We start from the raw sequence: 144179 nt of genomic DNA, 5'->3' as shown, positions 1-144179 counted from the left end.
AGTTTAGTTGTAATTTTGATGTGGTTGTGGGAGGAGATGTATACTGCATTACGTACACCACCATTTTGATGGGAATCTAGAAGCAGAGGCTCTTAAACCCAGAAAAAAAAGTAAGTTCTTTTCATATTGTCTGATTCACAGCATCAAGCTATAACTAAAGCAAGACATACTCTTGGATTTTTAAAATGCAGGCATACCACTATTTATAATAGCTAAGATCTGGAAACAGCCCAAGTGCCCACCAGTAGACGAATGGATAAAAAAGCTGTGGTACATATACACAGTGGAGTACTATGCAGCGGTAAGAAAGAAAGATCTCTTATCCTTTGAGACGACATGGAGGGACCTGGAAAGTATTATCCTAAGTGAAAGAAGCCAAGCAGAAAAAGACAAATACCACATGATCTCACTTATATATGGAATATAATGAACATAACAGTCTGAGGAATACAGTAGACCCAGACACATGGAAGTAGGGCACAGACTGACATCCCTCAGAAGAGGGGATGGGGGGTGGGGGTGGGGGGGTGGGAAGAGACAAACCACAGAACTTATATGCATGTATGCATGACCAATGGACATGGACAACTAAGCCGGGGATGGGGTGGAGGTGGGGTGGGGTGGGGGGTGCCAATGGGGTAAAAAGGTAAAATATCTGTAACAAAAAAATAAATAAAAATTCATAAAAAAAATAAATAAATAAAATAAAATGCAGGCATACCTTGTTTTATTGTGCTTCCCTTGACTGCATTTCATCAACACTGCATTTTTGCAGATTTAAGGTTTGTGGCAACCACACATCAAGCAAGTCTGTTGGTAACATTTTCCCATAAGCATTTTCTCACTTTCTGTCTCTGTGTGTTACGTTTTGTTAATTCTGGCAGTATTTCAAATTTTTCATTATTATTATACTTGTTCTTGTGATCTGTGGGGTTATTACTGTAATTGTTTTGGGGCACCACAAACCATCCCTATGTAAGATGGCAAACATAATAAATGTTGTGCGTGTTCTGATAGCTCCACCACCCAGCTGTTCCCCCCATCTCTCTCTTTCTCCTCAGGCCTTCTTATTCCTTGAGACACAATAATATTGAAATTATGTGAATTAGTAACCCTACAATGCTCTATAGGTGTTCAAGTGAAAGAAAGAATCAATCGATAAGGCAAACTTTATCGTTGTCCTATTTAATTTAATTTATTTATGAATCATCTTTCAATAATATGCTTTTATTGATTTATAAAGAGAGGAAGGTTGAGAGAGAGAGAGAGAGAGAGAGAGAGAGAGAGAGAGAAAGAGACATCAATGTGACAGAGAAACGTCAATCAGTTGCCTCCTATATGTGTCCTGACCAGGGATGAAACCTGAAACCTAGGTATATGCCCTGACTGGGAATCAAACCCACCACCTTTTGTTGTATGTGACAATGCTCCAACCAACTGAGCCACCTGGCCAGGGCTATTGTCTTATTTTTAAAAATTGCCACAATCACCCTAATCTTTGGCAACCACCACCCTAATCAACAGCTATCAACATTGAATCAAGACTCCACCACTTGTAAGCAAAAAGATTACACTTAGTTAAAGTCTCTGATGATAGTTAGCATTTTTTAGCAATAAAGTATTCTTTTTTTAAAATTGATTTTTAGGGACTTCCAGTCAAGATGGCAGCATAAGTAAATGCGGTATCACCTCCTTCCACAACCACATCAAAGTTACAACTAAACTACAGAACAACCATCATTCAGAACCACCTGAAATCAAGCTGAATGGAAGTCCTACAACTACAAAATTAAAGAAGAAGCCACATTGAAACTGGTAGGATGGGCGGAGGTGCAACGGGCTAGCCCCACGCCCACGTGTGGTGGATAAAAATTAGGAGGACACCTTGGCTGGGAAGATCCTCCCTGAGGACTGAGGGGACCCTGTTCCACACCAGGCATCCTGCTCAGAGTTTCAGTGCCAAGAAGAGATATCCCCATAACTTCTGGCTGGAAAAACCAGTGGGAACTGAGGCTCAGGAAGGTTGAGGCGGCTGGAGGACCAGTGCACAGACTTATTGGACTCACTCCATCTAAGTTTGGAGGGCAGGCAGCTCGAGGGGTGCCAGAGACATACAGGGAAGAACTGAGCTGTTTGGAATTGGAATGAGGGCTGGAGAGGGGGCTTTCTCCTGTACAGACATGCTGTCAGAGGCCTTTGTTCCTTTGGTGAGCTCTTCCCTGGGGTGGCAGACAGCTGCCATATCCGGGACTCCAGCAAACTGGCTCACACTGTTTTCCCTACCCTAGTTATTTCCTGAGGCCCGGCCCACCCAACTTTCAGACACACCCAAGCTGTTGCTGGTTACTTTACCATAGGATTGGCCTGTCTTGGATTCTGCTTCAGATTTTCCTAAATTCTTTCAAACAAGCAGCATCTGGTCTGAGCTAGTCCCATACCTCTCGTTAAGTAATAAATAGAAACAAGCAGAGGGAAGCTGCCAAAATAAACAGAAAAAGAAACATGTCCCAAATGAAAAAACAGAACAAAACTCCAGGAAAAAAACTAAGTGAAATGGAGATAAGCAACCTAACAGATGCAGAGTTCACAACAGTGCTTATACAGATGCTCAATGAACTTAGTGGGGGCCTCAAGAACATAAAACTTAAATGAGCTTAGTGAGGGTCTCAAGAACATAAAAAGGTACCAGTCAGAAATGAAAGATGCACAGTCAGAAATGAAGGAGGCACTAACTAAAGTAAAGAATAATTTACACAGGTTCAATAGTAGAGTAGGTAAAGCGAAGATGCATCCCATCGATTTGGAATATAAGGAAGTAAAAAACACCCAATTAGAACAGAAAAAAGAAAAAAGAATCCAAAAAATGAGGATAGTGTAAGGAGCCTCTGGAACAACTTCAACCATGCCAACATTTGCATCATGGGGGTGCCAGAAAAAGAAGAGAGATAACAAGAAATCAAAAACCTATTTGAGGGGACACAAAAATGGCAGCGGAATAAATAGAAGCTACACAGACCATCTCCCAGGACCAAACTAGAATTACAACAAAAATAAAGACAAATTGTCCGGAAAAAGCAACAGAAAAGCAGATTGGAGGACCATATAACCAGGGACACTGACTCGATCCTGGTAGGACTGCATAGGCGCAAGAGGGGAGCTGGGAGCACACAGACAGCAGCGACCTTAGCTGTGAGCAGCGCCTTTGAGGTTACACTTCTAAGCAGTTCCACAGCGCAGAGTCGGGACAGACGCTAAAATAGCCATGGCCACTCACCTTGGGCTCTGGCAGAGGGAGGGCAGACTGGACTGGAATTGCGTGGAGACACTTGGGATTTGGAGGGCGCTCAGAGCTTTTGCCAAGTTGCAGCCATGCAGGACAGTGGTCATCTTACTCCCTCCCAGGGCTCTGGGGAGAAGTGGTGGACCCTCCCTTGAATTTTTAATCTCACCCAGTGGCCACTGAAATGGAAATTGAAGCTCATTAACAACCAGCAGTTGCCCCACCCTTTGGAAATTCCCTTATGCTGAACACCTGAGAGAGTTTTTCATTCAACTGAGAAGCCAAGGCTCTTTAAGTAACTGCAACTAATAGCTTCCAGGCAAAAAGCTAGAGAATAACTAAACTATTCCTGAGCTTGCAACTCTGCCCAGGAACATAGGACTTGACAGTGGTGTTTAACGTGGGTCCTCCCATGCCCATCCAAACCCAGTAGAGGGTGCCACAAACAGCAGAACACAAATACACACAGCAAAAATTTGGCAGGCTCCAAAGACAACTGAGATAGCCAAATGGTAAAACAAAGAAACAAATGCCAAATAAAAGAACAAGAGAACTCTACTGATGATGAGATAAATGAGGTACAGTTAAGCAAGTTAACAGAACTAGAATTCAGAGTCATGATCTTGAGGAAGCTCAACAGCATGAGTAAGGACATAAAGATGTCGAAAATCAATGACTTGGACATTAAAAACCACCAAGAAGAAATCAAGAATGACATATCAGAAATAGAGAACACACTGGAAGATCTAAACAGCAGAGTAGAGGAAGCTCAGAACCTGATCAGTGAATTAGAAGACAGGGTAGTAAAACATCAACCAGTCAGAAAATGAAAAGGAAAATACAATGATAAAATAGGAAGACAGCTTAAGAGAACTGTGGGACAACTGGAAATGTAATAACATTCACATCATAGGAGTCCCCAAAGAGGAAGAAAATGAGCAAGGCATAGAGAATATATTTGAAAAAATAGTGACAGAAAACTTCCCTACTTTGGTGAAGAAAGAAGGCATTCAAGTTCAAGAAGCAGAGAACCCCAAGTAAGAAGAACCCAAACAGCCCACACCAAGACACATAGTAATCAAAATGCCAAAAATTAAAGACAAAGAGAGAATCCTAAAGGAAGAAAGAGATAAGCAACAAGTTACCTACAAAGGAATTCCCATAAGGCTCTGACCTGACTTCCCAACAGAAACACTACAGGCCAGAAGGGAATGGCATGAGGTAGTCAAGGACATCAAAAACAAGGATCTGAATCCAAGACTAGTCTACCCAGAAAGGCTATCATTCAAAATGGAAGGTCAAATAAAGAGCTTCCCAGACAAAAGAAGGCTAAGGGAATATATTAACACCAAACCAGCACTGCTGTAAAAGAACTGCTGTAATTAGCAGGAGAAATAGGAAGAAGAATATAACCAAACTAAATAAAAATGGCATATACATATCAATAATAAGTACATATCAATAATCACCTTAAATGTAAATGGACTGAATGCAACGATAAAAAGACACATAGTAGCTGATTGGATAAGAAAGCATGACTCATCTGTATGTTGTTTACAAGAGACCTACCTCACAACAAAAGACTCACATACATTGAAAGTGAAGGGATGGAAAAAATCTTTCAAGAAAACAGAAAGGAGAAAAATGTTGGGGTAGCAATACTCATATCTGATAAAATAGATTTCAAAATGAAGGCCATAACTAGAGACAAAGAGGCCACTACATAATATTGAAAGGATCTATCCAACAGGAAGATATAACCTTGATAAACATATATGCACCCAATATGGGAGCAACAAAATATATTAAAAATCTTTTGGAGGACTTCAAAGGAAAAATCAACAGCAATACAATCATAGCAGGGGAGTTCAACACCCCACTGACATCACTGGATAGATCCTCTAGACAAAAAATTAACAAGGAAACACAGACTCTAAAGGAAGCACTAGACCAAATGGATTTAATAGATATCTACAGAGAATTACACCCCCAAATTGCAGAATTCACATTCTTCTCAAGTGCACATGGGACATTCTCAAAGACAGACCCCATGTTAGGATACAAACTAAATCTCTACAAGTTCAAGAATATTGAAATCATATCAAGCATCTCCTCAGATCACAATGGCATGAAACTAGAAGTCAATTGCAACAAGAACATGCAATGACATATGAACACATGGAGGCTAAATAGCATGTTATTAAACAAAGGAAGGGTTACCGAGAAGATCAAGGAAGAAATTAAAAACTTCATGGAAAACAATGAAAACGAACACACAACAACACAAAATCTATGGGATGCAGTGAAAGCAGTTCTGAGAGGGAAGTTCATAGCACTATAGGCCTACCTCATGAAACAAGAAAAATCTCTAATAGAATATCTACCCTCACAACTTAAAGAACTATAAAGCAAACAAAAAGAAAACCCCAGAGCAAGTAGTAGAAAGAAAATAGTAAAGATCAGAGAAGAAATAAATGCCATGGAGACCAAAAAAACAATTCAAAGGATCAATGAAACAAAGAGCTGGTTCTTTGAAAAGATAAACAAGATTGATGGACCCTTAGCTAGACTCACCAGGAAACAGAGAGAGAGAAACCAAATACACAAATCCGAAGCTATAGAGGAAAAGTAACAACTGACACCATAGAAATACAAAAGACCATTAACAACAACTATGAACAATTATATAGCAACAAATTTGACAATCTAAGTGAAATGGACACATTTCTAGAAACACATAGTCTCCCAAAACTGGACCGGTAAGAGATAGAAAACTTGAACAGACCAACAACAACTACGAAAATTGAAGATGTAATCATGACTCTTCCAGCAAACAAAAGCCCAGGCCAAGATGGCTTCACTGGGGAGTTTTACCGAACATTCAATAAGAAATAACACTCATTCTCCTCAAACTATTTCAAAAAATGCAAGAGGAAAGAAGACTTCCAAACTCGTTTTATGAGGCCAGCATAATTTTAATTCCAAAACCAGTAAAAGACACTACAAAACAACAACAACAACAACAACAACAACAAAGCTACAGGCCAATATACCTGATGAACATAAACACCAAAATCATGAACAATGTACTAGGAAATTGGATCCAGCAATACATCAAAAAAATTATTCACCATGACCAAGTGGGATTCATCCCAGGGATGCAAGGCTGGTACAATATTTGCAAATCAATGAATGTGATACACCACATAAACAAAATGAATGCTAAAAATCACATGATCACATCAATAGATGCTGAAAAGCATTCGACAAAATTCAGCATCCATTTCTAATAAAAACATCGAGCAATGTGGGAATAGAGGGATCATATCTCAACATAATAAAGGCCATATGTGAAAGACCTACAGCCAACATCATACTCAATGGGCAAAAACTAAAAGCATTTCCCTTAAGAACAGGAACAAGACAAGGATGCCCAGTTTTGCCTCTCTTATTTAACATAGTACTATAAGTCTTAGCTACAGCAATCAGACAGGAAGAAAAAAATAAAAGGGATCCAAATTGGAAAGGAGAAAGTAAAACTGTCATTATTTTATAATACTATACGTAGAAAACCCCAAAGACTCCATTAAAAATTTAGTAGACTTAATAAATGAACTTGGCAAAGTAGCAGGATACAAACTTAATGTCAAGAAATCGATGGCATTCTTACTCACCAATGATGAACTCACAGAAAAAGAAACGAAGAAAACAATCCCATTTACCATTGCGGCAGAAAAAATTAAGATACGTAGGAATAAACTTAACCAAAGGAATAAAGGACCTATTCGCAGAAAACTACAGGACATTGTAAAAAGAAATAGAGAAAGATATAAAAAAGTGGAAGCACATACCGTGTTCATGGATTGGAAGAATTAACATCATTAAAATGTTCATACTACCCAAAGCAACCTATAGATTCAATGTAATCCACATCAAAATACCAATGACATACTTCACAGAACTGGAACAAATACTTCAGAAGTTCATATGGAACCAAAAAGACCTCGAATATATATGGTGGGTGCTGATGGGATAAGATGGGGAGTAGCATGCGGCCAAGGGTGAGTGGAGAGGCCTCTCACCACGCCCCCCGGCTCTATGGAGTACTATGCAGCAGTAAGAAAGAAAGATCTCTTAGCCTTTGAGACGACACAGAGGGACCTGAAAAGTATTATCGTAAGTGAAATAAGCCAAGCAGAAAAAGACAAATACCACATGATTTCACTTATATACGAAATATAATGAACATAACAGTCTGAGGAATATGGTAGACCCAGAAACATGGAAATAGGGCACAGACTGACATCCCTCAGAAGAGGGGGTGAGGGAGGAGAGATAAACCACAGAACTTATATGCATGTATGCATAACCAATGGACATGAACAACTAGCCAGGGACGGCACGGGGGTGGGGTGGAGAGGGGGCTGCCAATGGGGTAAAAAAGGAGAAATATCTGTAACAAAAAATTTAAAAACAAAAAAGACCTTGAATAGCCACAGCAATCTTGAAAAAGAAGAACAAAGTAGGAAGGATCACATTACCAGATTTCAGGTTATACCACAAAGTCACTGTAATCAAAACAGCCTGGTACTGGCATAAGAACAGGCACATAGACCAGTGGAACAGAACAGAGAACCCAGAAATGGACCCAAGACACTATGCTCAATTAATATTTGACAAGGGTGGCAAGAGCATACAGTGGAGTGAAGACGGTCTCTTTAATAAATGGTGTTGAGAAAATTGAACAGCTACATGCAAAAAAGTGAAACTAGACCATCAACTTACACCATACACAAGAATAAACTCAAAATGGATAAAAGACTTAAATGTGACCTATGAATCCATAAAAAGCCTAGAAGAAACTGTAGGCAACAAAATTTCAGACATCAGATGCAGCAGAATTTTCACTGATACATCACCTAAAGCAACAGAAACAAAGGAGAAAATGAACACTTGGGACTACATCAAACTCAAAAGCTTCTGCACAGTAAAAGAAACAACCATCAAAAAGGAAAGGCAACCCACTGTATAGGTGATCATAATTGCCAATGTATATCAGGTAAGGGGTTAATTTCCAATATATAGAGAGTGTTCATACAACTCAACAAAAGGAAGACAAAGAACCCAATTAAAAAATGGGCAGAGGAGCTGAACAGACACCTCTCCAGACAGGATATACCAATGACTAAGAGACATATGAAGAAATGCTCAACATCACTAATCATCAGAGAGATGCAAATTAAAACAACAATGAGGTATTACCTAACACCTGTCAGAATGGCCGCCATCAACTAATTATCAAACAACAAGTGTTGATGAGGGTGTAGAGAAAAGGGGACTCTAGTACACTGCTGGTGCAAATGCAGACTGGAGCAGCCACTATGGAAAACAATATGGTGTTACCTCAAAAAATTAAAAATAGAACTTCCATTTGACCCAGTGATCCCACTTCTAGGAATATACCCTAAGAAGACTATAACACCAATCACAAAGAATATATGTACCCCCATGTTTGTAGCATCACTATTTACAATAGCTAAGATCTGGAACCAGCCCAAGTGTCCATCAGTAGATGAATGGATAAAAAAGCTGTGGTACATGTACACAATGGAGTACTAAGCAGCTCTAAGAAAAAAATATCTCTTATCCTTTGAGATGACATGGAGGGACCTGGACAGAATTATCCTAAGCAAAACAAGCCATACAGAGAAAGACAGGTATCATGTGATCTCTCTTATTTGTGGAATAGAATGAACATAACAGTTTGAGGAATGGGGAAGTCCCAGAGATGTGGCAGTGGGGTACAGACTGACAATCCCCAGAAAATGGTGTGCTGGGGGAGAGACAAACCACAGAACTTATATGCATGTATGCATGAACAATGGACATGGACAAGAAAGCAGGGGACCGGGCGGGGTGGAAGCGGGAGGGGGGAATCAGCAGGGGAAAAAGGAGAAACCTGTAACAAAAATAAATTATTAATTAAAAAAAATAAAAAGAAACCTCTTTGAAACCATAAAGACAGAAAACTTCCCTAACTTGGTGAAGGAAACAGACATACAAGTCCAGGAAGCAGAGTCCCAAACAAGGTGAACCCCAAGAGGCCCACACCAAGACACATCATCATCAAAATGCAAAAGGTTCAAGACAAAGAGAGAATGTTAAAAGCAACAAGAGAAAAGCAGTTAGTTACCTACAAGGGAGTTCCCATAAGACTGTCAGCTGATTTCTCAAACTTTGCAGGCCAGAAAGAAGTGGCAAGGAATATTCAGAGTGATGAAAAGCAAGAACCTAAAACCAAGATTACTCTATCCTGCTAAGCTGTCAATTAGAATTGATGGCCATATAAAGAGTTTCCCAGACAAGAAAAAGTTAAAGGAGTTCATCACCACCAAACCATTATTATATATAATGTTGAAGAGTCTTTTTGAAGAAAAAGATAAAAAATATGAACAATCAAAATGGCAATAAATACATATCTATCGACAATTGAATCTACAAACAAAATGAACAAGCAGAACAGAAACATTCTCATAAATATAGAGAACATTTTGTTGGTTGCCAGATGGGTGGGGGGTTGGGGAAATGGGTGAAAAAGTTGAAGGGATTAAGAAGTACAAATTGATTGCTAGACTGACAAACCTCAAAGGGAAGGGGGTTTAGAGGGTGGGAAGAAATAAACGAAAGAACTTACATACATATATGCATAACCAATGGACACAGACAACAGTGTGGGGAAAGGCAGGAGGGGGGCGGGAATGGGGAGGCGGGGCTCAATGAGGGAAAATGAGGAACATTTGTAATACATTCAACAATAAAGATAAAATAATTTTTTAAAATTAATTTTTAGAGGAAAGAGGAAGAGAGAAAAAAACATTGATCAGCTGTCTCCCACATGCACCCCAGCTGGGGATCGAACTTGCAACCTGAGTATGTGCTCTGACTGGGAATTTAACTCGCCATCTTTTGGTGTAAGGTAAGGGATGACACTCCAACTGATCCACACCAGCCAGGGCAATAAAGCATTCTTTTTTAAAAAAACATTTTTAGCCCTGGCCGGTTTGGCTCAGCGGTTAGAGCGTCGGCCTGCGGTACAGAGAGACCCGGGTTCGGTTCCCGCTAAGGGCACGTACCTCGGTTGCAGTTTGTCCCCGGCCTTGGTTGGTCATGCGGGTGGCAGCCACTCGATGTGTCCCTTCACATTGATGTTTCTCTCTCTCTCTCCCTTCCTCTCTCTCCCTCCCACTCTATCTGTACAAAAAATGGAAAAATGTCCTCGAGTGAGGATAAAAAAAAAAAAAATTTTTTTTATTGATTTTTTAGAGAGAGAAGAAGGGAGAAGGAGAGAGAAACATCAATGTAAGAGTGAAACCTCAAGCAGCTGCATGACTTTAGTAACTTAACCTGGAAAAATTTAAAATTAGGTGAAAGTAATGCCTATCTCAACCATGCAAAGTGAAAATACATGTAGGTAACTCAATGAGTTAACTCACGTAAGTTTATGATAGAAGTAAGTTAAACATTGGCATCTGTCTTTCAAGGGTAAGAATTTATTTTTAGAAAAGTTGACTTTCTAGAAGCATTTCTTGTCTGAAAATAAAGCGCAGATCAATCATAACAGAAACACTAAAATTGATTTACATTTGATATAAAGGGTGTCATTTTGACTTGTTTTGTTTGTTTTATGACTTGGGCCTGTTATCTACTCCACTGAGAGCAGTATTATTTAAGAAGCAAATTTAAAAAGAAATGGACCAGTTTGTCTTTACCCCGGTGGGAATTATCTGATTTAAAGAACCATTTTACTTATGAAAAGGTTATTCACAAATGAAGAAATATAATGGCCATTAAGCACTAAAAAAATGCCTAACCTCATTAGTAATCAAAGAGATGTAAATTCAATCAATGATATGCAATTTTAACTGGTCAAATTGACAGTTTTGCTGAGGGTGACTAAGTTGATGATAGATCAGTCTAGTTTTTCCTTACCTCACTTTTTCCATCATTATAAATTAAGTGAATCAAAAGTCTGGGTATATAAATAATCAGAATGAATTTCAAGATTGTTAAAGAAAGAAATTTTATTGGAATGTCTGAACTATAAAAGTAGAAGCAAAATTTCCTCCAGAACCAAGCCTAAAACAGTAAGAAAATTTTGCTTTACAAATATGTTCAGAAATTAATATTATTGAGGAAGAAGAAAGAGAAAGAATAGGCTCTCTTCCAATTCTAAGGCTTCTCAGATGCCAGTTTTTTCTGATTGGGAGTCTACCAAAGAGTGTTCAGGACTTGTTCACTTCATCAGAGCTAAATGCTTGGGCTCTGATTATTCCTTAAGAAATGATTCACTACATTTTCTACCAAGCAACATTTCATTAGAAATAAGCAACCTGAATGTAGCCTTCATTCTTCAATAATGCATTCACGGAGTTACTGCAAAAGAGTACTCATTAATTTTTATTAAAAGCATAGAGACCTGGCATATTATAAAAGAGTCACTATTATGGTTCTCCCTAGAGTTAAATATATTGAACTTCATTTCCCTAACATCCTAAAGATCTCAAATGGAGAAAAAAAAGCCGTTCTCCTAACCCAAACCACTTTCTTACGTTATCTTCAAATGAGGGTGGCTGGCCAGTCGTTCTTTGAAATCTTGTATGATTATCCTTTCACCCTCATCTCATACTTATACAAGTAATTATTTCCAAACATTACTTTATTTTTTGATATATTGTGGAAATGGGATTAACCCAGTGAAACTTCAGGGACCCACAACTGAATAGATTTGAGGATTATTTATATAATGTCAGTGAATAATTAGGGTTTAAGCATATATTTGAATATGTTTGACTTTGTCCATGTGACCACATGATTCTAAACAATAAATCAAGTATATTAATTACATTAATTTGGTCAATTTATAAAACAACCCAATTAGTTAATTGACTCAGGTAGTTAGCACAGGTGATTTATTTTGCATACATAAATGCCATTATTATAAATAATTGAATCTTATCCATTCTAGAAATTTTGTATTCATTCTTAACTTAAATATTTGTGTACAAATACTTTATTAACCTTCGTCTCATTTTAGTATGCAATACACATTTAATTTGAAAACCCTGCAACATTTATGTTTCTCTTAACATGTTATCACTTCTGCTGGCAGAATTCCTGAAAAAAGAGTTTAATGTCATGCTTGTCCTTTTATTATTATTGCATTAGTGTACTGCAAATTTTCAATATCTCTTATTTTCTTGAATAATATTGAAAAATAAATTTCTCAAATAATAATCATTATTGTCATTCATGTTAAATATTTTCATTTTTTGCACTGACATCCATGAAATGTTTGATCTTCACAATAGTCTCTCTTTTTTCCTCTTTTCCATTCTCTAAGTGAGGGCATTTGCTAGGTTGTCTCTGTTTTTCTCTATTTATATTTTTATTCTCAGGAATTTAATTTCACTGTTTCAGCTACCACTTCTAAGCGAAAGAATCTCAGATTTCTTTCTCTAGAATTGTCTTCTCCATGTATCTTAAACAGACTCAGATATAATAAAAGCTTAGCTGTTCCTTGAAGTGCAACATGTTTGAAAATCAAACTACTTCTTTTCTTCACAAACTGAATCTTTCTGATTTCTCTTTCTCTGTTAATAGTATCATAGTTCTCTCAGACACTCTCAAAATCTTAAGGTTATCTTGAATCTCTTCCTCTTCCTTGTGAAGAAATCACTGAGTTCTATAGATTCTACAGATACTACCTTTGTTTTGATTCTTCCTTTGTATTCCTATCCCCACTACACAAGTGAACTTTATTACTAAATGTGGTGCTACAATAATTACCTTCTAATGGCTCTCTCTATCTTCAGAATAATTTCTTTCTAATTTATCTACATGAGCAAACTTCTTAGTACTTGACTGCTCAAAAAGCCTCTAATGCCTGTCCATAGAATGAAACAAACTAGAGGACTGAACTTCAAGGCTCTTCACATTTTGGTCTCAGTCTACCCACCTTTCTTTCCTTATCTTCCCCCGTTTCTTATCAAGAAATCCCCTCCTACAACCAGGCTCTTTTGCTTATTCTTCCATGGTCACACATAATTCTCCATTTTTTTACCTTGCTTCCAAATGTTCTCTTACTTGTTACCTGTCCAAGGTCCTCACCATAATCTAAAACTCAGGAAAAAAGTGTACTACCCCCCCTTCCCCAGGAAATCTACTCTGAGCCTGGAACCATCTTACCTAGTTCTGAATCCCTGTAGAATTTATGGTACTTGGTATTTAGTGTCTTACTTTGCCAGCTAACTTTTATTATACATGCTATATTTTATCAGTAAAGTGCTACTTTTTTATGCGAAGGATATATATATATATATATATATACACATACATATACTAATATCTTGAGTCTAAGGACTGTATACATTAAACCAAAAATTGGGATATACAGTCTGAAAATGTGAACTATTTGAATTTGGGCCACTCATGACTTGTAGAAATCTACTCCAATTTCAAACTTTATAAGTACTTTTTGTTGATGCATTTAAGTTTGTTTTCTAACAAGTGAGTTTTGTAGGACAGTAAATGTGATGTTATTCAGCATATATAAATTAAAATTTAACTTTTATTAATTTTACTTTATCTGATAATGAGAAAAAAGTAAATCAAAGCATAGAAATCAAATATATTAAACCTCAAAATATTATTTCCTGATTTATTTTGACAAGTGTTTAAATTATTTAGCTGTTCTGAATTTATTTTATTTTAATTATTTATAATAACACACTGTAGTGCATTAGTAAATGTCTGGAAGAATGTTTTGCAAAAGTGGGCAGGATCTCAGTAAAAATAGCACTATAACTCTGCCATTTAATTTTTGCTGACAAATGGGTTGAGCTTATGAGGATAATCACAAGAAACATTAGGGGACAATGCCCTGTACAGTTGATATGGGATGGCATTGTAGTTGCCTTTTCAATTCTTTGTGCTGCTATGGTTTTTCAATACTTTTCAAAATGGTCAGCAGTTCAATAAGACTTTAGCTCATTCTTGAGCTTAAAATAACATTTTTATATGCATTCAATGCTATATGCCCACATTTCTCAACTGCTTACCTTTACAACAGCAGTATTTTTAAATGATGTTTCATTACATCCCAAATAATCAAGCCTCTTCTCTTTTTACTTCTGCTTGGAATTTTTTTCAAAAGCACTTCAGTATTTGAACAATAATGCAATAATATACAATGCATATTTTATGTGGAACAACTCTATATAATGATCCCAGCTTCCTAATGCATGTTTCTTTTTTATTTCTTTCCCTTCAACATTTCCTTTCCTTAAAATTTTTTTTTCTGGACTGAATTTGGGAGGGAAGATGGCGGCGGGAAGGACCAGAGGGAGGGTTAGTGTGTGAGAGAGTGAGCGAGTGTGTGAGAGAGTGTGAGTGGATGTGAAGGTGGACCACAAAACCCGAGCAGTGCAGAGCCCTGGAGCAGAAGGGTCCCGTGCTGTGCACAGGAGCAGCCAGCTACCTCAGTAAGCGGCCCTTCAGGGTGCTTCTCCTTGCACCGCGGGGAGGTCCCACCATTTTGGAAGATCCTGGGTCTTCCATGGGAGGAGGCAGTGGGAGCCGCTAAAACCCAGCAACCTGAGCACACCAGCACAGCTGGCACCATTGGATGAGTGGACACTCTGTGTCAACACAGACCAGTGCACAGTAGTGGAGCTCCCAAGGTGCTGCTCGCAGAAGCCTCAGGCAGCCTAGAGCCCAGCACCATCCCCCATAGTAGCAGCCCAATCAGAGTCTAGGTATACCACCAGCAACAGAACCTGGGGGGCAGACATCCATCCCTAGGCAACAGAAGCACAGACCGCCAGCTGAGACCCATCCCCCAAAACTACAGCAAAAGCTGAGCAGGAGTTGAACCCCATGGGGCAGCAGGACTCCCCAGCCACCAGCGGCAGAACCTGGGGCTCCACAGAGGCATGTGCAGTCCAGTAGCTCACAAGAGCAGTGGGAAGCCAGAGCCCAAGAGAGACTGGTGCGATCCAGCTGCCCGCCCCTGGTAACTGCAGGGTGCGGGGGCACCAAAGAGGCCTGTGAGACCTAACAAGGACTGTACAATCTAGTTACTCATGGGACCTGTGGGGTGCTGAAGCACAAGAGAGGCATGCGCGACCCAGCAGAAACTGTACGATCCAGTTACCCGCAAGACCTGCGGGGTGCTGAAGCACCAGAAAGGTCTTTGTGACCTTGGAGGGACTGTGCCATCCAATTACCTGCAGGACCTGTGGGGTGCTGAAGCACCAGAGAGGCCTGTGCGACCCAGCAGCCCATAACATAGGCATAGAGCCGGGTCCCCAAAGGGACTGTGCAATCCAGTTACTCACAGGACCTGCAGGGTGCAGGGGCACAGGAAGGCCTGTGTGACCCAGCTGAGCACAAGATAGGCGTAGAGGATGTGAAAATAAAGGCAGAGTGAATAGAAGCTATGAAGATAATGTCCCAGGACCAAACGGAAATTACAATTAAAATAAAGACAAATCTTTGGAAAAAAAGCAACAGAAAAGCAGCAGGACAAGACCATATAACAAGGGACACTGGTAAGATCTGCAGAGGCGTGAGAAGATGGTGGGCTGGGAGCCAACGTACACCAGCAGTCTTAGCTGTGAGCTGTGCCCTTGGGAAATAAAGACCAAGCCCAATCTGCAACCCAGAGAGCCAGAACAGAGCACTAAAATAGCCGCCACTCACCTTGGGGCTACAGCAGAGAAAAGGAAGACTGGGCTGGAACTCTGTGGGGACACCCAGGAATTGGAGGGCACTCAGAGTTTTTGCTGAGTTGTGGCCACAAAGGATGGTGGCCAGTGTGCTCCTTCCCAGAGCTGTCAGGAAAAGCAGCCCTCCCCCACCCACCTCAGAGACTCAGCCTTTCCCAGGAGAGGCAATGAAATGCAAATTGAGGCTCATTAATAATCAGTATCTATCCCACCCTCTGGAAATCCTCTTATGCAGAACACCAGGGCTGCATTCCAAGGCAATGAGTAACTAAGATTACTAGCCTCCAGGAAAAAGCTAGAGGATAACTGAACCATTCCTGGACTTGCAAATCTACTCAGGAAAGGAAGATTTGACAGTGGTGTTTAATGTGGACTCACCCAGGGTCATCCAAACCCAGTAGAAGGAGCCACAAACAGCAGAACACCAAACCCACAGAGAAAATTTGGCAAGCTCAAAAACCCACGGAGATAGCCAAAATGGTGAAGGACAAAAACAAATCCCAAATGAAACAACAAGAGAATTCTATCAACAATGAGATCAATGAAATGCAGCTAAGCAAATTATCAGAGGTAGAGTTCAGAGCCATGATATTGAGGAAGCTCAACAGCATGAGTAAGGAAATCAGCACCATGAGTAAAGATATAGAAACATTAAAAACCAACCAAGTGGAAATGAAGAATGACATAGCAGAAGTAAAGAACACATTAGAGGCACTAGCCAGCAGAGTAGAGGAAGCTGAGGACCGGATCAGTGAATTAGAAGACAGGGTAGAAAAAATCAACCAATCAGAAAACCAAAAGGAAAAAAACAATAAAAAAACAGGAAGACAGCTTAAGAGAACTGTGGGATAACTGGAAATGTAATAATATTCGCATCATAGGAGTCCCTGAAGAGAAAGAAAATGGGCAAGGGTTAGAGAATATATTTGAAGAAATAGTGACAGAAAACTTCCCTAATTTGGTGAAGGAAGAAGGCAGAGAGCCCCAAGTAAGAAGAACTCCAACAGGCCCACACCAAGAAACATAGTAATTAAAATGCCAAAAATTAAAGACAGAGAGAATCCTAAAGGCAGCAAGAGATAAGCAACAGGTTACCTACAAAGGAAACCCCATAAAGCTTTCAGCTGACTTCTCAACAGAAACACTACAGGACAGAAGGGAGTGGCATGAAGTAATCAAGGTAATGAAAAGAAAAAAAGGATCTGAATCCAAGACGACTCTATCCAGCAAGGCTATCATTCAAAATAGGTCAAATAAAGAGCTCTCAAGACAAAAAAAAGGCTAAGGGAATGTATTAGCACCAAACCATCACTGCAAGATATGCTAAAAGTATGGCTATAATTAGTAGAAGAAATGGAAAGAAAAATAGAACCACGCTAAACAAAAATGGCAATAAATAAGTACATATAACTTATCACTTTAAATGTGAATGGTTTGAATGTTCTGATAAAAAGACACAGAGTAGCTGACTGGATAGGAAAGCATGACTCACATATATGTTATTTACAAGAAATCTACCTCACAACAAAAGATTCACATAGGTGGAAAGTGAAGGGATGGAAAAAAATCTTTCAAGCAAACGAAAATAAAACAACAACAACAACCTTCCCCCCCCCCCCAAAAAAAACAAACAAACAAACCGGGGTAGCAATACTCATATCTGATAAAGTAGATTTCAAAATGAAGACCATGACTAGAGACAAAGAGGCCACTACTTAATATTGAAAGGATGTATCCAACAGGAAGATATAACCTTGGTAAACATATATGCATCCAATATAGGAGCACCAACATATATTAAATATCTTTTGGAGGACTTCAAAGGAGAAAATGACAGCAATACAATCAGAGCAGAGGACTTCAATACCCAGCTGACATCACTGGATGGATCCTCTAGACAAAAAATTAACAAGGAAACACAGACTCTATATGAAGCTCTAGATCAAATGAATTTAATAGATATCTAAAGATAATTACACCCCAAACCGTAGAATTCACATTCTTCTAAAGTGCACATGGGACATTCCCAAAGATAGACCACATGTTAGGGCACCAACTCTTTACAAGTTCAAGAAGACTGAAATCATATCAAGCATCTTCTCAGATCACAATGGCATGCAATTAGAAATCAATTGCAACAATAACATGCAAAGGCATTTGAAAACATGGAGGCTAAATAGCATGTTATTAAACAATGAATGGGTTACCATGGATATCAAGGAAGAAATTAAAAACTTCCTGGAAACTAATGAAAATGAACACACAACAACACAAAATCTATGGGATGCAGCGAAAGCAGTTCTGAGAGAGAAGTTCATAGCACTACAGGCCTACCTCAAGAAACAAGGAAAATCTCTAATAGACTATCTCACCTCACAACTCAAAGAACTAGAAAGCAAACAAAAAGAAAACCCCAGAGCTAGTAGAAGGAAGAACATAGTAAAGATCAGAGCAGAAATAAATGACCTGGAGACCAAAAACAATTGAAAGGATCAATGAAACAAAGATCTGGTTCTTTGAAAAGATAAACAAGATTGATGGATACTTAGCTAGACTCACCAAGAAACAATAAGAGAGAGAACCCAAATACACAAAATCAGAAATGAAAGAGGAGAAATAATATCTGACACCACAGAAATATAAAGGATTGTTAACAACAACTATGAACAATTATATGGCAACAAATTAGACAATCAAAGCGAAATGGACAAATTTCTAGAAACACATAGTCTCTCAAAACTGAACCAGAAAGAGATAGAAAACTTGACACACAAATAACAAACAAACAAAAAAATTGAAGATGTAATCAAGACTCTCCCAGCAAACAAAAACCCAGGCCCGAACAGCTTCATGGAGGAGTTTTACAAAACATTCATAGAAGAACTAATACCCATTCTCCTCAAACTATTTCAAAAAATTCAAGAAGAAGGAAGACTTCCAAACTCGTTTTATGAGGAGCATAATTCTAATTCTAAAACCAGAAAAAGACGCTATGAAGAAAGAAAACTTCAGACCAATATCCCTGATGAACATAGATGCCAAAATCCTGAACAAAATGTTAACAAATAGAATCAATATTTCAAAAAAGTTATACACCATGACCAAGTGGGATTCATCCCAGGGATGCAAGGCTGGTACAATATTCACAAATCAATAAATGTGATACATCACATAAACAAAATAAAATATAAAAATCATATGATCATATCAATAGATGCTGACAAAACATTCCAAAAAATCCAGCATCCATTTCTGATAAAAACGCTCAGCAATCTGCGAATAGAGGGATCATATCTTGACATAATAAAGGCCATATATAAAAGACCTACAGCCAACATCATACTCAATGGAAAAAAATTAAAAGCATTTCCCTTAAGAACAGAAACAAGGCTAGGATGCCCACTTTTGCCACTCTTATTTAACATAGTACCGTAAGTCTTAGCCACAGCAATCAGACAGGAAGAAAAGATAAAAAAGATAGAAACTGGAAAGGAGGAGGTGAAACTGTTATTATTTGCAGATGATGTAATACCATACATAGAAAACCCCAAAGACTCCATAAAAAATTTACTAGATTTATTAATGAATTTGGCAAAGTAGCAGGATACAAAATTAACGTTAAGAAATGGATAGCATTCTTAAACACCAATGATGAACTCACAGAAAGAGAAACTATAAAAGCAATCCCATTTACCATGATGGCAAAATAATTAAGATACCTAGAAATAAACTTAACCAAAGAAATAAGGGACCTATTCTCAGAAAACTACAGGTCATTGAAAAAAAAAGAAATGGAGAAATATAAAAAAAGTGGAATCACATACCTTGTTCATGAATTGGAAAAATTAACATCATTAAAATGTCCATATTACACAAGGCAATCTATATATTCAATGCAATCCTCATCAAAATACCAAAGATGTATTTCACAGAACTAGAACAAATACTTCAAAAGTTCATATGGAACCAAAAAAAGACCTCAAATACCCACAGCAATCTTGAAAAAGAAGAATAAAGTTGGAGGGATCACATTACCAGATTTCAGGTTATACTACAAAGCCACTGTAATCAAAACAGCCTGGTACTGGCAACTATAACAGACATATAGACCAGTGGAATAGAACAGAGAACCCAGAAATGAACCCAAGGCAATATGCTCAATTAATATTTGACAAAGGTGACAAGAACATACAGTGGAGTAAAGACAGCCTCTCTAATAAATTGTGTTGGGAAAACTGGACTGCTACATGCAAAAAAAAATGAAACTAGACCATCAGCTTACACCATATACAAGAATAAACTCAAAATGGATAAAAGACTTAAATGTGACTCATGAATCCATAAAAATCCTAGAAGAAACTGTAGGCAACAAAATTTCAGACACAGACGTAGCAGAATTTTCACTGATACATCACCTTAAGCAACAGAAACAGATGAGAAAATGAATACATGGGACTACATCAAACTCAAAAGCTAGTGCACAGCAAAAGATACAATAATCAAAATGAAATGGCAACCCACTGTATGGGAGAGCATAATTGCCAGTGATAATATCAGGTAATGGGTTAATTTCCAATATATATATAGAGTGTTCATACAACTCAACAAAAGGAAGACAAAGAACCCAATTAAAAAATGGGCAGAGGAACTAAATAGACACCTCTCCAAACAGGACATGCAAATAGCCAAGAGACATATGAAGAAATGCTCAACATCACCATTCCTCAGAGAGATGCAAATTTAAAAAACAATGAGGTATCACCTCACACCTGTCAGAATGGCCACCATCAACAAATCATCAAACAACAAGTGTTGGCGAGGGTGTGGAGAAAAGGGGACTCTAGTACACTGCTGGTGAATATGCAGACTGGTGCAGCCACTATGGAAAACAATATGGTGTTACCTCAAAAAATTAAAAATTGAACTGCCATCTGATCCAGTAATCCCATTTCTAGGAATGTATCCTACAAAGCCTGAAACACCAATTAGAAAAAATATATGGCCCTGGCCAGTTTGGCTCAGCGATTAGAGCGTCGGCCTGCAGTCCAGAAAGACCCAGGTTCGGTTTCTGCCAAGGGCATGTACCTCGGTTGCAATTTGTCCCTGGCCCTGGTTGGGTCATGTGGGTGGCAGTCACTCGATGTGTCCCTTTCACGTCGATGTTTCTCTCTCTCTCTTCCTCTCTCTCCCTCCTGCTCTATCTGAACAAAAATGGAAACATGTCCTCAGTTGAGAATTAAAAAAAAAATAGAAAGAATATATGTACCCCCATGTTTATAGCAGCACTATTTACAATAGCCAAGATCTGGAAACAGTCTAAATGTCCATCAGTAGACGAATGGATACGAAAGCTGTGATACATATACACAATAGAGTACTATGCAGCTGTAAGAAAGAAAGGTCTGTTATCTTTTGAGACGTCATGGAGGGACCTGGAAAGTATTTTCCTAAGTGAAACAAGCCAAACAGAGAAAGAGAAGTATCATATGATCTCACTTATTTGTGGAATATAATGAACATAACAGTCTGAGGAATGGGGTAGTCCCAGAGACGTGTGGTGGTATACAAACTGACAATCCTCAGAAGAGGGGGTGTTGGGAAAGAGATAAACTGCAGAACTTATATGCATGTATGCATGAAGAATGGACATGAAGAACAAAGCTGGGGACAGGGCGTGGAGGGAGAGGGAGGGATAAATTAATGGCGGAAAAAGGAGAAACATCTGTAACAAAAATAAATTAATTAAAAAAATAAAATGCAGTGACTGCTAAGAAACTGCTAACATTTTTTAAAAACAAATTTTTTTCATTGATTTTAATAAATTTTTGAAATTATTTTTATTAATTTAATTGTGTTTCAAATGTTTCTCCTTTTTCCCTCATTGACTCCTTATTCCTCACCCCACCCCCTTCGCCCCATTCCCAGGTTTGTTGTTTATGTCCATTTGTTATGCATACATGCATATAAGTTCTGTGCTTTATCTCTTCCCTCCGCCTCCACATACTCTTCTGAGGTTTGTCAATCTGTACCCTACTTCTATGTCTCTGGGTCTATTTTGTTCCTCAGTTTGTTCTGTTCATTATATTCCACAAATAAGTGAGATCATATGATATTTGTCTTCTTCTGCTTGGCTTGTTTCGCTTAAAATACTATTTTTTAGGTCGCTCCATGTTGTCTCAAAGGATAACAGATCTTTCTTTCTTATAGCTGCATGGTATTCCATTCTGTATATGTACCACAGCTTTTTTTTTTTGGTATGTGCCCCTAACGGTAACTGAACCCAGGACTCTCTGGTCCATAGGCTGATGCTCCAACAGCTGAGCCAAACCGGCCAGAGCTACCAAACCTTTTTTATCCATTCGTCTACTGATGGACACTTGGGATGTTTCCAGATCTCAGCTATTGCAATTAGTGTTGCTATAAACATGGGGGTACATGAATTCTTTCTGATTGGTGTTTCAGGCTTCTTAGGGTATATTCCTAGAAGTGGGATCACTGGGTTAATGGCAGTTCAAATTTTAATATTTTGAGGTAACACTATAGTGTTTTCCATAGTGGCTGCACCAGCCAGCATTCCCACTAGCAGTGTAAGTAGGGTCCCCTTTTCTCCACACCCTTGCCAGCATTGTTGTTTGACGATTTGTTGATGGCTGCCATTCTGATAGGTTGTGAGGTGATACCTCATTGTTGTTTTAATTTGCATCTCTCTGATGATTAGTGATGTTGATCATTGATTCATTTGTCTCTTGGCCATTTGTATGTCCTGTTTGGAGAGGTGTCTATTCAGCTGCTCTGCCCATTTTTTAATTGGGTTCTCTGTCTTCCTTTTGTTGAGTTGTATGAACACTCTCTATATATTGGAAATTAACCCCTTACCTGATATACATTGGCAATTATGCTCACCTATACAGTGGGTTGCCTTTCCTTTTTTTTTATCCTCACCTGAGGACATTTTTCCATTTTTTTTTCAGGTAGAGTGGGAGGGAGAGAGAGGAACAGAGAGAGAGAGAGAGAGACATCGATGTGAAAGGAACACATCGAGTGGCTGCCACCCGCACAACCGACCAGGGTCGGGGACAAACTGCAACCGAGGTAGGCGCCCTTAGCGGGAACCGAACCCGGGTCTCTCAGGACCGCAGGTCGACGCTCTAACTGCTGAACCAAACCGGCCAGGGCTGCCTTTCCTTTTTGATGGTTGTTTCTTTTACTGTGCAGAAGCTTTTCAGTTTGATGTAGTCCCATGTGTTCATTTTCTCCTTTGTTTCTGTTACTTTAGATGATGTATCAGTGAAAATTCTGCTGCATATGATGTCTGAAATGTTGTTGCCTACAGTTTCTTCTAGGATTTTTATGGATTCATGAGTCACATTTAAGTTTTTTATCCATTTTGAGTTTATTTTTGTGCATGATGTAAGTTGATGGTCTAGTTTCACCTTTTTGTATGTAACTGTCCAATTTTCCCAACACCATTTATTAGAGAGGCTGTCTTTACTCCACTGTATGCTCTTGCCACCTCTGTCAAATATTAATTAAGCATATTGCCTTGGGTCCATTTCTGGGTTCTCTAGTCTGTTCCATTGGTCCATATGCCTTTTCCTGTGCCAGTACAAGGCTGTTTTGATTACAGTCACTTTGTAGTATAACCTGATATCTGGTATTGTTATCCCACCTACTTTCTCCTTCTTTTTTAAAATTGCTGTGGCTCTTCGGGGACTTTTTTGGTTCCATATAAACTTTTGAAGTATTGGTTCTAGTTCTGTGAAATATGTTGTTGGTATTTTGATGGAGATTGCATTGAATCTATAGATTGCTTTGGGTAGTATGGCATTTTAATGATGTTAATTCCTTCAATCCATGAACAAGGTATGTGCTTCCACTTTTTTTTTTTATCTTCCTCTATTTTTTTCAATGTCCTGAGTTTTCTGCAAATAGGTCCTTTACTTCTTTGGTTAAGTTTATTCCTAGGTATCTTAATTTTTTTGCCGCAATGGTAAATGGGATTGTTTTTTTAGTTTCTCTTTCTGTGAGTTCATCATTGGTGTATAAGAATGCATTCGATTTCTTGACGTTAAATTTGTATCCTGCTACTTTGCCAAATTCATTTATTAAGTCTAGTAGGTTTTTGATGGAGTTTTTAGGGTTTTCTATGTATAATATCATGTCATCTGCAAATAATGACAGTTTCACTTCCTCCTTTCCAATTTGGATCCCTTTTATTTTTTCTTCATGTCTGATTGCTGTGGCTAAGACTTCCAGTACAATGTTAAATAAGAGTGGCAAAGGTGGACATCCCTGTCTTGTTCCTGTTCTTAAGGGAAATGTTTTTAGTTTTTGCCCATTGAGTATGATGTTGGCTGTTGGTCTTTCATATATGGCCTTTATTATGTTGAGATATGATCTCTCTATTCCCACATTGCTGAGTGTGTTTATCAGAAATGGATGCTGGATTTTGTCGAAGGCTTTTTCAACATCTATTGATATGATTATGTGGTTTTTATTCTTCATTTTGTTTATTTGGTGTATCACATTTATTGATTTGCAAATATTGTACCAGCCTTGCATCCCTGGGATGAATCCCACTTGGTCATGGTGAATAATTTTTTTAATGTATTGCTGGGTCCAATTTGCTAGTATTTTGTTCAGGATTTCAGTGTCTATGTTCATCAGGGATATTGGCTTGTAGTTTTCTTTCTTTGTAGTGTCTTTTTCTTGTTTTGGAATTAGAATTATGCTGGCCTCATAGAACAAGTTTGGAAGTCTTCCTTCTTCTTGAATTTTTTGAAATAGTTTGAGGAGAATGGGTGTTAGTTCTTTTTTGAATGTTTGGTAAAACTCCCCTGTGAAGCCATCTGGGCCTGGGCCTTTGTTTGCTGGGAGAGTCTTGATTACCTTTTGAATTTCCTTAGTTGTTATTGGTTTGTTCAAGTTTTCTATCTCTTCTCGGTCTAATTTTGGGAGACTGTGTGTTTCTAGAAATTTGTCCATTTCTCTTAGATTGTCGAATTTGTTGCCTTATAATTGTTCATAGTAGCTGTTAACGATCTTTTGTATTTCTGTGGTGTTGGTTGTTACTTCTCCTCTTTCATTTCTGATTTTGTGCACTTGGATTTTCTCTCTCTGCTTCTTGGTGCGTCTAGCTAAGGGTTCATCAATCGTGTTTATATTTTCAAAAAACTAGCTCTTTTTTCATTGATCCTTTGAATCGTTTCTTTTTTTGTTTGTTTGTTTTGGTCTTCAAGTCATTTATTTCTGCTCTGATCTTTACTATTTCCTTCCTTCTACTTGCTCTTGGGTTTCCTTTTTCTTTTCTTTCTAATTCTTTAATTTGTGAGGTTAGACAGTCAATTAATATTTTTTCTTGTTTCTTGAGGTAGGCCTATAGTGCTATGAACTTCTCTCTCAGAACTGCTTTTGCTGCACCCCACAGATTTTGTGTTGATTTTCATTGTTTTCCAGGAAGTTTTTAATTTCTTCCTTGATATCCTCAGTAACCCTTTCTTTGTTTAATAACAAGCTATTTAGCCTCCAGGTTTTCAAATGTCTTTGCATGTTTTTGTTGCAATCGACTTGTAGTTTCATGCCATTGTGATCTGAGAAGATGCTTGATATGATTTCAATCTTCTTGAACTTGTAGAAATTTAATTTGTGTCCTATCATGTGGTCGATCTTTGAGAATGTCCCATGTGCACTTGAAATGAATGTGAATTCTGTAGTTTTGGGGTGTAATTCTCTGTTGATATCTTTTAAATCCATTTGGTCTAGTGCTTCATTTAGAGTCTCTGTTTCCTTGCTAATTTTATGTGTAGAGCATCTATCCAGTGGTATCAGTGGGGTGTTGAAGTCCCCTGCTATGATTGTATTGCTGTCGATTTCTCCTTTGAAGTCCTTCAGAAAAAATTTAATATATTTTGTTTTTCCTATATTGGGTGCATATATGTTTATCAAGGTTATATCTTCCTGTTGGATAGATCCTTTCAATATTATGTAGTGGCCTCTTTGTCTATAGTTATGGCCTTCATTTTGAAATCTATCTTATCTGTTATGAGTACTGCTACCCCAAGTTTTTTTTCTTTCTGTTTTCTTGAAAGATTTTTTTCCATCCCTTCATTTTTGACCTATGTGAGTCTTTTGTTGTGAGGTGGGTCTCTTGTAAACAACATACAGATGAGTCATGCTTTCTTATCCAATCAGCTACTCTGTGTCTTTTTATCGTTGCATTCAGTCCATTTACATTTATGGTGATTATTGATATGTACTTATTTATTGCCATTTTTGTTTAGTTTGATTATATTTTTCTTCCTATTTCTTCTACTAATTACAGCAGTCCATTTAACATTTCTTGTAGTGCTGGTTTGGTACAGATGTATTCCCTTAGCCTTTGTTTTTTTTGGGAAGCTCTTTATTTGAACTTCTATTTTGAATGATAGCCTTGCTGGGTAGAGTAGTCTTGGATTCAGATCCTTGTTTTTCATGACCTTGATTACTTCATGCCTTTCCCTTTTTGCTTGTAGTGTTTCTTGTGAGAGGTCAGCTGAGAGCCTTATGGGGTTTCCTTTGTAGGTAAGCTGTTGCTTATCTCTTTCTTCCTTTAGGATTCTCTCTTTGTCTTTAATTTTTGGCATTTTGATTACTATGTTTCTTGGTGTGTGACTGTTTGGGTTCTTCTTCCTTGGGGCTCTCTATGCTTCTTGAACTTGAATGACTTCTTTCTTCACCAAATTAGGGAAGTTTTCTGTCACTATTTCTTTGAATATATTCTCTAACCCTTGCTCATTTTCTTCTTCTTCGGGGACTCCTATAATGCGAATATTATTATGTTTCCAGTTTTCCCACAGTTCTCTTAAGCTGTCTTCCTGTTTTTTTTTTTTTTTTCCTCACCCGAGGATATTTTTCCATTTCTTGTACAGATAGAGTGGGAGGGAGAGAGAGGAAGGGAGAGAGAGAGAGAAACATCGATGTGAAGGGACACATCGAGCGGCTGCCACCCACACGACCAACCAGGGCTGGGGACAAACTGCAACCGAAGTACGTGCCCTTAGCGGGAACCGAACCCGGGTCTCTCCGGACCGCAGGCCGATGCTCTAACCGCTGAGCCAAACCGGCCAGGGCTGTCTTCCTGTTTTTAAATAGGTTTTTCCTTTAGGTTTTCTGAATGGTTGATTTTTTCTACCCTGTCTTCTAATTTGCTGATCCAGTCCTCAGCTTCCTCCATTCTGTTTTTTAGACCTTCCAATGTGTTCTTTATTTCTGATATTTCACTCTTGATTTGTTCCTGGTGGTTTTTAATTTTTAATTGGTTTATTTTCAGCATCTCTATGCCCTTACTCATGCTATTGAGCTTCCTCAAGATCATGGCTTTGACTTCATGCCTGAAGTTCTGTTAACATGCCTAACTGCTCCACATTGATATCATCTTTGGTGGAGGTCTCTTGTTCTTTCATTTGGCTTTTGTTTGTGTGTTTCACCATTTTGGCTATCACTGTGGGATTTGGAGCCTGCCAAATTTTCCCTGTGTGTATTGGTTTTCTGTTGTTTGTGGCTCCCTCTCCTGGGTTTAGAGGTACGAGGGAGGATCCACATTAAACACCACTGTGAAGTCTTACTTTCCTGGTTAGAGTTGCTAGCCCAGGGATTGTACTGTTATCCTCTCGCTTTTGCCTGGAGGCTAGCAGTCCAGGTTACTTGAAGTGTTTTGGGTTGTCAGTTGGTTGAAAAACTCTCCCAGTTGCTCAGCATAAGGGGATTTCCCAAGGGTGGGGCCGATGCTGGTTGTTAGTAAGCCTCAATTTGCATTTCAATGGCCCATAGGGTGGCGTTGAATCTCTGAGGGATGGGCTGCTGCCTCTCCCCAGAACCCTGGGAAGGAGCCAAATGGCCACCGTCCTGTGTGGCTGCCTCTCAGCAAAAGCTCTGAGTGCCCTTCAAATCCCGAGTGTCCCCACACAGTTCCAGTCCAGTCTGCCTTCCCTCTGCTGGAGCCCAAGGTGAGTGTCTGTGGCTGTTTTAGCCTCTGTCCTGGCTCTGCGCTGTGGAATCACTTGGGACTTTAATCCCTGGGCATTGCTCACAGCTAAGGCCACTACAACCTGCTGACCATGAGCTCCCAGCCCCTGTCTTGCGCCTTTGCAATCCTACCAGGATCAAATCAGTGTCCCTGGTTATATTCTCCTTGCAAGCTGCTTTTCTGTTGCTTTTTCCCATCAATTTGTCTGTGTTTTAGGTGTAATTCCAGTTTGATCCTGCGAGACGGTCTGTGTAGCTTCCAGTCACTCTGCCGCCATTTTGTAATCTCTCGGTTTGAATTCTTTATCTGACAAGTTGCTTTCTTCCATTTCCTGTAGTTCCTTTCTGGTGATTCCTTTTTTCCCCCCTTTCATTTGAGTGTTATTTCTTTGCCTAACCATTTTAGCAATCTCATAGTTCTACATCTGGTGAAGGATGTTGGAGTGTGTAGGCAGGCCGGTGTATATCAAATAAGGCTGCTGTGCCCCCCATCCTGTTTTGGTGTAGGGCGTCTCTTGCCTGATGTGGGTCCTGGTGGATTGAAAGCTGGCGGCTGATATTAGTCTGTCATGCAGGTCTCGGCTCCCTAAGTCTTGCTCCTGCTTGAGCTGGGTCTCAATTGCCTATTTGTGCTGCTATTGCCTGGGGTGTGTGGGTCCAGCTGGTTCATTTCTGGGGTATGTGGGTCTCACTGGTATGCTGCTGGGGTTTTTTGGGTTCCACTGGTATAGTGCTGGGGTGTGTGGGTTTCACTGGCATTCTGCTAGGGTTCATGGCTGGGGTTCATGTGTGAGTTTCACTGGCATTCTGTTGGTACCCTGCTAGGTTGTGTGCATCAAGCTGATGTGCCTCTGGGGTTCGTGGATTTCACTGGTATGCTTCTGAAGTGTGTGGGTCCCACTGGTGTGCTGCTGGGGTATGCTGCTGCCTGGTGGGACTCAGCTTCTGATCAGTCACTGCTGTGGGTGAGTGTCAGCTCCCAGTTCACACTGCTACTGCTGTTGCTGTTGTCATGGGGTGCTCCCAGGTCCCAATCCTTTGCTGCTGTTGGGGGCTGAGGATGCTCTGCTCCTGCGACTTTGCAGCTGCCAGGGAGAGGCTATACTCCAAATCCACTGCTGCAGTTGTCAGGGGCAGGTCTTGGCTGCCCAAACACTGCTGCTTGGGCTGGGGCACTGCTCCTGATCAGCCTCTGCTGATGCCAATGGGGATAGGTCTCAGCTGCAGATCTGAGCTGCTACTGCCTGTTGGAGGTGGGGCTCCACTGTCATTCAGTCACTGTTGTTGTGGGGTATGGTGCTCGGCTCCTGGCCAGTTTCAGCTACTGCATCAGGCACTTTGATAGCGCTGCTACTGTGCACTGGTCCGCTGATGGTGCAAAGTGCTCTGGTGGCCTCAATTTCTCAGCCCTGTCTGCTCCCCACTTCCACCTTCCAGGGAAGACCAAGGATCTTCCATAATGGCGGGGCCTCCCAGCCACACAGGGAGAAACTTGCTGATGCAGCACTTATCTCGGTAGCTGGCTGCTTTCCGTCCACAGCACAGGGACCTTCTGCCCTATCTCTCTGCACTGCTCAAGGTTGGTCTTCCACACTTGCGTTCACTCACTCTCTCTCACACTTGCTCACTCTCTCACACACTCTCCCTCGCTCCAGTCCTGCCTGCTGCCATCTCCTTTTTATTGATTTTAGAGAGAGAGGAAGGGAGAGGGAGAGAGAGAAAGAAAAACATAAATGAGAGATAACACTGATTGACCACCTCCTGCATGTCCCCCACTGGGGATTGTGCTCACAACCTGGGCATGTGCCCTAACCAGGAATTAAACAGGTAATCTCTTGGTGCATGGGTCGACACTCAACCACTGAGCCACACTGGCCGGGCCCCTTTGACATTTTCAATAGTTCCTTAGTTATTCCCCAAAGAGAATGAGGTAAGTAAAAAGAGGGCTACAGTAAGGCATTCCCCAAAGTTCATTGGCTTTGAGAGCAAAACCAAGAAGAATCTATACATTAATTATTTAACTCCTGCAGTGATACCACCTGTGCTTTTCGCTGGCAAACACTGTTTGTAGAGTATAATCGCAATGCCGGTAAATAAACCAGAAAGTTATAACCTTCAGCACTATCCAAGATATATATTTGTATCTGTGAAATACAAGCCATTATATATCACAGATATAAATACTCTGGTTACTGGAGAGATAGTATCTATTGTGTTACAAGGGCTTTCTAATTTATGTATCAATTCTTTGTATTTCATTTATGTGGTTACATTGTGGCTTAGCACTTGATCTTCATTCTTCCTAGCACTTGAATTCTTTACAGTGAGTTTTCCTGGTTAGAGAAGGCTGGAAAGGTAAAAATTAGATTTTCAGAGTTTTTGTGGCCTTTGTTAAAACAAAACCTTCATTATGAACATTTTCAAACATTTGCCAAAGTAAAAAGACAGTATTTTGGATTCTGCACATCTGTCATCCAGCTTCAACAATTATTAGCATTTCACGGCTCTTATTCCTTCTATCCCTCTCCACTTTTTGTTGTTGGATTTTTAAAAACAAATATAAGATGTCATTTCTTTGTACCTATAAATATTTCAGAAGGCATCTCTAACTGATAAATGCATTAAACAATATTGATAACAGCTATGTTCTTGCAAGATATGTATACCCAAGATGTGAAAGGTAGAGGTGAGATAGAGGTCATCTGCCTGCCACTTCTATTGAGATTGGGTGGTAAAGACTTTGGGATATTTGCAACAGCAGTCCAGTGTCTAGTTGCTCACTATTGGCCAATAAAGAGTCCCTACACTTACTGAGATAATTGAACTTTATCATCAAGGAGATACAGGGTTGCTGCTAGCAATATAGGGGACAAAAAAAGAAGAGTTTTTCTGGAATTTAGGAGTCCTCTGAGTTGCCTCTTATGTGCCATGCCAGTGATAAAAGTTAATGGAAAACTAAACTACCTAACACAGGCAGGACTTACTAGGGAATAAACAACAGCTTGTACTTACATGGCATTGACTAAGTGTTGTATACTGTTCTAAGCATTTCACATATATCAACTCATCTAATCCTCACAATAACCCTGTGATGGAGACACCTTCTTTTCTTCTTCTTTTTTTTTTTTTAAATCCTCACCTGAGAATATTTTTCCATTTTTGTTCAGATAGAGTGAGAGGGAGAGAGAGGAAGAAAGAGAAAGAGAGAGAGAAACATTGACTTGAGAGAGACAGATTGGCCGCCACCCATACGACCCCAATCAGGGCCGAGGACTAACCACAACCGGGATATGTGCCCTTGACTGGAATCAAACCCGTGAGCTAAACCATCCAGGTCTGGAGACATTTTCAATATCTTTGTTTTACAAATGAGCATACTGAGGCACAGAGAGATTAAATAACTTAACTAAGGTCACAGAATTGAAAAGTGGCAGAGCTGGGCTTCAAACCCAGGAAACATAACTCCAGAGCCATGCTCTTAACAACTGCATTTTACTGGTTATTAGTTTGAATTATCCTACCAGATAAGAGTCAAGCCAGTTGAAATGCTAACTGAGGGCAAAGGGAACATGGAATGAACAATGAAGAAGAAAATTATAAATATCAACTGTGTTTTATAACCTGTAGTAGCAACACAGATTTTATTTTTTCTTTCTGTATTATATACTGTAGCAGACACCTTTGGAGTGCTCTGATTTCAGCTGCAGTTACTGTGAATAGTTACCCTGGTAGACAGTTCCTTTGCTGCTAATACTGTCTTACTTTGTGTTTGTCTGTTTTCCTGTTCAGGGCTTTCTCTGAAATTGTGGGAGTTTGCTCAGCCAGTGCACAGGGCAGCCCAGAAAGGGAGAGACATTAATGCCCAGGGGTAACTATCTACCCTGAGGGATTGGAATTGTTGGATAAATGCCCACCTCCATCCTTCAGAGGGAGAACTCAGAGTTGCATTTGATTAGTTTCTCAGAGGACTCCCAGTGGAATCAGCTCCAGTTGCCCCCAGTGGTAACCAGCTCAATAATGGATACTTTATTTATTTATTTTTAATCCTCAGTCAAGGATTCTTTTAAAATTGATGAGAGAGAGAGAGAGAGAGAGAAAAAGAGAGAGAGAGAGAGAGAGAGAGAGAGAGAGAGAGAGAGAGAAAGGGAGGAGAAGAGGGAGAGAGAGAAACATCGATGTGAGAGAGAAACATCCATCAGTTGCCTCCCATACTTTCCCTGATGGGGATTAGACCACCAACCTGGGTATATGCACTGACCAGGAATTGAACCTGCAACCCATAGGTGTAAGGGACTATGCTCAACCAACAAAGCCACACTGACCAGAGTGGATATTTTATTGTATTCCTTCCTTTCCTGTCTCACACACCCCTCTTTTATTCCTCCTTTGTGTGATCACCTCCCCCCAAAATACATGCACTTGTGTCATTGTCTTGGGTATAATATCTATATACTTGAACCAATTTCCATCATTTTTTCTTCTTCCTTTCTCCTTATTTGTGTAGGGTGTGTCATTGGTAGTTAGCTTCATAATTTAGCCCACTGCTTATCAATTATGATGGCAGGACTGGGACTGAACAAGATGAGGAATGAACACCACCTGGAGATGGATGCAATGATTCTTGAGAAATTGAACATACCCTTCTTGTGAGAGATTTTGCATGTCCTTTTTATTAGGAAGGATAATTGCACCATGTTAGGTAGGAGCAGGTTGTTTTTGCTCTTTCCACTCTTTAGAAGTTTAAGTATGGCTACTGAGTAGCCAAAGGGCTGAATTATGAGGAACATAATTCATAATTTGACTCCCATTTCTTTTTCTTTTTTTAAATGGGAAATTGCTTTTTCTTGGGAAGAAAATTAACTTTGGTTACATATTAAAAAAAAAACAAAGAACAAACAAACAAACAAAACACCAGAAAACTTTTACATATTCCAAGTAGATAGGATTAAATGATCACAGAAATAACTTCTGTAAAACTTCACCAAATATTATTTTTAAAAATCTAACATTCAATGTAATTCAAATTATATAAAGACTGCTTCAGATCATAGTATTCTAAATGTGTTACAGTTATAACTCTTTTCTTAAAAAAAATTTTTTTTTTCTTTATTGATTTCAGAAAGAAAGAAAGGGAGAGGGAGAGATAGAAACATTAATGAGAAAGAACAATGACTGGCCGCCTCCTGCACCCGTCCCCACTGGGGATCTGGCCTACAACCTGGGCATATGCCCCGGCTGGGGATCGAACTGGTGACCTCTTGGTGCATGGGTTGATGCTCAATCACTAAGGCACATCAGTCGGGCTATAACTTCTTTCTAACAGGTATGAAAAGTATTTGCTCTCATGTTACTTTGGTCCAAAAGAACAGAGCTGAGTCCTGGCTGGTTTGACTCAGCAGTTAGAGCATTGGCCCAAGGACTGAAGGGTCTCAGGTCTCACGTTTGATTCTCAGTCAAGGGCATGTACCTGGGTTGCAGGTTCCATTCTCGGCCCCGGTCAGGGTTGTGCAGGAGGCAACCTGTCGATGTGTCTCTCTCACATTGATGTTTCTCTCTCTCTTTCTCCACTCTCCCTAAAAATCAATGGAAAAATATTGGGTGAGGATTAACAAAAAAACAAAAAGAAAAAACCCAAAAGAATAGAACTGAATCAATAAGAGTAAACTAAGTACCTAACCGTTAGCCAATATTAATTTAGATTGCTACTGGCAGCAGAAATATCTATGATGAATAGTTGTACTATAACACAGTATAATAAAATAATTTTTTTATAAACACATCACAGTACAATAAATGTTTTTTTTAATTTTTTATTTATTTATTTATTTATTTTTTATCCTCACCCGAGGATATTTTTCCATTTTTTGTACAGATAGAGTGGGAGGGAGAGCTAGGAAGGGAGAGAGAGAGAGAGAGAAACATCGATGTGAAGGGACACATCGAGTGGCTGCCACCCGCATGACCAACCAGGGCCGGGGACAAACTGCAACTGAAGTACATGCCCTTAGCGGAAACCGAACCCGGGTCCCTCCGGACCGCAGGCCGACGCTCTAACCGCTGAGCCAAACCGGCCAGGGCCAAATAAATGTTTTATAAGAGAAAAATATGAACACACACAAAAATGATAGCTACTGTGAACAGAAAATAATGTTTGCCTCAGAGCTATTTGAAGGGTTAAAAAAGTGAGATTAGAAGTTTGATGATACTAATATAAAGAAAATTGAGTATTATATTTATTTCTTATTTTATTCAACTCTTATTGTTTACAAACTTGATTTAGTCATGCCCATAAAAGTGTAACCCCATGACATCTGAAAACAAACACTCTTTGTAATTACTTAAAAGGGCCTATTTCAAAATTATGATACAAAGGTCTGTGCTCCATTAGCAGTCCTCCAGTGGGCATTATAAAAACAGGCTTACTTTTATTATTATTATTTTTTGTTTTAATATTGTTTATTAGCACAGTAATAAATGCAGACTTAAGTAGTCTGCAACATATAACCAATCCACTGAGCAACTGTTATTCCACGCCTTACAGTTGCCAGCTTAAGGTATTTTACTACAGGTTTTCATGAGTCTTGATTCAAACCTCTAATCTTTTCACAATAAAGATTGGCATATCAGCCCTGGCCGGTTTGGCTCAGCGGTTAGAGCGTTGGCCTGCGGTCCGGAGAGACTCGGGTTCGGTTTCCGCTAAGGGCACATACCTCGGTTGCAGTTTGTTCCTGGCCCTGGATGGGTTGTGCAGGTGGCAACCACTCGATGTGTCCCTTTCACATCGATGTTTCTCTCTCTCTCCCTCCCACTCTATCTAAACAAAGAATGGAAAAATGTCCTCAGGTGAGGATAAAAAAAAAGATTGGCATATCAAATAAAATACATAACTACTCATTTCCTATAGGTGTTTTATAGCCATGTGTCCATTTAATATACATGAGATGACAATCTCTAAAAACTGTTAAATATCTGTTACCTTCCAAGAAGAGAAAGCAAGTTTTAATTTTTTTAAACAAAAAAGTATGTAGCCTTAGAAGAACTTCACATAAATGCCATGTGTGTAACCTGTATAAAATTAAGCTGGCTTAAATTTACAGACTACAAGCAACTGAATCCAAATGTCTATTTTTCTCTGTGCTACATTTTAGCTTATATTACAGAACTAAGGACAATTTAAATGTTGCTATTACCAATTCTGTCTACTGTAGCAAGATACCTTAAGTAACAAAAAAATCTTAGGAAATAAGACTGAATAATATCTGTTATAGAAATACCCCACTCTTTACCAACTCCCGCCCTCTCCCACCCCTTCAAAATCATAAGCAGCTCTCTCTTTGACAGACAAATAATGTAAGAATTGTAAAAACCCAATTTAGTAGCGTATCTCTTGGTCCACTGTCTGGCCATTCTGTCATGTTCTGCTCTGTTGGTCATATGCTGAGTGGCAATACTTCCCACAAAGGGGTCGGCAGGATTACAGTCTGTAAGAAGTGAGCAGATAGAAAGGGGTACTTTAGAAATGGTTATTGCTGGACTCCAATTATCTTTCAATATGTCCAAGCAAATAACTCCTTGACTATTTATATTACAGTGATAGATTCTTGTCCAAAATGTAGCCTTTGGAGGCTTGAAGGGGTATTATGGTGTAAAAGTGATATCAAGGAAGAATACACCACCCTCATACACGGATCCTGGTGGCCCTAGAATGATTTTATGCATAGATGTTATCGCCTTTGGGACCAGCACTGCAGTTAGATGGAGGGTCTAAAGTGATATCTGCCAGTTTCTTCTGAATCCTCTTGGCGCTGGTTGAGAGGAGTTTGGAGTTTTTGCTCATGCTGACTTTACTCTCCTCCTTCTTGGGGGTGTTTGTTTCTTTCTCAGTGTGCTGGATGGAGGACGAAGATGAGGAAGAGCTGGTGCTGGCCCTCGAATCATCATCCGACATAGGGAACCCCCCACCCCACCCCGCAGACAGCCCCTCTCTTTGTGTCTGGCTCCTTCATGCCTCTGCGGTGGCTGCAGCTGGGCCTGGCCACTCGTGTCTCTCTCTCGCTGGGAGAGAAGCAGAAGTACAGCAACAGCAACTATTAAACAGGCAATCAATAGGCTTACTTTTAATACAAAGACTAAGTGTTTGGGAGTTATGAACCAATGGATTTAATGAATACCATTTTATAGTTGCTTTTTGCATCTTTTCTGTTTTGGGGATCCTCCACTTCTTCAGGGTGCTCAATAGCCTGGAGTTCTTCAGCAGATTCTTCTTTCTCTGACTCAGAATCACTTTCAGAATCATCTAGACTTTCAGGATCAGATAAATCATCATCATCACATCATTACCTCCTGCCACATCATCTTCTTTCCAACATGATCTTCTACCTCACTGAAACCAAGTCCACAATATCTTTGATATCTTCCTGCCAATTTACTGTCCATACTTTGCTGATATTGAGACTCCAGTTGGTCATTCATTTCTTGTCTTCTTTCCCTTTCGGAAGTAAGATGTTGATTCTTGATCTCCTATAACAAGACTACCAGTATGTTCTTTCTTTGCTGCATCTATAAGTCTCAAGAACTTTTGTTTTCTTCATTACCTAAGTCTGCTACCTCCCAATTGCTAGATTCAAGATCATCGTCTGGAGAAGCTGAATGTTTCACTCTTTAGGGATGGGACTCCCTGGTGGCACTCAACTTTGTGGGGGCTATGAAGGCAAACTGACTGGCTGTTTTCCTCAGCAGCCTGCAACCTGCCACGGACCAAGCTGTGTCCCTCCAGCAACCCCCATTTCCAATGCCTCCCACTTTCCCTTCTTAATACTCAGAGTCTGAAAAGTTACAAACTGCACTTTTAAGGCTTCCTTGTAGCTATGATTATTGTGTGATACAGTTTCCATAAATTAGATGCATTTGTTATGCTTTAAAGGTGGGAATGAGGCAAAAGCTGTCTGCCACTTCTAGTATCTGCCACGTGTAGTGGGGGTGTTGATTTTTTATTCAGTTTTTAGCTTTGCTGGTAGCAAGTGGCAAAGCATTGGACACCTGGCAGGCACAGGGTGAGCTCCTGATCCCACACGTGGCAGCAGAGACTTGGTGATTCATTGTGATTTCCACACTGCATTCTAGAGGCAGCCTCTGAATCTCCCCCTTTCTGACTGACAGAGGCTGCACCTCCCCTGGTGGGCTAGTGCTATGGAGCTGTTCTTTCTAGAAGTCACCACAGGAGACTTTTCCAGGCACTCCAAATGTTGTTTTTTTTTTTTTTGTAATTCTTCCATTAATATCCTTCTATGTTTAAAATGGTTCCAAGTTACTTTTTTTTTGCAACTGGAGTCTGACTGAAAAAATTAGAATGAGACCTGTCTCTGTACAGTATCATCTCAGGGTTTATTCCAGACTGAGCTTCTGGGTCAGCAGAGCAGAGGGCTTGCTTCACTGGGTGATGTGACAGTGAGAACTGGCCTGAGACGTCAGCTGGCTCCCTTTATGATTTGTGTTCACTACTAAAACAAAAGCTCTTACTAAGAATCCTTAGGAGCCTGGAGAGGTAGCTCTCCAGGTAAGAGCATCGTCTGATGCGCCAAGGTTGTAGGTTTGATCTGGGTCAGGGCACATACAAGAATCAACCCAGGTTGGGTGGGGTGGGGAGAGGAGGCAATGGGTGGAAGTGAAAGAGGGTATGGTGGGGATAAATGGTGATGGGGAAAAGAAAAAAAAAAGAATCAAGCAATGAATGCATAAATAGTGGAACAACAAATCATTGTTTATCTCTTTCTCCCTTTCTCTCAAAGCCATCAATAAAACAACAGCAACAAATCTTTAGGTGTGGAGGCATTTTACTTTATTTTATATACTATTTTTTATCTGTTTGGTTTCCTTTTAATCAACTTTTTAAAATTTGGTATAACTTAATGTGCACATAAAAGTGTAGCTTTATACATTTTTACATATGTATACACCATGTAACCACTACTTAGGTCAAGATACATTTTTTTAGTCCTCTAGAAGGATCCTTCATTTTCTTTCCCAGTTGATATCTCCATATTAGTTTCATAGGGCTGCCATAGCAGTTTACCTCAAACTGGGCATCTTAAACTACAGAAATTTATTCTTTTGCAGTTCCGGGGGCAAAAAGTTAAAAATCTAGGTCTAGGTAAGGTTGGTTTCTTCTGGAGGCTCTGGGGGAGAATCTGTCCCATGTCTCTCTCTTAGCTGCCAGAGGCTGTTGGTGATACTTGGAGTTCCTTATACTGTACCTGTATCCCTCTAATCTCTGCCTTCCTCATCAGGTAGCATTCTCCTCCATGTCTCTCTGTCCAAATTTCCCTCTTCTTCTAAGGATACCAGTAGTGGATTAGGCTCACCCTAAACTGATCTGACCTTATCCTACTGATTACATCTTCAAAGATTCTATTTCCAAATAAGATCACACTCACAGGTACCTGTCATAAAACTTCAACATAGTTTTTGGAAGGTGCACAATTCAAACCCTAACACCAAAAGTAACCATTCTGATTCCTATCATAATAGAGTAGTTTTACTTTTTGAACTTCTTGAAATACATATAAATGAAAGTATAGAGTAGTTCTGGCTTTTCCCCTCTACTCCATATATGTCTGTGAGATTCATCCCATACTGTTTCACATATCAGTACTTTCCCCTCCTAGATACACTATAGCATTTTATTGTAGATATTTATATACCTTACCATAGATGGACATTTAAGTGTCTGTTTTTAACTACAGAACACTTCTGACACCAAATGTATAGATTTTCCACACCAAAGACCAATTCTGCTACTCTCCACACACCCATGGGTGGCCTACAATTCAATTAACGTCTGATACTAACTACCTGGAGTTAGCACAGATCCCACAGGTTAAGGAATCAGTCTCACAAGACTTCCCCCACCAGATGCCAATTGCAAGTCTGGACCACTTATATTTTAGACCATCCAGCTATAAAGTCAGGGTGTTTCCATGATGCCTTCCTCAGGTTTTATAATTTGCTGGAAGGCCTCATAAAACTCAGGAGAAAAGCTTACTTACTATTATTAATTTATTATAAAGGATAAAACTCAGAAACAGCCATCTAGAGGAGATGCGTAGGGCAAGGTATGAGAGGTGGGCACAGAGCTGCCATGCCCTCTGGGTGCACCACTGCCCAGAACCTCCTCGTGATCACCAGACTGGAACCTCACTGCTCCAGTGTTTTTATGGAGGTTCTATTATGGAGCTATGGTTGATTAAATCTTTGCCCACTGGCCATTTGCTCAATTTCCAGGTTCTCTCTCTTCCCTGGAAGTCAGAGGCTGTAGTTACAAGTTATAACTCTCTAATCACACCATTGGTTTCTTAGCAATCAGACCCCAACTTCCAAGATTCATTACATTAGCATAAGCTCAAAAACAGGGCCAAATATGTATTTCTTATTATGTCACTATAATATAGGGATATTTTTGATGAAGATGCTATGGGCATTCTTATATATGTCATTGATACAAATATGTATTCATTTTCTCTTGGGTATACACCTAGGAGTGGGATTGCAGGGTCATGAGGTATGCATATGTTCAGCTTTAGCAGGTATACAGTTTTCTAAAGTGGTTGTACTTATTCTATTCCCACCAGCAGTATATCAGAGTTCCAGTAGTTCTACACCATCACCAATGTTTGGTATTGTTGTTTTAAAAAGTTAGCAGTTCTTGCCATTTGACCCAGTGATCCCACTTCTAGGAATATACCCTTAGAAGCCTGAAACACCAATCAGAAAGAATATATGTACCCATATGTTCATAGCAGCACTATTTACAATAGCTAAGATCTGGAAACAGCCCAATGTCCATCAATAGATGGGTGGATAAAAAAATCTGTGGTACATATACACAATGGGATGCTGTGCAGCTGTAAGAAAGATCTCTTATCCTTTGAGACGACATGGAGGGACCTGGTAAGTATTATTCTAAGTGAAACAAGCCAAGCAGAGAAAGACAAATATCACATAATCTCACTTATTTGTGAAATATAATGAACAAAACAAACTGATGAACAAAATATACCCAGAGACATAGAAGTAGGATACAGATTGACAAACCTCAGAAGAGGGGGTGGGGGGAAGGGAAGAGATACACCACAGAACTTATATGCATGTATGCGTAACCAATGGACATAGACAACAAAGCTGGGGATAGGGCGGGGACGGGGGGGGGGTAGAGATTGGGAGGAGGGTGTCAATGGGGGACAAAGAAGAAACATCTGTAACAAAAATAAATTAATAAAAATAATTAAAAAAAATAAAAAGTTAACAGTTTTGTTGGATCTGTAGTGGAATATATTTGCATTTCCTTGATGACTAATGATGATATCTTATATTTGTGGGTCATTTGGATATCTTATCTTGTGAAGTGCCTGTAAAAAGATTTTGTCCACTTTTTACTTGGGTTGTCTTTTTCTTCTTGATTTGTAGGAGTTTTTTGCGTATTGTGGATGAGTCCTCTGGCAGATACATACGTGTATTGTAAATATCTTCTCCCAGTCTGTTTCTATTTTTTTTTCTTAAAATTTTCTAATGGTTCAATACTTTGATGTTATAGATTACGTAAATAAATGTTTCATTTCAGGCACTGTTGTTAATTAGATACCCTAAATGACCCTACAAACTAAATAGATAAAACAAAGAATACAAAATCGTTTAAAATCTGCCCTGGCCAGATAGCTTGGTTGGTTGGAATGTCGTCCCAATACACCAAGGTTGTAGGTTTTATCCCCTGTCAGGGCACATACAAGAATCAACCAATAAATGCATGAATAGGGGTGACCCGTCCCGCAGGTCGAGCAACGAGGACTCTAGAGGGGGAGTGAGGATGAGGAGGGACAAGAGACACGAGAAATGGAGACAAGACAGGGCTCTGATCAAGTCTCCTTTATTCTGGGGAGATCCACAGTATATATATGGCAAGAAGCAGAAAAACAAGAACATTTGTTGCCAAGCATGTCTGTGGTGACCACCCTGAAGCAATTTCAAGTAAATATCATGTAAATATCACAGGTGGAACAAAAGACAAACAGAGCATAACTGGCTGAGTAAATGGTTACTTAAAGGAATGCAGAAACATTGTATGCAGAGATGCAGACAGAGATATCCTGCCTTGGGGCAGGAGATGGCAGAGCAGATTTTTGCAAAATGGATGCCATGCAAACAGTCTCCCACATAGGGGAACAACAAATCTCTCTCTCTCTCTTCCTCTCTCTCTAAAATCAATAAATAAAAATGAAATAAACAAACAAAACCACCAATATCATTTAAAATCCACTGCTGAGCTGGTAAGAAAATAATTCTGCAGGGGCCTCCAAACAAAGTGAACTCAGAGATCCTGGGAACTAAGAAGGTGCTAAAGCCAGTTTCTGCCCTGAAGATTTTTGCTATATCTTGAAGAATATGAGCCTCTGCTTTGAAGACCTTTTGGAACTACCTCTTTGAGTGCCGATGTTAAGATTCAGGGCATGTCTAAATGAGGAGCCTGTAATAAACCTGAATAAAGCTGGAAGCACAGAGAACTATACTTGAAAAATAAGGGTGAATGAAAAATAAATCCCACTATGCTGAAGGACTCAGAAAAGAGAGGTGCTGGCCCTGGCCGAGTAGCTCAGTTGGTTGAAGCATTATCCTGATATGCCTAAATTGCGGGTTCCATTCCTGGTCAGGACACATGCAAGAATCAACCAATGAATGCATAAATGGGTGGAACAGCAGGTAGATGTTTCTCTCTCTCTCAAGTCAATAAAACAATGTGTGTGTGTATATATATATATATATATATATATTTTTTTTTTTTTTTAAAGAAAAGAGAGTTGCCTGTCTTGAAAATGAGACTTGGTGGAAGTGAAAAATATTCTTTGAAGATTCATAATGTAAACAAAAGCCCAGACATACCCTTAAAAAAAACCAGACATTTAAAAAATTTTATTCAGATAATGGTTTTCAAACCAGGAAATGTAGTTCCTCAGTATGAACTGTGAATACTTTAAAAAATGAAGGGGATGGGCATAATTTATAAAGGCAAAAGTTGCAAGGAGCTATTGATCAAATGAGTTGCTAGGGGAAACAGACCATAAGCTTACATCATTTGTTTTGTGATTTGTGGTTGCAACTGGACTTTCAATGGTTGGCTGATTCAGTGATCAAACAAGTGGGGTTGTGAGGTAAACCATGGATAATATATGATTGAGCATGTATCACGTCCTAGTTTCAGTCCAGGCCTATAGTACCAACAGGCTGTCTTTGATCACCATCACAGTACAGTCAGTATCATTTAACAATGATGCAAGGAGTACAATTTATCAAACAGTGCAATTAGCACAGGGGGCTGCTGGCTCTGCAGGCAGTTCTGGAGCAAAGTTATGCTCTGTGAATAGTTTCAAAGCCCAAGCTGTAAACATCCAAATATTGGACCACAAATTTGAAATTAAAGTTCTTACAAGTTCTCAATAACACAAACTAGCTCCTATGAGTTTTACAGTTCTAATTCATACTACACGTGTAACTAAAAAAATCTCCAGTATAGAATTTTTTTCTTTATTGTTGAGAGTATTACAGATGTTCTCCCCTGACCCCCACAATTGCCCCCCTCCATTCCATTCCTGCCCCACCCCAGGCCTTCATTCCCTATTGTCTGTGTCCATGGGTAATGCATATATGCATATAAATTCTTTGATTAATCTTTTCTAATCCCCCCCTTCTACGATTCATCAGTCTGTTCTGTTTCCATGGCTCTAGTTCTATATTATTCATCATGGAAAAAAGTATGGAATTTCCTCAAAAAATTAAAAATTGAACTACTGTTTGACTTAGGGATCCAGTATAAAATTTAATAAGTGATCCTGGTTTGGTAGTTCCTCTAGGTAGAAGAAACTCATTTTTGAGGAATTTAGCTCCAATCTAGATATCAAAATATTCACTAATAACATTTCAAAGGAAAGAGCAGTTCAAAGAAACAAGGCATAATTAGTGAGAAAAGATAGAATCAAGAACAGCAGAAATAGGCCTATAAAAATTTAAGCTTTTAGGATTTTAAGACAGAATATAAAATAATTTTGTATAATGTGTTTAAAGAAATAAAAGTAAAGCTTGAAAATATAAGGAGGAAACAAACAGATTTAAAAAACAACCTCTGAAAAAAATTTAAATAAAAATCTCAAAATTGGTTAAAATTACCATTAAAACACAATTAAGCCTGGCTGGTGTGTTTCAATGGATTGAGCGTTGTCCCATGGACTGAGAAATCCTGGTTTGATTCCTGGTCAGGACACATGCCTGGATTGCAGGCTCGATCCCCAGTAGGGGATGTGCAGGAGGCAGCTGATTGATGTTTCTTGCTCATATTGATGTTTCTATCTCTCTCCCTAAAAAATGAATAAAAACATATTAAAAAAACAAACAAACAGCATGGCTGGTGTGGCTCAGTGGTTGAGCATTGACCCATGTGCACCAAGAGGTTGCTGGTTCAATTCTCGGTCAGGGCACATGCCCAGGTTGTGGGCCAAATCCCCAGTGGGGGCATGCAGGAGGAGACCAGTCAATGTTCTTTCTCTCTCTTCGATATTTATAGATCTCTCTCCCTTCCTCTCTTTCTAAAATCAATAGAAAAAAATATTTAAAAACCAAACACCAAAAAAACAAAACAAAACAAAACAAAAACACAATTAAAAAAAGAAAATAGATACAAAGTAATTACCCAGAATAAGTTTAGAGACAAAGATATGAAAAATGTGAAAGAGATTAAGATATATGAAGGAGAGAATAAGAATGTCTGATCTATGTCTAAGAGAAGTTCTGAAACAAATAATACAGGGGATAGAAAAAGGGCAGAATCTAAAGAGATAATGGTTGAGTATTTTTCTAATTATTGAAAGATATCTTCAGATCCAGGAAGCCCAACAAAGCCAAACAAATCCCAAGCAAAAAATCTAGACACATCATAATAAAATGTACAACTGCAAAGGAAAAGAGAAGGTAGTAAGAAGTCTCAGGGAAAGAGTCAGATCACCTACAAAAAAGGTAAATAGATGGTTGGGTGACTCTCAGTTGTAACAGTGAAGACAGAAAAAATATATTCTAAGTGATGACAGAAAATATTAGTCAGTCTAAAGTTTTATACCCACCAAAGCTATCTTTAAAAACAAAGAGGGTAGCCCTGGCTGGTTTGGCTCAGCGGTTAGAGCGTTGGCCCACGGACCGAGTCCCGGGTTTGCTTCCCATTAAGGGCTCGTACCTTGGTTGCAGTTTGTCCCTGATCTCGGTTGGGGTTGTGTGGGTGGCAATCAGTCAATTGTTTCTCTCTCTCTTCCTCCCTCTCTCTTTTCTGCTCTAAATGAAGATAAATGCAAAAAATGTCCTCGAGTGAGGATAAACAACAACAACAGCAGAGAAAACAAAGAGGGTAAATAAAGATATTTTCAGACAAGCAAAAATAAACTTTATCGCTAAAGACACCCTTTCAAATAAGTTCTAAAGACTTAACTTGAGTAGAAACAAAATAAATTCCTGCCCTGGGTGGGTAGCTCAGTTGGTTGCATAAACATCATTATTATACAGACATACTGAAAGACAAAGAAGGGGGGAAAATACCCCAGATCAATACTAACAGCATGAAAGGAAGCTAGAGAAGATACTAATATATTAGTATCAGGAAAAACTGACTCTAACACAAAAAGTATTGCTATAGATAAAACATGTCATTTCATAATGATAAAATACTCAATTTTCTAAAAATAAATAATTTATATACCTAATAAGAAAAAAGGTAAAATATGCAAAGCAAATATTGGCAAATCTACAAGGAGAAGCTGACAAAGCCCCCCTTATAGAGGGATTGTTTAATGCATTGGCTGTCAAACTTCAGAATACATCAGAACCCATGGAAGGCTTGTTAAAACATAGGTTGTTGGGCCCACCTCTTCAGCTCCTAATTTACTAGGCTGAAGGTGGAGTTTCAGAATTCCACTTCTAACAAGTGCTGTTGATGTTTATGGTTCCAGGACCACATTTTTAGTATCACTGGTTTAACAAAGTTTTAATAATTGATAGATCAAACACACACAAAAAATCAGTAGGAGATTCAACATTTGAAGAGCACCATTACTAAACTTGATATAATGGACATATTAGAACATTAGAGAATACACATTATTTTAAACACACTGAAACATTTATGAAAATTGATCATGCACTATGTCTTAAAGCTAGTCTTGGCAAATTTCAAAGTGTTGGTACCATCTAAGCTACATTATCATGCAATTAAGTTAGAAATCAATCATAGAAAAATAACTGCAAAATCTCTTATGCTTAGAAATTAAGGGGTGTCTTAACAACTCATGGGCAAAGAAGAAATCATAATGGAAAGATGGAAGGAAGGGTGAGAGCATTTTTCATGTCTTGAATACCACTGGTCATATCTAGATCTGTGGTCTGTATATGTTTGCTTTCAGCCAATACTGGTTGATTGATTTGTAATGTGTCCTATATAAGACAATGGTAATAAAGTGAATCCTTTGAACAAAGCTGCCATCTAAGCACACAGAATTATTGATTCAGTATGCTTAATAACAAATAATTCTGACACTTTTATTTTTAGTACCTGTGTACTTTTGATAATTCAAACTGAAAACAGATTGACACCAAGATTCTTAGGACACCTCTGAAACAGAAAATAAGGAAGCTTAGCTGTAACAAGACAGCTATTTGTCTTTGTGAGACTCAAATATAACGGCAACAAATGTATTTAATAGATGCTACTAATAGAATTTTTTAAAATAATGGGTTTTCTCCCACCTCACATAATTACCATTTTTGTGTGTGTGGTAGATTTAAGATCTACTCTCTTAGCAAATTTCAAGTTTACAATACAGTAGTGTTAACTGTTAATTGTCACTATGAACTTAACTATTGTCACTATTAGATCTCTAGAATTTATCTATCTTATAACTGAAAGTTTGTACTCTTTTACCAATATTTTCCCATTACCTCCAGTGCCTGGTAACCACCATTCTACTCTATTCCTTCATAGAGTTCAACTATGAGATTTGAAATTATGTTTATTTACAATTATTTTTACAAACAGGGAGATAAAGGTATTGTGAAAGGGGCTTAGGAATGCTTGTCTGTTAAATCAGAGAGGCAGCCTGATGACTCTGATACCAGAGTCAGTCAGTTGCTATTCTGAAAATCTTGGACATGTTACTTAATCTTTCTGAGCTTTAGTTTACTCACCTGAAAAAATAGTGCTAATAAGCCTAGCATTTTAGAAAGCATGTATGACAGATTCTACTTCCAAAGGATGGATGCAACAATATCTCACATCCCTCGTGCTCACTTCCATGTGACTCACACATCTCCCGTCTCGACATTTGGGTTGTCCTAGTTTACTGGGGCTGCTTTAACAAATTACCATAGGCTGTGTGCCTTAAGCAACAAACATTTACTTCTCACAGTTTTGGAGGTTGGAAATCTGAGGTCTGGGTAGAAGCACGGTTGGGTTCTAGTGAGAGCCTTTACCTGAGTTGCAGACTGCCAACATATCATTGTATCCTTACATGGCAGAAAAAGAGTGAGCTAGCTCTCTGGCCTCTCAGAGGGCTCAACTCTCATGCTCTATAACCTCCCAAAGTCCCCACCTCCAAATACTATCATATTGGGAATTCGAAGTTAACAAATAAATTTTAGAGGGTCACAAATATTCAGTTTATCGGAATGTCTCCCCTTATATCTGGATGGGCTTGTGATTATGGTCAAGATGCTGCTATGGGACTTCCTAGGCTAGGTCATGAAGGAGTTACTGAGAAGGAAAAAAAAGCAGTCTTTAACACTTGGAAGCTGGCCTGGTACTCACAACGAGGCCATATTTTTCTCTTCCTGAACATAAACAATCTTAGAGTACCATACTTAGACAATACTGTTCTGAGACCATGATTAAATGAGATAAAACAAGGCTAGATCATAATTTTATCTAGGCAGAAAAAACACGGTCACTGTGCCACCCACGAAATACCAACTCTCCTTCTCTTGGTCAAAATGAGTGAGGCAACTTCTTCAATGACAGTTTTATCCTCACCTTAGTCTGGTCTTTGTATAGGTAGAAAAATTGAGATGTGGATCAGAATTGCATCCAATCTGACAGCATTCAATACAGAGAGAGTCAGTGCCTCCTTCCTCAGACCCTCCCTCACTCAAATAACTCAACCAAAGTCTAAATCCTTTAATAGATTCTTTCTAATATCCCCTTAGTAAGACATCCAATGGTTCTCCCATGGGATTTATTCTCCCTCACTGCAAGGAGTAATAAATTCAACTTGTTTAGCTACATGTATATTTGTGATGGTCTTTGGCTGGAAGACATCAACTATATTTTGGCTTTCTTCTCTTAGGACACTTGCTTGGGGGAGGAGTTGGGGAAATAAATCAAGTGCCATGTGAGCAGATAAAGTACCTTAAAGTCACCAGGTTGTGAGGACTAAATGGAGAAAGAGATGCTGGTCAGCCCCTAGAGGCTCTAGCCCTAACATCCCTCTCCATTGTAGCCCCCTGACTCCCTACCCTCCACAACCCTGGCCCTGAGATTTCTAGTTTCAGCTACCTTCTGACTGCAACTGCATAAAATACCTTGAGCCAGATCTCCTGGCCCAGACCTTCCTAAATTTCTGACCCACAGAAACCACAAGATATAATAAAGTGATTGATTGTTGTTTGAAGTCACTAAGATTTTGGGTGATTTGATACATTCAATAGATAACTGAAACAAGATTGAAAGTGTTTATAGCCCTGTCCCTTGTGGTTCAGTGGTAAGAGTGTTGGCCCACTCACCAAAGGTCTCCAGTTTGATTCCCGGTCTAGGGCACATACTTGAGTTGTAGCTTCAATCCTCACCCCAGTTGCCTGTGGGTAGGCAACCAATTGATGTGTCTCTCTCACAAAGATATTTCTCTCTCTCTCTCTCTTCTTTCCTCCCTCTCCTCCACTCTCTAAAAATCAATGGAAAAAATATCTTCAGGCGAGGATTAACAACAGCAACAACAAAAAAGGAAAATGTTTATAAAATATCTGACACACAGTAGGTGCTCAATAAGTGGTACCTATCTTTTGGTACTTGTAAGAAGAAGGTTATTATGTGGAAAATCTCTAACACCTAAATCATTTTTTCCTCAGTAAATTTTCTCTAACAAAAACTTGTGGATTGGTGCCCATGGACCCACTCAATTTATTTTAATCCTGATACCAAAATAATGTAGACTTATCAATAATCCTTGGTAAGGGGATGAACTTATTTTGGACCAATGCTACTTTCTGAGGAGAACTTTCTGTTTAGAAAATGCTACCTATAACTTTGTTCATAACTTTAGAGTCCCCATCAGTGGTAGACTATTTTTCCTCGCCCCATTTTCCTGTGGGGATGGTATGTCGAGTCTAACATGTTTAGAATTAGGATTAACATGATTTATTGAATAATGTCTTAAGTGAATATATTTCAAATTGCAGAAGTAGAATATTCTTATAGTAACACAAAATGAAAATGTATAAGGCTATTTCTCCTCCCTAATATCAGTAGCCTGGTATATATTCTTCCACTCCCTTCTTGTTGCTCATATAAACACAAAGAAGCATATAGATATGTATGTAGATATATATGTACATATAAAGATAGTTACTTAATTGGTGGTTTTTACTGAAATGGAAACATTTTATAATTATTCTGCAACATTTTTTTCACTTAACAGTATATCATGATCTCTACATGTTAGTGCATATACATTTGCTTTTGTTTCCTATGGCTGCTTTAACAAATTACCACCAACATAATGGCAACACAAATTTATTCTCTTACAGTTCTGGAGGTCAGAAGTCTGAAAGCAGTTTTACTGGGCTATAGTTAAGGATAAAGTTGGCAGGGCTACTTTCTTTTCAGGGCTCTGAGCTTTTCTAATGGCTGCCTTTATTCCTTGCTTTCTCCATCTCCTCCGTCTACAAATGGAAACACCCTAATCTCTGCTTCCATCATCCTATCTCTTTCTTCCTCTGCCTCCCTCTTATAAGGACACTTGTGATTACATTATGGCCAACCACATAATTCAGATAACTTCCCCCATCTCAATGTATGCAATTTAATTACACCTGCAAAGTCCCTTTTGCTATACAGTGGTCCCCCCTTATCCATGGGGATGTTTTAAGACCCCAGTGGATTCCTGAAACTGTGGATGGTACCAAACCCTATATATACTATGTTTTTCCCTATATGTATATATTTTTCACTTAAAGAAAGCACTTTACAGCTTATTTTTGGCATATCTAGATCGCCAACATCATTACTCTTGTAATTTGCAGCCATTTTTAAGTAAAATAAGAGTGACTTGCCCTGGCTGGTTTGGCTCAGCAATTGGGGCATTGGCCTGCGGGCCAGAGATTCCCGGGTTCAGTTCCTGCTAGGGGCATGTACTGAAAAAAAAAAAAAAAGAGTGACTTGAACATAAGCCCTGCGATACAGCAAGAGTCAATCTGATAACTGAGAACTAAGGGATGAACAGGTAGTGTATACAATATTGATACTCTGGACAAAGGAATGATTTACAATTTAAAACTTGTGAATTATTCATTTCTGAAATTTTCCATTTAATATTTTTGGACTGCTTGACCATGGTAACTGAAACCATGGAAAGTGAAACCATGAATAAGGGGAGACTACTGTATAAAGTAACATTCTCAGGTTCTAGGGATGAGGAACTGGATATTTTTTGGGTGACATTATTCAGTCTGCCACAATATCTAAATCCATCTTTTAATCTCACATATTTATACAAAGCACACACTTTTACATAAAAGGAACCATATCAGACATGCTGGAGTATTTTAAGTGTAGTTTTCTTTTTCTTCTTTCTGTATTCCTTAACTTTTTAAAGATTATTTCTGTTGACATGTATCCTACACTATTCTCCATGCTCACAAACCACATGAAAAACAAATCTGATTTAGGTAAGGAGAGACTTTATTTGAAAGGATTATTGCAAGGTGGGGGGTGTGTATTGCAGTAGTAGGAGGAAGACTCTTCCCTGCCTGGGGGGGAGGGGGGGAGGCAACATTATGTGGTTGGCCATAATGTAATTACAAGTATCCTTATAAGTGGGAAGCAGAGGAAGAAGGTGATAGGATGATGGAAGCAGGCCAAGTAGGAATATACTTGGCCTATGTTCCTATGCTGCTCAAATCTGTCTATCACAGAAAGTTTCTTAACCATCACTTATTTCCAGGAGTACTGTGCTCAGGTGAAATTCAACATTGACAATGTATAAGGTTTAATGGGTTGTTTGCTTTAAAAAAATTAGATCATATTAAACGTATATCCCTGCATTTTACCTTTTTCACTCAAAATATAGCTAGAGAAAATCCTTTCAGGCCTGATACAGTTCTTTGGGCTTTAACCACTGAGTCAAACTGGCCAGGGCTCAATTCCATTCTTTTTTTTTTTAAATCCTCACCTGACAATATTTTTCTATTTATCTTCAGATAGAGTGAGAGGGAGAGAAAGGGAGAGAGAGAGAAACATCGAGAAAGACACATCAACTGGTTGTCTCCTGCATGGTCCTACCCCGACCACGTCCAGGAACAAACTGCAACCGAACCGCAACTGAGGTATGTGCCCTTGACTGGAATGAAAACCATGACTCAGTGGTCCACAGGCTGATTCTCTACTGCTGAGCCAAACCGGCCAGGGCATCTCTTCCATTCTTTTGAATGTCCTCATAATGTTTCAAAATGTGGTTGTGTGGTAGGCAGTTAGACAGACGTGAGCAGAGCCAGGACGATGGCCCAGGTATAGTTCACCAGGGTGAAAAGCCTTAGGTGCCTAGCAAAGGATGATTGTAGGGTGGGACCTTTCCTCCCCTAGCATATTGCTGGTCATATGGTTTGGATCCCCTGACCTTTCCTTCCTAGAGATAACATTTAGGTGTCAGTTGTATTTTATTTCCAGGCCCAGAAAAGCAGCAAAAAACAGACAAGCAACGCCACAGGCTGACCTCAGGACCAAATGCATTGGATAATGACCCCTTGCCCTGGCACTGACCTATCAATCAGTGGAGACCCTAGCCCTGAAAGGACAACCTGGAATACTGCTGAATATTCTCTTGAAACCTTCCCCTGGGACCTCCCCTAAAACCTCCACCCTTAAAATCTTTATTACCCAGTGTGCTCTCCCTCTCAGGAGCTCACCTGTGCCTTTTCTTTCCCTTTCCCCTCCCCAACCACCCCGCTCCGGTCAAAATTCTTTTTCTTTCTTTTCTTTTCTTTCTCTCTCTCTCTCTCTCTCTTTTCTTTTCTTCTTTCTTTCTTTCTTTCTTTCTTTCTTTCTTTCTTTCTTTCTTTCTTTCTTTCTTTCTTTTCTCCTTCCTTCCTTCCTTCCTTCCTTCCTTCCTTCCTTCCTTCCTTCCTTCCTTCCTCCCACCCCCCTTTCTTTCTTCTATCTCCCCCCCCCCTCACTTCAGGATACTTTTCTATTTATCATCAGATAGAGTGGGAGGGAAGGAGAGAGAGAGAGACAGAAAGAAACATCAATGTGATAGAACCACATCGACTGGTTGCCTCCCCCCCAACGCAACCAGGGCCAGGGACCAACAGCAACAGATGTACCTGCCCTTGACTGGAACCAAACCCGAGACTCATTGGTTCTCAGGTCGAGGCTCTAACCGCTGAGCCAAACCAGCCAGGACTCCATTTTCTTTCTCAGAATCTTTTCACAGACCTGTCTACCCCTTTGAATTTACATTTGTTTGCTCCTTCCTCATCCCCGCCCCCCCCCCCCACTTGCCCAAGGAAGGAAGTGGTTGGAAACAAACAAAAAAAAAAGGTCCCAATACCTTCTCTTTTGTCTTCCTGATCTCCTTTCCAGAAGCACGGGGGCCCCAGATCCAATGAGGTCGTGTCAGTGAGTCAGGAACTTTTGGACCCCAGTTCCTAGTCCCCCCTGGTCCCCAGAAGCGTCGGAAGGAAGACGTGGCCCAGGCCTAGGGCATCCTGGCTGAGTGCAGGGGTTGGCATCATCTCCTTGGCTGGCACCTCCCAGGCAATCTGAATACTGAAAGTCAAACCGAACACACGGTGACACGTTTCCAGGATCCTTTCAAGTTTTTACCCATGTTTTCGAGGCAAAGAAAGAGAAATGAAGCGTCTCCAGTTCTTTTAGATGGAAAATATGTTTTCTAAATTAGTCAGAGGGCGGGAGATTGGAAGGTCAAGGGAGGGGCCAGCCGGTTCTTTCCAGCTAGCAAAGTTCAGGCAGTTGCTAAACCACTGCTTAAGTTAGGATACGCGGCATAACCTCGTATCACGTCTGCTGAATTTAAACAAGGGGCCATAAAAAAAGAAATGCATGTTGGGTGTCACCCAACACTGAGGCTCGACTGCCAAGGCGGAAAAAACGTGCCCTTTCTCCTCCAGCTCTCCGGGAGGTGCCAGGTTGTAATCTGCAAATGTACGATTGTCTGGCCCTAGGGGCTTGACAGTTAATGATTTGCCGCAGGAGGAGCAGGCGGGAGAAGCCCGAGGACCGAAGGAGCGCGGGAGCGCGGCGCACAGGCTGAGCCGAGCCTCCGCCGGCCTCACAGGCGCCGCTCGCGTCTTCCGGGCTGGGGCACTTAGGGGGATTCCGGGCACCGGAGATCGCAGGCGCCCCGATGGAGGCAGCCCTGCCGGTGGGATCCGGCACCCCGCATCCACAGGAGCAGGGAGCGACCCTGCTGCACAGGATGAAAGGCAAACTCTTCACCTGGTGAGTGGAAGGGGCGCGCGGCGGCGGCCGCGGAGGGGGGCTCGGCAGAGCTGCGGCCCCGGGACCCGCTCGCACTTCGCGGCGGAGCACAGCGCAGGGCGGCGAGGGAGAGGCGGCGGCGGAGCTGTCTTTGAAGCTGGTTCAGGCGACAACGTGTGCACCAGGAACGTAGCTCCTTACCTGGCTTTGTGAAGCACTTGCTGCTCCTCCCTCGGCCTCTTAGGAATCATGGGAATGCATTTCAGAGGCTTGAGGGGAAATTCACCCTCTTGGCACTGTTAGGTCGGTTCCCGGTGGCCTCCCAACGGGGAGAGGGCGAAGTCCCCAGGGATGCTGTGATGGAGGGGTGCCCACCCTCGGGCTTGGCTCCGGTTCCTGGCGCCGGCGCCCGCATTCCTTCCGCAGCCGAGCCTCTCTGACCGGCCCCGATCCTGCACTAACAAATGTGTTCACCCAAGTGAGAAATCTGGGTTAAGTTTCTCGTGGTGCCGCCCGGAGGTAGTCTGGAGCTGCCTCCTTCCCCGGCCTGAGCGAGGCGACATGGCCTCCTCCAGGGTTGGGGTCCAGGGAAGCCTGCGTCTAGTGTCACTGCCCTCTGTGGGAAATAGAAATATGCTTAAGGGATTGATAGCGACTCTGGGACAGAAAAAGCATTTCTGTGACTACTGGAAGACTTGAATTCCGGAAATAGGAATAACTAACCCAGGATCTAAATAATGAAAGCCAACAATTACTGAGTATTCTCTGTGTCAGGTACTGTGCTTAACAATTTTAATGGGTAATACTGACTAATCCTGACCACTTCATGAGAAGACACTACTGTTATACCCACTTTGCAGATGAAAGCTAAGCAATTTGCCTAAGGCCATGAGATGACCTATAAGGAATGGTGCCTGCAAGAAATTGAAGCCTTGCCCTGGCTGGTTTGGCTCAGCGGTTAGAGCATCGGCCTGCGGTCCAGAGAGACCCGGGTTCGGTTCCCGCTAAGGGCACGTACCTCGGTTGCAGTTTGTCCACAGCCCTGGTTGGTCGTGTGGGTGGCAGCCACTCGATGTGTCCCTTTCACGTCGATGTTTCTCTCTCTCCCTCTCTTCCTCTCTCTCCCTCCCACTCTATCTGAACAAAAAATAGAAAAATGTCCTCGGGTGAGGATAAAAAAAAAAAAAAAAAAAAAAAAAAAGAAATTGAAGCCTTAACCACTCCTGCCCACTGGCGCCTCTCATGAAAAAGGCATTTGATTTTTTTTTTTTTTTTTCATATTAACAAAGAGAATTTCAGTGCTCTCTTCCACGGTACATATAACAAAAGAATTTCTCTTTAAAGATTGTGATAACTATGTCCTGAAAAGCAATACCATTTGCAAAACTAGATCAATAATGCTGTATGCATTTCTGTCATATATAAATATGTATAGTTTTAAATAGATGGATATGTTTAAAGGGGAAAGTTGATAAAAAATCACTTTGTATCATGCAGCTGTATATGTCCTGATAAATTTAATTACAAGTTCTCCTCTGATAGGCAGGGGCCTAACACAATGGGCAGGGCCGCAGATCCTGGACTCAGATACTGTCTGTGCCACTTACCAGCTGGATGACCTTGGGCAAGTCACTTAACTTCTCTGCCCCAGTTTTCTTTTTAAAATTTTTTTCTTTATTGATCTTAGAGAGAGAGGAAGGGAGAGGGAGAGATAGAAACATTGGTGAGAGAGAACATTGATTGGCTGCCTCCTGCATGCCCCCCACTGGGGATTGGGCCTACTACCTGTGTATGTGCCCTGACAAGGAATTGAACTGGCGACCTCTTGGTACATGGGTTGATGCTCAACCACTGAGCCACACTGGCCAGGCACGTTTTCTTATTTATAAAGTAGAGACAATACATTACCTACCTTTGGGATGTTGTAAGGATTACATAGGAGTGGGTAGACAGCTTTGCTCATGCTACTCCGTCACTCAACATCAGCTCTCCATTCCGTGGTGATGGGAAGATGTGGTGTTGCTCCAGGAGATGCTGGCAGCCTTGATGTTGTGACAGACAATAGAGCAGATATCATTTTAGGGAGATATAACAAGTTTGAGCAATATGTTTTCTCTTAATGTTATAATATTTAAAAAATTCTGGTATGTTTTATAGTCAGGAATATCTAATAGCTTCCTAAATAAGAAATTTCTTCTATCTCTGAACACACTTTTTTTTTGTTGTTGTTTGTTAGTCCTCAAGCATATTTTTCCATTGATTTTTAGATAGAGTGGAAGGAAGGGAAGAAGAGAGAGAGAGAGAGAGAGAGAGAGAGAGAGGGAGAGAGAGAGAGAGAGAGAAATTGATGTGACAAAGACACATCAATGGGTTGACTCCCACAGGACTCCGACCAGGGCCAGGGATTGAACCTGAGACCCTTCAGTCTGATGCTTTAACTGCTGAGATACACCGGCCAGGGCAAACACACTTTTTTTTGTATCTCTTTTGCACATCTTTACTTTCTTCCTTGTGTGACAGCCGTTTGTGGGCATCTTACATTCCTGATGGGCAAAGTCCTTAATGGCAGAATCAAGTCCTTTCACTTTTTTTCACAGCCACTAGCACACAAATGAACGAATGAGGGATGACAAAGTTTCCGCAGGCTTCCTTTCCATTCTGCCACACACCCTGCACTCTTCCCTTTATTGATCTTTATTTATTCTGGGGGTCTTGGGAAGGAATTTTTGTTTGGTTGGCAGAGCTCTTCAGTTCATTAAAGGTTTGTCTTACCTCTGGCAACAATCCAGACACTTGGATTCTGGTTTGCAGTTTCTCCTTGTCTTTTTTTTAAAAATTATCTTTATTGTTGAAAGTATTACAGATGTCTCCCCCTTTCCCTCCACTGACCTCTCTTCTCCCCTCACCCCACGTCTTGAGAAGCAATCAGAGAAGTGCAGTTTACCGGGTATCCAGTACTCCTTATAGTCAATATTTTAAACTCTCAGTATTAATGCTCATCTTCCAAATTTCTTTTCTTTTCTTTAAAAATTAAATTATTTTTGTTACAGATGTTTCTCCTTTTTCCCCCAGACACCCTCCTCCTGATGCCCCCCTCCCTCTCCCAGGATTGTTGCCTATGTCCATTGGTTATGCATATATGCATATAAATTCTTTGGATTATCTCATCCCTTCCCCCCAGCACCACTTCTCTGAGGTTTGTCAGTCTGAACCATTCTCCTTTCTATGTCTCTGGGTCTATTTTGTTCATCACCTTATTTTGTTCATTATATTCCACAAATAAGTGAGATCATGTGATATTTCTTTTTCTCTGATTGGCTTGTTTAACTTAGCATAATACTCTCCAGGTCCCTCCATGTTGTCTCAAGGGATAAGAGATCTTTCTTTCTTACAGCTGCACAGTGTTCCATTGTATATGTACCACAGCTCAGTGGATTGTACCATGGACTAAGAGGTCTGGGTTTGATTCCAGGTCAGGGCAGATGCCTGAGTTAGGGGGCAGGGTATGTGTGCAGGAGCTAGCCGTTGGATGTTTCTATCTCTCTAAAAAAATCAATAAAAAAATAAAAATAAATAAAGATAGTGATACCTTTGATATAAATAATAATAAGCCAGTCTTTCTTTTCTTTTTTCTTTTTTAGAGAGAAAGGGGAGGGGGAGAGAATTAGAAACATCGATGAGATAGATTGGCCACCTCCTGCACACACCCCACTGGGGATTGGGCCCACAACCTGAGCATGTGCCCTGACCGGGAATCAAACCAGTGACCTCTTGGTGTGTGGCTTGATGCTCAACCACTGAAACACACCAGCCGGGCAAGCCAGTATTTCTTTTTATTTTGACATTTTTTTGTTAATTAATTAATTAATTTATTTTTGTTACAGATGTTTCTCCTTTTTCCTCCACTGATTTCCCCTTCACCCTCCCTCCCTGCCCTGTCCCCAGCTTTGTTGTCCATGTCCATTGTTCATGCATAAATGCATATAAGTTCTGTGGTTTATCTCTCCCCCACCACCCCCTCTTCTGGGGACTGTCAGTCTGTACCCCACTTCCACATCTCTGGGACTACCCCATTCCTCAGACTGTTATGTTCATTATATTCCACAAATAAGTGAGATCATATGATACTTGTCTTCCTCTGTTTGGCTTGTTTTGCTTAGGATGACACTTTTCAGGTCCCTCCATGTCATCTCAAAGGATAAGAGATTTTTTTTTCTTACAGCTGCATAGTACTCCATTGTGTATATGTACCACTGCTTTTTTATCCATTCGTCTACTGATGGACACTTGGTCTGTTTCCAGATCTTAGCTATTACAAATAGTGCTGCTACGAACATGGGCGTACATATATTCTTCCTGATTGGTGTTTCAGGCTTCTTAGGGTACATTCCTAGAAGTGGGATCACTGGGTCAAATGGAAGTTCAATTTTTAATTTTTTGAGGTAACACCATATTGTTTTCCATAGTGGCTGCACCAGTCTGCATTCCCACCAGTAGTGTACTAGAGTCCTCTTTTCTCCACACCCTCGCCAACACTTGTTGTTTGCTGATTTATTGATGGCGGCCATTCTGACAAGTGTGAGGTGATACCTCATTATTGTTTTAATTTGCATCTCTCTGATGATTAGTGATGCTGAGCATTTCTTCATATGTCTCTTAGCCGTTTGTATGTCCTGTTTGGAGAGGTGTCTATTTAGTTCCTCTGCCCATTTTTTAATTGGGTTCTTTGTCTCCCTTTTGTTGAGTTGTATGAACACTCTCTATATATTGGAAATTAACCCCTTATCTGATACATCATTGGCAATTATGTTCTCCCATACAGTGGGTTGCCTTTCTATTTTGATGATTGTATCTTTTGCGGTGCAGAAGCTTTTAGTTTGATGTAGTCCCATGTGTTCATTTTCTCCTTTGTTTCTGTTGTCTTAGGTGATGTATCAGAGAAAATTCTCAAGTCAGCAAATATTTTTTTAGTTCCTAGTAGATTTCTGACATTGTGTCAGGCCCTGGGAATATAGAGTAATAATAGGTAGAGCCCCTGCTTTCATGGAATTCTCAATACAGCAGTAAAGAAAAACTCGTAATAATTAGGATGGGACCTAACATAATCTAAAATTTTATGAAAGGTTTTACTCACGTGATATTTCATCTGAGACTTGAAGAATGAAGACAGGGCCCTGGCCAGGTAGCTCAGTTGGTTAGAGCATTGTCCCGATATGCCAAGGTGGTGGGTTTGACCCTCAGTCAGGGCATAAAAGAAGCAACCACTGAATGCATACATAAGTAAAACAACAAATTGATATTGATACACACCCCATTCCTTTCTCTTAAAAATCAATTTTTGGCCCATCTGGTGTAACTCAGTGGTTGAGCATTGACCCATGTACCAAGAGGTCACTGGTTCGATTCCCAGTCAGGGCACATGTCCAGGTTGTGGGCCAAGTCCCCAGTGGAGGACATGCAGGAGGTGCCCAATCGATGTTCTCTCTCACTGTTTCTCTTTCTCTCTCCCTTTCCCTTCCTCTCTCTCTAAAATCAATAGAGAAAAAAATTAATTTTTTAAAAAATAATGGGGACTATTGTTCAGGTCAAGAGAAAGGGATTAAAGACTGCTGTGCTGTCCCAGCAGACACAACAGTACTGTAAATTCTCCAGCCTGACTGAAGCCTGGAGATGCAACTTCTTCAAAGGAATTAGCAGCTACCAAATCTTTTCCAATCTGTGCCACAACTGGAAAAGAGTTCAGCAATTCTTCATTGATTATTTCAACCACTGACCATATGAAAAATGTTGTGGGTTATATGAGTTGAGAAAAGGTTTCTTTCACATTTAATGAATTATTGTTTACATTTTTACCAGTATCAAGGTGGTTTTTGTGCTCTGAAGCTATTTTTTTTTTATTATTGGAACCATTTTTAGATTGTATCACCAAATGTAGTAGGCAGAATAATGGTGCCCCAAAAACATCCACGTCCTAGTTCCTTGGAACCTGTGAATAGGTCACCTTACCTGGTGTTATATTGTTATATTAAGATTATATATATATAGCCCTAGTCAGTTTGGCTCTGTGGTTTGAGCGTCAGCCTGTGGACAGAGGGTCTTGAGTTCAATTCTTGGTCAAGGGCACATACCTAGGTTACAGATTCGATTCCTAGTCACCAGGGCAGTGCGGGAGGCAACTAATTGATGTGTCTCTCTCACATCAATGTTTCTCTATCTCTGTCTCCCTCCCTCCCTTCCACTCTATCTAAAAATCAATGGAAAAAATGTCCTCGGGTGAGAATTAACAATAAATAAATAAGATTTCATATATTTATATATATACATATGGGCTGCTGGATGATCAGAAGTACAAGGTGACAACCTAGGACTTGAGACTGGTGTCTGAAATGGGGGTTGGGGGAGGAGGAGGGTAATCTATGGGACTGAGCCCTTACCCTGTGGGGGCTGTGCTAATTCCAGGTAATCAGTGTCATAACAGAATCTTAAGATATCCAGTTTGTATCTGTAATACCATTGTAATTAACCTAGCTATTAATAACAGGAAAGGAGCAAATGAAAGGCCAAATATTATAGGCATGTCATTTAGGCCTATAATGTTCACTAGGAAGCTACAACTTTACACTCCTCAGGGGTCCAGCAAAGGGAAGATAGACACATGCCCAGTAAAGTTGGGGATGGGGGTACTATTGAAGGTACTTGCCTGTCAGTCACACCTGGGGATAGGTAGGTCATTGGGAAGAATAGGTATGGCCATTGTAAGGACATGAAATTTAAGATATTTAATCCCCTAAACAAAGGTGTCCACTCTCTTAGTTTTCTCTTGTGCTCTTGTGCTCTTGGCTCTCTTGGGACTCTTTTTGCTTGAAGTGTGCTCTCTTGGCTCCCCTACATTCTCCCACATAGCCTATGGTCATGTGGGCCCCACACACAATGTACTAAGAGAAATGGAACTTTGGAAACCCAGGAATGTAATGCCACACAAATAAAAATCACTCATCCTCCTATGTGAGTCTCAGAAAATTTTTTTATTTGAGATATCATAAGGACTCCACTCTCAGCACTCAGTGTGGAAGGGGATACCCCAATTTTCTCTAGAACATCTGGAGAGTTGGAGAATTGGTTGATGTGAGGAATGAAACCCACATTTGTTGTCAGAAGTATTGCGTATAAGAAAACAGTTTTTTTCCTTTTACATGGCACAAGGGACCTTTACAGATGTGATTATGGTTAAGTACCTTGAGAGAGGGAGACTATCCTGGATTATCCAGGGGGAATCAGTGGGGGAAAAAGGAGAAACATCTGTAATAAAAATAAATAAATTAACTAATAAAAAAAATATTTGCTGACTTGAACTGGGTTCTGTTAAGAAGATGGTAATAAGGGTCCCTGTGGGTTGCTGAATTTGCTTGCTATTTTGTACTATTTCCACCAAGCGGGCAAATAGGATTCTCATACATTCCCGTCTCTAGGTAGAAGTCTTTGAGTGGTATACTACTGCAATCATTACCTCCTCTCCTGACAAAAGACTTGGTTTGATCATTCCTGAGATAGGTCAGCTTCCTTGTACAAGGCTGCAGTTTTCTAGGTGTGCTCTGTCTGGTCCACAGGTGCAGCTACCTTCAAATACCTCAAGTGTCTCTTCTTTCTTTCTCCACAATTGTGTGTGTGTGTGTGTGTGTGTGTGTGTGTGTGTGAGAGAGAGAGAGAGAGAGAGAGAGAGAGAGAGAAGAAATGTGTGTTAAAGGTTCAGTAGCTAAAGGCATTGACTTGCCAGCTCCTTCAACTAGCATCCATTTGATTTTCTGCTTCACTCTAATTTTCTGGAGGATAAGATATTGGTAGCTTTCTCTCTTACTGACTGTGGGATGATACTGTGATGACTAAAGTTGCCAGGTGTTGCAGAAAGTTGTATACTTAAGGAGTGTGGCAATATTTATTAAACTGGGAGAGTTCTGAAGATGGCGGCATAGGTAAACGCAGTATCTCATCCTCCCACAACCACATCAAAATTACAACAAAACTACAATACAACCATCATTCAGAACCACCTGAAATCAAGCTGAATGGAAGTACTACAACTACGGAATTAAAGCAGCAGCTGCATTGAGACTGGTAGGAGGGGCGGAGGTGTGGAGGCGCGGACAGGCTGGTCCCACACCCACGTGTGGTGGACAAAGATCAGGAGGACACCTCGGCTGGGAAGGTCCTCCCTGAGGAGTGAGGGGTCCTCATCCCACACCAGGCGCCCAGCTCAGAGTCCCAGTGCCAGGGAGAAAAGTCCCCATAACTTCTGGCTGTAAAACCAGCAAGAACTGAAGCAGAGGGAGGCTGTGGCTGGGGAAGCCCCAGCAGTTCCTCTTAAAGGGCCCGTGGGCAGAATTACTCAGACACGCTCCCTCTGAGCTCCTAGGGGAGGCATCTTGGGGGGCACCAGAGAACAGGGAAGAACTGAGCTGTTTGGCCTCCGGACGAGGGCTGGAAGGGTAGCTTTCTGCTGGACAGATGTGCTGGTGGAGGCCGTTGTTCCTTTGGTGAGCCCTTCCCCAACAGGGCAGGGAGACAGCCACCATGTCTGGGACTCCAGCAATCTGGCTTACACTGTTGACCCTGCCCTGGTGATTTCCTGAGGCCCCACCCCACCCAACTTTTGGGCCCACCCAAGCTGTTTCCAAAGGCTTTACCATAGGATTGGCCTATCTTGGATCCTTCTTCAGAGTTTCCTAAAATCTCTCAAACAAGCAGCATCTGGTACCTGAGCCCGCCAGTGCACCTGGCATCATCGGGCCAGTGGACACCCTGTGTCAACACAGGCCAGTGCACAGTAGTGGAGCTGTCAAGGTGCTGGTTGCAGAAACCACAAATGGCTGGGAGCCCAACACCATCTCCTGCAGTAGCAGCCCGATCAGAGTCGAGATATACCCCCAGCAACAGAGGCTGGGGAGCAGATATCCATCCCCAGGCAACAGAAGCACAGACCAGCAGCAGAGAACCACCCCCAAAAACTACAGCAAAGGCTGAGCAGGAGCTGAGCCCCACTGGGCAGCAGCACTCCCCAGCCACTAGCAGCAGGACCTGGGGCTCCGTAGGGCCCTGTGCAACACAGTGCCCACAAGAGTGGTGGGAAGCCGGGGATCCAGAAGGGCCTGTGTGACCCAGCAGCCCACAAGAGCGATGGGAAGCCGGGAATCCAGAGGGACCTGTGCAACTCAGTGGCCCACAACAGTGGTGTGGAGCCAGGGCTCGAGAGAGGCCAGTCTCAGTGAGCCCCATACCTCTCGTTAAGTGGCCCCAGGCCTGGCACTTGAAGCAGCTAGCCTTGGTTCACAACTTGGCTTTTCCTGGACACCTCCAAGTTCAGCACAAGAAGCAGCCATCTGCAGTTCACTTTGTAGCTTATGCCAGGTGGCCCTGGATAGAGCACAGGCAGTGGCTGACCTTGCCCCAGAGCCAGCACACGTGGTGGACAGCTTCAGATCACATTGAAATACCACCACCCAACCACCTCCACAAGTGACACACTCAATGAATGGACTCAATGGGTACCAGAGCCCTGCTGAAGTAAGTCTTGCTCTGGGTGGTGGGCCCCTACATAGCTGATCCTCCAAGGTAAGTGGCTAGTGGGCACAGTCAGTTCTTGTAGTTGATCAGCCTGAGTAAACCCCTCCCATTGATGTGCCAACAGCAATCAAGACTCAATTACAAGAGCCCTGGCCAGTTTTGCTCAGTGGTTAGAGCGTCCATCTGTGGTCCAGAGAGACCCGGGTTTGGTTCCCGCTAGGGGCATGTACCTCCGTTGCAGTTTGTCCCTGGCCCTGGTTGGGTCATGTGGGTAGCAGCCACTCAACGTGTCCATTTCATGTCAATGTTTCTCTCTCTCTCTCTTCCTCTCTCTCCCTCTCACTCTATCTGAACAAAAAATGAAAAAGTGTCCTCGGATGAGGATTTAAAAAAAAGACTCAATTACAAGAGAAGGGTGCACCACAAGGGCCCACCTGGGGTGATCAGGGAGACTGTGCCACTGGATCCTGCAGGTCGCCTACAACAGTAGGCCACTCTATGAAGCCTAGGAGGCATAGCAACTCTGCCTAATACATAGAAACAATCATAGGGAAGCAGCCAAAATGAAGAGACAAAGAAACATGTCCCAAATGAAAGAATAGAACAAAACTTCAGGAAAAGAACTAAACAAAATGGAGATAAGCAATCTAACAGATGCAGAGGCCAGAACACAGGTTATAAGGTTGCTCAGGGAATTTGGTGAGACATCCAAGGGACTTAGTGAGACCTTCAAGGAACTTAAGGAGACCTCCAAGGAACTTAGCAAGAACATCAACAACATCAAACAGAACCAGTCAGATATAAAGGATGCACTACTGAAATAAAGAATAATTTGTAGCGAATCAATAGTAGAGTAGGTAAAGCCAAGAAGCAAACCATCAATTTGGAATATAAGGAAGCAGAAAACACCCAACTAGAACAGCAAAAAGAAAAGAGAATCCAAAAAAATGAGGATAGTGTAAGGAGCCTCTGGGACAACTTCAAGCGTGCCAACATTCGCATCATAGTGGTGCCTGAAGGAGAAGAAAGAGAGCAGGAAATTGAAAAACTCTGAAACAATAATGATGGAAGGAACTTGGTGAAGGAAACAGACATACAAGTTCAGGAAGCACAGAGGGTCCCAAACAAGTTGAACCCAAAGAGGTCCACACCAAGACACATCATCATCAAAATGCCAAAGGTTAAATACAAAGAGATAATCTTAAAAGCAGCAAGAGAAAAGCAGTCCATTACCTACAAAGAGGCTGCCATAAGACTGTTAGCCGATTTCTCAAAGGAAACTTTGCAGGACAGAAAGGAGTGGCAAGATATATTCAAGGTGATGAAAAGCAATAACCTACAACCAAGATTACTCTATCCTACAAAGCTATCATTTAGAATCGATGGCCATATCAAGAGTTTTTCAGACAAGAAAAAGCTAAAGGAATTCATCACCACCAAATCAGTATTATATGAAATGTTGAAGGGTCTTCTTGAAGGCGAAGAAGAACAAAAATATGAACAGTAAAATAGCAATTAATACATATCTATCAACAATTGAATCCACAAACAAAATGAGCAAGCCGAAGAGAAACAGACTCATAGATACAGAGAACTTTTTGTTGCTTGCCAGATGGGTGGGGGCTGAGAGGGTGGGTGAAAAAGATGAAGGAATTAAGAAGTAGGAATTGGTTGTTAGACTGATTCACCTCAAAGGGGAAGGAGGTGGGAGGGTGGGATGAGATAAACCAAAGAATTTCTATGCATATATGCACAACCAATGGACATGGACAATAGTGTGGGGAAGGTAGGAGGGGGCGGGATTGGGAGGAGGGGCTCAATGGGAAAAAAAGAGAGAAACATCTGTAATATATTCAACAATAAAGATGAGTTTAAAAAATATTTATTAAACTGCTTAGAGTATTTTAGGATATATTTGCACACAAAATTCCAAGTAAAATGTAAAATAATTATAATTCTGACAACTGATTTAATCTATAATAACGAAGTCTACAGCTATAATGGAATATATTATATATATTATAAAATATATGGGAAAACATAATAATAAAGTCATATTGAATGATCACATAAAAGGTCAGGCATTTATAAAAGATGCATTTGAATCAGCCAATCTGTATTTTTGTCGTTTTATCAATTTTCATCAAACATTTGATTAGAGAGAGAGAGAGAGAGAGAGAGAGAAAGGGAGAGAGAGAAAAGAAAGGATGGATCCTCTATTTTGAAATTATTTTAACAGAATCATGTAAGAGTGAGCTTAGTGGGCTAGCAGATGCACTCTACTTAGTGCTTGGGACTTGTGTTGTGTACCTGATTCTGCCACTTTTGAACAATGTTAGTTAGGCGACTCATTTCTCCCCTCTCAGCCTCAAGTTTCTTTGTAACCCCACAGCAGTGTCAAAAGATCAAAAATCAGATAAGATGAGATATGGAAAATTTTTCTAAATTGTGAGGTACTATAAGAAACATAAAGTAAGGTATTCTGATGGGGTCCATTAGCATGAATGTAATAATAAATGATACTTGGTGATGATAGATGCCTCATTGGCAAGTCCAGGGAGCTTTAAGTCAGCAGTTTGGAAATTTTGAATCATCAACAGAGAATCATAGGGGTTAAGGAGATTGTAGGAGGAATACAAAAGAGGGAAGGTGAGCTGTGAATCTAAATTAGCACAAGAATTCAGTCTTCTCAAGTTATTCTTTATGTTTTCCTCTGGTCCCTTCACTCCTGGTTCTTTTAAGAATGAGCACAGATTTGAAAAATAGACTTCTGAATGTTAGAAAATTTGGTATATACAAAATAGGTAAAGAAGAAAACAAAACAAAACAAAACAAAATGTCCTATAATCCCACCCAAATTCTCTGTTAATTTTAAGATTCAATTAGGCAATTTGATCCATCACTCAATCAAGTCATTGTCTTCTAGTTCCTTCCACTAGTATCCTTTGTCTCTAGGCTCCTCTCGTGTTCCTGCAGAGTCAGAATTGAATGAAACAGTTCCAGGAACTAGCAGAGTTGGGAAGGCGCAGAGGTTGAAGTTCATTTTTAATATCCTGAGTTACCTCTAACTGACTGAATGTAGTCATGTGGGTTACTGGCTGGATTTAGATGCATACTGAGCTTGCTAGTCTCTGAACTTCTGTTATATCGTTGTAGAGTACTGAAAAACCAGTTAGCTTTTCCTTCCTTCTCATCAAGAAGTTCAATGTGACATATTGTGAAGATAAGTAGAGAAAAAAATATTTTGCTAATTTCAGTAGAGTTCTGTTCTGTTATTCAGTAATCATAAATATAAGAACATGTAATGGGTGTTATAATTTATGGGGCAATTTTTGGAAAAGTTTTCTTTATTACTTCATTAAATACCAGACCGTAATTTTGGCAAAACTTGAACATGTTTCTAGAATGGTAGATAAGAAGGCTGACACTGGAACCGTTGGATTTCTGTTGTTTGGTGGAATTTTCAGGTTCTATATGTCTGGAGCATCCTGGTCAGTTCATTTGGGGGTGTCCAGGCTCTTGCTGTTCAAACTCACAATTTATACTTGAAAATAAATGTATTCATTAATTTATAATGAGATTTTTGCTGTTAAATTTGACAGCTGGTCACAATAACACAAAATCTGCTTAGGAAATACAGGATCTGAAATTGCTTGGTGAATCTAGAACAAAGACATTACATGTCCACACTGGCCCAGTTGCTCAGTTGGTGAGAACATTGTTCCAGTATACCGAGCTTTTGGGTTTGATCCTTGGTCAGGGTACATACAAGAATCAACCAATAATGCATAAATAAGTGGAATAACAAATCAGTGTTTCTCTCTTTCTCAAATCAATCAATTTTTAAAAATCCACCAATGAATGCATAAATAAGTAGAATAACAAATTCATATTTCTCTTTATTCCTTTCTCTCTCTTTCTAAAATAATATTAAAAGAAATTACATGCCAGCACCTCTTTTATGACACTCTTCTACTCTTGGTATCTGCCTTCCAAGCAATAAAGACTCAGTTGTTAATGGATTAGGAGACTCTTGCTCCTATATAGGACTGGAGAAACTTGGCAGGTTTCTTTTTTCTAGAATTTATATTGCCCAGCAGAACAGACTCCTATAACTTTGTCCTGTTTGAATAGGTATTGCAACTTATTTTGCATTTTCATTTTAAAGTTGAATGCTTTCTGGTGGTATTTGGGTTGACACATTTCCAGGGTACACTGCAGAATGATTTCTTTTTGTCCATTGTAGTTCCTCCTGCTGTAGTTCCTTTCTGAAGGCTTCAGAAAGGCTTCTTTCTCTGGTGGCATTTTTCACCTTTGCATCAATTCATCCAGGCCATATTGACTCACATACTGGATAAACAAAGATACAAATGACATTAATTCTGCCTTTTAGGAGCCTACAACCTACTGGGGAGCCTAAAACATATACCAAGTAGAATACAGTGTGAGACATTTTATTTTAGATCAGCAACCTTTTGAGTTTTTCTTCATTACCAATCCCTTTTATTATTTTTCTGGCAGGAATTATATATTTTCAGAGATTTTGAAGCTCCTTTAAATTGCAGTTGTTAAGTAATAATGAATTTATTTTCTCTCTCTTTTAACTAATCAGACACTAAAGCTTCTAATTAGCAAGAGAAAATTACTGTTATTGCACTTGATTGGTATGATTATAGCTGAAAGCAAATAAATGTGAATGTTTGGTTTGTCTGGACAACCTTAACATGGGTAAATGTAGGATTTCTGTTAGGCTTCTTTTTAAACAACTTTTATTATGGGAATGTTCAAATAAAATTAGTGACTCTTACCTATTGGATGATTCAACTATTTTGAATAATTATCAACTTTTTTCATTTATACTTCTCTACTTCATCCCTTCTGGATTATTTTAAAGTAAATCTCAGGCATCATATAACTTCATAAATAAATAATAAGTATTACTCTCTAAAAGATTAAGACTTAAATATAATCATAATACCATTATTCCACAAAAATTAAAAGTAATTCCCTAATATCAAATATCTAGTGCATGTTCAAATTTCCCCAATTATGACATAATTTTCTAAATAGCAGACCTGACAAGCTCAGGGGCCACATGGCAGGCCTGACACACTCAGAGGACTAGAAGTAACCACACAGGATGATCAGATTATAAATTCCTAACTGGGCAGGTCATGGTGGATGGTCACATCCCAAGCCTAAAGCTTCCTTAGTTTTGAAATTTCTCATTGTTATCTTGTCTCCCTCCACTCTCCATAGCATCTCTATTTACTGTAAATGTTAATTGTTAACTATCCTGTACCCACCAATGTAAAAGAAGTATGTATCTCTCTAGTTTACTTTTTGACCACTAAACTTCTCATTGTTATCTTGTTGCTGCATATCATCTCTATTTACTGTAAATGTTAAATGTTAACTCTTCTGTACCCACCAATGTAAAAGAAGTATGTATCTCTCCATTTTACTTTTTACCCAATCTTAGAGATCTCTCTGCTTTGTTTTCTCCCACCTCCTTAATCTACCACCAGTGGATTTCATGTAACTCAGCTTTTCTCCTTTGACTCTAAATGTGTAAAAATCACTAGCTGTCATATTGCCATTCTCAGGGGCATTTTCTCAACTTGTTGAGATCTTGCTTCTGGGCATGTCCTCAGTTATTGGTGCAAATAAACTTTTATAATTTTTTTTTTTTAATCCTCACCTGAGGATATTTTTTATTTATCTTCAGATAGAGTGAGAGGGAGGGAAAGAGAGAGAGAAAGAGAGAGAAACATCAATGTGAGAGAGACACATCAACTGGTTGCCTCCTGCATGACCCCATCCAGAGCTGGGGACCAAACTGCAACTAAGGTACGTGCCCTTGACCAGAATCGAATCTGCACCTCTTTGGTCCCTGGGCCAATGCTCTAACCACTGAGCCAAACCAGCCAGGGCTCTTATTAAAAGTTTTCTCTATAGGTTTGGACTTTCTTTCATTGATAAAATCAAGATGCACGTAAGGCCTATACATTTCCAGGTTGTTATATACGTCTCTTTCTTCTGTAGGCTTCTCCTTATTTTTGCAGTTTATTTTTGAAGAAATAGTTCCTTTGTCATGTAGATTCTTCCACATTCTGAATTTTGCTGATTGTATCTTTGTTGTGGGTTTACAGTATTTCCTTCTCAGAATAATGTTTTTAAATGCATAAAGTAAAACACATAGGATTATAATGGAAACTAATTACATCAATTTAGGCATTAAACTATTAAAAACACATTGTTTATGTTAATACTACATGTGCCTCTTTTCTAAAAAAACACAAACCCCACATTAAATAACAAGATCTCACAATGGGTCTTTATCATGATTTTGGAGTAGTAATGAATGTAAATGATATTTTGAAATTTCAGCAACAGTTGTTATATGATAGGAAAATGTCTGTGAATTCTTTGGCAGCAAACTCATAAGTACTGCTACTACTACTGCAGTTCGTTGCCTACGTTTGTAATTGAAGGGAATATTATATTTTAGTTAAATGTTACTGAAAATCAAGATCTACTTTTTCCCCCATCCAAGTTCATAGATTCCTCAGAATATTTTCATGGACCTGGTCCATGGTTACCTGTTAAAAATCCTGTGGTCCCGTGTTTTTTTGTTTTTTTTTTTTTTGACGGGGGTGAGGGGGCAGGAATATTTTATAGATATTGTCTACTATTATCACAAGGTACATAATGTTTGCTTGTCTCTCTTTTTGTAATATGAAGAGCTATTGAGATTTACTGCCTAGATTCATTATTTTATTAGGGGTTATAAAATGCTATTTTATTTTTATTATTCACATACTTCTACAAAGACAAGTACCCTATCATTAACTCATTACCCTGAGGTATAATTTGAATGGAAAGGGCAGGATAAATGTTTGCTTTTTTCCCCTTTATTTGTTATTTTCAAAATAATCTGTTGGTTCCTTAACATCCTCCAAAGATGACCAATGAGTTATATTTAAAAAAAAAAAAATTAAGTGCTGCAGTTAACTCATGGATTTAAACATATTGGAGGTATTTCAATCCAGTTTTTCTTATTGATGCTCAGAATGTCTTTTTGTCACGACTCTACTGCTCTTTGATAGCTTTCGCCACTTGGTGTGACAAGGTGTTCTAGGCTTATTTTGTACTTTTCTTGCCCCAGGTCTGAAATCACTCTCTAAAGAGGCCTTGTTCTTTTTTGTAGGAAGTATTATTTAGTTGCCATACTCTAGGCACAGGAACGCAGGAGTGTTCATGACTGTTGGTGGGTCATTGTTTCAGGGCTTTACAGTGAGCAGTGATAGGAAATATATACTTAAAAATGTAGAAAATGTGTTATGAGTTCACTCTTTCAGTAAAATTCAGAGCTATAGGTTTGTTTGTTTTTAATCCTCACCCGAGGACATTTTTTTTTTTGTTCAGATAGAGTGGGAGGGAGAGAGAGGAACAGAGAGAGAAACATCCACGTGAAAGGGACACATCGAGTGGCTGCCACCCGCACCACCAACCAGGTCTGGGGACAAACTGCAACTGAGGTATGCGCCCTTAGTGGGAACCGAACCCGGGTCTCTTGGGACCACAGGCTGATGCTCTAACCACTGAGCCAAACCGGCCAGGGCTAGGTTTTTGTTTTTTTAACTTAACCTCCTTAATCTTAAACCTTTATTTTTTCCTGTACAAAAAATTAATACATCAATATAATTTCTTGCTTTATTCCATAGTGTACACACACAGTCTTAAAATAATGTCAACACCACCTTCAAACAAGTAAAAAAATTTTTTAAGTTTACTGATTTGAGAGAGAGAGGAAAGGATTGAGAGAGCGAGCGAGTGAGAGAGAGAGAAACATTGATTTGTTGTTCCACTTATCATTCATTAATTGACTCTTGTATATGCCTTGACTGGGGGTCAAACCCAAAACTTTGGCGTATCAGGATGATGCTATCTGTAGCAAACTGAGCTATCCGGCTGGGGCATCGCCTCCAAACAATTTAAGATATTTTACAGTTCTTACTATTTTTATGGTACATTCTAGTAGAAATGTACCCACAAATTAGTGTTTTAAAGTCACTTAAAATAATTCCTATTTCATTTTACCACCAAAACTTTAAATATTCTTAAGTTTATTTTATAATTTCTTTTTTATTTTACATGTGGCTTTTTGTTGTTGTTGTTGTTGTTAATCCTCACCCAAGGGAGGAAGGGAGGGAGACAGAGAGAGACAGAGAGAAACATTGATGTGAAAGAGACACATGGATTGGTTGCCTCCTGAATGCTTCATGACTGAATCAAACCTGCAGCCCTTTGGTGTGTGAGCCAACGCTGTAACCACTGAACCACATTGGCCAGGGCACATGTGGCTTTAAAAAATTTTTTTTGGTTTGTTTTATAATTATGTAAAATATTTACATGCCTCCAAAGACAAATCTATAAAACATGGTGTTTTTAGACATATGTACCTTTTACTTTGCTCTCTTTCCTGACCTATAGGTAACTTTAAAAACAGTTTTTATCTTTATCTTTCCATTTAAAAATATTAACAAAGAAAAATAAATATTAGCAGCTCATGCCATTTCCTCTACATTTAATTTTTTTCTTTGCTTCTTTTTTAGGTATGTCCTGGCAGTCACTTTATAGCAGTGTGTGGGAATATTTGCCTTGGTTTTTATTTATAGCTGCACAGAACTCTTTTGTGTTTATTCAGCTATTATTGTTAAACATTCCTTTTTTTCTGTAGTCTTACTATTCCAAATAGTGCAGCAATGAATAGCTTGTATACCTTTTGTGTTTTTGCCAAATTATCTATGGAATAGATTCCTAGAAGTAAAATTTAGAAATTGCGCTCCCCACTTTAAGGATCGTATCATTTTGTATTTTGCCAGCAATGGCCAGAAGTATTCCTAAGCTTTTTGAAGTGTCAAAGACAGCCCATGAATTTTTGTCACTGGTTCTATGGGTGCCTAGAGCTGAGAGACTTTTGGAAACACAGCTCTAGAGCTTTGCTACTCAAAGTGTGGTCTGTACACCAGCAGCTTGGGTATCACCTGAGACCATGTTTGAAATGCAGATTCTCAGGCTTCCCGCCAAACCTACTGAATTGGATTATGCAATTTAACACGATCTTCAGGTGATTCATATCACACTAAGATTTGAGAAGCACCGGTCTAGAGCTGGGTTCTTCAATACTATAGCCACCAGCCATGGTAGGTGGCTGTTTAAATGAAAATGAATTACAGTGAAAGAAGTGAAAAATTTAGTTCCTCATTCACACTACTAGCCACATGTCAAGTGCTCAATAGCCACTTCTCAACCGTTTCTGTCACTGCAATAACTTCTGTTGTATAATGTTGATCCATGGCTACACTGTCCAATGTGGTAGTAGCCTGTAGCCACAAATGGCTATTTTACTTGAAATAAAAATTGATAACATCAAAAATTCACATTTTTATTTACATTAGCCCTATTTCAAGTGTTCAATTGCTACATAACTAGAAGCTACTGTATTGGATGGTGCATATATAGAACATTACCATCATCACAGAAAGTTCTTTTGGATAGCTCTGGGTATGCTGTTTCCAAAAGGCTGGGTGAACCAGAGGAAAGAAGGAAAGAAAATTCATTGAGTGCCTAAGGTGATAGATACTTGTACACTGGTTACATCAATTAACCCTTAAACCAATTAAGAAAACAAACAAACAGTTTTTGGGAGGCTAACTAATGTATTTGCCTTCATAACACTAATAAGATGGAGTTACTCTGATTCAGTCTAATGTACTTTCCACTGTGTTCAGAAGAAATACTCCTTTCCCAAAGGCTACATCTGGGGTGCAATCTCTATCAACTTTTTACAAAACAAAACAAAAAAAAACAGATCCAGAGTCATGGAAGTAGGAAACAGACTGACAAACCTCAGTGGCAATGTGTGTGTGTGTGTGTGTGTGTGTGTGTGTGTGTGTGTGAAGAGAGAAACCAAAGAACTATATGCATATATGCATAACCAGTGGACACAGACAAGTGTGGTAAAGTCAGGGGGATGGGATCAGAGAGGAGGTTGACAATGGGGGGGGGGGCGGATGGAGGGATATTTGTGATACTTTCAACATTAAAAATAAATTTAAAATAAAATAAAATCAATAAAAACATTTAAAAAATGCAAACCACTCTTTTCACTTGCCTGCACCTGTTTCTCATCTCTCAGATTTCAAGCTAAAATTTAGACCCTTGTTTTATCTAACTCCCGAGCTCATATTTGTTCTGCTATAAAAGCCCTGAGTTCACTTCTCAGGGTCTCCTATCTATGAGGGTCCCTACCTTGTATTTTAACATTATGGCATCCCAATAATTAATTGAAGCATTTATTCATTAATTTAATAAACATTCACTGATCATCTACCATGAATAAGATGTAACTCAGTGGGGAAAAAACCCCATAAATTTTCTTTCCTTTTAAGGTAATATTTACAGATTACTGCATTTTCTGTTCTTTGAAATTTGGCTTTCTTGGTCACTTTGAGTTTTGAAAATGTCCCATTACATCAGAATGTATGTTCTTCAAAACTGCTAGCTGGCTACTTATGCTAATTAGAATTAGAGAATACACTAATGGCTAAATTTTTGAACCATAGTAATGTAGATATGGAAAGAGTATGAAGGCTGCTACTCACTATGTGACGAAATACTACTTGTATGTTTCCGAACTTTCTGGTTTGCTTTTAATATGATTTAAAATGCTACAGTAATAGACACTAAGAAGGTATACTATGTACTAAATATGAGGAATTGCTTTAAATGAGTATTTCTTTTTAGATTTTTAATAGGATTTTTATAGAAGTGCTGGAAGTTATTATTATTCAGTTAAATATACCCAGCATTTACAGATGGCAGATGTAATGAATTTTAAAAATCTCTCCAAAGAAGCTAAGCTCCATAGAAGTCTGTTAGCTCTACTACTGAATCCTGCTTTTAGCTTACAATGTGCAATCTAGCAGCACAGATTTATTGAGACATAACATGAAGAAAAATGTGTGATTTGCATTTAAACAATGTATTTCATCAGTCATTTGGAACTCTGAACAATTCAGCGATTTGCTATCCTTATTACATATTAGACTCACCTAGGGGGATTTTAAAAATAGACTGATATTTGGACCCCACCTCCTGAGAACCTGATTCCATTGGTTTGGGCTAGTCTTGATGTTACTGTTTTTTTCTTTTAAAGCCCTCAATGATTATTTAATGTATTCCCAGGTGGAGGACTACTGGTCTAACTTGATGTTGCAAATGAAGAAGAGCTAAAGAAATGAGTCAATCCCATCACTGTGTCTCCTATACATTTTATGTAAAACTAGTGTTTGAATTAGGCAGAAACCCATATTATAGCCTTTCCTTTATTCCTGAATCTTTCTGGAAATTGTTCACGTTTCTGGTCCGTGATCAGGGGTCTACAAGGTTTTCTGTAAGAAAGGAGAGGGGAAATAAAATGCCTAAAAATATTTTCTTTTTTCAGTTCTTAAATTTGTACACTATATCCAAATAGTAAAGTAGTCATAAGTGACCTTACTCAGTTTATCGTCTACCTGTTTTCCTGCCTCTGTCCCAGATGATCCATAGTGCTTGTTTGCTGTGCTTTGTGCTGGCCTGGCTCCCCCAGCGTGAAGCCACCTTGGGAAACATGTCTTGGAGTTGGACCATATCCTGCCATTGAAGTTTGAGTTGGTGGAGGTTCCGTTTGAAACACTGCAACAGGACATATCCCATGGTTAGATGCAAATTGTTCCTGGCAGCTTCCTTTAGAGAGGAGCAGGTTTTGTTATGCTATAAAGAGTCCTTTGGTTCAGTTTACAATTCATATGAATAGGACCTTGCAGTGAAATGCTTAAATGTGAAGCCATAAGTAACAAAATTTGTTTTGACGCCTTTGGTATCTCTCTCTACTCCTCTGTTTTTCTCTTCTTTCTCCTTTTGTTCAGTTTCCACCCCCTCAACCCCTTCTGCCTGCCTCCCTCCCTCCCACTCTCCCTCTTCCATTATAGATGAGGTGATTAGGATTTGGAGCCAAGAGAAGTGCATTCCTGTAACTTTAAATCTCTACACTCAATTTGTGCCTCTCCTTTTATTTTTTTAGAAGATGGTTATACTTTATAGTTGGAGGACGGCTTGCTCAATTGTGCTGTTTTAGAATGCAAATATGAGCTTACTGGAGGGGTTTTCTCAATTTGTGAGCAGGGCTGAGTGCTTCCACACTTCTTATTCTCACTTATTTCAGATTTATAATTGCTTCCAAGTCCATTATGGGATGTGAAAAAATGTTCTAAATTTGATTAGGTTATCGGCCACTTGATTAGCTTTTCGGCATCCTGCATGCACTTTGGACAGCCAACTCTGCCCCTGATGCTCAGGGAAAGCTGTGTTAATAATGGAGGGAGAGAAATCAGGCTAGACTCCTTTCCTGAGGAAGGGTGCTAGGACCCTTTGAAGAAGGGGTTTACGAATATAAGCTCTGTTATAAAATCATAATGGAGAAGTGAAGGAGGGTAACAAGGGGTATTTGGGGAAAGGAGAGTGAGGAGAAAGAGATAGAGAAGGTAAGGTAAGAGATCAACTCTAAGGAATGACCTTACTTATTATCCCAAGACCATGTGCTATAGTGGAGAGAGCAGATATTTAATGGTCAGAAAATTTGGGCATCAACTATGCTCCTGTATGGTCTTAGGCAAAACACTTCCCTCTTCTGAGTCACAGTTTCTTCACCTAAACAAGTGGGCATTAGCACCCAAGTTCTGCAGTTCCAAGGCTTTCTTCCAGGAGAGGAGATGTTTCCATAGATCTCATTCTTGAAGCAGATGTGAACTCCCTCATCTTGTCTTTTAATAACTTAGGGCACTGACTTCTGCCTTTTGTTAACTGTGGGACTGTGGGTGAATCTGGAGCCACTCTGTCTCCTGCTCCCATCTGTAACAGGGGTGGAGTGAGACTGCATTTCTCAGGGTTGCTGTGGGGACTATGTTGAGAATATGTGCTCCCATAATACCAACTGAACCATGAAATGCAGGAAAACTGGAACTATGTCCTTGGCCAGGTATCCTTCATCACAGGTTTCTTGAGGGAAGTATGCAGCTGGGGACAATGACACTGGTCCCCCCAAAATATACTTTTTCACTCTTTGGCTTTGGCTCTTCAGACTTCTCATCTGCAGGACCAAGTGGTGAATTTTTTTTGTGTAGGATAGGGCAGCCTTGAATCCAGAATCAATGCTTTCTCTAGGAAGAAGTGAGCACAGGGGAAGCAGCCTATGGTAGGGAGACATCCCTAGAACACTACTGCCTTCAGGGGAGCAAATTCTTAACCCTTTGCTCACCTGGGAAAAATTTGCTTCCCTGGCCTAATAAAATGCCTGCATCTGGCCAGCTCCTGATTGTATTCCTCCCTGTAGAAAGGTGGAGGTTTTCAGCTCCTTCCTTTTGAGAATAACAGAGTAAACTACATGAAGTAATATAACCTTTGAAGAGCTACCTAGCAAAAGAAGTAAATTTGAAGATGCTTATGCCCTAAGACTAACAATTCCACTGTTTGATATATCTTCAAAGCAAATTATCCCTTTAAACTTTATGCCACAAATAGAAAGTCATATGAGTGGGTACTCTGAGTTCTCTGCTGGCAGCAGTGGATACCTTTGGTAGTCCCCAGTAGGCCATCCTGAGTTCTGAGGAAACTATCTTAGTACATCAGGAACCCATTTGTACCAGTTTGTAAAACCAGAAAAACTCTTAGATATGTATATCAGGAGACATAAGCAAGAATGTTTATAGAGCCCTGGCTGGGTGGCTTGGTTGGAGCATCGTTCTGTGCACCAAAAAGGTTTCGGGTTTGAATCTCAGTCATGGCACATACCGAAGTTGCAGGTTCGATCCTCAGTTGGGGTGCATGCGCTGGGCAACTGATCAATGTTTCTCTCTCATAGATGTTTCTCTTTCTCTCTCTTCCTTTCTATCTGTCTCTAAAAATAAAAATAAAACAACACATAAAAAACATATCCTTGGGTGAGGATTAAAAAAAAAACCAATGTTTATAGAGGCATTGTTTATAAGAGCAAAAAATATTGGAGTATAGTCTAAATACTAACAAGGAGTGGATCAAGTGTGGTGTAACTGTGTCCTGGAAAGGCATGAACTAGAAATAATGTGTCAATATGGGTGATTCTCTCAAACAATGTTAATCACAACAGCCAGTTGCAAGAGTACACATATAGTATGATGCTGCTTACATCACATTTATTTGTTTTTGTGTTTTTATTGATTTTTTTAAAGGAAGACAGAGAGAGGAACATCAATGTGAGAGAGAAACATCTATAGGCTGTGTCCTGCACGCCCCCTACTGGGGATGGACCCCGCAACCTGGGCATGTGCCCAGATCAGGAATTGAACCGGGACCTCTCAGACCACAGGAAAATGCTCAATCCACTGAGCCACACCAGCTGGGTGCTTATATAAAGTTTCTCTTTCTTTTTTTCCTTTTGAAGGATGGTAGGATTTCTCTTTTATTAATTAATTAATTAATTAATTTTATTTTTAATTTTATTTTTGATACAGATGTTTCTCCTTTTTTACCCCATTGACACCTCCTCCCCATCCCCCCACACCATCCCTGGCTTTGTTGTCCATGTCCATTGGTTAGGCATATATGCATATAAGTTATGTGGTTTATCTCTTCCCTCCCCCCAACACCCCCGTCTTCTGAGGGTTGACAGTCTGTACCCTACTTCCATGTTTCTGGGTCTACCCTATTCCTCAGACTGTTATGTTCATTATATTCTATAAATTAGTGAGATTATGTAGTTTTTGTCTTTTTCTGCTTGGCTTGTTTCACTTAAGATAATACTTTCCAGGTCCCTCCATGTCATCTCAAAGAATAAGAGATCTTTCTTTCTTACCGCTGCATAGTACTCCATTGTGTATATGTACCACGGCTTTTTTATCCATTCGTCTACTGATGGACACTTGGGCTATTTCCAGATCTTAGCTATTGTAAATAGTGCTGCTATGAACATGGGGGTACATATATTCTTCCTGATTGGTGTTTCAGGCTTCTTAGGGTATATTTCTAGAAGCGGGATCACTGGGTCAAATGGCAATTCAATTTTTAATATTTTGAGGTAACACTATAGTGTTTTTCATAGTGGCTGCTAAAAATTAAAAATTGAATTGCCATTTGACCCAGTCTGCATTCCCACCAGCAGTGTACTAGAGTCCCCTTTTCTCCACACCCTCGCCAACACTTGGTGTTTGATGATTTGTTTATGGTGGCCATTCTGACAGGTGTGAGGTGATACCTCATTGTTGTTTAAATTTGCATCTATCTGATGATTAGTGATGCTGAGCATTTCTTCATATGTCTCTCAGCCATTTGTATGTCCTGTTTGGAGAGGTGTCTATTCAGCTCCTCTGCTCATTTTTTAATTGGGTTCTTTGTCTTCCTTTTGTTGAGTTGTATGAGTACTCTATATATTTTGGAAATTAACCCCTTATCTGATGTATCATTGGCAATGATGTTCTCCCATACAGTGGGTTGCCTTTCCTTTTTGATGGTTGTTTCTTTTACTGTGCAGAAGCTTTTGAGTTTGATGTAGTCCCATGTGTTCATTTTTTCCTTTGTTTCTGTTGCCTTAGGTGATGTATCAGTGAAAATTCTGCTGCGTATGATGTCCGAAATTTTGTTGCCTACGTTTTCTTCTAGAATTTTTATGGATTCATGGGTCACATTTAAGTCTTTTATCCATTTTGAGTTTATTTTTGTGTATGGTTTAAGTTGATGGTCTAGTTCCATTTTTTTTTGCATGTAGCTGTCCAATTTTCCCAACACCATTTATTAAAGAGGCTGTCTTTACTCCATTGTATGCTCTTGCCACCTTTGTCAAATATTAATTGAGCGTATTGCCTTGGGTCCATTTCTGGGTTCTCTATTCTGTTCCACTGGTCTATGTGTCTGTTCTTGTGCCAGTACAAGGCTGTTTTAATTACAGTTGCTTTGTAGTATAACCTGATATCAGGTATTGTGATCTCACCTACTTTGTTCTTTTTTTTTCAAGATTGTTGTGGCTATTCGAGGTCTTTTTTGCTTCCATATGAACTTTTGAAGTATTTGTTTCAGTTCTGTGAAATATGTCGTTGGTATTTTGATGTGGATTGCATTGAATCTATAGATTGCTTTGGGTTATATGGACATTTTAATGATGTCAATTCTTCCAATCCGTGAACAAGGTATGTGTGTCAACTATTTTATATCTTCCTCTATTTATTTTTTCAATGTTCTGTAGTTTTCTGCACATAGGTCCTTTACTTCTTTGGTTAAGTTTATTTCTAGGTATCCTAATTTTTTTGCTGCAATGGTAAATGGGTTTGATTTTCAGTTTCTCTTTCTGTGACTTCATCATTGGTGTGTAAGAATGCCATCAATTTCTTGACGTTAATTTTGTATCCTGCTACTTTGCCAAATCCATTTAAAAGTCTAGTAGATTTTTGGTGGAGTGTTTAGTGTTTTCTATGTATAATATCATGTCATCTGCAAATAATGACAGTTTCACTTCCTCCTTTCCAATTTGGATCCCTTTTATTTTTTCTTCATGTCTGATTTTGAGGCTAAGATTTCCAGTACTATTTTAAATAAGAGTGGCAAAAGTGGGCATCCTTGTATTGTTCCTGTTCTTAAGGGAAATACTTTTAGTTTATTCCCATTGAGTATGATGTTGGCTGTAGGTCTTTCATATATAGCCTTTATTATGTCGAGGTATGATTCCTCTATTCTCATATTGCTGAGTGTTTTTATCAGAAATGGTTGTTGGATTTTGTCGAATGCTTTTTCAGCATCTATGGATATGATCATGTGGTTTTTATTCTTCATTTTGTTTATGTGGTGTACCACATTTATTGATTTGTGAATATTGTACCAGCCTTGCATCCCTGGGATGAATCCCACTTGGTCATGGTGAATAATTTTTTTGATATATTGCTAGATTCGATTTTCTAGTATTTTGTTCAGGATTTTGGCATCTATGTTTATCAGGGATATTGGCCTGTAGTTTTCTTTCTTTGTAGTGTCTTTTTCTGGTTTTGCAATTCGAATTATGCTGGCCTCATCAAACCAGTTTGTAAGTCTTCCTTCTTCTTGACTTTTTTGAAATAGTTTGAGGAGAATGAGTGTTGGCTCTTTTTTGAATGTTCGGTAAAACTCCCCATGTGAAGCCACGTGGGCCTGGGCTTTTGTTTGCTGGGAGAGTCTTGATTACATCTTCAATTTCGTCAGTTGTTATTGGTCTTTTCAAGTTTTCTATTTCTTACCAGTCCAGTTTTGGGACACTGTGTGTTTCTAGAAATTTGTCCATTTCACTTAGATTGTCAAATTTGTTGCCATATAATTGTTCATAGTAGTTGTTAATGATCTTTTGTATTTCTGTGGTGTCAGTTGTTACTTCTCCTCTTCCATTTCTGATTTTGTGTATTTGGGTTCTCTGTTTCTTTGGCGAATCTAGCTAAGGATCCATCAATCTTGTTTATCTTTTCAAAGAACCAGCTTTTTGTTTCATTGATTTTTTGATATGTTTTTTTGGTCTCCATGTCATTTATTTCTGCTCTGATCTTTACTACTTCCTTCCTTCTACTTGCTATGGGGTTTTCTTTTGGTTTGCTTTCTAGTTCTTTAAGGTGTGATGTTAGAAATTTTTTTTGCTTCTTTTTTTTTTTTTTTTACACCTGGAATCTATATAATTTTAATAACCAATGCTACCCCAATACATTTAATTTAAAAATATCTAAAATTTAAAATAAAATTAGGGGTTAGTATAAACAGTACTTAGAAATGTGAAGATAAATTTCGGAAGAAAAAACTGAATAGGGGAAAGATGGCATGGGAAGGATGAGGCAGGAGATTCCCATTTTTAGTGATAAATCTTATAGTGTTATTTGACTTTTAAAATTATGTGTGTTGCTTTGTGAAAATATAACTTTAAAAATTATATAGACCTCTAATCACAGGATACTCAATTAAAAAATTAGTGCGATGTATTAGGTACATAGTTTTTTTCTCCAGGTTGAGTTGAAATAACATGTCTTCTGGAACTTAAAGAAATATTAACGAATAAGTAACATTGTTTTTACTGTAATTTGACTAATACTCATCAACATTTACAATTTTTATAAAGCAGGTCAAACTTTCTTTTCTGAAAGATAACCTATAGAGAACTGAAGCTTTTGGGCTGTGAGGCAAGTTGGACAGCATTTTGCCAGTGCACGCCTCTCCTCCACCTGACAACTGATTTACAGAGGAACGGGCTAATCATCTATGCTAAACTGAAGCAGCTGTGTAGAGAGCATGGGCACACATATGTAGAAGAAGCTGACTTCTCTGTTGTCAGGCCACGCAAATTTTTTTTTTTTTCAAATCTTTATTGTTGGATGTAAAATGTATTACAGATGTTCCACATTTTTCCCCCATTGATCCCCTCCTCCCCACTCCTGCCCCCCTCCCACCTTTTCACACACTATTGTCTGTGTCCGTTGGTTATGCATATAAGTTCTTTGGTTTATTTCCCCCCCCCCAACCCCTTTCCCTTTGAGGTTTGTCAGTCTAGCAATGAATTTGTGCTTCTTAATCCCTTCACCTTTTTCACCCATTCCCCCAACCCCTCTCCCAACTGGCAATCAACAAAATGTTCTCTGTATCTATGAGAATGTTTCTGTTCTACCTGTTCATTTTGTTTGTAGATTCCATTGTTGATAGATATGTATTCATTGCCATTTTGTTTGTTCATACATTTTATCTTTTTCTTCAAAAAGACCCTTCATGCCCTGGCCGGTTTGGCTCAGCGGTTGGAGCGTCCGCCTGCGGTCCGGAGAGACCCGGGTTCGGTTCCCGCTAAGGGCACATACCTCGGTTGCAGTTTGTCCCCGGCCCTGGTTGGTCGTGCGGGTGGCAGCCACTTGATGTGTCCCTTTCACATCGATGTTTCCCTCTCTCTCTCTCTCCCCCTCCCACTCTGTCTGTACAAAAAATGGAAAAATGTCCTCGGATGAGGATTAAAAAAAATAAAAAAGACCCTTCATCATTTCATATAATAACGGTTTGGTAGTGATGAACTCCTTTAACTTTTTCTTGTCTGGGAAAGTTTTTATATGTCCATCGATTCTAAATGACAGCTTTGCAGGATAGAGTAATTTTGGTTGTAGGTTCTTGGTTTTCCTCACTCTGAATATTTCTTGCCACTCCCTTCTGGCCTGCAAAGTTTCTTTTGAGAAATCAGCTGACAGCCTAATGGGTACTCCCTTGTAAGTAACTAGCTGCCTTTCTCTTGCTGCTTTTAAGATTCTCTCTTTGTCATGAACCTTTTGCATTTTGATGATGATGTGTCTTGGTGTGGGCCTATTGGGGTTCATCTTGTTTGGCACTCTCTGTGCTTCCTGGACTTGTATGTCTGTTTCCTTCACCAAGTTAGGAAAGTTTTCTGCCATTATTGTTTCAAACTGGTTTTCGATTTCTTGTTCTCGCTCTTCTCCTTCTGGCACCCCCAAGATGCGAATGTTGGCATGCTTGAAGTTGTCCCAGAGGCTCCTTACATTATCCTCATTTTTTTGGATTCTCTTTTCTTTTTGCTGTTCTGATTGGGCATTTTTTGCTTTCTTATATTCCAAATCGATTGTTTGCTCCTTGGATTTACGTACTCTATTATTGAAGCTGTGTAAATTATTCTTTATTTCAGTTAATGCCTCCTTCAATTCTAACTGTGTATCCATGATTTCTAACTGGTCCTTTTTTATGCTCTTGAGGCCCTCCCTAAGTTCACTGAGGTTCTCACTAAGTTCATTGAGCATCCTTATAAGCAGTATTTTGAACTCAGTATCTGTTAGGTTGCTTATCTCCCTTTTGCTTAGTTCTTTTATTGGGGTTTTGTTGTGTTCTTTCATTTGGGACCTGTTTCTTTGTCTCCTCATTTTGGCTGCCTCCCTGTGTTTGTTTCAGTGTATTACTTAGCAAGAGCTTTGGGGCTAGCTGAGACCAGATGCTGCTCGTTTGAAAGAATTTAGGAAAAACCTGAAGCAGGATCCAAGACCTGCCAATCCTATGGTTAAGCAAGAGGCAACAGCTTGGGTGGGCTTGAAAGTTGGGTGGGGCGGGGCGGAGCCTCAGGGAGTCAACAGGGCGGGGCTACCAGTGTGAGCCAGGTTGCTGGAGTCCCCGGGAAGGGCTCACCAAAGGAACAAAGGCCTCTTACAGCACGTTTGTCCCCAAGAAAGCCCCCTCTCCAGCCCTCGCTCCAGTGCCAAACAGCTCAGTTCTTCCCTGTATATCTCTGGCGCCCCTCAAGCTGCCTCCCCTCCAAGCTTAGAGGGAGAGAGTCCGATAAGTCTGTGTGCGGGCCCTTTAATGAGCTGCCTGGGACTCCAGCCGCTTCAGCCTCCCTGAGCCTCAGTTCCCGCTGGTTTTTCCAGCCAGAAGTGATGGGGATTCTCTTCCTGGCACTGGAACCCTGAGCGGGGCACCTGGTGTGGGACGGGGACCCCTCAGTCCTCAGGAAGGACCTTCCCGGCCGTGGGAGCCTCCTGACTTTTATCCTCCACACTTGGGTGTGGGACCAGCCCCTCGTGCCTCTGCCCCTCCTACCAGTCTGGATGTGGCTGCTGCTTTAATTTAGTAGTTGTAGGACTTTCATTCAGCTTGATTTCAGGCGGTTTTGAATGATGGTTGTTCTGTAGTTTAGTTGTAACTTTGATGTGGTTGTGGGAGGACGCGATACCGCGTTTACCTACGCTGCCATCTTGACTGGAAGTCTCTTTTCTTGCTTCTTGAGGTAGGCCTATAGTGCTATGAACTTCCCTCTCAGAACTCCTTTTGCTGCATGCCATAGGTTTTGTGTTGTATGTTCATTTTCATTGGTTTCCAGGAGGTTTTTAATTTCTTCCTCGATCTCCATGGTAACCCATTCATTTTTTAATAACATGCTATTTAGTCTCTATGTGTTCAAATGTCTTTGCATATTTTTTGTTGCAACTGATTTCTAGTTTCATGCCATCGTGAGCTGAGAAGATGCTTGTTATGAACTTGTAGAGATTTAGTTTGTGTCCTATAATGTGGTCTATCTTTGAGAATGTCCCATGTGCACTTGAGAGGAATGTGAATTCTGCAGTTTTGGGGTGTAATTCTCTGTAGATATGTATTAAATCCATTTAATCTAGTGCTTCATTTAGAGTCTCTGTTTCCTTGTTAATTTTTTGTATAGAGGATCTATCCAGCGGTGTCAATGGGGTGTTGAAGTCCCCTGCTATGATTGTATTGCTGTTGATTTCCTTTGAAATCTTCCAGAAGATTTTTAATATATTTTGTTGCTCCTATATTGGGTGCATATATGTTTATCAAGGTTATATGTTCCTGTTGGATAGATGCTTGCAATATTATGTAGTGCCCTTCTTTGTCTCTAGTTATGGCCTTCATTTTGAAGTCTATTTTATCAGATGTGAGTATTGCTACCCCAGCTTTTTTTCCTTTCCATTTGCTTGGATGATTTTTTTTTTTTTATGAATTTTTATTTATTTTTTTGTTACAGATATTTTACCTTTTTACCCCATTGGCACCCCCCACCCCACCCCCTCTCCACCCTGTCCCTGGCTTAGTTGTCCATGTCCATTGGTCATGCACACATGCATATAAGTTCTGTGGTTTATCTCTTCCCACCCCTCCACCCCCCACCCCCCATCCCCTCTTCTGAGGGATGTCAGTCTGTGCCCTACTTCCATGTGTCTGGGTCTACTGTATTCCTCAGACTGCTATGTTCATTATATTCCGTATATAAGTGAGATCATGTGGTATTTGTCTTTTTCTGCTTGGCTTCTTTCACTTAGGATAATACTTTCCAGGTCCCTCCATGTCGTCTCAAAGGATAAGAGATCTTTCTTTCTTACAGCTGCACAGCATCCCATTGTGTATATGTACCACAGCTTTTTTATCCATTCGTCTACTGGTGGACACTTGGGCTGTTTCCAGATCTTAGCTATTGTAAATAGTGCTGCTCTGAACATGGGGGTACATATATTCTTCCTGATTGGTGTTTCAGGCTTCTTAGGGTATATTCCCAGCAGTGGGATCACTGGGTCAAATGGCAGTTCAATTTTTAATTTTTTGAGGTAGCACCATATTGTTTTCCATAGCGGCTGCACCAGTCTGCTTTCCCACCAGCAGTGTATTAGAGTTGCTTGGATGATTTTTTTCCATCCCTTCACTTTTAACCTGTGTGAGTTTTTTGTTTGAGGTGGGTCTCTTGTAAATAGCATATATGTGAGTCATATTTTTTTCATACAGTCAGCTACTCTGTGTCTTTTTATCAGAGCATTCAGTCCATTTACATTTAAGGTGATTATTGATATGTAGTTATTTATTGCCATTTTTGTTTAGTTTGGTTATATTTTTCTTCCTATTTCTTCTACTAATTACAGCAGTCCTTTTAACTTTTCTTGCTGTGCTGGTTTGGTGTTAATACATTTTCTTAGCTTTTTTTTTTTGTCTGGGAAGCTATTTATTTGACCTTACATTTTGAATGACAGCCTTGCTGGGTAGACTAGTCTTGGATTCAGATCCTTGTTTTTCATGACCTAGATTACCTCATGCCATTCCCTTCTGGCCTGTAGTGTTTCTTATGAGAAGTCATCTGAGAGCCTTATCGGGTTTCCTTTGTAGGTAACCTGTTGCTTATCTTTTGCTGCTTTTAGGATTCTCTCTTTGTCTTTAATTTTTGGCATTTTGATTACTATGTGTCTTGTTGTGGGCCTGTTCGGGTTCTTCTTACTTGGGGCTCTCTGTGCTTCTTGAACTTGAATACCTTGTTACTTCACTAAATTAGGGATGTTTTCTGTCACTATTTCTTGAAATATATTCTCTAGCCCTTGCTCATTTTCTTCCTCTTTTGGGACTCCTATGATGCAAATATCATTACGTTTCCATTTGTCCCACAGTTCTCTTAAGCTGTCTTCATGTTTTTTAAATTGTTTTTTCCTTTTCGTTTTCTGATTGGTTGATTATTTCTACCCTGTCTTCTAATTCACTGATCTGGTCCTCAGCTTCTCTATTCTGCTCTTTAGATCTTCCAATGTGTTCTTTATTTCTAATATGTCATTCTTGATTTCTTCTTGGTGGTTTTTAATTTCCAGTTGGTTGATATTTAACATTTGTATGTCCTTACTCATGCTGTTAAGCTTTTTCAGATCATGGCTCTGAATTCTAACTCTGTTAACTTACCTAACTGCTCCACATTTATCTCATCTTCGGTAGAGGTCTCTTGTTTTTTCATTTGGCTTTTGTTTCTGTGTTTCACCATTTTGGCTATCACAGTGGGCTTTAGAGCCTGCCAAATTTTCTCTGTGGGTGTTGGTGTTCTGCTATTTGTGGCTTCCTCTCCTGGGTTTGGATGAGCGAGAAAGGACCCACATTAAACACCACTGTCAAGTGTTACTTTCCTGGTTAGAGTTGTTAGCCCAGGAAAGGTTCAGTTATCCTCTAGCGTTTTGCCTGGAGGCTATCAGTAGAAGTTACTTGAAGAGTTTTGGGTTGTCAGTTGAATGAAAAACTTCCTCAGGTGCTCAGAGTAATGGGAATTTCCAAGGATGGGGCAGATGCTGGTTGCTTGTTAGCCTCAATTTGCATTTCAATGGCCCACCTTGGTGGGGATCAATCTCTGAGGGAGGGGCCACTGCCTCTCTCCAGAGCCCTGGGAAGTAGCAAGATGGCCTGAGTCCTGCATGGCTGCAACTCATCAAAAGCTCTAAGCCCCCTCCAAATCCTGAGTGTCCCCTCACAGTTCCAGTCTAGTCCAACCTCCCTCTGCCAGAGCCCAAGGTGAGTGGCTGTGGCTATTTTAGCATCTGTCCCGGCTTTGTGCTGTGGAGCTGCTTGGGAGTTTAACCCGAGGGCACTGCTCACAGCTAAGGCCGCTGCTGTCTGTTGGCTCCCAGCCCCCCTCTCGCTCCTTCGCAATGCTATCAGGATCGAGTCAGTGTCCCTGGTTATATGATCCTCACAAGCTGCTTTTCTGTTGCTTTTTCCCGTCGATTTGTCTGTGTTTTAGTTGTAATTCCAGGTTGGTCCTGGGAGACGGTCTGTGTAGCTCCTATTCACGCCACTGCCATTTTGGAATGTTCCAAAAGTTACAAAACAAGGAAAACAATGCTGTTTATAGCTTAGGGATACTAACATAAATATTAAAATATATGGAAATACATGAATGATAAATGCCAAGTTCTGCACAAAGTAGTTACCTCAGGAGGACTAAGAGTTTGAGGGAATCGCAAGGGGGATATGTTAATGTTGCCAATATTTTGTTTCTTAAGCTACCTAGAGATATATGGATGCGTGGTGATTATGCATTATACTTGATTATATTTTAAAGGTCCTATAAGAAATGTAAAAATGTTAAAATTAAAGCTGTGAGAGAGTAGTCTAATATGAAGCTGTAGAGCTAATAGGGGTCAGAAATAGCCATTTTAAAGATGGGCTTTCATCTAAGGCAGCGGTTCTCAACCTGTGTGTGGGTCACGACCCCTTTAGCGGTAAAATGACCCTTTTACAGGGGTCCCCTAAGACCATTGGAAAACACATATTTCCAATAGTCTTAGGAACCGAGACCCTGCTCCTTTATCCATCTCCAGGTGGGTCCGCCCACATGCAGATACGCCCATATACAACAGGAGGGACTGTATTAAAGGGTCGTGGCATTAGGAAGGTCGAGAACCACTGAAAGGGCAGAAGGGAAGTACTGAAAGGTATGCGTCAGGGGAGTGATCCAATTAGCACATTAGGCCAACATTCAGCACACTGGCTCTTGCTGCAGTATAGATACTGAATCTGTGGAGAGGGCGAGTGGGGCTGGTGAGCAGTGGGGTTTGCTGCAGTCCCACCTCTAGAGCATTTCCTCCTTGAAACACCAATTTCTCTTGCTTCCAGAATGTTCTTTCTTCCCTCTTCTCTCTCTGCCTATCTAGCCAAGCTCTTTCATCTCCATCTACAATTCCTCTTCCCTGTCCACTCCCTTAAATATTGCTGTTTCCCAGAGTGTTGGATTTTTTTAACCCTTTTTTCTTTTCAATTTTTAGGTACATGTTATAGTGATCTCATTTATATCCCAACTTCAGCTACCACCTTTATGCTCATGATCCCCAAACTTATTTCTTCAACTCAGTCCTTTTTCTCAGCTCCAAACAGCTTACTGGACATTTCTTCTTGACTATCTGGAGTTAGTCTTCCTTCCAAATGTGCTATGTGCCATAATGTATGTGTTACCACATACCTAGAAATGCTCAATTCCTACCTTGCTGATAATCATTTTACTCTCTTCCATTCAGAATATTTTGACCATTTCACTACCCTTCTTGATCTGACTCTTGTTGACTCTTCCATCTTCATCTGCTGCAGTTTTTCTCTCCTACTCTAAGCTGCATCTATGCCAACCCACTTGAAATCCCTGAATGTACCACATGTTTTAGCTCTGTGCCTTGGTATATGCTATTCCTTTTGCTTGGAATGCCTTTCCTTACTGTGCCTAGTGAGCTCTGGAAGGATTTATTTATTTATTTATTTATTTATTTATTTATTTATTTATTTATTTTAGCAGCCTATGTTTGCTCTTGTCTGGCTGTGCCCTAATTGCTAGTTTACATGCGTACTTATTTCCAGGAGTCTCAGAGACTGAGGCACGGAGAGAGCCTATTGAGTTTTGTATCTTCATAACCTACATGTGTATTTAAAGTTGTCTCACCCAGCAAACTTCTCCTTTCTTTTTCTGCCCTTGTGCAAGGCTTGTTTGAGATTAGTTGCATATTACTGAAATGAATATTCCAGAGAAAAGAATACATTGTAAATGTTCAGAATGGATATTCTATGTCTTCTGCTATTTTGGTTTTTTTTTTTTTTTTTTTTTTTTTTTACTTTATGAAGATCAACTCTGGAAGGAAGTATTTATATAGAAAAATTTTATTTTATTTTATTTTATTTATCCTCACCCAAGGACATTTTTTTTTTTTTTTTTTTTTGCATTTATCTTCAGCTAGAGTGAGAGGGAGAGAGAGGAAGAGAGAGAGAGAAGCATCAATACAACAGAGACACATTGAGTAGTTGCCACCCACATGACCCCAGCTGGGTCCAGGGACAAGCTGCAACCGAGGTACGTGCTGTTAGGGGGAACCAAACCCGGGACTCTCTGGTCCACAGGCTAACGCTCTAACCACTGAGAAAAACTTCCCAGGGCTATAGAGAACATTTTAAATAAAAGTTGCAATGTTCTCAGACCTGGTCTCTAAACCTTCCAGGAAGGTCAGTCCTCATATCTCTTAATTTGTTTTGTCAGTCTTCAAAGGTTTACTCTTATTGCCTCTGTTCATCTCCCAAACACCTATAAGTTTGATGCTTTAATGAGATAATATTATTCTCTAAACTCTTACCCCATACTTTTTCTTCTTTTGATCATTTAAAAAAGAGCTATTTATGTCTGGTGCTCATGTTCTCCTCACTCAGCCCCCTGGAATCTGACTTCAGGCTTCACCACTATCAAAAGCTTTCCTTCAAAGATCTCTAGCAAATTCCAGTTTGCCAGTCCAACTGTGCGTCTTGTTTTTTTTTTTTTCCCTCACCTGAGGATACTTTTCTTCCATTTATCTTCAGATAGAATGGGAAGAAGGGGGAGAGAGAGAGAGAGAGAGAGAGAGAGAGAGAGAGAGAGAGAGAGAGAAACATTGACGTGAGAGGAACACATCGATTGGCTACCTCTCGCACAACCCTGACAGGACTGGGGATGAACTGCAACCGAGGTATGTGCCCTTGACTGGAATCGAACCTGAGACTCATTGGTCCTCAGGCCAACACTCTAAACCAGCCAGGGCCAACTATGTGCCTTTAGCTATATTGCTACTTCTTCTCTCTGCAGTTTTGGACACTACAGTATTGATTTTTTCCTTAATAAAATGTTTTTCCCTTCTTAGCCTCTGTGTCATGGCCCTCTCATAATTTGTCTTTCTCTGACTGTGGCACTTCATTGGAAAAGTAGGGAAGAGTCTTATATTGGGGTTACCATATATTTGGGCATATATGGTAATTTCTTTATCCATTTATATTTATTCGACAAATATTTACTGAATGACAACAGAGTGCCAGGCACTGGATATGTGGTGGAAAGCAAAACAGATATCGTATAACTTTCTGAAGTCGAGAGTTTCAACCTTGTATTTGTTATCTATTTGCTGTGTAAACAAATTACCTCAAACTTAGTGGTTTAAAACAACACACATTTATTATCTCTAGTTTATATGGATCAGGCATCTGGGCATGGCTTAGCTCTGCCCTCTGCTTCAGGATCTCATACAAGGCTGCTATCAGAGTGTCGGCCAGGGCAGGGTCTCATCTGAAGCCTCAACTGGGGAAGGATCTACTTCCAAGCTCATTTTGGTTTGGCAGGATTCATTTCCTTATGGATTGTTGCACCGAGGACTTCAATTTCTTGCTGGTTGTTGGCCAGAGGCCACCCTTAGTTCCTTGCCACGTGAACATCTCTATATGGTGGCTTGTTTCATCAGAGCCAGCAAGGAAGAGAATCAATAAAGAAAGTTGCCTAGCAAGATGGAAGTTATAATCTTATATAATATATTCATGGAAATGACATCCCATTACTTTACTGTATTCTAATGGTTAGAAACAAGTCACAGATTCTACCCACCCTCAAGAGGAGGAGATTACCTGGGGCAACAATACCAAGAAGCAGAAATTCATTGGGGGCCATTTAGAAGCTGCCTGACCTAAGCCTCCTATTGTTCTTCCCCTCAGTGTTTCAGCTACCTCAATTTCTACTGCTGTCAAATATAACTCACTCCTTTCCCATTGCTCCAAACCTGCTTCCCATCTGTATCCTCTGTCCTGGTCAGTAGCCTCCTATCCATCTAGTCTTCTAGTCTAGAAACCCAGATATCATTTCAACACCTCCTCCTGAGAGTTAATGGTGGACTAGGCTCATATCATTCTCTACTTTCCATTCATGCTGACATGGCTCTCATTCAGATGTCACTTTGGGTTGGGTCATTATATTAGCTTTCTAACGGGCATCTCTGCCTAGTTTCCCTTCTTATTAATTCTTCTTTTCTAACCACTGGAATTACTTTCTTAAATCCCTCTGATCAGAAACCTGTATGGCTCCCAGCTATCTATGGTGTAAATGACTAGTTTCTCAGTGTGCCATTCAAACCTCTTTACAACCTGGCCTCAACTTACTTTCCAAGCATCTTACCTACTGCTTTCTGCTATTGCCCTAATGCCCCAGGCACACTAGGCCACTTGATGCTTCCCAAGCCCATTCCTGCCTTTCTGCATCTGCATTTGTTCCTGGTTACTTCTTCCTGGGTTCCCTTTTCTTCTACTTCTTCTTCTGGAAATCCTTGATATACTTCCAAACCTGTCTGAAATATCACCTCTTTCAGGAACCTTTCCCAGGTCCCCACTGCCAGCTAATTGCTCACTCAGAACTCATCGGAAGCAACTATGTGCTCTCGGAGTGGTCTGCCTGCACCACTGCTACAAGACTGCTGTTTCATAGGGTTGTTCAGGTGCCTCTGTCTCTCTTAAAATGCCAAAAGGCAGGGTCTGTATTTTATTCTTCTGTGGATCCAGCCTCTAGTGTAGTGATTCACAATCTTGGCTGCATGTTGGAATCACCTGGGGAGCTCTGAATATCACTGAGGCCTGGGATCCACCCCAAAAGGTAATGACCTGATTAGTCTCAGGTGCAGCCTGAGCATCATCCCATGGACTGAGAGGTCCCAGTTCAATTCCTCATCTGGGCACAAGCCTGGGTTTCAGGCTCAATCCCCAGTAGGGGGCATGCAGGAGGCAGCCGATTTATGTTTCTTTGTCACATTGATGTTCTATCTCTCTCTCCCTTCCTCTCTCTCTAAAGAATCAATAAAAACATATTTGAAAAAAAAAAAAATCAAAGCACTGTGATTCTAACATGCAGGTAACATTGAAAACCACTACTTCTAGTTGAAATCAAGACTGGGAGAATAAAAGGATGAGAATATGTTAAACATTTAATGAATAGGAAGACTTTAAAACTAGAATTAAAACTGAGGTTTTAGAAATTACACACACACATAAAACACACACGCGTGCACACACAGACTTCAAACAGTGTATGACTTAGCTAAGTAATCAAAATGGTTTCTAAATGGATGGTCAATAAAATGGGGGAATATGTATTTTTGTGGTAATGAAAGGAAATCAGAAATATAAAAGAATAAAAATATGGTCTCTCAAAATCCAATACTTTAATTTTTGTGCATCTGAAGTAAGCAATAAAATAAGATAATGACCTACCTGGAATAATTAGCATTTCTCTTTTCATTGAGCACTGAACTGTGTGTTGTGTGTGTTATGTGTTTGTATCAAAGGTATAATTTAATTGCTAATTATTCAGATTTTCTTCTTTATTTTCTAGGAATATTTTGAAAACAATTGCCCTGGGTCAGATGTTGTCCTTGTGTATATGTGGAACAGCCATCACCAGCCAGTATTTGGCAGAAAAATACAAAGTGAACACCCCCATGCTTCAGAGCTTTGTCAACTATTGCTTGCTGTTTCTAATTTATACAGTGATGCTGGCATTTCGATCAGGTATGCCAAGTGTGGGAATTAACCTTTTTAACAAATTATCTTTATTAAAAATATGTGGCTTTTGTCCTGGCTGGTTTGGCTTAGCGGTTTGAGCTTCGGCCTGTGGTCCAGAGAGACCCGGGTTTGTTTCCCGCTAAGGGCACGTACCTTGGTTGCAGTTTGTCCCTGGCCCTGGTTGGGTCGTGCAGGTGGCAACCACTCGATGTGTCTCTTTCACTTCGATGTTTCTCTCTCTCTCCCTCCCACTCTGTCTGATCAAAATATGGGAAAGTGTCCTCGGGTGAGGATAAAAATAATAATATGTGGCTTTTACACATTTAAAAAATAAAACATGAAGCAACACTTAGAACAGGAAAAACTATTGCTGTTTTTATAAAAGTCATTAGAAAAATATAACACCTCTGAATTCTGTGAAAGTAGTGATTAGAGATTTATGCATAATCTCTGACATTGTTGATTAAAATAAGTAGCACCAACTTGAACAGTAGAAATTGTCCAAAAAAAAAAAAAAAAGTGTAAATGCTATTACAAGTTAGCTTTTATTTTTTCCCCTGTGGTTGATAAGATTAAGAGACAATATTAAAACCACTTAAAGTCAAGAACCTCACTCTCTAAATTCTGTGTTTGCAGCTAAGTGGAGAATGCTAAATGGAGCACTGACTGTATGTAGAACAAGTCTATGTGACAAGAGAAACAAAGACAAGGAATTAACATCTTTATCACTGGCTGGTTAAGTTGTTTAAGAATCATTACAGAATTACCATTTCTCACTTGCTACACAAAAATGGGAAAAACTAGGCCCTGGCTGGTTTGGCTTAGTGGTTGGAGCATCAGCCTGTGGACCTGATAGTCCTGGGTTTGGTTCCCTCTAAGGGCACGTACTTTGGTTGCAGTTTGTCCCGGCCCTGGTTGGGGTTGTGTGGGTTGCAATCACTCGATGTGTCTCTCATGTTGATTTTTATTCTCTCTGTCTCTTCCCCCCTCTCTCCCTCCCACTCTATCTGAAGATAAATGCAGGAAGAAAAAAAAAAAAAGGGAAAAACTAGGCTCTCACAAACATTTTTGTGCCAGGCATCATTTTAATTGCTTAACTCATTTAGGTTTGGTATTAACTCACTGAAGCCTCCCAGCAAGTCAAGCGAATATTACGATTATCGCCACTTTATGGATGAACAAACCGAGGCATGTAGTACTTATATAACTTGCTCTAAGTCATATAGGTAGTAACTGGTGGAGCCAGGATTTCAACCTAGGCATCCAGTCCCCCAGAGCCCATGCTCTCCCCACCGTTCTGTATTTGGGGCTCCTAGTCATGATAACGACCATTCTTCCCACAAGAAAAGGGCATGTTATTATAAAATAAATTACATGAGATTGAATTTAGGAATATGAGGACAGTGGGTAACTCAAATCAATTGAGAGGGTACAATACTTCCATTTTTATCATATTTAAGGCACATAATAAAAGCACCAGTGTGGTGTTTGCTAATCTTAATTTTTTAGACTTAACTTTATTGTTGAATGTATTACAGATGTCCCTCTTTTTTCCCCCTTAACCCCCTCCTTCCTAATCCCGCCCCCCTCCTGCCTTCCCCACACTATTATCTGTGTCCATTGGTTATGCATATATGCATAGAAGTTCTTTGGTTTCTCTCTTCTCGCCCCACCTCTGCTCTTCTCTTTGAGGTTCATCAGTCTAACAACCAATTTGTACTTCCTAATCTCTTCATCTTTTTCACCCAACTCCCTCCCCTCTGGCAACCAACAAAACGTTTTCTGTATCTATGAGTCTGTTTCTGTTCTGCTTGCTCATTTTGTTTGCAGACTCAATTGTTGATAGATATGTATTTATTGCCATTTTATTGTTCATATGTTTTTATCTTCTTCTTCATCAAGAAGACCTGTCCACATTTCCTATAATATGAGTTTGGTGGTCATGATCTCCTTTAGCTTTTTCTTGTTTGGGAATCTCTTTATATGGCCATTGATTCTAAATGATAGCTTTGCAGGATAGAGTAATCTTGGTTGCAGGTCCTTCCTTTTCATCACTTTAAATATTTCTTGCTTCTCCCTCCTGGCCTACAAAGTTTCTTTTGAGAAATCGGCCAACAGCCTTATGGGAGCTCCCTTGTAGGTAACTGATTGCTTTTCTCTTGCTGCTTTTAAGATTCTCTTCTTGTCTTCTTGTATTTTAATGATGATGTGTCTTGGTATGGCCCTTTTTGGGTTCATCTTGTTTGGGACTCTCTGTGCTACCTGCACTTCTATGCCTGTTTCCTTCACTAAGGGAATTTTTCTGTCATTATTTTTTCTTTTTTTTTTTTTTTTATTAATTAATTTTTGTTACAGATGTTTCTCCTTTTCCCCCCACGGATTCCCCCCTCCCCCTCCCTCCATGCCCTTTCCCCAGTTTGTTGTTCATGTCCACTGTTCATGCATACATGCATATAAGTTCTGTGGTTTATCTCTCCCCCACCACCCCCTCTTCTGGGGATTGTCAGTCTGTACCCCACTCCCACATCTCTGGGACTACCCCATTCCTCAGACTGTTGTGTTCATTATATTCCACACATAAGTGAGATCATATGATACTTGTCTTTCTCTGTTTGGCTTGTTTCACTTAGGATGATACTTTCCAGGTTCCTCCATGTAGTCTCAAAGGATAAGAGATCTTTCTTTCTTACAGCTGCGTAGTACTCCATTGTGTATATGTACCACTGCTTTTTCATCCATTCGTCTACTGATGGGCACTTGGGCTGTTTCCAGATCTTAGCTATTGTAAATAGTGCTGCTATGAACATGGAGGTACATATATTCTTTCTGATGGGTGTTACAGGCTTCTTAGGGTATATTCCTAGAAGTGGAATCACTGGGTCAAATGGAAGTTCAATTTTTAATTTTTTGAGGTAACACCATATTGTTTTCCATAGTGGCTGCACCAGTCTGCATTCCCACCAGCAGTGTACTAGAGTCCCCTTTTCTCCACATCCTCGCCAACATTTGTTGTTTGATGATTTGTTGATGGCAGCCATTCTGACAGGTGTGAGGTGATACCTCATTGTTGTTTTAATTTGCATCTCTCTGATGATGAGCATTTCTTCATATGTTTCTTAGCCATTTGTACTGTCATTATTTTTTCAAATAGGTTTTCAATTTCTTGCTCTCTCTCTTCTCCTTCTGGCACTCCTGTGATGTGAATGTTGGTAAGCTTGAAGTTGTCCTACAGGCTCCTTATACTATCTGCATTTTTTTGGATTCTATTTTCTTTTTTCTGTTCTGATTGAGTGTTTTTGCTTTCTTATATTCCAAATAGATGTTTTGCTCCTTGGCTTCACCTACTGTACTATTGAATCTCTGTAAATTATTCTTTTTTTTTTTATCCTCACCCGAGGATATTTTTCCATTTTTTGTACAGATAGAGTGGGAGGGAGAGAGAGGAAGGGAGAGAGAGAGAGAAACATCGACGTGAAGGGACACATCGAGTGGCTGCCACCCGCATGACCAACCAGGGCCGGGGACAAACTGCAACCGAAGTACGTGCCCTTAGCGGGAACTGAACCCGGGTCTCTCCGGACCGCAGGCCGACGCTCTAACCGCTGAGCCAAACTGGCCAGGGCTGTAAATTATTCTTTATTTCAGTTAGTGCCTCCTTCATTTCTAACTGGTCCTTTATCATGCTCTTGAGGCCCTCACTAAGTTCATTGAGCATCCTTATAAGCAGTGTTTTGAACTCTGTATCTGTTAGATTGCTTATCTCCATTTCATTTAGTTCTTTTCCTGGAGTTTTGTTCTGTTCTTTCAAAAGAACAGTTTCTTTATCTTCTCATTTTGGCTGTCTCCCTGTGTTTGTTTCTATGTATTAGGTAGAGTAGCTTTGTCTCCTAGGCTTTGTAGGGTGGCCTGTTGTGGTAGGTGTCCTACAGAGTCCAGTGGCACAGCCTTCTTGGTCACCCAGAAGGGCCCTCAAGGTGCACCCGTCGTGTGGACTTTATACCCTTTTATTGTAATTGAGTCTTGATTGCTGTTGGCACATCAATGGGAGGGTTTTACTCAGGCTGATCAGCTGCAAGGACTGGCTGTGCCCACTAATCACCAACCTCTGACTGCCTTGGATGATCAGCTGTGCAGGAGCCCACCACACAGAGCAAGACTTACTTCAGCAGTGCTCTGGTACCCCTTGAGTCCATTCCTTGAGTGTTTCATTTGTGAGGGGTTTGGGTGGTGGTGCTTCAACGTGGGCTGAAGCTGTCCACCAGGTGTGCTGGCTCTGGGGCAAGATCAGCCACTGCCTGTGTTCTACCCAGGGCCACCAGGCATAAGCTACAAAGTGATCTGCCGATGGCTGCTTCTTGTGCTGGAGTTGGAAGTGCCCAGGTGAAGCCAAGCTGTGAACCAAGTCTGGCTGCTTCTGGTGCTTGGCCTGGGGCCACTTAGCGAGAGGTATGGGGCTCACTGTGGCCAGATGCTGCTTGTTTGAGAGAATTTAGGAAAATCTGAAGCAGGAGGCAAAGCAGGCCAATCCTATGGTAAAGTCATTGGAAACAGCTTGGGTGGGTCAGAAAGTTGTGTGGGGCAGGGCCTCAGGGAATCACCGGGATGGGCAAGCAGTGTGAACTAGGTTGCTGGAGTCCCAGATATGGTGACCCTCTGCCTGCCCTGTGGGGGAAGGGCTAACCAAAGGAACAATGGCCTCAGCCAGCACGTCTGTTCAGGAGAAAACTGCCTCTCCAGCCCTCAACCCAATGCCAAACAATTCAGGTCTCCCCTGAATGTCTCTGGTGCCTTTCAAGCTGCCTCTCCTTTGCGCTGGAGCTCAGAGGGAGCAAGTCTGAGTAAGTCAATATGCAGGCCCTTTAAGAGGAACTGTCTGGGGCTCTAGCAGCATCAGCCTCTCTCAATACTGCTGGTTTTACAGCCAAAAGTTATGGGGACTTGTCTTCCTGGCACTGGAGTCCTGAGTTGGGGGGCCTGGTATGGGAGGGGGACCCTTCACTCCTCAGGAAGGACCTTCTCAGCCTGTCCGTGCCTCTGCCCCTCCTACCAGTCTTGATGTGGCTGCTTTAATTTCATAGTTGTAGGACTTCCATTTAGCCCGATTTCAGACTCTTCTGAAGGATGGATGTTCTGTAATTTAGTTGTAATTTTGATGTGGTTGTAGGAGGAGGTGAGTACCATATTTACCTATGCTGCTGTCTTGACTGGAAATCTGATCCTTATTTTATTTTATTTAAAACATTTTTTTTGTTACAGATGTTTCTCCTTTTATACCCCATTGGCACCCCCCTCCCCATCCACCCCCTGTCCCGTCCCCAGCTTTGTTGTCCATGTCCATTGGTCATGCATACATGCATATAAGTTATGTGGTTTATCTCTTCCCATCCCCCCCTTCTGAGGGATGTCAGTCTGTGCCCTACTTCCATGTTTCTGGGTGTACTGTATTCCTCAGACTGTTATGTTCATTATATTCCGTATATAAGTGAGATCATGTGGTATTTGTCTTTTTCTGCTTGGCTTATTTCACTTCAGATAATACTTTCCAGGTCCCTCCATGTCGTCTCAAAGGATAAGAGATCTTTCTTTCTTACAGCTGCATAGTACTCCATTGTGTATATGTACCACTGCTTTTTTATCCATTCGTCTACTGATGGACACTTGGGCTGTTTCCAGATCTTAGCTATTGTAAATAGTGCTGCTATAAACATGGGGTACATATATTCTTCCTGATTGGTGTTTCAGGCTTCTTAGGGTTATTCCTAGAAGCGGGATCACTGGGTCAAATGGCCATTCAATTTTTAATTTTTTGAGGTAACACCATATTGTTTTCCATAGTGGCTGCACCAGTCTGCATTCCCACCAGCAGTGTACTAGAGTTCCCTTTTCTCCACACCCTCGCCAACACTTGTTTGATGATTTGTTGATGGTAGCCAATATGACAGGTGTGAGGTGATACCTCATTGTTGTTTTAATTTGCATCTCTCTGATGTCTAATCCTTTTTTTTTTAAATGTTTTCTTTATTAATTTTAGAGAGAGAAAAAGGGAGAGAGGGATATAGAAACATTGATGAGTGAGAACATTGATTGGCTGTCTCCTGCATGCCCCCTACTGGGGATTTGGCCCACAACCTGGGCATGTGCCCTGACCCGGAATCGAATTGGCAATCTCTTGGTGCATGGGTCTATGCTCAACCACTGAGCCACACCAGCCAGGTTGCTAATCCTCTTTTATTATGAACCTTAAAGGTTCAATGATGTTCCTATGTGTCAAGATAAGAAAGTTATTTTTGGAAGAAAATACAAACCTATTGTAGGGGGGGGGGGGAAATAATTTGAAGGAGAATGTACCAAATTTGGCAAGAGCTTTTTTTTAATCCTCACCCGAGGACATTTTTGTCCAGATAGAGTAGGAGGGAGAGAGAGAGAGAGAAACATCGACATGAAAGGGACACATCGAGTGGTTGCCACTCGCATGACCCAACCAGGGCTGGGGACAAACTGCAACTGAGGTACGTGCCCCTAGCAGGAACCGAACCCGGATCTCTCCAGACCGCAGGCCAATGCTCCAACCGCTGAGCCAAACCGGCCAGGGCTTGGCAAGAGCTTTAGGAGGTGGAAATAGAACTGGTACATGGTTAATAGGGATTTTGATCTTCACTGTAAGCATTGGCCTTGAGTAAGTCAGTGAAACTCATAAACATGACAGTATGGTTTCCCTAAGGTTTGCCTTTTAGGTGTTTTTTGTACCATCTCATGTTGAGGAAGACTAACTGTGCTTTCAGGATTTTCCTGTTAATTTGGTTTTAATGGTAATTATCTGGTTATGATTCTCACTCCCTTCATTTCTTTGTAGGTTATTTACAATAAGCCTTCTAATCTATCTGCTAACTGTATGTCCTGTGATGGTAGATTCTCTAAAGAAGTGAATCACAGTTAACTTGAATAAATAGAATTTCATGAATAGGAGGTGTTTCTTCAATGGTGCCACTTAAGTCTTTTTCCAAACTTATCGCTGACTTAATTTTCTCTGGAAAGCACATCTCTTCCAAAAGAATGACCATATGCAGAATTTCTTTTGAAAAAGCCCATGAATGGAGGTTAAATTTCCATAAGAAAACATTTCATTTCCTAGGATAATCAGTAGCTTGTCAGGAATGGCAACAACCAAAATTGTATCTAGATATTGTATTTCTGTCACAATGAGGAAGGGAATTTAATAACTTTTTTCTACTTTTTCTCTGGTGCTTTCATTGTACACTTGGTTTGTGATGACACCTTAGCTGAGTCTTATACTGGAAAAGTCTGACTGCTGAACTGTTGTAGGAATTTGGATTATGAGTAGTGGAAATCAGGAGGGGCCACATCTAAAATACACAGTAAACACTAAGTCAACGTGCACGCATCATTTTCAGGTTACATGTACTAACCCAGATTTCTTTCAACCAGGCAGTGATAACCTTTTATGCATCTTGAAAAGAAAATGGTGGAAGTATATCCTGCTGGGACTAGCAGATGTAGAAGCGAATTACCTAATTGTCAGAGCGTACCAGTACACGACTCTAACCAGCGTCCAGGTAAGAGGACATCCTCTGGCGAATTTGGAGTTTAGTTTTTTTTAAAATGTACTTTTTTATTGATTTTTAGAGAAAGAGGAAGGGAGAGGGAGAGAGAGGGAAACATCAATGTGGAAATGGAACATCAGTCGGCTGCCTCCTGCATGCCCCCTATCAGGGATTGAGCACGCAACCCCTGGCATGTGTCCTAACTGGGAATTGAACCATTAGTCTTTTGGTGCATGAAATGACACCCAACCAACTGAGCCACACTGGCCAGGGCTTTGGATTTTATAGTTTTAAGAGAAGAATATGAACTCATATGTGTTAATTTTCTGGAAAACCTGTTCACTTGAAGAAAACCTAAACACAAGTGGATACTATCTGTTTTCCAGTGGAGCATATGTGCTAATGAGAAAGGGTTTCTGGACTTAGTGAAAATGTATACAAGTTAATGAGTTCTCAAATTACAAATGCTATAGCAGATTAGAACAGTTTCTACCAAAATAAGCATAAATATTTAGTTGGCAATTGATGCTGTGATGTTGATGAGAGTGCTGCTTTATGTGTTGCTCACACATGAATATAAAGTGGATGTACCTTTGTGCTACAGAAGAGAGAGGTTTGCTAGTAAAGTAGGTATTCAAGACAAAGGAACCTGCTAGACATCTTGGGTAGAGATCGTAGCCAAAGGCAAAACTCACATCCTTGTTTGTTTATTCACTGAATTTAAAGAAATGTTCCTATATAGCAGTCAACTTGGTGGAGTTGAGGAAAACTAATTCAGTTGTGTTTTTTTAAATTGGGTGTATGTGAATCTAATGGACAAAATAAACTGATGAACAAAAATAGAAACAGAGGCATGGATAGATGAAACAGACTGACACCTGTCAGAGGGGAGGAGGTTGGGGGCTGGATGAAAGAAGGTGAAGGCATTAACCAAAAACACACACACACGCACACACACACACACACAGACGCACACAGACAACAGTGTGGTGATAGCCAGGAGGAAAGGGGGGTGGGAATAGGTGGAAGTGGGGAAACGGAGGGAAAATGGGCATGGAAAGAGACTGCCTTGGTCGAGGGGTGCACAATGTAGTATGATTCAGTTGTCTTAATGTTAGGAAGCTATGGGATGTGTTGTAACACTGACTTGCCATTGCTAATGACAAAATGTTTTATAAATGGAGGTGAAAGAAAGATAGACTCCATTGCCAGGTTAGACTCATTGTTTAATGAATTTATAACTTTTTGATGCATGGCTTTTCTCACCATGTAAAACAGAGATGTTCTTATTTGATTCCCAAATATTAGGAATGTGGAATAATTGAAGTGAGATAAGGATTGATAGGAACTCAGTATTTTTCCAATGGGAATATACATTAAGTGCTATTATTACCAGAATGCATTTTTTTTTTTTTTATCCTCATTCGAGGACATTTTTCCATTTTTTGTGTTCAGGTAGAGTGGGAGGAAGAGAGAGGAACGGAACAGAGAGAGAGAGAGAAACATCGACGTGAAAGGAACACATCGAGTGGCTGCCACCCGCACAACCGGCCAGGGCCGGGGACAAACTGCAACCGAGGTACGCGCCCCTACGGGAACCGAACCCGGGTCTCTCAGGACCGCAGGTCGACGCTCTAACCGCTGAGCTAGGGCCCAGAATGCATTTTATTAAATGCTTTATTTTCTGTAACCTTGTGCTAAGCACGGTCCACAGCACACCTCTTTATTTTTGACTGGCATGAGTTTAAAAGTCCAGAAAGGAAATATTTGTTAAGACAGACATTGTAGGAGGTACATAGAAAACCCCAGAATTTCTTAAAAATTAAAACCAGGAATTAAATAAAGGATGAAGTTTATCACAAATAGTATTAACTGTACTTTAAACAGTGGGCAGTCAGTAAGTGAAAAATAGCATTTTCTAGTCACATCTACCCTCATAATCTCACACACAATTCAATGACTTGATTACAATTTCCAGAAACTTTGATCTCTGACCAGTGATGATCAGGTGCAAGGTCTAAACACAAAGGTGTGTTAGAACACTCACACTTGGGTTTTGTGACTGAAGTTCATTTCTCCTATTCCAAAATAATTTTTTTCATATTAGACTCTTAGAAAAACCTAAGCATTTGATTGTCAAAAGTTGTGTATTTATGGCTTCAGCAAGGAGTATATTTTCATTTTATATTTATTTATTTTTCATCACCATTTAATCCCCTATGCCCTCTTCCACCTCCACCTGGCTTCCCTACCAAGTGTGTGTGTGTATATATATGTATATGTTCCTGTGTGTGTGTGTGTGTGTGTGTGTATATATATATATATATATATTTATTTATTTATTTTTGTTACAGATGTTTCCCCTTTATCCCCCATTGACACCCTCCTTCCCCTCCCTGACCTCCCCATCCCCAGTTTTGTTGTCCATGTCCATTGGTTATGCATGCATCCATATAAGTTCTGTAGTTCATCCACCCCCCCCCTTCTGGGGATTGTCAGTCTGTACCCTACTTCCATGTCTCTGTGACTACCCTGTTCTTCAGACTGTTATGATCATTATATTCCACAAATAAGTGAGATTATATGATATCTGTCTTTCTTGGATTGGCTTGTTTCACTTAGGATAATACTTTCCAGGTGCCTCCATGTTGTCTCAAAGGATAAGAGATCTTTCTTTCTTACAGCTGCATAGAACTCTGTCGTGTATATGTACCACTACTTTTTTATCCATTTGTCTACTGATGGACATTTGGGCTGTTTCCAGATCTTAGCTATTGTAAATAGTGCTGCTACAAACATGGGGGTACATATATTCTTTCTGATTGGTGTTTCAGGCTTCTTAGGGTATATTCTTAGAAGTAGGATCACTGGGTCAAATAGCAATTCAATTTTAAAATTTTTGAGGTAACACCACATTGTTTTCCATAGTGGCTGCACCAGTCTGCATCCCCACCAGCAATGTACTAGACTCCCCTTTTTTTCACACCCTCGCCAACACTTGTTGTTTGATGCTTTGTTATTGGCAGGAGACATTCTGACAGGTGTGAGGTGATACCTCATTGTTGTTTTCATTTGCATCTCTCTGATGATTAGTGATGTTGAGCATTTCTTCATTAGTCTCTTGGCCATTTCTATCTCCTATTTGAAGAGGTGCCTATTTAGCTCCTCTGCACGTTATTATTTATTTATTTTTTATCCTCACCCGAGGACATTTTTCCATTTTTTGTTCAGATAGAGTGGGAGGGAGGGAGGGAGGGAGGAGAGAGAGAGAGAGAGAGAGAGAGAGAGAGAGAGGGAGAGAGGGAGAGGGAGAGAGAGAGACACACATTGATATGAAAGGGACACATCGAGTGGCTGCCTCCCGCATGACCCAACCAGGGCCAGGGACAAATTGCAACCATGGTACGTGCCCTTAGAGGGAAGCAAACCTGGGTCTCTCAGGACCACAGGCCAACGCTCTAACTGCTGAATCAAACTGGCTAGGGTCTCTGCCCATTTTTCAATTGGGTTCTTTGTATTCCTTTTGTTGAGTTGTATGAGTACCCTATATATTTTGGAAATTAACCCTCTATCTGATGTATCATTGGCAGTTATGCTCTCTCATGCAGTGGGTGCCCTTTCCATTTTGATGGTTGTTTTTTTGCTGTGCAGAAGCTTTTGAGTTTGATGTAGTCCCATGTGTTCATTTTCTCCTTTGTTTCTGTTGCCTTAGGTGATGTGTCAGTAAAAATTCTGCTGTGTATGATGTCTGAAATATTGTTGCCTAAAGTCTCTTCTAGGATTTTATGGATTCATGAGTTACATTTAAGTCTTTTATCCATTTTGAGTTTCTTCTCGTGTAGGGTGTAAGTTGATGGTCTAGTTTCATGTTTCTGCAAGTAGCTGTCCAATTTTCCCAGCACCATTTATTAAAGAGGCTGTCCTTACTCCACTGTATGCTTTTGCCACCTTTGTCAAATATTAATTGAGCATATTGCCTTGGGTCCTTTTCTGGGTTCTCTGTTCTGTTCCACTGGTCTATATACTTGTTCCTGTGCCAGTACCAGGCTGTTTTGATTATGGTGGCTTTGTAGTATAACCTGAAATCTGGTATTGTGATCCCTCCAACTTTGTTCTTCCTTTTCAAGATTGCTGTGGCTATTCGAGGCCTTTTTTGGTTCCATATGAACTTTTGAAGTAAATGTTCTAATTCTGTGAAGTATGCCGTTGGTATTTTGATGGGGATTGCGTTGAATCTATATATTGCTTTGGGTAATATGGACATTTTAATGATGTTAATTCTCCCAATCCACGAACAGGGTATGTGCTTCCACTTTTTTACATCTTCGTCTATTTCTTTTTTTCAATGACCTGTAGTTTTCTGCGAATAGGTCCTTTATTTCTTTGGTTAAGTTTATTCCTAGGTATCTTAATTTTTTTGCCGCAATGGTAAATGGGATTGTTTTCTTAGTTTCTCTTTCTGTGAGTTCATCATTGGTGTATAAGAATGCTGTCAATTTCTTGACGTTAATTTTGTATCCTGCTACTTTGCCAAATTCATTGATTAAGTCTAGTAAACTTTTGATGGAGTCTTTGGGGTTTTCTATGTACAGTATCATGTCATCTGCAAATAATGACAGTTTCACTTCCTCCTTTCCAATTTGGATATCTTTTATTTTTTCTTCCTGTCTGATTGCTGTGGCTAAGACTTCCAGTAGTAGGTTAAATAGGAGTGGCGAAAGTGGGCATTCTTGCCTTGTTCCTGTTCTTAAGGGAAATGCTTTTAGTTTTTGCCCATTGAGTATGATGTTGGCTGTAGGTCTTTCATATATGGCCTTTATTATATCGAGATATGATCCCTCTATTCCCACACTGCTGAGCATTTTTATCAGAAATGAATGCTGGATTTTTTTGAAGGCTTTTTCAGCATTTATTGATATTATCATGTGGTTTTTATTCTTCATTTTATTTATGTGGTGTATCACGTTTATGGATTTGCGAATATTGTACTAGCCTTGCATCCCTGGGATGAATCCCACTTGGTCATGGTGGATAATTTTTTTGGTGTATTGCTGGATCTGATTTGCTAGTATTTTGTTAGGATTTTGGCATCTATGTTCATCAGGGATATTGGCCTATAGTTTTCTTTCTTTGTTGTGTCTTTTTCTGGTTTTGGAATTAGAATTATGCTGGCTTCATAAAACGAATTTGGAAATCTTTTTCTTCTTGAATTTTTTGAAATAGTTTGAGGAGAATGGGTATTAGTTCTTCTTTGAATGTTCAGTAAAACTCCCCCATGAAGCCATCCGGGCCTGGGCTTTTGTTTGCTGGGAGAGTCTTGATTACATCTTCAATTTCTTTTGTTGTTATTGGTCTGTTCAAGTTTTCTATCTCTTCCTGATCCAGTTTTGGGAGACTATGTGTTTCTAGAAATTTGTCCCTTTCGCTTAGATTGTCGAATTTGTTGCCATAAAATTGTTCATAGTAGTTGTTAACGATATTTTGTATTTCTGTGGTGTCAGTTGTTATCTCTCCTCTTTCATTTCTGATTCTGTGTATTTGGGTTCTCTCTCTTTGTTTCTTGGTGAGTCTAGCTAAGGGTCCATCAATGTTGTTTATCTTTTCGAAAAACCAGCTCTTTGTTTTATTGATCCTTTGAATTGTTTTTTTGGTCTCTATGTCATTTATTTCTGCTCTGATCTTTACTATTTCCTTCCTTCTACTTGACGTGGCGTTTTCTTTTTGTTTGCTCTCTAGTTCTTTAAGTTGTTAGGTTAGATAGTGTATTAGAGATTTTTATTCTTTTTTGAGGTAGGCCTGTAGTGCTATGAACTTCCCTCTCAGAACTGCTTTTGCTGCATCCCATAGATTTTGTGTTGTTGTGTCTTTATTTTCATTGGTTTCCTGGAAGTTTTTGATTTCTTCCTTGATCTCCTCGGTGACCCATTCATTGTTTAATAACATGCTATTTAGCTTCCATGTGTTCAAATGTCTTTGTATGTTCTTCTTGCAATTGCTTTCTAGTTTCATGCCATTGTGATCTGAGAAGATGCTTGATATAATTTCAATATTCTTGAACTTGTAGAGACTTAGTTTGTGCCCAAACATGTGGTCTATCTTTGAGAATGTTCCATGTGCACTTGAGAAGAATGTGAATTTTGTAGTTTTGGGGTGTAGTTCTCTGTACATATCTATTAAATCCATTTGGTCTAGTGCTTCATTTAGAGTCTCTGTTTCCTTGCTAATTTTTTGTCTAGAGGATCTATCCAGTGATGTCAGCGGGGTGTTGAAGTCCCCTGCTATGATTGTATTGCTATCGATTTCTCCTTTGAAGTCCTCCAGAAGTTTTTTAGTATATTTTGGTGCTCCTATATTGGGTGCATATATGTTTATCAAGGTTATATATTCCTGTTGGATAGATCCTTTCAATATTACGTAGTGGCCTTCTTTGTCTCTAATTATGGCCTTCATTCTGAAATCTATTTTATCAGATATAAGTATTGCTACCCCAGCTTTTTTTTTCTTTTCCGTTTGCTTGAAAGATTTTTTTCCATCCCTTCACTTTCAATTTATGTGAGTCTTTTGTTGTGAGGTGGGTTTCTTGTAAACAACATATAGATGAGTTATGCTTTCTTATCCAATCAGCTACTCTGTGTCTTTTTATCGTAGCATTCAGACCATTTACATTTAAGGTGATAATTGATATGTATTTATTTCTCACCATTTTTGTTTAGTGTGGTTCTATTTTTCTTCCTATTTTTTCTTCTATTATAGCAGTCCTTTTAACATATCTTGTAGTGCTGGTTTGGTGTTAATATATTCCCTTAGTCTTTGTGTGTCTGGAAAGCTCTCTATTTGAACTTCTATTTTGAATGATAGCCTTGCTGGATAGAATAGTCTTGGATTCAGATTCTTGTTTTTCCATGACCTTGATTACTTCATGCCACTGTCTTCTGGCCTGTAGTGTTTCTGTTGAGAAGTCAGCTGAGAGCCTTATGGGGTTTCCTTTGTAGGTAACCTGTTCTTTATCACTTGGTGCCTTTAGGATTCTTTCTTTGTCTTTAATTTTTGGCATTTTAATTACTATGTGTCTTGGTGTGGGCCTGTTTGGGTTCTTCTTACTTGGGGCTCTCTGTGCTTCTTGAACTTGAATGCCTTCTTCCTTCACCAAGTTAGGAAAGTTTTCTTTTATTATTTCTTCTAATATATTCTCTAACCCTTGCTCATTTTCTTCCTGTTCGGGGATTTCTATGATGCGAATGTTATTATGTTTCCCGTTGTCCCACAGTTCTCTTAAGCTATCTTCCGGTTTTGTAATCATTTTTTTTCTTTCGGTTTCCTGATTGGTTACTTTTTTCTACCCTGTCTTCTAATTCACTGATCCGGTCCTCAGCCTCCTCTACTTTGCTGGTTAGTCCTTCTAATGTGTTCTTTATTTCTGATATGTCGTTCTTCATTTCTTCTTGGTGGTTTTTAATTTTCAACTGGTTGGTTTACAACATTTCTATGTCTTTACTCATGGTGCTCATGTCCTTACACATGCTGTTGAGCTTCCTCAATATTATGGCTCTGAATTTAGTTCTGTTAACTTGCTTCACTGCTCCACATTTATCTCATCTTCGATAGAATTCTCTTGTTCTTTCATCTGGTATTTGTTTCTTTGTTTCACCAATTTGGCTATCTCCGTGTGTTTTGGAGCCTGCCAAATTTTCCCTGTGGGTGTTGGTGTTCTGCTGTTTGTGGCTCCCTCTACTAGGTTCGGATGAGCTTGGGTGGGCTCACGTTAAACACCACTGTCAAGTCTTACTTTTCTGCGTAGATTTGCAAGCCCAGGAAAGGTTCTGTTATCCTCTAGCTTTTTCTTGGTGTCTAGTAGTCTCAGTTACTCAGGGCCTTGGAATGTAGCCCTGGTGTTCTGCCAGTGTCCCTGGTTATATGGTTCTGTCCTGCTGCTCTTATTGCTTTTTTCCAAGGATTTGTCTTTATTTTAGTTGTAATTCCCATTTGGTCCTGGGAGATTGTCTGTGTGGCTTCTATTCACTCCGCATCCTTTTTCATATCCTCTAAGCCTGTTTGTGTGCAGCTGGGTCGCACAAGCCTTTCTGGTGCCCCCGCACCCTGCAGGTCCCTGGGTAACTGAATTGCACAGTCCCTCTGGGGAGCTGGCTCTATGCCTATGTTATGTGCTGCTGGGTCTTGCAGGCCTCTCTGGTGCTTTAGCATTCCACAGTCCCTATGGGTATCTAGAGTGTGCAGTCCCTGCTGGGTGGCACAGGCCTCTCTGGTGCTTCAGCACTCCGCAGGTCCTGCGGGTAACTGGATGGCACATTCCCTGCTGGGTTGCACAGTTCTCTCTGGTGCTTCAGTACCCCACAGGCCCAATGGGTAACTAGATCTCACAGTCCCTGGTGGTTGGCACAGGCCTTTCTGGTCCTTCAGCACCCTGCAGGTCTCGTGGGTAACTGGATGGCACAGTCCTTGCTGGGTTGAGCAGGCCTCCCTGGTGCTTCAGCACCCCACAGGTCCCATGGGTAACTGGATGGCACAGTCCCTGCTGGGTCACACAGGCCTCTCTGGTGCCCCCGCACCCTTTAGTTCCTGTGGGCTGGCAGTCTCTCTTGGGCTCCAGCTTCCCACTACTCTTGTGGGCTACTAGGTTGCAGAGGCCTCTCTGTTGCCCCAGCACCCTGCAGGTCCCACGGGCAGGCAAATGGATTGCACCAGTCCCTCTCGGGCTCTGGCTTCCCACTGCTTTTGTGAGCTTCTGGACTACGCAGGCCTCTGTGGAGCCCCAGGTCTCGCAGCTGGTGGCTGGGGAGTGCTGCTGCCCCGTGGGGCTCAACTCCTGCTCAGCTTTTTCTGTAGATTTTGGGGATGGGTCTTATCTGCTAGTCTGTGCTTCTGTTGCCTTGGGATGAATTTCTGATCCCCAGCCTCTGTTTCTGGGGGTATATGTGGACTCTTTTTGGGCTGCTACCGTGGGGGATGGTGCTGGGCTCCTGGCTGCCTGAGGCTTCCCCGACCAGCACCTTGGGAGCTCCACCACTGTGCATTGGTGTGTGTTGACACAGAGTGTCCACTGGTCCGATGGTGCCAGGTGCACTCATGGGCTCAGGTTGCTGGGCCCTAGCTGCTCCCACTGCCTCCTCTCAGGGGAGACCCAGGATCTTCCAAATGGTGGGACCTCCAAGCTGCACAGGGAGAAGCACCCTAAAGGGCCACTTACCGTGGTAGCCGGCTGCTCCCGTCCATGGCACAGGAACCTTATGCTCTGTGTCTCTGCACTGTAGTGGTTTGGTTGTCCACCTTCACGTTCTCTCACACTCTCACCCTCCCTCTGTTCCTGCCCGCCGCCATCTTCCCCCCTCTCTACTGGGTTTCGATGAGTATGGCAGGGTCTGTGTTAAACACCACTGTCACGTCTTACTTTCCTGGGTGGATTTCTAAGCCTAGGGAAGGTTCAATTATTCTCTAGTTTTTTGCCTGGAGGCAATTAGTCTCAGTTATGTGATGAGCCTTTGGTTAAAGCCCTGAGCTTTTTTAAAAAAATCCCTTAGGTGTTCAAGGTAAGAGGATTTCCAGAAAGTGGGGCAGGTGCTTACTGGCTATTAATGAGCCTCAATTTGCATTTCTTTGGCCTGGCTGGGTGGTTTTAAATTCCTGAAGGATGGGCTGTGCTTCTTCCTGGGGCTCTGAGAAGGGGCTCTTCAAGCAAGACAGCTACTGTCCCATGATGGATGACTCAGCAAGAAACTCCTACTGCTGTCCCAGCTCTCCCAGTTCTTTATGCTCCTGAGTCGTTCCACACAGTGCCAAACCAGTCTGGCAGCGGAGTGTATGTTTTAAACCTCTGACAACTAAAGCTGTCTCCAGCAGCACAGAGCCCTCATCCCTGGAACTCTTTTGATTCTCTACTTGAGTAAGTCTCTGGCCTGGATAGTTTGAAAGGGTGGAAGTTTGGATTTTATGGTCTTTGAACCTCCTTCTAAGGATTCCTTCAAAGATTCTGTAACTACAAGTAGTAATGTAGAGGTTTTCATGAAGTTCATGATGTGGCCATTGAAACCCATGGCCTAGGTTTCTGCTCATGTCTCCTCCCATTTTATTGCCCCATCTATGTGGTCACCACCCATAGTCAACTTCTTCTCTTTTGTACTGCTTTGTTCTTATTAGAATGTAACCCTTTTTGAAGACCCCCTCCTCCCATCTCTAAGGTTTAACTCAATTTCACTTTCTCCTCTATTCTCCATTGTATCTCTAATAAAGTCCAACTTAATTTTTAAAAAATATGTTTTTATTGATTTTTTAGAAAAGGAGGAAGGGAGAGATAGAAACATTGATGTGAGAAACACCAATTGGCTGCATCCTGCACGCCTCCTACTGGGGATCGAGCCTGCAACCTGGACATATGCCCTGACCAGGAATCAAATGGGACTTCTCAGTGCATGGGACCATGCTCAATCCACTGAGCCACACTGGCCGGGCTGTCTAACTCATTTTTATACTTATGCTTTCCCAGCTTTCCCCCATTCCCAGGGTCTTACTTGTTACCTTGCTTACTGTGATTGTACAATAATTTATAAAGATTAAATTAAATAGGGGGACTCTTGGAACTGAACGAATCAGTCACCAAGAGTACATTTCGAAAAGGAGATTCAATGTAGATAAATGGCTGTATGTGATAGATATCACATAAGAAGTCTTAGAGTTTTGGAGTTGGAAGGTACTTACTTGTGAGATCATTTAGTCTGATCTCTTCATTTCATGTTTTGGCCCAGAGAGTAACTGGCTATTACTCAAAGGGTAACTCACACAGTCGGTCGCCTAGGGAGTCTGGAACTCATACCAAGGCCAAGGCAGCTCCCTTATGTGGCCCCTCGTTGCCCACCAGAATTGTCAAAAATAGGGCAAGTTTAAGTTTAATTTTAAATACAATTTGAGGACTGGGAGTCTCCTGTGAGAATTTTTAGTGACTTTTGCTATTTTTTTTTGTTTAAGCAATATAGTTCAGACTTTGTTAAGTCATTATGGCTGAATTCAGCTGGTGTCTTCTGGGACAGCCTGTTATCATTTGCATCATTTAATGCTTTGTTATTTGGGCAGGCTCAATAAAGCACTTAGGAGATTAGAGTTCTGCAGCTGGAATAAATCATAAGGCAAGGTGCCCATTCCTGTGCAGGGTGTCAGACTCCAGTAATGACCCTGCAGTAAAAGATGATTAGCTAACAACCATGGACACGATCTAGCAGGCTGCTGGAGATTTAGGGGCCTGCCTTGTCCAAGATTAAACAGCTACAGAGAGCATCCCGGACAAGGTTAAAAACAACAGGCGAACAGCAGATTGAGAAATTTTATTGGTATAATTATTACCTATTATCATTGAATACACTTTATTTCACTTTGTGAAAAACTGAGTGAATGAAATCTCTAGTTTTCCTTTTATCTTACAAATGATTTTGTATTTTCTGTAATTTTATCATCATTAATCGCCCTGCTTTTCAGACTGGCAATAGCAAGGGTGTAGCAAATATTTTCTGGACTCAGGGTCAACAGGCGCTGAAGGATCATATGATGACAAGCAAGACTATTTGCTGTGAGCAGGTGTCTGTCGGACATGGTAGGGTGGGACACTGTCAGAGAGATGGTGTCTTTCTGTTTTCTCATAATAACCAGTACTTTTTTGTAGCTCTCAGCCCAATGGCAGTTAAATATGTGGCTGTGTGATTATTTATTCTGTGTCCGGCTAGCCTTCTGTATGCTCCTGAGGGCAGGGCGTGGGTCTCTCTTTTTCTCTACATTCCAGATCCTCTCACAGTGTCTCCCAAGCTGAAATATTTGTTGACTGAGTGAATGGGTACATGTATGTAGGAAAGTATGCCTGTTGAATTTAAGGATAAACCCAGGTTGTAGTGTAGTAGAAAATTGCACAGACCCTTGGGCAGAATTCCTGAATTCAGCTATCTCTCTGACTTTTAGCTGTGTGACTTTGGGCAACTCATTTAACCTCTGTGGGCCTCTGTTTTTCATCATGTGTAAAATGGGGTTTGCAGTTTCAATCTTAGGGTTGCTGTGAGTATTAAATGAGTTAATCCAGATAAAGCATTTAGTATAGGGCTGGCAGTAATAAATGCTCAATAAAAACTAACTTTTATTATTAGTTAATTACATATATGATGGCTAATGAGAGGTGTTTGAAGCTTTTTTTTTTTTCTCCTCCCATGCAGCTTTTGGATTGCTTTGGGATTCCTGTGTTGATGGCTCTCTCATGGTTCATTCTTTATGCAAGATACAGAGTGATCCACTTCATTGCTGTGGCTGTCTGTCTGCTGGGGGTAGGGACTATGGTTGGTGCAGACATATTAGCAGGGAGGGAAGACAACTCAGGTAAGACTGTTACTTGTTTATGGTTTTGCTTAGGTTTTCGCTTTTACTTTTCAAATACATAGTAAAAGGCAGGAAACATGTCTGAGTTAACTGTCTTTACCATTTTATTTTCAGATTTACTTGCTTCTTCTGGTATTGTAACCACTTCCCAAAGCACTCTTTCTGTTCCTACCTGCCCACAGTTCTTGTTCCTTTTTGTCACATTAGTTTTGTTTTGTTTCATGAAAGAAGTTTCTTTATGTATTTGCAATTTTCTTTTGGCCCTTACATTTGTATTAGTTACTGGAAAACCTACTATAGACTCTTTTTTTTTTTTTTTTTTTAATCAAATAGAGACTTTGTGTCCACTCTGTTGATGAAAACACTTTGATATTCTTTGGACAAAGTTGAGACAATTGATGGTATAAAATCTCAGTAAGGTCAATGAGTTCACCCAATCTACAAGTGACTTCAATATCTTCTTTAAGAGAGAAATGACCTTGCTTACCTAGCTTCTTTCCCTATAATTTTCAATTAATTCCCTTCAGTAAATTCCATTGATTTCTCATGTCATAGAATCATTTTCTGAGACCTTACATTAAGTCCTATACCATTGTCTTCCAGTCTGTTAGTCTCGTGAGGAGTCAAAATATGAAAAATTACAGAAAAATTGTTCTAGAAAGTAAGAAGTAAGAAAGTAAGAAGATAGAGTCTTTAACCTTCTAGAAATCAGGGTTTCTCCTCCCAGAAAATCTTAATCTTAAACGGACACGAGCCAGATAAGCTCCTGGAAGCAAGTTAAAGTGGTTTCCCTTTGACAATGTGTTCCTTTTTGTGGCTTGTTTTTTTTACAGGTAGTGATGTACTGATTGGCGACATCTTGGTCCTTGTTGGGGCTTCCCTCTATGCCATTTCTAATGTGTGTGAAGAATACATTGTGAAGAAGCTGAGCAGACAGGAGTTTTTAGGAATGCTGGGCTTATTTGGAATAATTATCAGTGGCATACAGCTGTAAGTCTAAACTTTTCCTTAAAAACAAAATAAATATGTCATAGATGATTATTTCCTAACTATTGATATCCATTGTTTATTTGGCCCAGATTCACATGTAAAATCAATAACTTGCTAAATGTATATTAGAGGATTTTTAAAATGTCAAGAATTATGTCTCATTTTCTTATACATGTGGTAGAGGCATTACCATTAAAGACTTTATCAGTTATTTCCAGAAAATGTTAACTTCCTATCCAAAGGGAAAACATAATGTCATATTTTCCTCCTACAGCTGACTACTGTTGAAGGCTTTAAGGGAGTCAAATATGTTTATGGATTCTTTTGGTGTTAATATTTGTCACTTTTATAAAAAAGATATTTTATACTCTAAGAAAAATTAAAAAGTCAACATAATTTCTCACTTTATCTGAAGTATAGCAACTAAATGCTTATAAAATTGTAAAAATTAGTATATGGATCTCTCTGTGACCTCTTGTTTTAATCTTAGATTGCTCGTGGAATATAAGGATATTGCCAGCATTCATTGGGACTGGAAAATTGGTATGTACATAAGTCATCTTTCTTTTTATCAGTATTTTTCCCTCTGACAAAAACACACATCAAGAAACAAATACTTTATTTTAATAATATTTAGGCATTATTGTAGAATCAGATTAATTCAGTACACAGAGAGCTATAGTGGTTTGCATTGAGTTTTCTGAGGGCTTATAAACGAACCTCCATAGAAGTTAATTTTTAATCTTTACCTTCAGGAATAGCCTTTCGTTACTAGGAATTCTGAATAAGACAGGCCTTTGTCAGATTACCTTTCATTTACATCTGTATCTCAAGCCTTCAGACTTTTTGTGAAGATTGTCTACTTGACCACTCAATACCCTGTTGGATTTTTGAAGTCCTTCACCTACATCACATCTTGTTTTTATTTTTATTTTTCCTGAGAGTGTTGTATGTCTCATTCGTAATGCTGATATTAACAAGGGGCTTTTAGATAGTATGTTAAAGGATTAGGAGATTTTATATGGCAGTGAAGTCTTAAGCACCTTGCCTTTTGATTTCTTCCTGTAATAATAGATTCTCCATGTCTTCACAGCCCTGCTCTTTGTGGCATTTGCCCTCTGTATGTTCTGCCTGTACAGCTTCATGCCACTGGTGATTAAAGTTACCAGTGCCACCTCTGTGAACCTCGGCATTCTGACAGCTGACCTCTACAGCCTTTTCTTTGGGCTCTTTCTCTTTGACAATAAGGTAAGAAAATAGAAATTATGTTCAAATAAGAACACTTGCTTAGTCCAGAAGAAATAGTGGGTTTCTTCAAGGTTTTAGATTAAAAATAAAACCTTATCCTCTTGGCAAGAATTTCATTGGACAGCCCTCACTTCTTTTGTTACTGCTTTTGAATTAGAAAATTGGCCCAAATTAGACTTGTTCTAGGTTTTTCTAAAAGGTGAAATACAATGTATTTCCTCTTTGGAATGACTCAGGAAACTTTTACATGGAAATGCAATGAATTTCCTCTTTGGGATGGCCCAGAACACTATTACTTGGAAATGCAATGGATTTCCTTTTTGGGATGGCCCAAGACACTATTGCATGGAAATGCAACGGATTTCCTCTTTGGGATGGCCCAGGACATTATTGCCTGGCCATGCTAATGCATGTTGCCTGATGATACACAAGGAATCTCAGAGCTACTGTTGACTTTGAGAGACCATCTAACCTAAGCTGGGCATCCTGAGCTTTCTTTTTTCCCTCAGATTTATTGAGATATAATTGACATGTGTAAATTTAAGGTGTACAAAATGTTGATTTGATACACTTACATATTGCTAAGCCTTAGTACACAGATAAAGTCTGTGGTACCTGATGGAAGGGAAGGGGATCATTGTATTATGCATGCAGTGGTTGGAATGGTTCCATTTTTGATAGTAATTTTATATCTGGAAGGGACCTTAAAGGTAATTCAGTCTAGTGGTTTTTCAGACTTCTGTCTCTGCAGCCTTACAGCATTCACAAGTATAACCAGCTCCCATCAGTAACAGCTCTTGTTACTTGTAGTAATTCTCAAGGACAGTGGGGTGAGAGGGAATGGATCAGTGTCTTCAAGGGGAGTAAGAGAGCAAATATAGCATTTCCAGAGAGTCTGATACACTTTCCCTTGAAAATTACAGAATGAGGATGTAGGGAGAAGATGGTAGTGGACAGGACTGGAGGGAGGGTGAGTGTGTGAGAGAGTGAGCAAGTGTGTGAGAGGGTGTGAGTGGATGTGAAGCAGGACAACCAAACTCCTGCAGTGCAGAGACGTGGACTAGAAGGTTCCTGTGCTGTGGAGGGCAGCAGCTGGCTGCCATGGTAAGTGGCTCTTCAGGCCGCTTCTCCCTGAACTGCAGGGAGTCCCACCATTTTGGAAGGTCCTGGATCTTCCCTAGAAGGAGGCAATGGGAGTGGCTAGGGCCCAGCAACGTGAGCCCATCAGTGCACCTGGCACCATCGGACCAGTGGACACTCTGTGTCAACACAGACCAGTGCACAGTAGTGGTGCTCCCAAGGTGCTGGTAGGGGAAGCCTCAGACAGCTGGGAGCCCAGCACCATCCACCACAGTAGCAGTCTGATCAGAGTCAAGATATACACCCAGCAACAGAGGCTAGGGAGCAGACATCCATCCTCAGGCAACAGAAGCACAGACCAGCAGCTGAGACCCATCCCCAAAAACTACAATAAAAGCTGAGCAGAAGTTGAGCCCCATGGGGCAGCACTCTCCAGCCACCAGCGATGGGACCTGGGGCTCCACAGAGGCCTGTGCGGTCCAGCAGCTCACAAAAGCAGTGGGAAACCGGAGCCCGAGAGGGACTGGTGCGATTCAGTTGCCTGCCCACAGGACCTGGAGGGTGCAGGGGCACCAGAGAGGCTTCTGCAACCTAGTAGCTTATAAGATAGGCATAGAGCCTGGTCCCCAAAGGGACTGAGCCAGAGAGGCCTGTGCAACTCCGCAGGTACTGTGTGATCCAGTTATCTGCAGGATCTGTGGGGTGCTGAAACACCAGAGAGGCCTGTGTGACCCAGCAGCCCATAAGATAGGCATAGATCAAGCCCACTCCACAGTGCAGAGAGCTGGGACAGAGCACTAAAATAGCCACAGCCACTCACCTGGGGGCTACAGCAGAGGGAGGGCAGACTGAGCTGGAACTATGTGGGGACACCCGGGATTTAAAGGGCACTCAGAGGTTTTGGTGAGTTGCGGCCACAAAGGATGGTGGCCAGTGTGCTCCTTCCTGAGCTGTCGGGAAAAGCAGCAGCCCCCGCCCCTCAGAGATTCAGCCTTTCCCAGGTGAGACAAAAATGCAAATTGAGGCTCCTTAACAAAAAGCATCTATCCCACTCTTTGGAAATCCTCTTATGCAGAACACCAGGGCTACATTCCAAGGCACTGAGTAACTGAGACTACTAGCCTACAGGAAAAAGCTAGAGGATAACTGAACCATTCCTGGGCTTACAGTTCTACCCAGGAAAGTAAGACTTGACAGTGGTGTTTAACATGGGCCCACCGAGGCATATCCAAACCCAGTAGAGGGAGCCACAAACAGCAGAACCCCAACACCCACAGGGAAGATTTGCAGGCTCCAAAACCCACTGAGATAGCCAAAATGATGAAACAATAAAACAAATCCCAAATGAAAGAACAAGAGAACTCTATTGAAGATGAGATAAATGAAATGCAGCTAAGCAAATTATCAGGGGTAGAGTTCAGAGTCATGATCTTAAGGAAGCTCTACAGAATATGTACGGACATCAGCACCATGAGTAAAAATATAGAAACATTGAAAACCAACCAAGTGGAAATGAAGAATTCCATAGCAGGAATAAAGAACACATTGGAAGGACTAAACAGCAGAGTAGAGAAAACTGAGGACCAGATCAGTGAATTAGAAGACAGGGTAGAAAAAATCAACCAATCAGAAAACCTAAAGGGAAAAACAATTAAAAAACAGGAAGATAGCATAAGAGAATTGTGGGACAAATGGAAATATAATAACATTCACATCATAGGAGTCTCCAAAGAGGAAGAAAATGGGCAAGGGCTAGAAAATATATTTGAAGAAATAGTGACAGAAAACTTTCCTAACTTAGTGAAGGAAGGAGGCATTCAAGTTCAAAAAGCACAGAGAGCCCCAAGTAAGAAGAACCCAAACAGGCCCACACCAAGACACATAGTAATTAAAATACCAAAAATTAAAGACAAAGAGAAAATCCTAAAAGCAGCAAGAGATAAGCAACAGGTTACCTACAAAGGAAACCCCATAAGGCTCTCAGCTGACTTCTCAACAGAAACACTATAGGCCAGCAGGGAGTAGCATAAATTAATCAAGGTCATGAAAAACAAGGATCTGATCCAAGACTACTCTATCCAGCAAGGCCATCATTGAAAATAGAAGGTGAAATTAAGAGCTTTCCAGACAAAAAAAAAAAAAAAAGGTGAAGGGAATATATTAACACCAAACCACCACTGCTAGATATGTTAAAAGGACTACTATAATTAGTACAAAAAATGGGAAGAAAAATAGAACCATACTAAACAAAAATGGCAATAAATAAGTACATATCAATTATCACCTTAAATGTGAATGGTTTGAATGCTTCAATAAAAAGAAACAGAGTAGCTGACTGGATAAGAAAGCATGACTCACATATATGCTGTTTATAAGAGACCCACCTCACAACAAAAAACTCACATAGGTTGAAAGTGAAAGGATGGAAAAAAATCTTTCAAGCAAATAGAAAGGAAAAAAAAGATGGGGTAGCACTACTCATATTTGATAAAATAGATTTCAAAATGAAGGCCATAACTAAAGACAAAGAAGGCCACTACATAATATTGAAAGGATCTATCCCACAGGAAGATATAACTTTGGTAGACATATATGCACCCTATATAGGAGCACCAACATATATTAAAAATCTTCTGGAGGATTTCAGGAAAGAAATCAACAGCAATACAATCATAACAGGGGACTTCAACATCCAACTCACATCACTGGATAGATCATCTAGACAAAAATTTAACAAGGAAATACAGACTCTAAATGAAGTGCTAGATCAAGTAGATTTAATAGATATCTACAGAGAATTATACCCCAAAATTGCAGAATTCACATTCTTCTCAAGTGCACATGGGAAATTCTCAAAAGTAGACCACATATTAGAGCACAAACTAAGTCGCTACAAGTTCAAGAAGACTGAAATCATATCATGCATCTTCTCAGATCACAATGGTATGAAACAAGAAATCAATTGCAACAAGAACATGCAAAGACATTTGAACACATGGAGGCTAAACAGCAAGTTATTCAACAATGAATGGGTTACCATGGAGATCCAAAAAGAAATTAAACTTCCTGAAACCCAATGAAAATGAACAGACAACAATACAAAATCTATGAGATGCAACAAAAGCAGTTATGAGAGGGAAGTTCATAGCACAACAGGCCTACCTCAAGAAACAAGAAAAATTTCTAAGAGACTATCTAACCTCACAATTTAAAGAACTAGAAAACAAGCAAACAAAGAATACCCCAGAGCAAGTAGAAGGAAGGAAGTAGTAAAGATCAGAGCAGAAGTAAATGACCTGGAAACAAACAAACAAAAAAAAACAATTCAAAGAATCAATGAAACAAAGAGCTGGTTCTTTTCAAACAGCTGGTTCTTTGAAAAGATAAACAAGATTGATGGACCCTTAGCTAGACTCACCAAGAAACTAAGAGAGAGAACCCAAATACCAAAATCAGAAATGAAAGAGGAGAAATAATAACTGACACCACAGAAATACAAAGGATTGTTAACAAATGTTATGAACAATTACACAGCAACAAATTAGACAATCTAAGTGAAAAGGACCAATTTCTAGAAACACATAGTTTCCCAAAACTGAACCGGAAAGAGAGAGAAAACTTGAACAGACCAATAACAACAGAAGAAATTGAAGATGTAATCAAGACTCTCCCAGCAAACAAAAGCCCAGACCTGGACAGCTTCACAGGGGAGTTTTAGTGAACATTCAAAGATGAACTAACACCCATTGTCCTTAAACTGTTTCAAAAAATTTAAGAAAAAAGAAGACTTCTAAACTCGTTTTATGAGGCCAGGATAATTCTAATTTCAAAACCAGAAAAAGACACTACAAAGAAAGGAAGCTACAGGCCATATCCCTGATGGACATAGATGCCAAAATCCTGAACAAAATACTAGCAAATTGAATTCAGCAATACATTAAAAAAAATTATTCACCAAGTGGGATTCATCCCAGGGATGCAACACTGGTACAATATTTGCAAATCAATAAATGTAATAAACCACTAAACAAAGGGAAAGATAAAAATCATATGATCATATCAATAGATGCTGAAAAAGCATTCAACAAAATCCAGCACCAATTTCTGATAAAATGTAGAGCAATCTGGGAATAGAGGGATACTATCTTGACATAATAAAGGCCATATATGAAAGACCTACAGCCAACATCATACTCAATGGGCAAAAACTAAAAGCATTTCCCTTAAGAACAGGAACAAGACAAGGATACATACTTTTTCCACTCTTATTTAACATAGTACTGGAAGTGTTAGCCACAGCAATTAGACATGAAGAAAAAATAAAAGGGATCCATATTGGAAAGGAGGAAGCAAAACTGTCACTATTCTCAGATGACATGATACTATACATAGAAAACCCCAAAGACTCCATCAGAAATTTACTAGGCTTAGTAAATGAATTTGGCAAAGTAGCAGGATACAAAATTAACGTCAAGAAATAGATGGCATTCGTGTACACCAATGATGAACTCACAGAAAGAGAAACTAAAAAAACAATCCATTTACCATCGCAGAAAAAAAATTAAGATACCTAGGAATAAACTTAACCAAAGAAATAAAGGACCTATTTGCAGAAAACTACAGGTCATTGAAAAAGGAATTAGAGGAAGATATAAAAAATAAGTGGAAGAACATACCTTGTTCATGGATTGGAAGAATCAACATCATTAACATGTCCATACTACCTAAAGCAATCTATAGATTCAATGCAGTCCCCATCAAAATACCAATGACGTACTTCACAGAACTAGAACAAACATTTCAAAAGTTCATATGGAACCAAAAAGGACCCCGAATAGCCACATCAATCTTTAAAAAGAAGAACAAAGTTGGAGGGATCACCTTACCAGAATTCAGGTTATACTACAAAGGCACTGTAATCAAAACAGCCTGGTACTGGTACAAGAACAGAAATAGATAAATGGAACAGAGTAGAGAACCTAGAATTGGACCCAAGACAATTTGCTCAATTAATATTTGACGAAAGTGGCAAGAGTATACAATGGAGTAAAGACAGTCTCTTTAATAAATGGTATTGGGAAAATTGGACAGCTACATGCAAAAAAATGAAACTAGACCATCAACTTACACCCTACACAAGAATGAACTCAAAATGGATAAAAGACTTAAATGTGACTCATGAATGCATAAAAATCCTAGAAGAAAATGTAGGCAACAAAATTTCAGACATCATTTGCAGCAGAATTTTCACTGACACTTCACCTAAGGCAACAGAAACAAAGGAGAAAATGAACACATGGGACTACATCAAACTCAAAAGCTTCTGTACAGCAAAATTTACAATAATGAAAATGGAAAGGCTACCCACTGTATGGGACAGCATAATTGCCAATGATATATCAGATAAGGGGTTAATTTCCAATATATAGAGAGTGCTCATACAACTCAACAAAAGGGAGACAAAGAACCCAATTAAAAAATGGGCAGAGGAACTAAATAGACACCTCTCCAAACAGGACATACAAATGGCCAACAGATATATGAAGAAATGCTCAACATCACTAATCATCAGAGAGATGCAAATGAAAACAACAATGAGGTATCACCTCACACCTGTCAGAATGGCCGCCATCAACAAATCATCAAACACGTGTTGGTGAGGGTGTGGAGAAAAGGGGATTCTAGTTCACTGCTGGTGGGAATGCAGACTGGTGCAGCCACTATGGAAAACAATATGGTGTTACCTCAAAATATTAAAAATCGAACTTCCATTTGACCCAGTTATCCCACTTCTAAGAATATACCCTAAGAAGCCTGAAACACCAATCAGAAAGAATATATGTACCCCCATGTTTGTAGCAGCACCATTTACAATAGCTAAGATCTGCAAATAGTCCAAATGCCCATCAGTAGTCGAATGGATAAAACACTGTGATACATATACACAATGGAGTACTATGCAGGTGTAAGAAAGAAAGATCTCTTATTTTTTGAGAAGACATGGTGGGACCTGGAAAGTGTCATCCTAAGCGAAACAAGCGAAACAGAGAAAGACAGATATCATATGATCTCACTTATTTGTGGAATATAATGAACATAACAGTTGAGGAATGGGGCAGTCCCAGAGACGTGGAAGTGGGGTACAGACTGGCTATCCTTAGAAGAGGGGGTTGGGGGGAGAGATAAACCACAGAATTTATATGCAGGTATGCATGAACAATGGACAGGGACAACAAAGCTGTGGAGAGGGCGGGAAGGGAGGGGGAGGGGGGAATCAGTGGGGGAAAAAGGAGAAACATTTGTAACAAAAAAAAATAAATTAAGAAAAAAATATTTAATTCATTAAAAATATAATAACTCATATATTAGCATAAAACTTTTCTTTGAAAACACTTTATTTCCCCACAATAAAATTTAGTGTAAATGGCATTGATTTACATTGAAAAATGTCTCTGTATGTATGGCTTAATGGAAAACAGCTGTATTCTCACAGTGGTTCTTCATTCTGCCTGGTTAAATCACGTCTTATAGTCTCTGGAACATTCCAAGAGTGTTCCAGAGACTTCTAAGAGAATGTAAGTGAAAAAGGCAAATTGAATCTTCTTATTATTATAATAACAGTTTTGACCTTATATACTTCCTGAAAAGTTCTTGGGTATCTTCAAGAATCTTTGGACCACATTTTGAGAACTGCTGCCTTAAAGATCAATCTTCCTGTTGTATATCTTCAGTAAATGCTTGTTAACCTGTGTGATATCTTTTCTCACAGTCATTTGAATAAATAGGATATTGGCTGTCTGTCACTTGATAATTTTAGTTTCAGTAGGGGATAGCAATTACATTGCTTCGTCTTTGTACAATTTTGTATCCAGACAGAAATCTTCAGCATTGATTTACTTTGTCCAGTAATTGGCTATGAACTCACACTGTTTAGTTTAGTGAGTTCTCTGAAATTTCTACTTAAGGAGTGTAAATCATTTTGCCCTGCAAGGTTACATGTGGGAGGAATCTGCTGTTGTTATCTTTGCAAACTTGCTGGTGAAGGTATTCCTAAATTAAGACTAAAAGGGTATTTTTAGAGTTTTAATAGCCCCATTAAACAGTAAAAAAATGTCAAAGTGAATCAGTGATCTCCACAGGCCTACATTTTTTTCCCCACAGTGAAAATGAATTCTGTAGTACTGTGCTTGTATTTCACATAGCCACCACTAGAGGATGATGGTGTTTCTATTCTGCAGTTGAAGGCAGTTGATAGCTACAATATCCAAAGAAAGCCTGAGAACTCAACAGTATAACCAATAGCCCTTGCTCACCTGTGCTTTTTTTTTTTTTTTTAAACCAAACATATTGATTTAGCTTTAGTAGTTTAAAATTCACCTCCCTCATAAGTAAAATAATGCCCAAGGAGGAAGTAAGGTTAAAGAAATAAAAGCTTAGAGGTAAAAGTACACTTGTCACTACCGAATTATTAGAAGCTCCCTGAATGCAAATATTTGCTCTTTAATGGCTCTAACTGTAATATGAGAAAGCCTTTATGTATGCCATTTTTTCAGCCACATGACTTTAAACTATTCTCAAAATTGGAGACTACAAATTGTAAATTCCTTTCCAGCTGTTTTGCTTTTTGTTTCTTTGCATGTCTAGCAGCTCACTCTTGAATCAGATCAGATTTTATCATTTTTGTTCAAAGGTCATTTCAAGACACAGAGCAAAGAGAAGATCTTCTGTGATTTTCAGAGTCAATTATAGAGGTGGAAAACTAAGCCTAAAGAAGATATCTAGCATATTTAAAGTAATTTTTAAAAACAGAATCATAGTCCAATATACCACCAATTTTTAAAATTGTAGTTGCTAAAATAACAAGCTCTGATTTTTTTTGAAACAATCGAAAAGAGGTTTAAAATTTTCTGCACTCATCTGTGTCAGACTCTGCCTACTTTGGAATGATCTTGAGTAAATGCCTATTGGATAGAATAGCCACAGAATCTTCCAGTATAGATCCAGACACAGGGTAAAATTTTAAAAAAAGATAAAAGTGTCTAATTCAGGAGACTTACCTCACTCCCTCACAGTCTCTCCCTTCTAATAAAGGTGCCTCAATTTAATCACCTGCTTTCTTAAGAGAGACAAGATACTTTTCCTTCTAAATATTTAAAACCACCAAACCCAACAGGACATGTTTTGAATAAGTTATATAGGCTTTCCCTCAGGTAACAGTGAACATTTTATAGGAGAGCATGATTAACTTTCATAATACTGACTTGAAAAGTTTAGGTTACTGTAAATAGCTTTGGCTTCCTCCAGTAGTCTCTAAATACTAAAAATATATATTTTATTTTTTTCTTAAATTTGTTTTTATTGATTTTAAAGAGAGAAAAATATTAGTAGGTTGCCTCCCATATGCACCCTGACCAAGGACCAAGCCTGCAGCCTGGGCATGTGCCCTGACTGAGAATTGAACCAGCGACCTTTTGGTGCACAGGATGGTGATCAATCAACTGAGCCACACCAACCAGGGCTGAATCTTTTTCTCTTCTTTTTTTCTTTTTTCCCCCAATAAACATTATTAAACACCAGCTGTGTATTGGGCACTGTGCTGAGTATTGGATCCAGTAATAGAAAATTAGTTGAGTTGCTTACCTTGACATTAACATTTGCTTTGCATCAGCACTGAATGCAGTGAAGGCTGTTCTGCCTTCGGGAGGGCTGTGGCTTTTACATTGCTTAAGCAGTTCTAAAGGTTTAAGGTTAAGAAGTAATTGAGCATCTATAAAATATTCAGATATCTAAGTCAGTGGTGACCCACAGAAGCCTGGAGATGACCAGCAACCTACCTAATACTCATTCCAAACCTATTTAGTTTTTCCTTCTATCTTTGGAAGTGTATCTTGCTTTTTCTTTGCTCTCTCCCTCTCTCTCATCTTTATCTTCTCCTTCCAACCCATTCTCTTTTGTTACTGTTTTTTTTTTGCTATCCCCTGATTAAGACTTTTTATTGGGCATACTATGAAATCTAAGCTAATTTAAAAGCATTTATTGGCTTGAATAAAGTAGCATGCCCCATTCTTAATTTTAAAATAGGGTTAGCAGGACCACTTATAAATTGAGTTTTCTTGTTCCAAGGGAAAAAAATAAGTGATCCTAGGCTTTTAATTACATGTTCATTATGTTACATAATTTCCCTAATTTTTACTATATCATTCTTGGTCATTCTTTCTCTGTTCTCTTTCTGTGTTTTATTTTTCATGCTGTTAAAAACAAATACAAATTTCCTTAACACGTGAACCTTTGTATGGATCCTCAATTCAAATAAAAGGAAATATACAGAGTACTTACTATTTATTTAAACTTTGAAGAATGTCAGAATGTCATTTTCAGTAAAAATACAAGTGAATTAGCATTGTCTGCATTGCATTTTGTTCTGGGTGGTTGTTTTCAGCCCTACAAAAAAGGCAGGCTGGGGAAGGCCAGTGGAAACTCCATCTTCGATGTGTGTGTCTGTCAGAATGGGCTCTTGCTTATAATCAGTCCTTCTAAGACTCCTGCTGGGCTCCATTCTCTGTGGTTGTCCAACTGAACCTTATACCAGTAATCTCTTTGGGTTTCAGACTCTTCTGAAAAAATGATGTTTTAGGTTCTTTCCAGCTCTAAAAATTGGAATCTGCTCAGTCATTCGTGAATTTCACTAAGTGACACTTGCTGAGTGAAACAAGGAAATTTACTAAATTTTTACCAAGTGAATTTTATTGGAATAGCATACATGAGGGATTGTTGACAAGTTGTCACATCTGTACATCCACATTTTTTAAAATTCTCACCCAAGGATATGTTTATTATTATTATTATTATTGTTATTTTGACCAAGATGAGAGAGAGACAGAAGCATCCATGTGAGAGAGAACCACTGATCAGTTGCCTCTTGTATGTGCCCTGACTGGGGACTGAACCTGCAACCCAGGCATCTGCTCTGACAGGTAATCAAACCTACAACCTTTTCTGGTGAATGGGACCACACACCAACCAACTGAATCACCCAGCTGGGGCTCTATGTCCACATTTTATCTTAGGTCCTGTGTTCCTCTTTCATTCCAATATTGCAAGCTGTGCCTTGGGTCTGAATTGGGCTCTCTCATGGTATCCATACTGACATTTTATTCTCTTAATTAATTAGGAGTAGTTGTGAGGTGGAGTGCAGCTAGATTGTCACAGAAAAAGGCAAAAGTTCCATTTCCTATAGATGTAAAGAGCCATTGGCTGATGTGCCAGGTGATGTTAGAAACCAGGCATTCACACATACACACATGAGGGTTTTTTTTTTTTTTTTTTTATCCTCACCTGAGGACATTTTCCCATTTTTTGTTCAGGTAGAGTGGGAGGGAGAGAGAGGAACAGCAAGAGAGAGAGAAACATCGATGTGAAAGGAACACATCGAGTGGTTGCCACCCGCACGACCGACCAGGGCCGGGGACAAACTGCAACCGAGGTATGCTCCCTTAGCGGGAACCGAACCCGGGTCTCTCAGGACCGCAGGCCGACACTCTAACCGCTGAGCCAAACCGGCCAGGGCTACACACATGAGGGTTTTAACAAAAGGCAGCCACAAAGTTGTTTTTGTGAAGGAGCATAATCCAAAGCTGTTCCTCTCTCCTAGTTTTCCGGGCTCTACATCCTGTCTTTCACCGTCATCATGGTGGGCTTTATTCTGTACTGCTCCACCCCAACGCGCACGGCAGAGCCAGCTGAGAGCAGCGTGCCCCCAGTTACCAGCATTGGAATTGACAACCTGGGACTGAAGCTTGAGGAGAACCTCCAGGAGACCAACTCTGCAGTCTTGTAGCTGGAGAAGTAGGTGCACTTGTCCACCTGAGGCTTCCTGGGAAACGGAGCTGCCACTGGGATAAAGCAGATCCTGCTGACCACCAAAGGGATACCTGGAAGAATATCAGACTGAGAGCAAACACTCCATAGCATTGGATTGGATCCACTGTTAGATTTTACAAAGGAATACAAAATAATGTATCAACAGTAGAAATACCAAGATAAAGCAGAAGCCAAGGCTAGGACTGTGTTTCTATGTGTTTGAGGACCAACACCCATTAGTCTCAGGAGAGAAGGTGTGGGCCCCAGTCCGGGGTCTCCGAGGCACAGGGTGCCGAGCAGGATGAGGCAGAAAACCACACAGCAAGCCTCAGAACAGGGCTGAAAGAAGGCTGTCTAGGCTGGGCTGGGTGGTCAGGAATAGGGGTAGTCCAGGGCAGTTTTGAAATAGATTTCCTCAGTTGGAGGCTTCTGAGTTTTGTCCTTCTGACACAGCCATTGTCCACAACCATAGATGAGGTCTAGTGACTAATTGCATATGGCAGGAAGATGGGTGGGGCAGCACTAGAGAAATCCCGAGATCGATGTGTGAGCACCGTAGAAGCATTAAAGTGGAGTGCAGTAAACCTAGAGCCCTCTCTTCATTGTTAAAAGAGGATGCTACACTACTTCATACCAAATATTTACACATCATGAGACTTTTACAATCCTTCACTAAAAGTGTTAATAGGCAGTATCATCATGATATCAACCACCAGGATGCAACTTGACAAAAACTCTGTATGTAAAAATTTATTTTTTTTGGTAAAAATATAATAAAGAAATTGAGTGTAAGTCTTCATATTATTAAAATATTTTGATTTTGTGGAAATATATCCTTTGTGTGGTTTCTTTGATCAACCAGTTCCCATTCTTGATTTTAAATGCCTTAATATATTCAAGATTTATTTACAACTAGCTTTTCAGAATCATGTCTTCCGTAAGGTAAAATAAACCTATCTCTTTGGAGCTATGCTGGAATGAAAGGAAATTCAGAGTAAGCTCACAGATCATTTGCCAGAATAAGTATTTTAAAATTCTTTTTTTCTTTTTTTTTTTTTTTATCCTCACCCGAGGACATTTTTCCATTTTTTGTTCAGGTAGAGTGGGAGGGGGAGAGAGGAACAGCGAGCGAGAGAGAAACATCGATGTGAAAGGAACACACCGAGTGGCTGCCACCCGCACGACCTACCAGGGCTGGGGACAAACTGCAACCGAGGTATGTGCCCTTAGCGGGAACCGAACCCGGGTCTCTCGGGACCGCAGGCTGACGCTCTAACTGCTGAGCCAAACCGGCCAGGGCCTTTTTTTCTTTTTTAGATTGAAATAACCTCTCATTCTCTGAAGCCAGTTAAAATGGATGTTGGTTTTCACTTCCTACCAATAACAACTGTCAATGAGTGAAAAATGTTATGCTAAGCTTTGGCTGGTTTTCTCAGTGGTTAGAGCATTGGCCCTCGGACCAAAGGGTCATGGGTTCAATTCCTAGTCAAGGGCATATACCTGGCTTACATTTCAATCCCTGACCCCAACCGGGGTGGTGCAGAAGGCAATCAATCAATGACTCTCTCTCACATCAATGTTTCTCTTCCTCCCTCCCTTGCACTATAAAAACTCAATGGAAAAATGTCCTTGGGTGAGGATTAACAACAACAAAAAAATGTTTCCCATGTTTCAGAATACTTTTAGTTTGATTAATACACTGATTATTTCTTAAAATTAAACCTTAAAATAAAAACAAAAAGAATAAACCTGTATATATAGGGGAAATGCTGACATTAGGAACCTCAGGTGATAGAATCCCACATATCTGTCAGGGCTGAGCTTAAATGTCATTCCCTCTATGCAGCCTCTCAGGCCAGCCAGACTGGGTCCCCCTTCTTCAGGCACCCAGGCGCTTGTTTATATTTTCCTTGTAGCTCTTATTGAAGTGCGTGCTGTTTACCTGCCCTTCCTCACTACAGGTCGAGCTCTTCCCAGTCAACAACAGCCTTTTTCATGGTTGAGTGTTTATTGAATGAACTTTGTCTATGGTCTAAGTTCAGAACATTTAAAGGAAAATTGACCTAAAGTAAGGTCTTTTATGTAGGGTACATGTTGGTAGTAAGTTATTTATTTATTTATTTTACTTGATTTATTTTTGTTACAGATGTTTCTTCTTTTTCTCCCCCTAGGCACTTTCCTCCCAATCTGTTCCCTGCCCAACAGCATTGCTGTCTATGTTCATTTGTTATGCATATATACATATAAGTTCTTTGGTTTATCTCACCCCTCCCCCTCAACCCCCTCCTCTGAGGTTTGTCAGTCTGAACCATACTCCTTTTGATGTCTGTGGGTCCATTTTGTTCATCAGCCCACCTTGTTCATTATATTCCACAAATAAGTGTGATCATGTGGTATTTGTCTTTCTCTAATTGTCTTATTTCACTTAGCATAATACTCTCCAGTTTCCTCTGTATCATCTCCAAGGATAAGAGATCTTTCTTTCTTACAGCTGCATAGTATTCCATTGTGTATATGTACCACAGCTTTTTTATGTACTCATCTATTGATGGATACTTGGGCTGTTTCCAGATCTTAGCAATTGTAAATAGTGTTGCTATGAACATAGGGGTACATATATTCTTTCTGATTGGTATTTCAAGCTTCTTAGGATATATTTTTAGAAGTGGGATCACTGGGTCAAATGGCAGTTCAATTTTTAATATTTTGAGGTAACACCATATTGTTTTGTTTTGTTTTTATCCTCACCCGAGGACATTTTTCCATTTTTTGTTCAGATAGAGTGGGAGGGAGAGAGAGAGAGAAACATCAACGTGAAAGAAACACATCGAGTGGCTGCCTCCTGCACCACCCAACCAGGGCCAGGGTACGTTCCCTTAGTGGGAACCGAACCTGGGTCTCTCTGGACTGCAGGCCGACACTCTAACCGCTGAGCCAAACTGGCCAGGGCCACCATATTTTCCATAGTGGCTACACGAGTCTGCATTCCCACCAGTAGTGTACTAGAGTCCCCTTTTCTCCACACCGTCACCAGCACTTGTTTGATAATTTGTTGATGGCAGCCATTCTGGCAGGTGTGAGGTGATACCTCACAGTTGTTTTAATTTGCATCTTTGTTGATTAGTGATGTTGAGCATTTCTTCATGTCTCTCAGCTATTTATATGTCTTGTTTGGAGAGGTGTCTATTTAGATCTTCTGCCCATTTTTAATTGGGTTCTTTGTCTTCCTTTTGTTGAGTTATATGAGTACTCCATATATTTTGGAAATTAACCTCTTATCTGATGTATCATTAGCAATTATGCTCTCCCATATAGTGGGTTCCCTTTTCATTTTGATGGTTGTTTCTTTTGCTATGCAGAAGCTTTTCAGTGTGATGTAGTTTCATGTACTGATTTTTCCCTTTGTTTCTCTTCCCTTAGGTGTCGTATCAGTGAAAATTCTGCTTCATGTGATGTCTGAAATTTTGTTGCCTACATTTTCTTTTAGAATTTTTATGGATTCATGAGTCACATTTAAGTCTTATATCCATTTTGAGTTTATTCTTGTGTATAGTGTAAGTTGGTGGTCTAGTTTCAATTTTTTGCATGTAGCTGTCCAATTTTCCCAGCACTATTCATTGAAGAGGTTGTCTTTACTTTATTGTATGCTCTTGTCACATTTGTCAGATATTAATTGAACATAATGTCTTGGGTCAATTTCCAGGCTTTCTGTTCTGTTCCATTGATGTATGTGCCTGTTCTCGTGCCAGTACCTGGCTGTTTTGATTACAATAGCCTTGTAGTGTTACCTGATATCTGGTATTGTGATCCCTCGGTAGTAAGATATCTTACCCTGCTCTGTTCTTTCCACTCATCCTCCTTAATCCTAGTGTTTCCCCTCACCTGCTCCCTCTGGAGTTGGGCAAAGCAGTTCCACTCTGGGCATCCCAAGTTAAAACTGAAGAGTTCAGTGTGCCAGAGAAGCCATACTGTGACTCCCACTCAGCAACTAAATAACAGTGTTGCAAGGCTGCATATCCTTGTTCAAATAAGTCTGTCAAGACTCAGTGTTAGTTGAACCAGCCTGGATAATGTTTTTAAATGTTGGCTTATACACAAGCTTTTGAAACACAATATGTTCTTAAGTTGAGAATCTCCTGTGAATTCTTTTTTAGTCCATTAGAACAATATTCATTTTTCAATATTTTTTGTAGATATTTATGCCATTGAAGAAACCCTGCTGAATAGTATAATAGTTGCTAGATTGCTCCCTAGTGCTGTGTATAGATAATAAATTGTGCAGTTGGACTGTGGTAACACTGTAGGAAGAGAGAGCATTGCTGCTGCTGCCATTTTCACTTCTTGCATTTTGAAACTAGGTTCCCTTGTGGATAGGTAGCTAATATTTCTCACCTTTCTGATGGCAGCTCACAGAAAATTGGCATGCATTATCAGTGGTGTTTCCAGCAGGTGGTGCTTTAACAAATGCAGTTTGTTAACAAAAGACCTGTGACAAACAATAATCTTTCATTTTATGGAGCCAACGTAATTCCTGTTAAATCAAAGTGTTTTGTTTTATTTATTTATTTTTTATCAAATGACTTAGATTTAGTCATCGGAAGCAAACTAAATGGAAAGCTTACAATGGAGAAGAATTACATGTCAGTGCCTTTTGCAAACTGAGCTGGGACAGAAAGAGACGGGCTGCCGTGCAACCTGATTTTTTCCAAACAAAGACATCCACAGTGTCCCTGGCAATCTGGCTCAGGGAAGGGGGGGCTGTTGGCTCTGTGTGTTGAGGTCACCTTGCCCACCACTCACTCCTGGCCAGCATCAGGAGGAGCCCTGCCTTGCCGGCCCTGGTCATCGCTTTTCTTTTTGTGGCCTGAGACGATGTCATCAATCCGCAGCAGCAGAACTGCATTCTCCACTGCTGTCTTATATGTCTGTAGTTTCACAGCCAGTTGCTCCCAGATGCCTAGCTCTTTCATGTCCACCAACGTACCTGTCTCACCGTTTACACCCCAGGTCTCACAATTGTCCTGGGTATGCTTGGCCCGAAGGGAGGTAAGCAGACAAATGGTGCTGGCCCCACAGTTCTGGATAAGGGTCCGAGGGATGACCTCTAGGGCTTGGGCAACAGCCCTGTATGGCCATTGCTCCACACCAATCATGGCCTTGGATTTTTCTGTCAAGCAATGGGCTACAGCCATTTCACAGGCCCCACCCCCCTGGCACCAGCTGAGGGTCCAGGAGAACATTGCGGCACACTTGCATGGCATCCTGGAGGTTGCGTTCTATTTCTGAGAGAATCTCTTTGCTGGCCCCTTGGAGGAGAATGGTACAGGCCTTGGGATCTTTACATTCAGTGATAAATGTAAAGTACTCATCTCCAATTTTCTTGATTTCCAACAGGCCTGCTCCTGTCCCAACATCATCTTCTCTCAGTTCCTTTGGTTGACTGACTATCCGGGCCCCACAGGCTCTAGCAATACGATTATTGTCTGTCTTACAGACTCTGCGGATGGCTTTGATATTGACCCGCATGAGGTAGTGCTGAGCTAAATCTGAGATTCCCTTTTCAGTGATAACCACATCAGGCTTCATATGAATAATGTCCTCACAGAGCTGCTGGATATATTCTTCTTCCATTTGGAGGATTTGGGTAAACACTTCCTCTCGTGTGATCTCGTAGTCAGTCTGGCTTTCTCCTTTCTTGTATTCCAGAGAAGAATCAAGTAGCACAATGCAAGGGTTCTTGATATAGTGCCGCATTCGTGGATGGGTCATATCTTTGTTAATCATGACTCCATGTAAGACACATGAATCTTCAATGATACCCCCAGGTATCTTTTCCACCCTTGCATACTTCTTGATGTCAATCTCCTTCCGACCATTCTCCTCAAAATGTATAGTATTGACAGCATCCAGTGCAATGTTGCAAGCCAAAGAGGATCACCGACTGATTGCTTTGGTAGTAATGGAGCTGTTGTTAATGTTCAGCATCATATCTCGGTTACTGGTATCTACGGGAGTACTGATTTGCTTTTCTTTTTTTTAAATTATCAGATTTAAAAAATTATTTTATTTTATTTTTGTTACAGATGTTTCTCCTTTTTTACCCCATTGATACCCTCCTCCCCATCCTCCCTGCCCCCTCCCCAGCTTTGTTGTCCATGTCCATTGGTTATGCATACATGCATATAAGTTCTGTGGTTTATCTCTTCCCACTCCCCCACCACCCCTCTTCTGAGGGTTGTCAGTCTGTACCCTACTTCCATGTTTCTGGGTATACCCTATTCCTAAAACTATTATGTTCATTATATTCCATATATAAGTGAGATCATGTGGTATTTGTCTTTTTCTGCTTGGCTTGTTTCACTTAGGATAGTACTTTCCAGGTCCCTCCATATCATCTCAAAGGCTAAGAGATTTTTCTTTCTTACAGCTGCAGTACTGATTTTCTTAAGGGTGCTGGTCATATCATCATTCTTGCTTAGGGAGTGGGGCTAAGGATGTCAATTGGCCTATTTTTTTGCCAGTCAATGAGGCCAGAACACAAAGCGTGAATCTGGAAGAAAAGTTCAATCTGGAAACATCAATGCTGCCAAGACTATTGCAGATATCATCCGAACATGTTTAGGACCCACGTTCATGATGAAGATGCTTTTGGATTCAATGGGAGGCATTGTGATGACTAATAATGGCAATGTCATTCTTCGAGAGATTCAAGTTCAGCATCCAGCAGCCATAAATCTATGATTGAAATTAGCTGAACACAGGATGAAGAGGTTGGAGATGGGACCACATAAGTAATTATTCTTGCGGGGGAGATGCTCTCTGTGGCTGAGCACTTCCTAGAGCAGCAGAAGCACCCAACAGTGGTGATCGGTGCTTACCGAAAGTTTTGTTTTAAAAGAGGGTGTTATGATGATTGTCCTCAGCAGGGATCGCCTTCGACTAACAGATGGAGAATGGAGGTCTCCAAGAAGAAGTGGAAATATCCTTCCTCAAGGGTCACACAATTGGTGGCTAAGGTGAAAACAGAATCCAAAATTCCTTTCATCTTAGCTAGCAGCTTATAGTTCACCACTGCCTCTCTGAAATCATGAATTCTGAGGGGACCCAGTGAATGCGAGTGCATCTCTAGTGAGAGAAATTGGGTATATTTTTGAGTAAAAACTAGCTTGATATTGCAATTTTCTCTGCAGCTCTGGAGCCTGCCCTTTTAAGAAGCTGTACACATTCCTGTCTGTGAGGTCTTATGCATGCCTCATCATGATTCTCTTTTCTGTCATTATGAGATGTGCTATTTTCATCCACATTTAATCACTTAGTATCTGGACATATCCTCAGCCCTCATAAGATGTTCAATAAATCAGGGAAATTCAGCATATAACCATTTAGCTGATTAAAAGGCAAGAGATTTATGAGGAAATTAGGTAATGCTGAATATGCAGTTATCCAACAGTCTGATAAAGGGTGTCTTGAGAAGCCTGGCAATGTAAAAGTGGTATATCAAGGTGGGTAAAGCTTCTTCAGAACAGCACAATTTTACTTACAGGATTTAGGGTCTGAAATTTTCTTCTCCCAATGCTTTCATCATGCACTTTATTCCTCAGTTTAAATATTGCTCTCTTCTAGCAATTTTAATTTAAAGCATAGATACTTTTGGAGAAGGAAATTTAGATTGAAAGGGGGAGAGAAGTAATACCAATAAAAGACATGTACCATTTGAACAATCACTGGCTTCCTACTGAGCATGACAAGTATTCAGATGGTGCAATAGAATCACCATTCATTCAATTGTTAGTGCTCAGGGTCTGCTCAGTGGGGAGGCCCACTTCCATACACAAGGTGTGATGTACAGGACTTGCAGTGCTAGTAGCTGGAGTTTCCACGAGTCCCACCTTTCCTGGCCTCAGATGAATATTTTTCTACCTGGTGACTGTGTTTTTCCACTCTTTGCCTGAGTATTTAATTCTTTCAGATTCCTATTCTGACTCTGGTCTTGTGATCCCATGTAGGACCTTATCTACCTTGGTTGTCAGGAAAAGCCTGCTAGTTCAATGCATGCACCTTTACATGGGCACACAGACACACACCACAGAACCATCATGCCTTCCTTTGTCCCCAACATCTTATTTCTCCAGAAATTGCTATTGTTGATAAGACTGATAATGTCAGCAGTGTCAGGGAATCTGCCCCTACCCATGAAGAACATCTAGAAGCATTCCTGTAGAACTTCATGTCCCCAGTCCATCTGTGGAATTGGGTATATGTGGTACCTTTAGTTGGACACAGTTGATGTACATTTATTTGATCTCTACTGTCAATTTGGAGGATTAGATAGGAGGGGGAGGGCCAAGGCTTGACCCCTGATCTGCTAACTAAAGTGAGAGGTGTTCCAGAGCAAGGGCTTGTGGCTCGGTTGAGAGGCAAACTTGGCTGGTCAGCACTGTGTGCTGTCCTGAGAACTCTTCAGTCATGTTGTAGGAATATGGTTCAAGACCCATCTCATTGTGAGGAGCAGAGTGAGAGGATTCAAGGCCAGGCCAGGAGACACTCTCTGGGAGATTGTTTGTAGAGAGCAGGGCACTCAAATTCCCTGGAGTTTAATGACTTCATGCTAATCTAAGAAAAAGACTGGAGGTTATGGAAGAACACTCAAATAGATCTCCAAAACAGGGATGTATGGGGCAGGGAGAAGAAAGGGGAAGGTGAAAGTCCTAGGCCTTTGGTACTAAGACGAGCTCAAGAAAGGTAACTAGGGCCCCCAACAATAGGCCTGTGCCCTCAGAATGTTTTGTGACCTAAAGTGGACTCTATCCCACCATTGCCTCAAGTTTAGTAACCATCATGGTTTCTATCCCCTACATGTTCTCTATCATCACATATCTTCATCAAAGGTGATAACCTTTGAGCTTTCACTCCTGATTTTCATATTTTATTAAAAACACTGTTCTAGTGCTGCTCAGATTCATACATTCATAAATTATACTGAATTTATTCCTCACTCTTGACATCCAGCCTGACACAAATGTCTGTTAGTTTTTTGATGGTATCTCTCATAGCTGTCTCTCTTTTTCTATGTTCTCACATCAGCTTAAAGCCTTATTACTTAGTTATTTATTTTTTGTTAATCCTCACCCGAGGATATTTTTATTTTTTCCAATTTTTATTCATTTATTTTTGTTACACGTCCCCCCCCACTAGATATCCTCCTTACAATTCGCCCTTCCCCAGCATTGTTGTCTATGTCCATTGGTTATGCATACATGCATATAAATTCTTTAGTTCATCACATCCATCCCCCCACCTCCCTCCTCTGAGGTTTGTCAGTCTGAACCATACTCCTTTCTATGTCTCTGAGTCTATTTCATTCATCAGCCCACCTTAATCATTATATTCCACAAATAAGTGAGATCATGTGGTATTTATCTTTCTCTGACTGGCTTATTTTGCTAAGCATAATACTCTTGAGGTCCCTTCATGTTGTCTCAATGGATAAGAGGTCTTTCTTTCTTACAACTGCATATATTTCCATTGTATATATGTACCACAGGTTTTTTATCTATTCATCTATTGATGGATACTTGGGCTGTTTCCAGATCTTAGCAATTGTAAGTAGTGCTGCTATGAACATAGGGGTTCATATATTCTTTCTGATTAGTATTTCAAGCTTCTTAGGATATATTCCTAGAAGTGGGATCACTGGATTAAATGATAGTTAAATTTTTAATATTTTGAGGTAACACCATATTGTTTTCCATAGTGGCTACACCAGTGTGCATTCCCACCAGCAGTGTACCAGAGTACCCTTTTCTCCACACCCTCTCCAGCACTTGTTGTTTGATGTTTTGTTGATGGCAGCCATTCTGGCAGGTGTGAGGTGATACCTCATAGTTTTAATTTGCATCTCTCTGGTGATTACTGATGTTGAGCATTTTTTTCATATGTCTCTTGGCCATTTGTATGTCCTATTTGGAGAGGTGTCTTTTTAGGTCCTCTGCCCATTTTTTAATTGGGTTCTTTGTCTTCCTTTTGTTGAATTGTATGAGCACTTTATATATTTTGGAAATTAACCCCTTATCTGATGTATTGTTGGCAATTATGCTCTCCCATATAGTGGTTTTCCTTTCCATTTTGATGGTTGTTTCTTTTACTGTGCAGAAGTTTTTGAGTTTGATGTAGTCCCATGTGTTCATTTCCCCCTTTGTTTCTCTTCCCTTAGGTATTGTATCAGTGAAAATTCTGCTGCGTATGATGTCTGAAATTTTGTTGCCTACATTTTCTTCTAGGATTTTTATGGATTCATAAGTCACATTTAAGTCTTTTATCCATTTTGAGTTTATTCTTGTGTATGGTGTAAGTTGATGGTCTAGTTTCATTTTTTTGCATATAGCTGTTCAGTTTTCCCAACATCATTTATTAAAGAGGCTGTCTTTACCCCACTGTATGCTCTTGCCCCCTTTGTTAAATATTAATTGAGCATAATGTCTTGGGTCAGTTTCTGGGCTCTCTGTTCTGTCCCATTGATCTATATTCCTGTTCTCATGCCAGTACCAGGCTGTTTTGATTACAGTGGCTTTGTGGTATAACCTGATATCTGGTATTGTGATCCCACCTACTTTGTCCTTCCTTTTTTAAGATTGCTGGGGCTATTTGGGACATTTTTTGGTTGCATATGAACTATTTAAGAAATTTTTTTTCATAGATTTTAGAGAGGAAGGGAGAGGGAGAGAAAGACAGAAATACATATGAGGAAGAACATTGACTGGTCGCCTCCTGCATGCTCTCCACTGCATATTGGGCCCACAACCTGGGCATGTGCCCCAACCAAGAATGGAACCGGTGACCCCATGGTGTGTGGGTCAACACACAACCACTGAGGCAAACGGGCCGGGCCCATATGAAATTTTTTTTTTTTTAAGCCAACACAAATTTATTACTTTTAGTCCTGGTGATCAGAACTGTACAGGTCTCACTGCAGCCCTGCTGACACCTTGATTTTAGCCAGTGAGACCTATACAGTTACCTTGCTGAGTCAAGTGCTGGAATAATTAATTACCATGTGGTCGTAGGGCTGATGTATCCATTTTCTGGATAGCTGTCAGCTGGGTGCTGCGCTTAGCTCCTGGTTGCCTCTCTCTGTTCTTTACTCTTGACCTCTACCTTACAGAGCCAAAGAGAGGACCCTTCTCCAGCTGTCATTTTCTGACAGTTTTCCATCATTCCATCTCTCTTTGACTACAGCCTGGAAAGTCTCTCAGCTTTTATTTATTTTTTTAAATTAATTTTTTTTTGTTACAGATGTTTTTCCTCCCCCCCTCGATTCCCCCCTCCTCCTTCCTCCCCGCCCTGTCCCCAGCTTTTTTGTCCATGTCCATTGTTCATGCATACATGCATATCAGTTCTGTGGTTTATATCTCCCCCACCATCCCCTCTTCTGGAAATTGTCAGTCTGTACCCCACTTCGACGTCTCTGGGACTACCCAGTTCCTCAGACTGTTATGTTCATTATTTTCCACAAATAAGTGAGATCATATGATACTTGTCTTTTTCTGTTTTGCTTAGGATAATACTTTTCAGGGCCCTCCATGTCATCTCAAAGGATAAGAGACCTTTCTTTCTTACAGCTGCATAGTACACCATTGTGTATATGTACAACCGCTTTTTTATCCATTTGTCTACTGATGGACATTTGGGCTGTATCCAGATCTTAGCTATTGTAAATAGTGCTGCTACAAACATGGGGTACATATATTCTTTCTGATTAGTGTTTCAGGCTTCTTAGGGTATATTTCTAGAAGTGGGATCACTGGGTCAAATGAAAGTTCAATTTTTAATATTTTGAGGTAACGCCATACTGTTTTCCAGAGTGGCTGGACCAGTCTGCATTCCTACAAGCAGTATACTAGAGTCCTCTTTTTTCCACACCCTCACCAACACTTGTTGTTTGGTGATTTGTTGATGGCGGCCATTCTGACAGTTGTGAGGTGATACATCATTGTTGTTTTAATTTGCATCTCTCTGATGATTAGTGATGTTGAGCATTTCTTTATATGTCTCTCAGCCATTTGTATGTCCTGTTTGGAGAGGTGTCTATTTAGTTCCGCTGCCCATTTTTTAATTGGGTTCTTTGTCTTCCTTTTGTTGAGTTGTATGAGTACTCTCTATATATTGGAAATTAACCCCTTATCTGATATATCATTGGCAATTATGCTGTCCCATACAGCAGGTAGCCTTTCCATTTTGATGATTGTATCTTTTGCTGTGCAGAAGCTTTTGAGTTTGATGTAGTCCCATGTGTTCATTTTCTTCTCTGTTTCTGTTGCTTTAGGTGATGTATCAGTGAAAATTCTGCTGCATATGATGTCTGAAATATTGTTACCTACAGTTTCTTCTAGGATTTTTATGGATTCGTGAGTCACATTTAAGTCTTCTATCCATTTTGAGTTTATTCTTGTGTATGGTGTAAGCTGATGGTGTAGGTTCATTTTTTTTTGCATGTAGCTGTTCAATTTTCCCAACACCATTTATTAAAGAGGCTGTCTTTACTTCACTGTATGCTCTTGCCCCCTTTGTCAAATATTAATTGAGCTTATTGTCTTGGGTCAATATTTGGGTTCTCTGTTCTGTTCCATTGATCTATCTGCTTGTTCTTGTGCCAGTACCTGGCTGTTTTGATTACAGTGGCTTTGTTGTGTAACCTGAAATCTGGTAATGTGATCCCTCCTACTTTGTTCTTCTTTTTCAAGATTGTTGTGGCTATTTGAGGTCTTTTTTGGTTCCATATGAACTTTTGAAGTATTTGTTCTAGTTCTGTGAAGTATGTTGTTGGTATTTTGATGGGGATTGCACAGAATCTATAGATTGCCTGGAGTAGTATGGCCATTTAATGAGGTTAATTCTTCCAATCCATGAACATGGTATGTGCTTCCACTTTTTAAATATCTTCCTCTATTTCTTTTTTCAATGATGTGTAGTTTTCTGTGACTAGGTCCTTTATTTCTTTGGTTAAGTTTTTTTCTAGGTATCTTAATTTTTTTTTGCCGCAATGATAAATGGTATTTTTTTTTAGTTTCTCTTTCTGTGAATTCATCATTGGTGTATAAGAATGCCATAGATTTCTTGACGTTAATTTTGTATCCTGCTACTTTGACAAATTAATTTATGAAGTCTAGTAAATTTTTGTTGGAGTCTTTGGGGTTTTCTATGTATAGTATGAAGTCAACTGAGAATAAAGACAGTTTTACTTCCTCCTTTCCTATTTGGATCTCTTTTATTTTTTCTTTCTGTCTGATTGCTGTGGCTAAGACTTCCATTACTTTGTTAAATAAGAGTGGTGAAAGTGGGCATCCGTGTCTTGTTTCTGTTCTTAAGGGAAATGCTTTTATTTTTTGCCCATTGAGTATGATGTTGGCTGTCGATCTTTCATATATGGCCTTTATTATGCCAAGATATGATCTCTCTACTCCCACATTGCTGAATGTTTTTATCAGAAATGGGTGCTGGATTTTGTTTAATGCTTTTTCAGCATCTATTGATATGATCATATGATATTTATCTTTCATTTTGTTTATATGGTGTATCACATTTATTGATTTGCAACTATTGGTTTTTTTGTTTGTTTGTTTTTGGTATGTGCCCCTAGCAAGAACTGAACCTGAGACTCTGTGGTCCGTAGGCTGATGCTCCAACCACTGAGCCAAACTGGCCAGGTATGACTTGCGAATATTGTACCAGCCTTGCATTCCTGGGATGAATCCCACTTGTTCATGGTGAATAATTTTTTTGATGTATTGCTGGATTCAAGGAACTAATACTTTATTCAGGATTTTTTTTTTATCCTCACCCGAGGGCATTATTCCATATTTTTTTCAGATAGAGTGGGAGGTATAGAGAGGAAGAGAGAGAGAGAGAAACATCGACATGAAAGGGACACCTAGAGTGGTTGCCACCCTCATGACCAACCAGGGCCGGGGACAAACTGCAACCGAGGTACTTGCCCTTAGCGGGAACCAAACCCGGGTCTCTCTGACCACAGGCCAACGCTCTAACCGCTGAGCCAAACTGGCCAGGGCTTGTTCAATATTTTGGCATCTATGTTCATCAGGGATATTGGCCTGTAGTTTTCTTTCTTTGTAGTGTCTTTTTCTGGTTCTGGAATTAAAATTATGCTGGCCTCATAAAACGAGTTAGGAAGTCTTCCTTTTTTTTGAATTTTTTGAAATACTTTGAGAAGAATGGGTATTAGTTCTTCTTTGAATGATTGGTAAAATTCCCCCGTGAAGCCGTCCGGGCTTTTGTTTGCTGGGAGAGTCTTGATTAATTCTCCAATTTTTTCTGCTGTTATTGGTCTGTTCAAGTTATCTATCTCTTCCCAGCTCAGGTTTGGGAGACTATGTGTTTCTAGAAATTTGTCCATTTTGCTTAGATTGTCGAATTTGTTGCTGTATAATTGTTCAAAATATTTGTTCATGATCCTTTGTATTTCTGTGGTGTCAGATATTATTTCTCCTCTTTCATTTCTGATTTTGTGTTTGGGTTCTCTCTCTTTGTTTCTTGGTGAGTCTGGCTAAGGGTCTATCAATCTCATTTATTTTTTTAAAGAACCAGATCTTAGTTTCATTGATCCTTTGAATTGTTTTTTTTTTTTTTTTTTTTGGTCTCCATGTCACTTATTTCTTGTCTGATATTTATTATTTTCTTCCTACTACTTGCCCTGGTATTTTCTTTCTGTTTGCTTTCTAGTTCTTTAAGTTCCGAAGTTAGACCGTCAATTTGAAAATTTTCTTGCTTCTTGAGGTAGGCCTGTAGTGCTATGAATTTCCCTCTCAGAACTGCTTTCGCTGCATCCATAGATTTTGTGTTGTTGTGTGTTCATTTTTATTGGTTTCCAGGAAGTTTTTAATTTCTTCCTTGATCACCATGGTAACCCATTCATTGTTCAATAACATGCTATTTAGCCTCCATGGTTTCAAATGTCTGCATGTTCTTGTTGCAATTGATTTCTAGTTGCATGCCATTGTGATCTAAGAAGATGCATGATGTGATTTCAATCTTTTTGAAGTTGCAGAGACTTAGTTTGTGCCTTAACATGAGGCCTGTCTTTGCGAATGTTCTAGTTACACTTGAGAATGTGAATTCTATACTTTTGGGGTGTAATTCTTTGTAGATATCTATTAAATCCATTTGATCTAGCGCTTCATTTAGAGTCCATGTTTCCTTGTTAATTTTTTGTCTAGATGATCTACCCAGTGATGTGAGTTGGGGGTTGAAGTCCCCTGCTATAATTGTCTTGCTGTTGATTTCTCCTTTGAAGTCCTCCAGAAGATTTTGAATATAGGTTGGTGCTCCTATATTAGGTGCATATATGTTTACCAAGGTTATATCTTCCTGTTGGATAGATGTTTTGAATATTATGTACTAGCCTTCTTTGTCTCTAGTTATGGTCCTCATTTTGAAGTCTACTTTATCATATATGGGTATTGCTACCCCAGCTCTCTTTTCCTTTCCTTTTGCTTGAAAGATTTTTTTCATCCTTTCACTTTCAACCTATGTGAGCCTTTTGTTGTAAGGTGGGTCTCTTGTAAACAACATATATGTGAGTCATGCTTTCTTATCCAGTCAGCTACTCTGTGTCTTTTTATCAGAGCATTCAAACCATTCACATTTAAGGTGATCATTGATATGTACTTATTTATTGCCATTTGTGTTTAGTGTGGTTATATTTTTCTTCCTATTTCTTCTACTAATTACAGTGGTCTTTTTAGCATATCTTTCAGTGCTTGTTTTGTGTTAATATATTGCCTTAGCCTTTTTCTTTTTTCTTTTTTTGTCTGTGATGCTCTTTATTTGACCTTTTATTTTGAGTGATAGCCTTGCTGGATAGAGTAGTCTTGGATTCAGATTCTTGTTTTTCCTGACCTTGATTACTTCATGCTATTCCCTTCTTTACTGTAGTGTTTCTGTTGAGAAGTCAGCTGAGAGCCTTATGGGGTTTCCTTTGTAGGTAACCTGTTGCTTATCTCTTGCTGCCTTTAGGATTTTCTCTTTGTCTTTAATTTTGGCATTTTAATTACTATGTGTCTTGGTGTGGGCCTGTTTGGGTTCTTCTTACTTGGGGCTCTCTGTGCTTCTTGAACTTGAATGCCTTCTTTCTTTACCAAGTTAGCAAAGTTTTTTGTCACTATTTCTTCAAATATTTTCTCTAGCCCTTGCCCACTTTCTTCCTCTTTGGGGACTCCTATGATGCGCTTGTTATTACGTTTCCAGTTGTCCCACAGTTCTCTTAAACTATCTTCCTGTTTTTTAATTGTCCTTTTTTTGGTTTTCTGAGTGTTGAATTTTTCTACCCTGTCTTCTAATTCACTGATTCAGTCCTCAGCTTCCTCTACTCTGCTGGTTAGTCCTTCCAATGTGTTCTTTATTTCTGCTATGTCATTCTTCATTTCCACTTGGTTGGTTTTCAATGTTTGTATATCTTTACTCATGGTGCTGATGTTTGTACATATGCTGTAGAGCTTTCTCAAGATCATGGTTTTGAACTCTACCCCTGATAATTTGCTTAACTGCATTTCATTAATCTCATCATTGATAGACTTCTCTTGTTCTTTTATTTGGGATTTGTTTCTTTGTTTCACTATTTTGGCTATCTCAGTGGGTTTTGGAGCCTGCCAAATTTTCCCTGTGGGTGTTGGTGTTCTGCTGTTGTCGCTACCTCTACTGAATTTGGATGTGCCTCGGTTGGCTCTTGTTAAACACCACTGTCAAGTCTTACTTTCCTGGGTAGATTTGCAAGCCCAGGAAAGGTTCAGTTAACCTCTAGCATTTTCCTGGGGGCTATTAGTCCCAGTTACTCAGTGCCTTGGAATGTAGCCCTGGTGTTCTGTATAAGAGTATCTCTAGAGGGTGGGTTGTAGCCCTTAAGTGCACGAAAAACTCCCACAGGTGTTCAGGGTAAAAGGATTTCAAGAGGGTGGGGCAGATGCTGGTTTTTAACGAGCATCAATTTGCATTTCCTGGCCCAGCTGGGTGGGGTTAAATCTCCAATGGAGGGGCTGCTGCTTCTTCCTTGGGTTCCAGGAAAGGGCTCCCGGAGCAATATGGCCACTGTCCTGTGAGGGCACGACTCAGCAAAAACTCTCAGCACCCTTCAAATCCCGAGTGTCCCCACAGTTCCAGGCCAGTCCATCCTCCCTCTGCCAGAGCCCAAGATGAGTGGCTGTAGCTAATTTAGTGCTCTGTCCCAGCCCTCTGCGCTGTGAAGCTGGCTTGGGATTTTTATCTTCAAGGAAGCTGCTCACAGCTAAAATAGCTGCTGTCTGTGGGGTCCCAGACTGCCCTCATGCACCTGCACAGACCTCCCTGGCTCTATTCAGTGTCCTTTTTTTTTTAATTAAAAAAAATATATATATTTTTTATCCTCACCTAAGGACATTTTTCCCTTTTTTTATTCAGATAGAGTGGGAGGGAGAGAGAGGAAGAGACAGAGAGAGAAACATCGATGTGAAAGGGACACATAGAGTGGTTGCCACCCACACGACCCAACCAGGGCCAGGGACAAACTGCAACTGAGGTACATGCCCTTAGCGGGAACCGAACCCAGGTCTCTCCAGACCACAGGCCAACGCTCTAACACTGAGCCAAACTGGCCAGGGCCAGTGTCCTTTTTTTTTCCCCCATGGTAATGTGGGTCCTCTCCTGCTGCTTCTCTGTTGCTCTTTCCTGATAATTTGTCTTTATTTTAGTTGTAATTCAGTTGGGTCTTGGGAGATGGCCTGTATAGCTTCCACTCACTCCATTGCCATTTTGGAATCTCCGAGAATTTTTTTTTTTATCCTCATCCGAGGACATTTTCCATTTTTTGTTCAGATAGAGTGGGAGGGAGAGAGAGCGAGAGAGAAACATTGATGTGAAAGGGACACATTGAGTGGCTGCCACCTGCACGACCCAACCAGGGCTGGGGACAAACTGCAACCGAGGTACATGCCCTTAGC

The 144179-nt window shown here is 40.1% G+C and overlaps 2 protein-coding genes and 2 pseudogenes across 2 annotated transcripts; 1 reads left to right on the top strand and 3 right to left on the bottom strand.

Annotated features, from left to right (window-relative positions):
- Positions 1 to 35241: 35241 nt before the first annotated feature.
- Positions 35242 to 36016, bottom strand: LOC118627803 (annotated as a pseudogene).
- Positions 36017 to 36212: 196 nt separating this feature from the next.
- On the bottom strand, positions 36213 to 52241 carry LOC118627802 (annotated as a pseudogene).
- A 508-nt stretch (positions 52242 to 52749) lies between these two features.
- Positions 52750 to 126913, top strand: SLC35F2 (solute carrier family 35 member F2). Its single transcript, XM_036258601.1, has 8 exons — positions 52750 to 52873; positions 91923 to 92098; positions 99539 to 99666; positions 111858 to 112017; positions 112851 to 113007; positions 113498 to 113550; positions 114101 to 114255; positions 125987 to 126913. The coding sequence occupies exons 1-8, from the start codon at positions 52779 to 52781 to the stop codon at positions 126170 to 126172; spliced, it is 1110 nt and encodes a 369-aa protein (XP_036114494.1). The 5' UTR covers positions 52750 to 52778; the 3' UTR covers positions 126173 to 126913.
- A 4078-nt stretch (positions 126914 to 130991) lies between these two features.
- On the bottom strand, positions 130992 to 134197 carry LOC118627801 (T-complex protein 1 subunit gamma-like). The gene is given in 3 exon segments (XM_036258259.1): positions 130992 to 131405; positions 131407 to 132224; positions 134116 to 134197. Coding segments are annotated over 3 exon segments (1314 nt in total).
- Positions 134198 to 144179: the final 9982 nt, after the last annotated feature.

Source organism: Molossus molossus, unplaced genomic scaffold (genome assembly GCF_014108415.1).
Source record: "Molossus molossus isolate mMolMol1 unplaced genomic scaffold, mMolMol1.p scaffold_m16_p_13, whole genome shotgun sequence".
Taxonomy (NCBI): domain Eukaryota; kingdom Metazoa; phylum Chordata; class Mammalia; order Chiroptera; family Molossidae; genus Molossus; species Molossus molossus.
The sequence above is the reverse complement of the archived record's forward strand: the minus strand, read 5'-3'. Positions and strand labels throughout refer to the sequence as shown.

Coding starts and splice junctions, on each gene's coding strand:
- SLC35F2 (XM_036258601.1), top strand. CDS start 52,779: ATGGAGGCAGCCCTGCCGGTGGGATCCGGCACCCCGCATCCACAGGAG. Junction 99,667..111,857: donor CGACTCTAACCAGCGTCCAG/GTAAGAGGACAT, acceptor CCTCCCATGCAG/CTTTTGGATTGCTTTGGGAT. Junction 113,008..113,497: donor ATTATCAGTGGCATACAGCT/GTAAGTCTAAAC, acceptor TTTTAATCTTAG/ATTGCTCGTGGAATATAAGG.